Source organism: Natator depressus, chromosome 1, assembly GCF_965152275.1.
Source record: "Natator depressus isolate rNatDep1 chromosome 1, rNatDep2.hap1, whole genome shotgun sequence".
Lineage (NCBI taxonomy): Eukaryota > Metazoa > Chordata > Testudines > Cheloniidae > Natator > Natator depressus.
In genome coordinates, this window is record NC_134234.1 from 213,366,568 (window position 1) to 213,509,929 (window position 143,362).

The 143,362-nt window shown below is 48.3% G+C and overlaps 3 protein-coding genes across 3 annotated transcripts; all 3 read left to right on the forward strand.

Annotated features, from left to right (window-relative positions):
• The first annotated feature begins 9,911 nt into the window (after positions 1–9,911).
• Positions 9,912–62,603, forward strand: LOC141974905 (antigen WC1.1-like). The gene is made up of 16 exons (XM_074934952.1): positions 9,912–10,050; positions 16,237–16,551; positions 33,750–34,064; positions 34,308–34,613; positions 35,800–36,117; positions 40,608–40,922; positions 41,359–41,670; positions 44,086–44,148; positions 44,235–44,549; positions 44,967–45,002; positions 45,202–45,339; positions 48,215–48,310; positions 55,353–55,436; positions 56,549–56,638; positions 60,860–61,003; positions 62,260–62,603. Exons 1-16 carry the CDS (start codon positions 9,987–9,989, stop codon positions 62,424–62,426), a joined length of 3,078 nt encoding a protein of 1,025 aa, XP_074791053.1. The 5' UTR covers positions 9,912–9,986; the 3' UTR covers positions 62,427–62,603.
• Positions 62,604–108,708: 46,105 nt separating this feature from the next.
• Positions 108,709–133,385, forward strand: LOC141986095 (scavenger receptor cysteine-rich type 1 protein M130-like). The gene is made up of 5 exons (XM_074950269.1): positions 108,709–108,802; positions 122,426–122,731; positions 128,856–129,173; positions 130,140–130,454; positions 133,027–133,385. Exons 1-5 carry the CDS (start codon positions 108,709–108,711, stop codon positions 133,383–133,385), a joined length of 1,392 nt encoding a protein of 463 aa, XP_074806370.1.
• A 552-nt stretch (positions 133,386–133,937) lies between these two features.
• Positions 133,938–142,589, forward strand: LOC141986148 (antigen WC1.1-like). The gene is made up of 6 exons (XM_074950405.1): positions 133,938–133,977; positions 134,053–134,367; positions 137,305–137,442; positions 139,725–139,820; positions 141,303–141,374; positions 142,489–142,589. Exons 2-6 carry the CDS (start codon positions 134,157–134,159, stop codon positions 142,587–142,589), a joined length of 618 nt encoding a protein of 205 aa, XP_074806506.1. The 5' UTR covers positions 133,938–133,977; positions 134,053–134,156.
• The last annotated feature ends 773 nt before the right edge of the window (positions 142,590–143,362 follow it).

Here is a 143,362-nt window from a genome sequence, read left to right on the forward strand (position 1 = left end):
AGGCGGCAACGATACCTGCAAGAGTGGTCGTGACTGTACACCGTGTGGCAAAACTCACAATTTTTCGCACCAACAACTTTTTCATATCCAGGACCCCATAGTAATGCTCATTGTACAACAGGATCAAAAAAGTCTTGGGATACACTGGGCCCCCCGGTTGAAAAAAGCCCCATCCCCCTTTCGCCACATAAAGCACCACTTGTATGTTGACTCCTAAATGCTGTTCAAATGTTGCTACGTCACTGAGCAGAACCTTTTTTTGATCTGACCGCCCCAGTTTCTCATGCAACTTTCTCGCCCCCGCTAACAATTCCGCGTCCGTAGGTTTACGGTCGGACATGATGGCCAAGAGCCCAACCACAAAACACAGGTTGGTACCGGTGTAAATCAGGTCTACTAAACATTGTCTCTTTTTATGGACGATTTAAGTACTGAGGATAGAATTTAAAACTCTACGACCGCCCACACCCCTGTTTTTACATCTTTCACAACAAGATGCAACGTCCCATCGACATGCTACTCTCTATTGTCTGTAGCAGCTTTGAGGTCTGATTGAAGAAATCCTCAGCAGACAGCTCATCCCTAGTTCAGACCGAAAACAAAGGGTTAGTTAAATTACGGCTCTAAACATAACTGAACATAATCATCCGGGCCTACCCTACCATTAACGTCATCGAGAACTAACTGTATCCCCCTGTGTATGGCTTCAACAACCTGCTGAGCAGAATTTATTCGCTCAGGATTGACACAACAAAATTCTTCACAATACACCGACCCCTCCCAAATCTAGGTCATTCACGTTGCCAACGTCTCACTCTTCATATACACCCCTGCATTTTCAGGGTTACTTGCGGGTTCCTCTATGGGACCATCAATGGCATCTTCTACATCACATGCTATTTGAGAGTCAGATTCCCAGGGGCCTCCATAAGGGTCATCAGGAGGAGACGGGGACCCATCTAGAGAGCCTTCTGGGGAATTTTCTAAATCAGACTCTGTGTGAGAGTCACCACCACCCCTCAGGTCAGATTCCGCCTCCCCATTTCCAGACAAGCCAGTCTGAGAGCCTCCAGTAGGGGGCATCTCTTCGTTTTGTTTTTTTCCTCATTACCTCTTTAGCCTTTTTTAAAATTTTTACAGTGGCCCTCGCCTGGAACGTTTTGGCAGCCATCTGTTTAGCCCCCAAGCGCTGTCCCCCGTTTTGTTTACACCTAAGCTGATGTGTACCCTTGAGAGTGCCCCTTTTACCCAAGCCCCTTTCCACGAATAATCAGGCCTGCTCAGAGCCACCCTTTGGAAAAATTGAAGTATTTTTCAAAAAGTCACCCACAAGAGCTTTTGGATTTTTGATTTAGTTTCCAGCCCTCCCTTCTTTTAGAACCCCCGAGGATACAGCGTCCACCAGTTTTCTGAAAGAAGCATCAGACTTTTCCCAAATACTAGAAAATGGGGGAGCTGTGATGATCTTATGGTGTTGGGAGAATGGTTTGTCAGTCCTTGGTTTTTTTATTCACAACCCCTAGAGCGTGTGCTCCATGTTTGTGAATGTGGGCACTTTCGCTCACAGTTTTCTGAGGGCTTGGTGTGATGGTGACCACTGAGGAACTGGAGTTGTGTTTGCGTGGTTGGTTTTTACCAAAGTCTTTTGTTTTGTCCTTGGGTTTGACGTATATGAGGTTTGGACTGCCCTGATGCTTCATCTGCACTCTTGTGCTGTTTTGTGTTGGCACTGGTAAAGGTCTCAAAGGAGATTCCTGGTTCTGCTGGAGGTGTCCCTCTAGCTCTGACTACAGCATTGTCAGGAGAGCTGCATATGCCTGATTAGGGGGAAAAAACATTTTACAAAACTTAACTTTACCATCTTTCTCACCCAGATCTATGTATTTACTTAAAATAAACAACCAAACCAATAAGCAAAATATATTTACCGGGCTTCATCCATCCATCAGTCACTGATGCTGGTGAATTTTCCTTTTCAGCTGGCTCTTCCCTTTTTCTTTTGAGCTTGTTTACCCTCTGGTCTAAGGATCTCTCATGTTTTGACCGTACTGTGGAGCAGACAACATGATTATTATAAAACACATGAAACTGTCTTGTAAACTTAAAAAATAAAATACTCATTAGGGTGTTTTTCTATTAAAGTCATAGCTTTAAAACAAAATAATCCATTTCTGGCTGTACAACACAGGTTTTGAGTTTATTTCTACCACTTAAAAAAAAAACCAAAAGAACCTACAAACATTTTTAAAAACACATCTCATTTTGCAGAATAAAAAACAAACTGCTTAAAAAAACCAATTTTAAAAATCCATTTTAAAACACATTTTTTCCAGAAACTCCTGTTGGTTTGGTGTGTTTCAAACTAATACTTTGCAGCCATATATTTTTTTTAAAAAAACCACCGAAGTTTTGCACAAATTCTCACTCTCTCACACACACACACACACACACACACACACACACACACACACACACACACACACACCCCCAGCAGTTTAAAACACCAAACCAAATACCTTTTTAAACACCCACACTTATCTCTAGCTTAGGTCCCTGAATCACTAACAATTTAAAATTAAAGCCAACTCTTTTAAGAAGACAAACAACCCCATTTAAAAAAAATCTTATTTTTTTTGCAGAATAAAAACCAAACTGCTTTTAAAAAACAACTTTTAAAAACCATTTTGCACAGAAAAACACTTTGTTAGTTTGAAACACACCGTACCATCAGCTTGCAGCCATAAAACCCCAGCAGTTTAAATCCAACAGATTGCAACAATATACTTTTCAATAAACCCACATGCATTTAAAAGCCAATTGCAGAAAATTACCTTCTACCACAGGATGAAGGGTTGCTACCACATGGTTGTTCTGTTTTCCCCCATGTGTGTTTGGGCCTTTGGGTTAAAGAACAAGCAAAAATTTTAGTTCGTATCATTCCCGAAATGCATCAACCCCCTATACAATCTGTGTAATACCTGAAGTTTTTTAATTTAACAGTATTAAGCACAACTTTCGTTAAAAAATGGTTTTTGGCTTTTACCACCTTGGCCTGGTGGTGAAATGCAGCTTAAAGTTACTGGTTCTATGCTCAACAGATCACACTGCAATTAAGATAGGTACCATTATTTAGTAAGGACAGCATGGCCAAAGAGTGACATTACATATGTAACCCTTCTGCCCATCAGATTTGGCAGCAAAAAGGGCCGGGTTCAGTATCTAGGGGTTCTGTTTCAATAACACGATGCAAAACTGGCTCGAGCCCCCACCCAGGGACAATTACATACCACCCACCCGGTGCACCTCTCAGAGGCAATACTTCCCCTCTCGCAAGCCCAGAGTCTGAATGTAGCAAAAACCTTTTAATAAAGGAGGGAAACAATGCGGCATTATGTTGGGGAAACACCACAAACAGGATTCATACCACAAACCATGAGCAAAAGACCTACCCCCAAGTACGTTTGGCAGTGTCCTTTTCTCCTCAGGGTCTTAAGTCCAGCAACCCAAAAGTCATCCCACCCACAGTTTCTGTCCTTGGTCAGTGCAGCCTCCAGAGTTCAGAAGTTCATCTGCAGAGTTTACCTCCCAGCCTGGGTGCAAGTGGAGGGAGGTATGGGGGGCATCTTACATGCTCCACTGCTCGGGTTGACGGCCGAGTGCCACACCTCTCCATGGGGTCCTGCTGCAGTCTTCACCACCAGCTGCACCTCTCTGCTGCTGTCCACTCCTCTCCGCCAGCTGCCCTGCTATCCGCTTTGCGCTCCTCTCCTCCAGCCATCCTGCTGTCCACTCTTCTCTGTGTGCCTCTCCGCCAGCCATCCTGATGTCCACGCCTCTCCACCAGCCGCCCTGCTATCCGCTAGCCATGCTGCTAGCCACTCTCCAACTTGTCTTCAGTCCCCCCCCTTAACACAGCTCTCAGCTCCTAGTAACTTCAGCTCTTAGTGAGTTTAGCTGGTAGTAGGGGGACCTCAGTGCTGGTGGACCACTAGCCCAAAGTAGGTCTAAAGCTTAGACCTAGGTATCAGTGATTTCAGCTCTGCAACATGTAACAAGACTCCTAATGGAGTCAAAATTAGCTCTCAGAGTAGCAGCCATGTTAGTCTGTAGCCCCAAAAAGAAAAGAACTCCTTTTCTTTTTAAAACTAGCTCTGTTATTACACAGTGGAAGGAGAAGAAAGGGGTCAGAGGACTATTTCAGGACTTCAAAAGGTGCCTGCCTGCCTGAATTCACTGGGTTTTAGAACCCATGTCCCTTGCCTAATGAGTACTGCTTACTTGAGGGTGAGTCCCTCCATCATAAAATGCCAAGTAGAGTTCTACTGTTCTTGATTCACATAACCAGGATAACAACCCTCTATTACTCCTGCCCCAATAACAAAGAGATTGGGGATCCCACAGCAGCCAAAGTGACCATTTGGGCAAGCAGTCCATCACGCTAGGCAGGGTGGGTGTGCCCATGCAAACGAGATCGGCTCCTGAAGTCGTTTTCCACAGCTCACCACCAGACGTCAGGGTAGAGCTCATTCTGACCCTGCTTACATATAATATATATTTTCAGAGTAAAAAACATGGAGCATACCTCCTCTTGCAGTCCAGCAGCAATTCAAGATAGTTTCTGTTGAAAGAGGACAGTCTCAAAAAAACTGAGGTTTTTATACCATCCTAACTCTTTGTTTCAAACAGACTTCAAAAGTCTGCAGTTAGCAGGTTGATTCGATCACAACTCTGAATTAATAGATACTTAAGGACTTTAGGCCCCCTGTCCCTAACATTCCCTTTTGTGATCTGGGGTGAGGGAATTAAGTTGTCTGCACAACTGGGCTGCTTTTGGCTATTTTTTTTTCTTTCAGTTAAAATACATTTTTCTGTTTCAATGAAAAAAACAGTAAATCGCCATATACAACAATCCTTAATGTTCCTGTACCCCATTCCCAAGTGTGGGGCCCCTTACAGATATCAATGAATGTCTTCGGGCTTGTTTGTTTGTTTTTTAAACATGTTTCTTTTGTGCTTAAAGTTTGGAGGTTGTTTCTGAAATGAAATGGGTGTACCACAACCATAGTAAGCACCCTACAAATACCCAGAGCTTTTAAATGTTTGATTGTCTTTAGCGCAAATGCTTGTTCTAAAGGATGGTGGAGGTTTGTGAACCCTTGAAACATTTCAGTTTTGGGTTAGACCCTTGTTTATTTTTGTGACTATATTATTTTAATGACTTTGAGTTGCTAGAAAGAGTGACCCATAGCGTTCAACTAACTCCTGGGTTATATTTAAACTGTCCAATAGCATTCAACCAACTCCTGGAGATATATTTAAACTGTCCAATAGCATCTGCAAACTCCAGAGGTTTTATTTCATTTCATATTAATCATAGCTCACCATCCTCGCCCACCTACCTCCCTTACTGTGGGTGTACACCCATCAAATTTAATTACTGATCACTAATATGATTAACTCTGATGGCAATAAGGGTGGGTAATCTCAGTCACCCTGTCTCTTCAGCAGTGGAGTGGTTAAAACCATTCAGTTCAACAGGGTGGGTCAGCTCTCTTGTACCCAAACACATGTCTGAACCATCTCTGGTTTTTTAAATTGTAAATGTTACCCGAAATTGAGCCAGCTGGTAAGCTTAGGGAGGACTAATGACCCACCAGAGTTTGGCAGAAAGCAGCACGTTTATTATTCTGATAGCTAAACTCAAAAGAAGGGGGAGGGGGTCACACTCACACCCGCATACTCATGCTCACAGGACAGGCACGGCACTGGAGATGTCTGGATCCTTCAAGGTAAGTGTCCCACAGTGCAGCGATGGATGGTGAGATGAAGGTAAGTCTTCCCGAGGCACGATGGAATGCAACGCAGGAAACCACTGGCTAGGCAGTCTGGGTGAAGGGCTTTCATGGGAGGTACAAGCTTGTGAGTGCACTACTGAGCACATGGCCCCTTCCCCTTTGAAGGACCTGCTCCTCATGGCCTGCGACTAGAGGTGACTTGGCCAAGTCTGGTTGGTCACACTCCACCTCAGGCAGTGTCCATGCAGTGTCCCTGCATTGGGTGTGTGAGCGCTGCCTAATTAGAGTCCCAGACACCTTGTCTACCTGGGAGCTCTTCTGATCTTCCAGCTGTTCCAGCAGCCCATTCATCCCACAAGCATTCCAGGAGGGACGGGGAGGGGGAAAGCCACTTCACAGGTATTCGAAGAAGGAGAGGAGACAAAGTGGGGGAGGGGAATGTAACAGACCTTTTGAGCAAACAGGTTATACATAGCATAGCCATACAGAGCATACAGATCACTGCTGCTCCAACAACAGTAAACACACTTTTAGGGTGTCTCCCCCTCACAAGATTCTACAACGTACATTTCAGCTTTTTGCTGTAAATGGGTCTCTTTTACACAAAGACACAAGAGCTAGGTTCTCACAAACTATTTTTGTTATTTAAAAGACATACAGCTCCTTGAAAACAAACCAAGATGCTCCATTAAAACTATTAGCTCACTCAAGGGCCACAGAGACCTTCTAACAGAAACACAGATAGTCACAAAGCCCTTTCCAATAGATTTTTTTTTTATTTACAGCTACCAAGTTTTATATCGCATGTTTGTCCCCTCACCATTCTCTAACTGAATCCTTTTTGATTACTTAAGCAGGGTTCTGTAACTTTTTGTGTGGACCAGATGATCAATATAACGCTATATAGATATATATAACGCATCTTCCAGTTTGGTCATTTTCTTTAAAACACTTCAGGGTCTCCACTGAATTGCACAGCATTTATCAAGGTCACCCCTTGCACTAAATATTCTTGAGTTCAGCACAGACATTGCATAGCATCACCTATGGCAATAACAGTGTTTAAGAAGCTTTCCAAACACAGCTCAGCACACAAGCCCCGGAGCTTGCAGTTTATATCCATTGAAGTCCAGGCTACACAGTTATGGTGCCGCTGGCCTCGTGCATCTATGACACAACCCTCACAATCTTCGAAAATCTTTCCCTAAGACAGTGATTAAGGACAGCATAAACTGCAATGTGTACAAGAAAAGTATGACTTTTTTACGCTCACGACGTGGCACTGGCTCAGTTAGTTCCATGTCAAGCCTCCTCTTAAACTCCTCATAGCTGTCATCCTCGGAGTCCTCTTCAACAATTTGTGTCGGTATTGAACAAAAACAAGGTGGGCCCGGTTCGTCTTTGCTGTTTGATGCAACGCTGTCCAGGGCCTCCAGGGACTCGAGAAAGGCATCCTCTAGCTGTTGAGAGATTTTCAGAAAAGAAACAAGTGTAAGTTCCCACTGCTTGTTTTTAGATTTACACAACCCCAGTTCCTAACCCCATTACACACACACACACACACGCCCCCACACACACAAATCCTCTAATGTTCCTTCTAAATTGTTCATTTACCTGAGCAACATCTTTTCTGTTCACCTTGTCCGCCGGTGACTCCCCCGAGCTGCGTTTGCCTTCCTCCTCCAGGGGGGTGGACAATGAGAGGCCAGCACACTTATCGGGGTGTCTCATGAGCAGCTGGGTTTCGGGGTCAGGTTCCGGCATATCCATCAACAGCTGGGTCAAAGGGCTCCCCTTCGCTGCTCCCTCCTTCTCCTCGGAATTCTCGCTGATGTAGCACTTTCTCTGCAGATGGTCGAAGGCCCTCGGTGCTAAAACAAAGTCCAAAGTTTTCATGGGGGTGGTGAAGGAGTCCATGTTTCCTCTCAGCATTTCCACGATTTCTACAACACGCATTCTTAGTAAGAGATGGCCTCTTCTGCCCAGTGCTGGGACTTATGGGGTGGTGGTGCTGCACTCTGATTGGCAGAGGGTGGTGGGAGGAGTTCTTAGAGAGGTCACATGACCCTCTTCTGGGCAGTTCATTCTGCCCCAGAACCTGCCCTATTTTGATCAAATCTGTTCTCAGGGCAGTCCTCTGTTGACAAAACCCATCCCAACTGGTAGAGGGTGGCGGGGGGAGTTCTTAGAGGGGTCACACAAACCACTTCCAGATGGGTCACCCTGCCCCAGAGCTGCCCCGATAGGTCAAATATCCTCTCGAGGGTGGTTCCCAGCAGCTGAAACCCATCCTGATTGGTAGAGGGCGGTGGGAGAAGTTGTTAAAGGGGTCACACAACCCACTTCTGGATGGGTCAACCCTCCCTGGAACTCCCCCCGATTGGTCAAATCACCTCTTGGTGAATTCCTACCAGGGCAAAACCCATCCTGATTGGTAGAGGGCAGTGGGAGGAGTTCTTAGAGGGGTCACATGACACACCTGGCTTCTGTTCATGTGTCCAGCTTGACCCCGGAAGTAATACCCCATGGGCCGGACTTTAGGTGACAGGTGGGCAGGGGTTAAGGGGCTGGACTAATGTTTGATTGACAGTAGGACCCTTGTACTACTTTGGTGCAATTTCCTGTTTTGTCATTACTGTTTGTTTAAATAGTTGGAGGGCAGAGTGAGGAGGAATGGCATGATTGGGGCAGGGAGTTTAGTAATAATAAGGAGAGGGAAGGATGGGGAAAAGGCACAGCCACACCTCCTCATCTGCCAAGTTAGTCACTCACTGTAAAGTGTTTTTCCGGAATCACAACAGAGCAGAGTCTCAAGGAGGGATTCGAAGGAGGATCATGTGTTGCTTGCACAGATTTTCTGAGGGAGTTTTCTCCATACAGAAAGGGCAGCATCAGAAAAAATGCAAAGGTAAAGAGTTAAAGACGTTTCCCTTAATCCAAGTATTTGTAACAGTTCTCTTGAGGAAGAGCAGGAGGTAGGTGTGGTGCCAGCCAGTCATTATTCTGTTCTATTCCCTTCCCTTGTGCCTGTTCCTTGAATTGTCTGTGTCCCATGAATCAAGTACACTTGTTTCCAAGGAGCCCTCCTGCTGCTGATAGCACTGATGGGCATGGTGTGAGCAGGACCTCCTGCTACTGCAAGAGAGGGTCGTGGCCTACTCAGGAAGCCCTATGCTCTGCCTCTACCACTAAGAATCATGGTCTAGACAGGAAACCCCAAGACCGGGGTGAAAGTAACATAAAGCCCTTACCAGTACAGGGGCCTGACTCTGGGCCCCTGGAAAGGGCGGGGCCTTGGGCAGAAGGGGCGGGGCTGGGGGGTCAGCCTCCCCCAGCCAGCCCATCCGCGCTCCCTGGCCTGTGCTGCCCGGGGCTCCGTCGGTGATTTAAATTTTAAATTGCTGGCCCCAGGGCAGCTGCCCCTTTTGTGCCCCCCTTTGGCAGCCTGGGTTGGGGGGCAATGATGTTAAAGCGCTGCCGTGGCAGCACTTGAACGTCGTCTGTGTACGGGCCGCTACCGGCAGCCACTTTTTACTGGTACGTTGTACCGGCCCACTTTCACCCCTACCCCAAGGCCTATTAGTTGAAGAACTGTCAATATTTCAGATGCTGCTGAGTAATTCTTCTTCTATAAAGCTGATCTGAGCGACACAACCTGGTTCTAGTGAGTTGTCCTTGTCTTAAATTGGACATGTCCTGTACTGGGAAATGGTCTTGTAATGATCACCTTTTCCACAAGAGATTTCTTTCCTAGTTTATAAAATAACCTGCCTCGAATGTCTCCCAGTTCATGTTTAATATGATATAGAATCTATCAGGGCGAGAAACATCACGGCTACAGTTTGTGCAGAACTTTTCCTTCCGGCTCCGGAGATTGGGGGTTAGCCGATGATCTGAGGCTGTGGTAAACCTGACATCAGGAGGGGGCTCATCACTCATATATGGTGATGTTTGTTGCTTTCGAGTTTTATTGGATGTTTTAGCTGCATAAAGTCAGAGATAAAACCACTGATAATAACTAAAAAGGCAGATGGGTTTGCTATTGGTTCCTTCCGGCAGCTGATGCCAGCCTCTGAATCTATATATTTCCCTTCCACTGCTTTGTTGTCACTTGTCAGACACAGAGGAGCCCTGGCAGGTGCTTAGGTGCAGCCAGTGCAGTGAGTGGGCGGACAGCAAGTCAGGCAGGCAATGAAGGGACATCTCTCCACTCCGGTGCTGTGGCTTCTTCTCCTCTCATTTCAGGACACAGCAGGTAAGTCTCCTCTGTGCTTCACCAGGGGAGCTGGGTCAACTGGAATGAGGGTGGTAACTTTTACAGTCAGATTTTTACCATTGGTGCCCATCTAGGAGCATGTGACTTTTCCTTTCGGGATTGGATCTTGACACTGTTATCGAGGCTTTTGTTACCTTGAGATTGGACTATTCAAATGACCCTAATGTGGGGCTGCACCTTAAAACCATTCAGAGAACGAAGCTGATGAAAATAGCAGCAACTCACTGAGCAGGGCATCATGCTGGGAGCATGTTACAGCCGTGCTGCAGGATCTGCACTGGCTGCCCAGCTCTGGGTGGAGGTTAAGGTGTTGGTTAGAATTTATAAAGTCCTTAATGGCCTGCGACCGGCCTCTCTGAGGGATCACCTCTCTCCCCGTGCCATACGGACACAGCTATGGTTAGCAGGGACACTTGAGCTGGTTCCCCCTTTTTATAAAGGCTGGCAGGGTGTTCTCTGTGAGGCCTCTGGGACTCTGAAACTTGTTATCCTGTTTGGGCCAAAATAGCCCAAATTTGTTGACCTTCTGGGCACACTGCAAAAGGCACTCGTTTGGGGGTTGGGAAGGACACAGGTTATGCGTCACATAACGAGAAAGGGGTGGGAAGGAGTTTCTGTAGGTATCTGGCTAGCTGAGTTCCTGTTGAAATGGTCACTTCATGCTGCTGGGATTTGTGTGTTATCAATGTTGTCCAGGTGCCAACAGTCTTGGTCCAGAATCCAACAGTTCCAAGTGCCAAGTCCTGGCTCTTCACTCCCCCATTCACTCACTGAAGCCAGTAGAAGTTTTGCAATTTTGAAGTGAGCAGGATTTATCCAAATAAACCCAGAGCTGATTCCTCCCAGAGAAGGGAGGTGTGCATGTGTTGGGGTGCAGTGTGCAATGCCCTGTGCCCATGGGGGTACTGGAAGCTCTGCCAGCAGGAAGATTTATCCTGCAGGAGACCTGCCTCCCTCCCCCAGGGTTTCTGCTGGAGCAGAGAAGCTTTGAATCCTAGCTGGAGTCGAGAGAAGCCCGACCAGCACAAGCTGCATGGCAGAGGTGCTGTAGCAGGGCCTCTCACGGCCACATTCGTTTCATTCCCTCAAGGCCGCCCCTGCCCAGTTTCAGGGCTGCTCTCATTCCTCCAGCACAGAGGGGACTGCAGGCTCCTTGCCATCCAGTGTCCCAGCTCCAGGAAGACTTAACAGCACTGGGGGAGGGGGGAGCAGATCATGAGGTACATCAGCATGTGCTGGTGTGTCTTAGGGAGTGAATCTGGCCCAAAGACTCCAAAACTGATCAGCAATAGGATTCAAATTGAACGTGGGACCCAGATATGATTCAAATAACGCAGTGATTGGAACCTGCTGGGCTGGTGTTAACAGCACGAGAATGATCCATGTGTCTGGCAGGGCAGTGAACTGCTCAGCAGTAGCTGGTTCACGGGAACCCAATGTGCTGCTGCGCCAGCCTGAGAAACTGACCCTGACCTTGATAATCAGCAAGGTCAGTCTCAATTATTGTCTTCGAGAAAAACCTGCCCTGATGTATATTTCACAGACAGCTCAGTCACTGTGCGGTGAGTAGGGGGCTGGTACCCAGAAAATCCTGACAAAACCAACCATCTAGCAGGTTACTTGGAGTTTATATTTCAGATTCCCAAGAAGTTCCTATATAATGTGCTGGGATTAGAGACCATGACACAGCTGTACATGACCGGAAAGCATGCAATTCTGTGGTGACTTCTGCCGATCAGACTGACATTACAGGGGATGGACAATTATTACCACGTGCGGGATAAATTACTGCACGATTGTGGGATAGTGTCATATAGTGATGCCAAGCACATGTTCAGCTCAATGCATTTTTGTTGGATTGCTGAGGAAATGTATATCATCCCTGTTATTTTTTATTTTCTATGGGAAATTTGAGTTTTCTTCACATGAACACAGACACAGTGATGTGTGTGTTGGGGGGTGGTATACAATATAGGGATATCACCATGTAGCTTTCCCTTTCCCTCAGTGCCCGAATCCTCCTCCCTGAGCAGAGGCCAGGTCAGTCTTTGCCAGAAGATTGTGTTTCACAATCATTGAGCTCTTTACATTGTGCGGGAAAACAAATTTGTAAAACGATGTGGGGTCCAGGCAAACAAATGAGAAAATATCAGGGGTGGGCCAAAGCGGCAGGTTTCACTCCCAGACCCAGATCTGAACTTCCCCAACGTTCAGAGTGCTGGGTGGGGTCATTCTTCCAAGATGGGCCACAGAAGTGGAGCCAGCATATGAGAGGTGCAGCATGTAAATGTGATTGTTATCCTGAAAGGTGCTGATGGCTGCCTTCGGGGAATCTTTGATCCTAAGACAATGAATGAAAGCCAATGGCAGGGCGAGAACTCTCTTTGAGGCTCAACAGATGGCGCAATCAAGATCCTTTTTGTAGTAAAAACAGCTGCAGACAGTGGGGGCTACTGCCAAAGGCACCGGGCACATGGGCAGGGCAGAGCTAAGCCAGGGGTTTCCATTGTTGCCAATGCAGGGGCTAGGATACTGGCGTCAGACTGTGTCTGGTGGGGGGAGAAGCCAGTAGAAGGAGTTGTGACCGGGATCTTGGAAGCAGAAAGGAAACAAAGCCAGTTGGAGCTCACTGGAGGGGCAGGCTGGGGGATTTCTGAGCAAGGAAACTGACAGCTGTTGTTAGTTTCTACTGGGTGCAGGGAAACAGAACTGTGTGTGCACTTAGCTAGAGCAGTGTTGCAGCCTTGGGTCCTGCCACAAGTGAACAACACAGAGTTAACTCCATTGAAAAAAAGCCCCTTTTTTCTCAGTGCAGACCAGGCCCCATGGGTTGCCTGTAGGACTGCACTGAAGTGAGCTGTACCCGAATAAACACCCCCTGTGGATTGCAGCAAAGTGAGCATTTTCTATTTGCTTGGCATTAAAGGAGCAGGATGGTCTGGCCACGTACTGGTGTGAACTGCACTGTTCTCTCAGCTCCGTGGAGGCTCCATAAACATGGTGTCCCTGGCTCAGCCATCCACTGCCATAGCCAGCCTGTTCCAGGGCTCACAGTGGAACTCTGCATGTAGCCGTAACTCCTGGGCATTGTAACGATGCCCATACTTGCCCCCAGTCTCAGGGACAGTCCTGGCTCTTCACACCGTGTCCTGTGGACCAGTTCTCCCAGCCAATACCCCAGGATTGTGTGGCAGGCAGTGGCCCCTCCTCTCATTCCCTGTTAACTGCCTCTCTCCCAGCAGCCAGCTTTGCCTCTCCACAACCCCCACAGATACAAACAACTCTAGAGACAACTGGGGGCAGGGGTGGAACTCAGAGCTACTGGGAGAAAAGCAGCTTGCAGGGAGTGGGGGCAGAGTCTGCTGCTCATCTGGGGAAGGAGCAGCCTATACATGCAAGGCAGAGAGGCGAGGTAGAAAGGGGAGAAGAGGAGGAGGAAGAGCCCAGGGGAGGAGGGTGGGAAGAGACCAGTGGAAGAGGGAAATGTGTGGGGAGAGGAAACTCCTTTGGGGAGCACAAGGCTGTAATGCCAAGCTCCACAGAACAAAAATTACGAGGTTATAAAAACCATCTAGTCATGTTACTCAGTCTGTCTCTGGACTGTAGAACCCCCCTCTACTCCTCGGCCAGCATGGGGGTGAGAACTGCAGACTGAAAAGTCACCATTTAATGCACCCAAATGGCACGACTCCCCCTGGCTACTCAGCTGGAGACTGCGCTTACCCTCCCCTCACCCCTGAGACGGGAACTGCCGTCCATTGCCCAGCACTGCCTGCGCTCTCCCCTCCTGGTTCAGTTCCTCTGACAGACGAAGGGCTGACTGGGAAATAGCTTGACAGCCACTGAGCTAATTCATGCAGCGTAGTTCACACTCACACACAGAACTTCTGTTACTTATCAGGGGTGAGTTACAGACAGAGATACTGGAGACCTTCACTCTGATCTGACATTAACCCTTCACATAAATTATGTCACCGTAACACGACAGGTTTGGTTTAGCCTTTTGCAAACAGCAACACTTCCCTGACTTCCTCCACCCCACACTGCCCCTGCAACTTCTCCACCTGAGACCGGGAAGCACTGCCCCCATTCTAGAGACCCCCTACTCTCTCCTGCCTGTGTCTCCTTTGCTCCTGCCCCCTCCCACTCCTGATCCCATCCCCTGCCTACTCCAGACTCCGTTCCCCTCCACAATACTCCCTCCTGTCCCCCTTCCCCACAACCCCTCCCCTACCTCCTGTCCACTGGCACCAGACCCCCCACTCCATCCCCACTCCTCCATCCTCCCCATTCCTCCCTTATGTGCCCCTGCTCCAGGCTTCCTCCCATCCTGTATTCCACACCCCTCCCCTCCTCACCCTCTTGCTGCCCTGCTTCAAACCCCCTCCCTCCTTCCCCCACAAGTTCACCCTTCCCCACCCCTCCCTCCTCTTTCCCCCCTTATAAGACCCCCTCTTCTCCCCAATGCCTCCTTTTGCCCCCTCTCTCCTCTCTCCCCCTTCCCCTCTCTCCCTCCTGCCCCTGATTCCTCATCCCCTCCTCACTTCTCACTCCTGCCCCCGACTCCAGACCCCTTCCTCTCGCCATGCAGACTCTCTTCTCTAAACCCCCTTCTCCTCCCCTCCCTCCTGCCCCCTGCTTAATAACCCCCTCCAGCCCCATGCTCCCTGCTCCCCACTCCAGACCACCGTGTGCTCCATCCTGCCCCAATTTCAGATCCCTGTCCCCTCCCCTCCCTTCTGACCCCCCATAAGGCTTTATGGAAATATACTTATGAATGTATATATGACATCACTAGAATGTGTTTTATGCTACATATGCCATGCAACATATCTCTGTAAAGGTTATGATCTACTGAATCTATTCATCCTATTTGTATGCATGTATCATTTTTGTATTCGAAGTTATGAATATTGGCTGCATACTTGTTTGATTCTGAGTAGGTTTTAGTGAAGCAGTTGGTCTATTCTCAGTAAGTGCCCAATAAAGAAGCCCTTAAGCTAACAATTAACTTGGAAATGCCAATCCATATCTGGGCTTTCCCAGGAATGTGTCTTGGCTGGTAAGTAATTCAGTCATGCAGGGACATGTGACTTGCCCAGGTGACTCCAAAACTCCATTTTGTCTTCAGTTGGCTAAAGAGAGAGCCTCTCCACCCCCAAAGATACCTGAAAGAACCTGGAACAAAGGACAGTAACTACAGGGGGTGTAAGTGATTGCTGGACCCAGACTAGAAGGAGACTAGTCTGTAAAAGAGAGTGTATGGAACTGGTGAGGTTTTTATCTGTATTCAGTTTTATTACGGTATTAGGCTTAGATTTGCATGTTTTATTTTATTTTGCTTGGTAATTCACTTTGTTCTGTCTGTTACTACTTAGAACCACTTAAATGCTACTTTCTGTATTTAATAAAATCACTTTTTAATTATTAATTAACCCAGAGTATGTATTAATACCGGGGGGGGGGCGGCAAACAGCTGTACATATCTCTTTTTCAGTGTTATAGAGGGCGAACAATTTATGAGTTTACCCTGTATTAGCTTTATACAGGGTAAAATGGATTTATTTAGGGTTTGGATCCCATTGGGAGTTGGGCATCTGAGTGTCAAGGACAGGCACACTTCTGTAAGCTGCTCTTAGTTAAGCTTGCAGTTTGGGGCACGTGGTTCAGACCCTGGGTCTGTGTTGGAGCAGACTGGAGTGTCTGGCTCAGCAAGACAGGGTGCCGAGTCCCAAACTGGCAGGGAAAGCATGGGCAGAAGTAGTCTGGTCACATCAGGTGGCAGCTCCCAGGGGGTTTTGTGTTCCAACCCGTCACAGCAGCATCTTGCTGGCTTCAGCCCCAGTGACAGTGACAGGAGATGGCACCATTTGGAATAAGGGAAACTCAGTGAGTTGGCACCTTTCAAAGTGTTATCATGGGACAGGTAAGAACACCCCAAATCGCCAGAGTGGGGATAAAATGGTGAGAGCTGCAGCACTGACAGCCCCGAGTGTGAGGCCCTGAGACGTGGGAAGGTGGAGCCATGAGGCAGCTCTGGGCATGTCCCATTATCCTGGCTCTTGGCGTGGATTCCCTGCTGCCGGGCATGGACTCTGCTGTTATAATGCTGGGGAGGGGGCTCCCTGCTCTCTCTGACCCTTCTCTGTGTCTCTCTATTTGAAGGTGCTGATGAGCTGAGGCTGGCGGATGGAGGCAGCCCCTGTGCCGGGAGAGTGGAGGTTAAACACCAGGATCAATGGGGGACAGTGTGTGATGATGGCTGGGACATGGCAGATGCTGAGGTTGTGTGTAAGCAGCTGGGATGTGGAGCTGCTGTCAGTGCCCCTGGAAATGCACGTTTTGGACAAGGATCTGGAATAATTTGGCTGGGTAACGTTCCCTGTGATGGTACTGAGTCTGCTCTCTGGCAGTGCGGGAACAGGGGATGGGGTGAGCATAATTGTGATCACACAGAGGATGCTGGAGTGACCTGTTCAGGTAAGAATCAGCCAGCTCAGTCCTGAAAGGTAAATCCCCTGAGACAAAAGGGCTTGAACTCAGAGAGCGTCGTGTGCCTGTGACCCTAACGAGAAATGAACAAAAGCCAGAGCAAGCCTTGTCATTGTTGTTATTACTGAACTGTAATTATTACTGTTCATGTCTCTGGCCACTGAGGATCCCCCTGTGTGACTGTGAAGCATTTTTGTTATGTCATTTCCAGTTGTTTCAATGCCACATCTTTCCTTTCCCTTTGAATGGCTCCCATTTTGCAGTTTGTTTTCTGAATATGAGTCAGTGACAGGGAGGGACCCGTGGCCAGTGGATCAGGGCTCATTTGGGAGAGATCTGTGACCCAGCCAGGAGCTTCCTGCTCTGCAGGGCTGAAGGTTTCTTTAGGATGCAGTTGTTCATGAGGGCACTAGCAGTGCTGGGGCTGTCTGCCCCACAGGGGCCTGTGGCTGTTGTTGGCAGCTGCCATTTTGGAGGGAAAATATTTGGGAAACTTAGCCATCGTCAGGAAAAAATTTAAAGAAAATCATTGAATTAGCAAACTTGCCTGTTTCCCAATAATGTGTCTGTTTATCTATAACCATTAACCTCTGTTTAAAACTTTTATATGATTTTCCATTGGGATTTCCAAAGAGGCCAACAAGAGTTTGGTGCCCAACTGGCATTTACTTTGAATAAGACGATTGATCCTAAGTGCCTACAGGCCAGATTTTTAAAGATATTTAGGTGTCTAAACCTGCAGATAGGTGCCCAGTGGGATTTTCAAATGTGCCTGGTGCCAAACTCCCAGGAGTTTTGGAAAATCCCACTAGACACCTTTGTGCATTTCCAGGCAGCTGAATGCCCTTTGAAATCTGATCCTGAGTCATTTTTTTGAAAATGGCACATAAACCCCTAAGTCACTAAAGCACTTTTGAAAATGTTGCCCTTAGATTCAAATCCAGACCCAGACGCCCAGCCAAAGGAGCTGGGGAGATGCACAGAGGGTGGGGCATTTATGAAGATTCTGATCCCCCGTCATAGGGTGACCAGGGAATGGGAGGATCCTCCTGGCTTGACCGGAATTAGAGTTAGCTCAGAGCACTCCCCAGCCTGTTTTGTAGATTTTCATGTTTTGGACCAACCAGTAATAGAAAATTACGAAATCTCTGATACCCTGTAGATCTGGCCTTGAGAATATCATATTATGGAGGCATTTGTTGTGACTCAATAGTTAACGTTACAACTACGGGCCCATTATGAGTTATTTTAAACTCTTCTCTTCTTAACATTTGGTTGGAGTAATACCTTCCTCTGAATATAGCACCCGGAAGAGTAGAATATTTTCCTATAGTTCCAAAAGTTTTAGCAGCTCCCCGTGGCGATGGTGGCTAAGGGTTGTGTTTAATCTTGGCCCTTTCTTGGATTTTGAGTGTTTCAATGACAAACCTTGAAATTCTCTTAACATGGGGGGAGGGGCAGTAGCGGGAGTAGGGGGTGTCGTATGCACTTGCCTAGTCTTTAAAAAAGATCGGAGAAAAGAACTTAGTGAAAAGGCGCTTCATTGCCAGGACTTTGAAACTCTGCAGACGTAAAATACAGTGGGCTCTTGCAGATGTAACCCCCCTAACCTGTAACAATGCCTGGTGTTGCCCACCCAGCAAGTGCCCAGCAGGGCGTCCCGCTCATCTGAACCTCAGCAGGAGGAGGGAGCTGCACACGAACCAAGGGGTATCAGAGCAGATGTCCCGTCTGTGCACCTTTCTGTAAAATGGCCGCTGCGTCTCCGCTGGAGCTGCACCTTTGCAGTGGAAGTAAAGTGAGGGTTGTTCCCCATCCCCGAGCTGAAGGCTGGAGAGGAGGAGGAGTCTTTCCATGTCCCGTATAGTTATGTCCATTCCTGTCGCTAAGCCCCATCTTCCCTCGGTAGAGGTGCAGGGCAAGGACATAGGGCCAAACCAGGGTTCCTTACTCAGGCAATCAGCCAGTGACTTTGATGTGAGTTTGCTTTGTACAGACTGAGTAGAAAGGACTCAGGATTGGGCCCATTCAGAATTATTCCAGAAATAATAAGTCATCTGTCTACAAACTGCCCTGTGCACTAGATATCACTGAGAACAAACCCATACGGGAGCTGTGATGTTTCTGCACCAAGCAATTTTTGAGAGATGCTGTCCTGGCAGAATACTAGAAAACTTTCCAAAAAGGGTCAAGTATCAGAGGGGTAGCCGCGTTAGTTTGTATCCACAAAAGCAATGAGGAGGCCGGTAGCACCTTAAATCTGTTAGTCTTTAAGGTGCCACCGGACTCCTCGTTGTTTTTCCAAAAAGTGACAGTGATCCTCGTATATGCAGTGTTGTTGTAGCCGGGTTAGTCCCAGGATATTAGAGAGACAAGGTGGGTGAGGTCATATCTTTTATTGGACCCATTTCTGTTGCAGAGAGAGAAACGTTTGATCTGACAGAGAAGAGCTGTGTGTAAGCTGAGAAGCTTGTCTCTTTCACCAACAGGAGCTGGTCCAATAAAAGATATTACCTCAGCCACCTTGTCTCCCTCAACCCCTTCTCTTCCAGCTTTCACTTCTCATTTCTGGTTGGATTAATACCAAACTTTGACAAAACGTTCTCCTCCGCCAAGGTCCCTGCCACAATCAGTGCACAGGCTGGATGGTGCCCTGGGAATGAATCAAGGCGGAGTAGTGAAGGAGGCTGTTTTCTGGAGGCCCACAGCCTCACTGGTTGCAGCAGTGGGAAGGTGCATAGGCAATAAGGCAGGGGATTGCAGGAAGACGGAGACTTTCCCTGAAGATTTGCTCCTGGCTGCTGTGGGCGAGAGTGACACCAGGCACCAGAACTGAGATGAGGGAATGTACCAGGACGTGCCCTTGCACCTGTCTTCTTACCCTGCAGAAACGGCACAGACTCCACTAGTTGTGCATTGACCGTGCCATTGATTTTGAGTTAGCTCGACCAATAACGCTGTAGTCCACACGCAACGGCCTGTGTACAATATCCTCTGTGTTTGGCCCTCTCGTCGGGACCTGAGGAGAAGAGAGATCTCCCTTCCCCGAGGCCTTTCAGTGACTGGGCTCAGCTCGCCCTGTTCTCCCTCTCTCTCTTCTCTCTGGGGCATCCTTCCTGGGCCACTTTATTAGATCTGGGCTCATGGGCTACTTGGCTCTTTATCCCACCCAGCCCACCAGCCTTCTTATCTACTTACTTTCTTTGGGGGACTAATTGGCGTCTAAGTGGTCAGAGTGCAGGCTCATCTATTCACTCCCGGTCCCCTGTCCCAGGGAGACTGTCTTCCGCTATTGGGCCCAGGCTTTGCAGAGAGGAAGCCTCCTGAATTGAATGCAGAAGGGGCAAGAACCAGACTGGGGTTAGAGGGGGAGAGTAGATTGGCACAAGGAGCCTCTGGGGTGGCGGGGGCTGGGGGGATTCCAAGACTGGATACTAGTGTGGGGAGAGAAACTGGGACAGGGAGGGAAAGGGAGAGATGGGGACTGGCTGGGCAAGGAGACTAGGACAGGGAGGAGGGAAGGGGGAAGAGACTGTCAGTGGCTAGGCAGGGTAAATAGAACAGGGAGTCGGGGATAGAAACTGTGACGTGCTGAGCAAGGAGATTGGGAGCTGGGGGAGACTGGGACTGACTGGGTGAGGAGTCTGGGACTGGGAACCAGTGGGGAGGAACTGGGGGTGGGTGAGGAGAGACAGACCAGATGAGGAGCCAGGGTGTTGGGGGAGTCTAAGACTAACTGGGCAACAAGACTGGAATAAGCTGCCAGGGTGGGGTGGGGGACACTGAGAGCAGTGGGAATCAAGTTCAAGTTTGTTACAGGGCGCTTGAAGGGCCAGACTGCCTAGTGGTTGGTGCCCCTGAACTCCCGCCCCTGGTTTTCAAGGTCAATTTGCTCAGTCTTTTAGGCAGTGAGGTAGGGAAACCCAGGCCCTCCCTCTCTACCAGGTCCCAGCCCAGGGTCCTGCATGCATCAACCCCTAAATAGGGGAGGCCTCCCAGCAAGGAGTCTAAATCCACTGCCCTGGGCTACTTTCTACCACTGTTCCTTTCATTTGGGGCATGGCCCCCTAGTCCCGTTTGCTGGGTGGCTTGCATACCATAGTGCCCTCTCGTGGATCTTGAGTGGCACCGTGCTATGGTCCCAGGCTCCTTCAGGTGGGGCAGCCGCAAGTTTTGTGAGACTGAACCCCACAATATCTCTGGGCTTCAGGGACCAAGTTACTTCAGTTGACAGAGGCTCCTTGGTCTCCTCCTCAGTCCCCCTTGGCCAGGGAGTCAGTGCTTACTCCCTGGTGACTGCCCCAGCTGGCAGGCTAGTGACCTTCCCCTCAAATAGGGAGGCGGATAGCTCCTGCCTCTTCGCCAGTCAGCCCTCAACTGAGCCAGGCTCTCTCCTTTTCTACACCCCCCAAGGCCTGCCATTGGCTGCAGGTACAGCGGGATGGGGCTAGTTGGGCCTAAGGCTCCCTTTAACCCCCGCCGTGCTGGCAGGGTAGTTCCACATGCCTGTGCTGAAGGTTGGAGAGGAGGAGGAGTCTTTCCATGGCCCTTATAGTTATGGCCATTCTTGTCACTAATCCCCATCTTCACTGGATAGAGGTGCAGGGCCAGCTCATAGGGCCAAACCCAGGGTTCCTAACTCAGGCTGTCAGCTATTGACTGTAATGTGAGTTTGCTTTGTCCAGACTGAGTAGAAACAGAATAAAGGACTCAGGATTGGGCCGATTAAGGATTATTCCAGAAATAACCAGTCAGCCCTCTACAAACTGCCCTGTGCACTAGATATCACTGAGAACAAACACATACGAGAGCTGTGATGTTTCTGCACCAAGCAATTTTTCAGAGCTGCTCTCCTGACTGAATACTCAAAAACTTTCCAAAAGGTGTTAGTCGTCTTCTTATATGCAGTGTTGTTGTAGCCGGGTTAGTCCCAGGATATTAGAGAGACAAGGTGGGTGAGGCAATATCTTTTATTGGACCCACTTCTGCTGGAAAGAGACAAACTTTTGATCTGACAGAGTAGAGCTGTGTGTAAGCTCAAAAGTTTGTCTCTTTCACCAACAGGAGTGGGTCCAATAAAAGATATTACCTCAGCCACTTTGACTCTCTCAACCTCTTCTCGTCCAGCTTTCAATTTTCATTTCTGGTTGGATTCATACCAAACTTTGCCAAAATCATTCTCCTCTGCCAAGGTCCCCTGCCTCAGATGGTGCCCAAGGAGTGAATCAGGGATTCAGAGTGAAAGAGGCTGTTGTCTGTAGGCCCAAACCTCATCAGTTGCAGCAGCAGCATCGTCATCATCGGTGATCCCTCCATTCAAGGATGATCTCTACCACAGATTTACATATGGGTCCTGAGATCACTGAGGAATCAGATCCTGGAACCATAGATCTGCCCGCAGTAGGTATAGACGTTGCCTGACGGGTCAGCTGCCTGCTGGGAGAAATTTCTTTTTCTTTCCTTTCGTCTCTCTCTCTTTTCAACTTTGAGGGCAAGGCACTTCTCCTCAAAGCGGGCCACTGCCTGATGGATGATGAAGCGGCATTGAGATTTGTTGGTTGCTTGGTCCTCCCACCTTCTGATGTCCACATGAGTTTTCTTGAGATACACTTTCAGTGTGTCTTTGTAGGGTTTCCTCTGATTACCACGGGATCTCCGACCATGGGTGAGGTGAGAGTAGAGGCCTTGCTTTGGGAGGCGAGAGTCTGGCATCCGCACACAATGTCCAGCCCAGCGGAGTTGATGAGTGAGGATCATTGCTTCAATGCTGGTGACGTTAGGTTCAATGAGATTTCTGGTGTTAGTCCAGTGATCTTCCCTCTTGATGCAAAGCATCTTCCAGAGGCATCTTTCGTGATACATCTCCAGACTCTTGAGGTGCTGTTGATAGAGGTTTCACATCTATAAAGGAGTGTAGAAATAACAATTGTCTCCTAGACCTGGATTTTGGTGTCCTTCCGTAAGTCACGGTCTGTGAAAACGCGCCAGAGCAGTTTCCCAAAGGAAGCAGTTGTGCAATAGATCCTGTGCTGGATCTCACTGTCAATTTTTGCATTTTGAGAAAGTTGGCTACCGAGGTAACAAGAAGTCCTCAACTCTCTCCAAAGTCTGTCCCTTGATGGTGATTTGCAGTGGGTCATGTATAAGGTCTTAAGCAGGCTGATGGAGCACTTTAGTCTTCTTGATATTGAGTGAGAGTCATAGGCTTCAGTAAGCTCGTGCAAAAAAATCCAGTGTGGACTGAAGGTCATTCCGAGTGTGCGTGACGACGACACTGTCATCAGCATACTGAAGGTCAGTAATGGATGCCTTGAGCAGTTTAGACTTGGAACAGAAATGTCAAATATTAATAAGCCGCCCATCCATTCTGTATTGAATGTCAACTCCAGTGGGAAGGTGGTCTTTAAAAAGGACCAAAATGACTGCTAAATACATGGAGAATAGGGTTGTGGCAATAACACATCCTTGCTTAACCCCAGTTTTGATGACGAAAGGATCCATCTCCAGGCCATTACAGAGAACGGTGGCAGTCCTCTCATCATGAAGAAGCCTTAAGCCCTTAATACATTTTGGAGGGCAGCCAAATCTGGCCAGCACCTTCCACAGGGCTTTGTGATTGACAGAATTGAAGGCCTTTGTCAAATCAATGAAGGCCATGTGCAGGTCCTAATTTTGCTCCCAAGACTTTTCCTGGGTTTGGTGGGCAACGAAGATTATGTCAGTTGTTCTGCGGGATGGCTTGAAACTACACTGAGATTCCAGCAATATTTCCTCAGCAAGGGGAAGTAATCGGTTTAAGAGGATATGGGTGAGAATTTTCCCTGCTGTAGATAGCAAGGCAATGCCATGATGATTTCCACACTCCAACTTATTCATTTTTAAAGATGGTAACAATGTTGGCATTTTTCAAGTCTTCCAAAAGCTTCTCATTATACCACATTTGAAGAAACATGAAGCTCCCGACAGCATAGCTCTGAGGATCTTTGGAGCACACAAGCCCCTTCACCACAACAAGGTGATGGTCCCCGAAGAGGTGTTGCAGCCGTGACAAGATGTGTAACCAATAAAATTATGCTGAAATTATACTCTTGGCCTCTGTGCACCAGAGTGGCACCAGGCACTAGACCTGAGATGAGGGAGACTGTTTCCACCTATTGGGCCCAGGCAGTATGGGGAGGAAGCTACCTGAACTGAATGCAGACCAGGGTGAGGGGGAAAGTAGATCAGGATAAGGATGCAGGGGGAATATTCTGAGCCTGGAGGCTGGTGGATGGAGAGAAAGTGGGACTGGAAAAGAAAGCAGGAGATGGGGACTGGCTGGGCAAGGAGACTGGGACTGGGAGGAGGGGAAAAGAGACTAGGACTGGCTAGGTAGGGCGATTAGGACAGGGAGTGGGTGGGGAGAGACTGTGACTTGCTGAGCAAGGAGATTGGGAGCTGGGGAGACTGGGACTGACTGGGTGTGACATTCCCCTCTGGTGTGATCCAGACCAGTGATCTGCTAGGTCACCCAATCCTTGACTCTGGGAGCCAGCCTTACCCTGCTCTGCTGTGAGAACCCCCACTCCTGGGTTGCTCACTCACAGCCTCTGGCACGTAAGCTGCTCCTTGGATTGTACAACCGAATCACACTAGCCACTATCCCTAGACACAACCCGAGGAACCTCCATCTTGCAGTGCCCAGTTATGCCCGATGGACACTGCAAGCTTATCTGAGTTCATCAATTTAACAAAGAAATTGATATGGACCAGGCTTGTTATCCCAAGGGGAGTCCGTGACACACTTCAAACCAAACACACTGCTTCAGGTAGAATAAGCAAACAAATGTATTAACTATAAAGATAGAGTTTAAGTGATTATAAGACAAAACATAATGTAACGATGTTGCCTCTGGCGGGACACAGCTGAGAGTATCAATTCAGGACAAAACCAACAAGGAGTTTGGTGGCACCTTAAAGACTAACAGATTTATTTGGGCATAACCTTTTGTGGGTAAAACACCACTTCTTCAGATGCATAGAGTGAAAATTACAGATGCAGGCATTATATAATGACACATGAAGGGAAGGGAGTTACCTCACAAGTGGAGAACCAGTGTTGACATGGCCAACTTGATCAGGGTGGATGCAGTCCACTCCCGATAATAGATGAGGATGTGTCAATTCCAGGAGCAGCAAAGCAGTTTTTGTAATGAGCCAGCCACTCCCAGTCCCTATTCAAGCCCAAATTAATGGTGTTAAATTTGCAAATGAATTGTAATTCTGGTGTTTCTCTTTGACGTCTGTTTCTGAAGTTTTTTTGTTCAAGTATAGCTACTTTTACATCTGTTATAGAATGTCCAGGAAGATTGAAGTGTTCTCCTACTGGCTTTTAACACCATTAATCTGGGCTTGAATAGGGACTGGGAGTGGCTGGCTCATTACAAAAGCAGCTGTTGCTAATCCTTTAGAAGCTAAAATCTAAAGGTTTATTCATAAAAAGAAAGAAATGTAGATGAGCGCTAAAACTGGTTAAATGGAATCAATTACATACAGTAATGGCAAAGTTATTTTTTCAGGCTCGTAGCAGTGATGGAATAAACTGCAGGTTTAAATCAAGTCTCTGGAGTACATCCACAGCTTGGATGGGTCATTCAGTCCTTTGTTCGGAGCTTCAGTTTGTAGCAAAGTTCCTCCAGAAGTAAAAAAGCAGGATTGAAGACAAAATGGAGGGGTTTCCAGGGCCTTTTACATTCTTTCCCTTTGTTCTCCTGTGCAAAATCACAGCAACAAGATGGAGTTTGTAGCCACCTGGGTAAGTCACATGTCCATGCATGACTCAGTTTGCAGGCAGCAGCCATTCCTCACATGCCACCTTGAACATCTCAGGAAGACTTCTCATATGTGGATTGGAGTCTCCCAAGGTCCATTTTTAGTTAAGTGTTTCTCGATTGAGCACTCAATCTGCAAATTCCTTTCTCAAGAAGCTGACCAAATGCTTCACTAATGCTACTTAATGACAGGTTTCAGAGTAGCAGCCGTGTTAGGCTGTATTCGCAAAAAGAAAAGGAGTACTTGTGGCACCTTAGAGACTAACAATGCATCCGATGAAGTGAGCTGTAGCTCATGAAAGCTTATGCTCAAATAAATTTGTTAGTCTCTAAGGTGCCACAAGTACTCCTTTTCTTAATGCTACTTAGAATCAAACACATTGAGAAACAAGTACATAGCCAATATTCATAATTTCAACTACAAAATTGATACATGCATACAGATAGCATAATCATAACGAGCAGATCATAACCTTTCCATAGAAACCTCACACGACAACCTTTGTACAATATTTGCTGCAAATGTATCATAGTGGTTGCAACAATGATTTATACAGTCACAGTTTATGTCAATACATAATAGATAACTAGTCAGATTTGGTCAAAAGAAATAAAAGCAAAACCCATTCTAAGCTGATCTTAACACTTTCAGTGCCCTTACAAACTTAGATGTTTCTCACCACAGGCTTCCTGGTTACTCTTCAGCCAGGCTCTCCCCTTTGATCAGCGCTTCAGTTGCTTGGTGTGGTGGTGTCTGTAGATGTAGGTGGAAGAGAAAGGAAGAGCATGGCAAATGTCTCTTCTTTTTACCATGTCCTTTCTGCCCACATGGTTTTGCCCCTGCCTCCCGCCTCCTTTTCAGAGTGAGGTGAGCATTACTGAATCTCTCCAAGGAAGACTGAGCAATTCCCCTGGTGTGGCCTCATGCAGGTGAGTCATTCATTGTAACTCCCTTCCTGGACAATGGCTGTTGATTGGTTGTTTGACACCCCACCCAGGCGTTGGTTACTTTCCTTGCTGTTGCCTCTGGGGAGCTCATATCTGGCTGATACCCCAATTTACAGCATGTTTTAGTGACAACCATACTACACAATTCTCATAACTTCATATGCATTAATGCTCTACATATATGAATAGAGAAATGACTTTCAGCAGATCATAACCTTTCCCCTGATACCTTAGAAGGCATGCTTTATATGTAAGATCACAATTATATGAAAATGAGGATTACGGGGGTTACAGCACACTCCCCCAAGGTATAGAATGCCACACTGGGTGAGGAGTCTGGGACTGGGAACCAGTGGGAAGGAACTGGAGGTGGGTGAGGAAAAACAGATCAGATCAGGAACCAGGGTGTGGGGGGATTCTAAGACTAACTGGGCGAGGAGACTGGAATAAGCAGTCAGGGTGGGGTGGGGGAGACTGAGAGCAGATGGACATGAACATTTAGTGCATGGCAAGCTGGAGTGTAAATCTACCCTGCACTGTCCTGCCAGGCACCAGGTGCCCATGTGGATGGTGTGGCTGTGCACTAAGGCCTTGTCTACACTACTGCTTAAGTTGATGTAAGTTACGTCACTCAGGGGTGTGAACCCCTGCCCCCCGCCCCCCCCGAGCAACGTAACTGACATCGACTTAAAGCCTTGTCCACATGGCACTATGTCAGCGGAAGATGCTCTCCCGCCAGCAGAACTTCTGCCTCTCGATGAGGTGGGCTCATTGTGCGGCAGAAGAGCACTGGTGGCGTAGCCCGGTGGAGAGAGCAGGGGGAGCAGACAGATAAAAGGCCCCACCCGCTTGTACTCACCCGGCGGCGCTCCGGGTCTTCGGCGGCGCTTCGGCGGCGGGTCCTTCACTCGCTCCGGGTCTTCAGTGGCACTGAAGGACCCCCCCGCCGCCGAAATGCCGCCGAAGAGCAGAGCGAGTGAAGGACCCGCCGCCGAACCCACCACTGAAGCCCTGGAGCGCTGCCGGGTACGTAAAAATTGAAAAGGCACCAAAAAATTAAAAAGGCTCCACTTCTGCTCGGTGGGAGAGCGGCCGCTGCCCTGCCCCCCCCCAGCTATGCGACTGGAGGGCGCTCTCCCCTCATAGAATCATAGAATATCAGGGTTGGAAGGGACCTCAGGAGGTCATCTAGTCCAACCCCCTGCTCAAAGCAGGACCAATCCCCAATTAAATCATCCCAGCCAGGGCTTTGTCAAGCCTGACCTTAAAAACTTCTAAGGAAGGAGATTCTACCACCTCCCTAGGTAACGCATTCCAGTGTTTCACCACCCTCCTAGTGAAAAAGTTTTTCCTAATATCCAACCTAAACCTCCCCCACTGCAACTTGAGACCATTACTCCTTGTCCTGTCCTCTTCTGCCACTGAGAATAGTCTGGAACCATCCTCTCTGGAACTACCTCTCAGGTAGTTGAAAGCAGCTATCAAATCCCCCCTCATTCTTCTCTTCTGCAGACTAAACAATCCCAGTTCCCTCAGCCTCTCCTCATAAGTCATGTGTTCCAGACCCCTAATCATTTTTGTTGCCCTTCGCTGGACTCTCTCCAATTTATCCACATCCTTCTTGTAGTGTGGGGCCCAAAACTGGACACGGTACTCCAGATGAGGCCTCACCAATGTCGAATAGAGGGGAACGATCACGTCCCTCGATCTGCTTGCTATGCCCCTACTTATACATCCCAAAATGCCATTGGCCTTCTTGGCAACAAGGGCACACTGCTGACTCATATCCAGCTTCTTGTCCACTGTCACCCCTAGGTCCTTTTCCGCAGAACTGCTGCCTAGCCATTCGGTCCCTATTCTGTAGCTGTGCATTGGGTTCTTCCGTCCCAAATGCAGGACCCTGCACTTATCCTTATTGATCCTCATCAGATTTCTTTTGGCCCAATCCTCCAATTTGTCTAGGTCTCTCTGTATCCTATCCCTGCCCTCCAGCGTATCTACCACTCCTCCCAGTTTAGTATCATCCGCAAATTTGCTGAGAGTGCAATCCACACCATCCTCCAGATCATTTATGAAGATATTGAACAAAACCGGCCCCAGGACCGACCCCTGGGGCACTCCACTTGACACCGGCTGCCAACTAGACATGGAGCCATTGATCACTACCCGTTGAGCCCGACAATCTAGCCAACTTTCTACCCACCTTATAGTCCATTCATCCAGCCCATACTTCTTTAACTTGCTGACAAGAATACTGTGGGAGACCGTGTCAAAAGCTTTGCTAAAGTCAAGAAACAATACACCCGTCTTCACCAGACATGCCCAATCGGCGGCGCTGCGTCGACACAGTGGCACTGATCTTCCGTTTTTTCAGTTTGCTTTTTTAAAACCTTAAAACGTTCCATTACTTTTAAGGAACATTCAGTTTGCAAAGTTCAGCCATAAAGAATAAGGAAATAGCAGAATTAAAGTTGTCTTTGCAGCTCTATTTTGGCCCATCTTTACGTATGCGTTAAGATTCAGTCTTTCATGACAGGATAACTTGCTATTTTCTCCACAGGACCCCTGCTTCATTCAGCACACAGAACTGACAGTGCTCTGACTCAGGGTTGTGGAGTGAAGGAGGCTGTTGTCTACAGGACCCCTGCCTCATTTGTTGCAGACACTGTGAAGTGTGCTGTGTGTGAGGCAGGGGATTGCAGAAGGAGAAAGGAGGGTCTCTTGTTAAGGCAGCTGAATGGTGCCCTGGAGAATTAGAGTCTATCCCTGCCTCTGCCACAGAGTTCCTATGTGATGCTTGGCAAGTCACTTAAACCAAATGTTTCACAGGTGGTCATTAATTGTCTGTACCTCATTTTATGGGTGGCCCCCTTGAGACCATGCACATCTGAGCTGAAGAAGTGCTGAGCACCCACCGCTCTAAACTGAAGGCAGTGGGAGCCATGCTGCACAAGCCTAAGTCCTCTCAAAAGCCAAAACATGGGTATCTCAAATTGGGCACCCAAAATCAGTGGACACTTTTGACAATTTTGGCTATAGAGTGTCTCTGGGCTTTGGTTCTCCATGTGTAAAATGGAGATAATAACACTTCCCTACCTCCCCGGTGTTGTCAGCTGTTGGCTGTGCGTGTTTTCTCTCTGTGTGTGTTTTCAGCTCTGCGCAGATAGCTGACGCAGCAGGCCTCGACCAAACTGCCCAAGAAGACCACAGACTCGGTTCAGTGGCAAAGGCTCGTTCAGGTTTATTGCTGACAAAGGACGGTACGAGCTCCCCGGATCAATGTCTACAGTTACAATGGCACATGTAGGCCCCTTACCATGGGCTTGGCTCAGGGAGTGGCGAGACTTTCCACTCACCCCCTGCACCTAGGCCGGAACCCCCCCCCCCCCCATGTGACCTGTCTTTTGTACTGTGATAAAATCAAGTTACACATTGCCCTTCTGATGTGACTAGTTACCACCTTTTACCTTGTCCATGTTGGTTTGACCAAAACATCTCTATCCGTCACCCTGACCTTATCTTTCGGAGGGAGTAAATTTTTTCCTTTTGTCATCTTTGGGGAGTGTGTTTACACCATAACCCTGTGTCAGGGTGTTCTGGTCCCACCCTTCTGGAAGGTGTTTATGCACGTGCCAGTGCCGAGCACTTCTCATGAGTGTTTGTGTTTTTGCAACACCAACCGTGCCTTTGCCAGGTTCATGTTCTGGACAATGAACCTGCACGCACAGTCACAAAAGGGACTAATGAAGGTTTCACAGGCAAGTACAAGTCTGGCATTCTGAATGTTTGAGTGCTTCACTTTGCAAACGTTAACTTTCTTTTTGATTCATAGCTGTATAGATTTTAAGGCCAGAAGGGAGCATTAGATCTAGTCTGACCTCCTGGGTAACAAAAACTATAGAATTTAAACCAATTACTCCTGTACTTCATCTGAACTTGTGTTTGGCTGAAGCATATCTTCCAGAAAGGCACCCAATTTTGTTCTGAATACTTCAGGAGGTGGAGAATGTTCTGCTTCTTTTGGTAGTTTGTTCCAATGTTTCATCAATAGTACTGTGAAATATGCATGCCTTGCCTCTGATAGGAATTTATTTGGCTTTAACTTCCACCCATTGGTTCTTGTGATGCCTTTCCCCACTAGATTGAGAAGACCTTTACTATGCAGTGTTTTGTCCATGTGAAAGTATCTAAACACTGAAATCAAGACACGTCTCGGTCATCTTTTTGATAAGCTAAACAGATTGACCTCCTTAAATCTCTCACTGCAGGCACATTTTCAAGCCCTGGAATCATTATTGTGGATCTTCTCTGCACCCATTCCAATTTTTTAACATCCTTCTTACAATGTGGACACTAAAAGCAGATGCAGTATCTGTCTCCCCGGTGCTGTACACAGAGGAAAAATCACATCCCTACTAGAGCTGGTTGGAAATTATCTGGCAAACCAGAGTTTCACTGGAAAATGCCAGTTTGTTGAATCAACATTTCTCATGAAAGTGAATTGGGGTTCAATGAACTTTCTCAAAACCACAAGCAGGGTCTGGTCATGGAAATGTCCATGGTTCCCTCCCAGGTTCCCTGGTGGCTCCTGTTAGTCCTGCCATGCAGATTGTCCTGGGGCTGGGTACTCCAGTCTTCTAGCATCTGCAGCTCTGGGGCAGCCCCACCATACAGATTGCTCCAGAATTGGAGATCCTAGTCTTTCTAGGGTGTGGGCTCCAGGGCAGCCCTGCCAGTGCTTTCAGGCTCTCTGCCATGGGATAGGAACCTGAAAGCCCTGGAAGCCCCAGCTCTTACCAAGGCTCAGCTCCAGGCGCTGCATCAGGGATCCTGGAAGTCCCGGGATGGGTTCCGGTGTCCAAGAGTCTGTGGCAGCCCTGCCTTGCAGAATGTCCCGGACTGGGCTATTTGCCTATTTAGGCTGCCAGCTGGCCAAGGAGTCTGGAAGCCCAGGGGTCCCCAGTCCAGGGCAGGCCACATGATGAGGCTGCCCCAGAGCCCCAGCAGTGGCTCTGAGAAATTGACATGCTTGTCCTGATGTTAACAGTGGTGAAACTCTGCATCTGTTGGGGTTCCTGGGAGCAAATTGCATTTTGGATACACCATGGGCTGGAGTTTCCAAAACAAACTTTCAGCCGGATTTCCAATTCACAGGAAATTTTAAAATAGTGACATTTCCTGTACGCTGGAAATCCTGCATTTCAGCCAGCTGTCCTCATTGCTCCCCTCTTTATACATCCAAGGATCACCTTCGCCATTTTTGCAGCAGCATCACACTGGGAGCTCACGTTCAGTTCTTTTTCTACTATGACCCCTGCAAAGAACATGGGCTATATCTGTATATCTGTGAATATTACATGTACCTCAGTTCCTTTTACTGCTATTTTCACATTTCCTTCTGGGGTTCAAAGGGCAACCCCCGTCTGAGCTCCCCACATGTCTCAGGACAGCAGACAATGGTTTCATAGAACCCAGTTACTGGTACTTAACTGACAATACAGGTGTCAGGGCTTTTGAGCTTTTGCATCTGCCCAAGCTGAGCACAAGCCCCCTTCCTTGGGATGGGCCCCTGAGGTGGGAAATCTTAAACAGAGAGCCTGGGAATTGTTAACAGGGGAGTCCTGAGGAACAGAGCGGGTGAGGCAGGGTCTGCAGGGAAGGAGACTGAAACACAATCCCCAGAGGCAGGGGTTCCTGGGATAAGCTGAGTCAGTCCAGGTTTTGAGGGAAAAGGTGAGCTTTAGGAAAGACATAGACCTGTAGGCCATCAGTTGCTTTCTTCTTTTCCCTGTGGTTGCTGTGTTCCTGTGGATAAATAAAAAATAACACTGTCCTGCATCTGGTACTATTCAATATTTTCATAAATGACTTGGATGATGGAGTAGAGAATACACTGACACAATTTGTGGGTGACATGAAGCTGAGAGGGGGGTCACAATCTCTTTGGAAGGCAGGGTTAAAATTCCAAATCATAGAATCATAGATTCATAGAATATCAGGGTTGGAAGGGACCTAAGGAGGTCATCTAGTCCAACCCCATGCTCAAAGCAGGAGCAATCCCCAACTAAATCTAAAATTAAAATGATCTAGATAAAATGGAGAATTGGTCTGAAATCAGTAAATTGAATTTCATGAAAGACAAGTGCAAAGCATTAGACTTAGGAAGGAAAAAGCAAATGCAAAAAAACCCAAAATATGGAATAACTGAGTAGGCAGCAGTTCTGCAGAAAATGATCTCGGGGTAAAAGTGGATCACAGACTGAAATGGGTGATGCTGTTGTGAAAAAGGGAAATGTCATTCTGAATTGTATTAACAAGAATGTCATATGTAAGACGCAGGAGGTAATTTTCCCACTCTACTTAGCACTGATGTGGCCTCAGCTGGAGTACTGTGTCCAGTTTTGCTCATCACTGTTTAAGAAAGATAAGGACAAATTGGAGAATGCCCAGAGGAGAGCAACAAACAGAGTAAGAGGTTTAGAAAACATGATCTGTGAGGAAACGTTGAAAGAATTGGACATTGTAAGTTTACAGAAGAGAAGACTGAGAGGTGACCTGATAGCCTTGAAATAACTGAAAGATTGTTTGTCAATTGTTGTCCATATCCACCAAGGGTAGGACTAGACAATCATCTTAGATTTCAGCAAATGAGATTCAAATTAGATATTAAAAAAAACCTTTCTAACTATAGGGATAATTAAGGACTGGAACAGGGTATGTAGGGAGGTTGTGTAATCCCCATCATTGGTGACTGCACAACAAGCTAGACAAACATCTGTCGGGGTGGCCTAGATATACTTAAACCTCCCTTGGTGTGAGGAGATGGACTAGATCACCTCTTGAGGTTCCTTCCAACCCTACATTTCTATTATTCTGTGGTTTTATCAGCTATTCAGGCTTGCTGATGTGAAAAAATGTTGATCCCTGATAAATGCCATTTAACATGCTCCTTAGGTACCAATAGATTGGAGAGAGATTCATCCTCTTCAGAGATATGAATAGACATCCTGCTGCTGTCCAAAACCAGAAATGTGTATTGAACACCTCTGCCTTTTCTGCCTCATTATTAACAATTTTACCATCTCCATTTCTAATGGGCCTATAGCATTGTTAGGATTTGTTTGTTTGTTTGTTCCTAATATACTTTAAAAACTCCATATTTGTCATAGTTCTCCCAGTCACAGATTTTATCCTGATGTCTTTAGCTTCTCTTATCAGTTTTCTTCATATAATAACTTCTAATGTACATTGATTTGCTCTAATTCCCACTATTTCCATTTTTTTTAAATATATTGCCTTTTTATTTGTATTGCTCCCTTCACTTTGCCACTGACCCAGAAGGAACTTTTTAGGCAAAGTTTTATACCAGTGGAGCACTCCAACTCCCAAAGCCCCCTTTATAATTTTCAGCCTTCATTGACTTTCTAGGACACATTAAGCCCCAGCTGGTTGGAGGAGACGGTGCCTGCTCAGGACGTGTGGAGATAAAACATGGAAAGACATGGACCACAGTCTGTGATGCACACTTTGATCTCCAAGTTGCCAACGTTATCTGTAATGAACTACAGTGTGGAATAGCTGTATCTACCCCAGGAAGAGGTCACTTTGGAGAAGGACAAGGGTTGATCTTAACTGAAGAATTCCGGTGTGTGGGGAATGAGTCTCTCCTGTTCTCCTGTCCCAGGATATCACAAGTGAATCAGACATGCTCACACACAAATGATGCTGGTGTCATATGCTCACGTAAGAATTCAGCACAATGTCTTTAAAATCCAATTCTGTGTATTCTAGATTATAGTGAAGCAATGTACTGATCTAACTGTGTAGGGATCTGGGTTTGATAGGGTTGGATCAAAACCCCAAACAAGCCAAGATAATGAGAAAGGGATCAAGTGCCCCTGACTTTCCTTTCTTTTACTATTTGCTATAAAATATCTTAAATGCACCCTCTCTAAACTCCTTCTCCCTTTTCCCCTGGTCACACAGGGTTCCGGCTGGTGAACGGCAGCACAGCGTGCTCAGGGAGGGTGGAGATCCAGGTTCTTGGTGCCTGGGGAACCCTCTGTGACTCACGCTGGGATTTACCAGACGCCAACGTTCTCTGTCGTCAGCTCGACTGCGGATTCGCTGAATCAGCCGCAGGAGGAGGGTATTTTGGGAAGGGAACTGGCTCTGTCTGGACAGACATATTTCACTGCAAAGGGACTGAAACCCATTTGAGCCATTGCTCTGTTACTGCCCTGGGGGCCTCTCAGTGCTCACACGACAATGATGCCAGTGTGATTTGCTCAGGTAAGTGCAAGAGAGATACTGGATTAAGGACACCTGCCCCTCAATGTGTGGTGCTGTCCCAGAGTAGGGGAACCTCAGGACACAGCAAGGGGAGAGGGAACTAGATTCTAAACCACATATAATAATAATTAATATATTACAAATAAAATAAAATTAAATATATTATCACCAGAATAGTTATGATCAGGGAAAGCCCTAGATTCTCCAGGAAGAGTTTCAGCAAAGGTGTGCTCATGCAGGGCAGTAAAGCAGGGACAGAATTTGTCCTTAGAGTTTAATAAATGTCACCAACCCACTGTCCCCATCCTTCTTCAAATCATTACTCCGGTAGTTACGAGGGGAGTGGTCCCCTCTCTGGAAGTTGCTTCACATTTTCTATTACAAAATATTCTCGCCACCTTCTGGAGAAGCCCTCATGCCTTTATTGCTGGCAGCAGGCCTTTGCAATTCTGCAAGGGGTCAGTACTGGGGCCAGGAAAGTGTCGCCCATTACTTCAGTGAAATTCCTTCCATTTTGGCTGAAGTATAAACAGCTGATCATAACTATTTCCCTTCTCTCACATGAGTTCCTGAGGATATTTTTGGTAGCATGCCACAAAGAAAGCAGAACGTTCTCCCCCATCCCCTTTTTTTAAAAAAAAAATGTCATATCTTTGCAGGTGAGAAAAGTTCAGAAGTGGTTTTCCTGAGAAAAATGGAAATATTGCATTTGAAATACTTCACAGAAAAAAATTTGGGAGTTTCAACTAGCTCTAATATTTACGTCAAATAATAATAATAAAAAAGGATAATGTTATTTAGTCAAAGTCAAATCCTCCAGATTTAGGAAATACCATCTGGAAAGTTTTTTTGTGCCTTTCTAATTCTCCCTGCTCCCTTTTGCATACACATTATGATACAGTCCAATTGCAGGCTCTCAAACTATTTGTTTCACTCAGCTCCTGCATCATTCACTGCACTGGGTGGATGGTGCCCGTGGTAACATTTTCATAAGTGACGAGTGATTTAGGGACTTAACTTCCATTTTCAAAAGTAACTTAGGAGCTCCAGTACCATGCCATACTTTTGTGCATGGTATGCAAGTATTTCTTGCAGAGCATGCATCGTATTCTTGCGTAGAATGCATTATTTCTAATGTACAACAGGGAGTGTTATTCAGTGAATTTCCCATCTCTCCTGAGCCCAGGTCATTCTGAATCACTCAGACTGCTGAATGGAGAGAGCCGGTGTGACGGAAGAGTTGAGATTTCCCTCCGTGGTGTGTGGGGCAGAGTGCTGGATGACCAGTGGGACATGAACGATGCCAGCGTGGTGTGCAGGGAGCTCCAGTGCGGAGGTGCTGAGAAAGCTTATAACCCTCCTAAGTCTGAGCGAGGAATGGGCCCTGTGGGGCTGAGAAGGGTCCAGTGTGCAGGAAACGAGACTAATCTGACGCTCTGCATCATCTCCACATCTGAGGCAGAGCAGGCTGGAATTGCTGAGGATGTTGGCGTCGTTTGCTCAGGTGACTTACTATGAAATCTTGCAAACATCCTGTCCTTGTTCAATGGGAACATGACCTGTCCTAGGGCCTGTATATACCCAAACTTGTGCTGTGATCTCATCTGACCTTGAAAATTTGTGGATCTGAGGTTCAAACTCTGTTGTAAAAATATAGTATTATGTACAGAGAAAAGCACAGCCACAGGATAGGTTAATGCACTACAGCAACCTCTCTGTCTGCCTGTCTTGCATTTTTAATCAAAACTTTTTCTGGTGTTAAACCATTTCCTTGTTCTGGAAATTTTGACAAACTTTTTTTTTATTTTCATTGAACATTGTCACGGTTACAGAGTTAGCTGCACCTCTCTCCCCTTTCTGGTGTCTCTTTGTGCATCCACATCAGGCCTTGGCCCACTTGCCCTGGCCTGTCTTGGGGTGGAATCTCAAGATTCTTCCTCCGTTAGGCCTGGCCTGGTTACACTACCCTGTGCAAACCAACCCCTTATCACCCTGCAGATCCAACTGGTTTTCAAGCACCAGCATTTCTTCCTCTGGGGAACTTGTGTCCCGTGATAGTGACCTACAGAGTCCTCAGAACAAAGAGCTTTCTTCAGCAGCTGGACGAATGCATTAGGTCAAAAGGGTTTAAAAAAAAAACAAACACCCCACACTTGTGTTGCCGCTCATCTAATCTATGCTTCACTGCAAATTAAGTGAGCTGGGCTTCCCTGGGGAGTAACAGGAAAAGAACAGAATGAGCCTGTGTTCTTGTAAGAACCAAGGTTCTCAGGAGACCCAGCTGGGTCTCAGTTTGCCTATCCCACTCTGTTCCCCTTTCTCTGTGAAGCTGCTTTTGCTGGAAGTCCCCACCCTCCCTATGTGTGTCTGGGCTCAATTACCATATTGGTCAGTGGTCTGTGTTACAGGGCCAGGTGAAGTCTTCCTTCTGCATCAGACTAGTTTTCCCGGTTGGCCAGCCAGGCCATCTAGGAGAACATCCCCATGATGATTGCTCCGTTGTCCTGCAGTCAGCCCCATCCAGCTTTAATGGAGGGAAGCCACTGTTCTTGTGACCATACCCACCTGTGGGATAGAGCTGCCTGTTCCCTCTGACACTGTGACACCATCTTAAAAGTCAAATTAATAAATCACAGTTCAGGGTACACAGCAGTAACCTCTACCCTACCCCCACATTGGCCTCAAAAACAATCAGATGGGTTTTGGGGTGGTGGGTTCTTTTGTGTTGTTTTTTGAAAGAATAATGGAAAATTCTGACAATGAAAAATATTGATTTCCATCCTAACATTTATTGGGCAGAAGAGAGAATTTTCTGAGCAGGTCAGTAAATACAGTAAACACAGTGGCTTTTTATCTTAAAATCTTCAATATCGGGGCGTCCAGAATCAAAAAAAGAAAAGAGGGGGAGGCAATATGGCCTATTTCACAGAGCACTGGAACAGGACTCAGGAGACTTGGGGTCTCCTCCCAGCTCTGCCACTGGCCTGCTGGTGACCTCCAGCAAGTCATTCACCTCTCTGTGCCTCAGTTTCCCCATCTGTAACATGGGGATAATGACACTGACCTCTTTTGTAGAGTGCTTTGAGATCTACCGATGAGCTGTGCTATATCAGAATTAGATTGTATGATTATTAACAGGAAAAGGAAGTCACACCTAACCCTATTTCTCTTGGTGATTAAGTAAAACTTCTTGTTATAATGTGGTATTGTTATGTCATAATCTTAAGAGTACATCATTTTGCTTCACTGAAAAGAAAAAGGAATCAAGGATTCTATGATAAATATTTTTATTGCTATTGATTGAACATCACTATTGTAACAGATTGCTAAAGACACAAAAACTATGTGTAGAAACTGTTTGAAGTACATGACAAGCAGGAAGCCTGCCATACAGACCGTGGGGCCACTAGATAACAAAGGTGACAGAGGTGTTAAAGGAGTACTCAAGGAAGACAAGGCCATTGCAAGAAGCTCAATTAATTCTTTGCATCAATCTTCACTGCAGAAGATGTCGGGGAGACCCCACATCAGAGCTATCGTTTTTGGGTGACAAATCTTATGTACAGTCCAAATTGATGTGTAATAAGATGATATTTTAAACAAATTGATAAACTAAACAGTAATAAGTCACCAGGACCAGATGGTATTCACCCAAGAGTCCTGAATGGACTCAAATATGAAATTGCAGAACTACTAACTGTTGTATGTAATCAACCACTGAAATCACCTTCTGTATCAGATGACAGGAAGGGAGCTAATGTCAGGCTGATTTTTTAAAAGGGCTCTGGAGCAGATCCTGGCAATTACAGGCCGATGACCCTGCCATCAGCACCAGGCAAACTGGTAGAAACTACAGTAAAGAACCAAATTATCAGACACATAGATAAACATGATTTGATGGGGAAGAGTCAACAAGGCTTTTGTAAAGGGAAGCCATGCCTCTCCAGTCTCTGGGGAAGTCAACAAGCATGTGGATAAGGGTGATCCAGTTGATACAGTGTACTTGGGTTTTCAGAAAACCTTTGACAGGTCCCTCACCGAGGCTCTTCGGGAAGTTAAGTAGCCATGGGATAAGAGGGAAGGTCCTCTCATGGATCAGTAACTGGTAGAAATATTGGAAACAAAGGGTAGGAATAAATGGTCACTTTTCACAATGGAGAGTCATAAACAGCGGGTCCCCGCAAGGATCTGTACTGGTACCTGTGCTGTTCAACGTAGTTATAAATGATCTGGGAAAGGGTGTGAACAGTAAAGTGGAAAAGTTTGGAGATGATAGTTCAGTCCAAAGCAGGCTACGAGGAGTTACAGAGGGATCTCACAATACTGCGTGACTGGCCAACAAAATGGCCGATGAAGTTCACTGTTGATAAGTGCAAACCAATGCACACTGGAAAAAAATAATCCCAACTATACATATACGATGATGGCTTCTAAATTAGCTGTTACGACCAAGGAAAGAGATCTTGGAGTCACTGTGGATAATTCTTTGAAAACTGCTGAAAATTGAGAAATGATCAAAAAGGCGAACGGTATATTAGGAACTCTTAGAAAAGGGATAGAAAATTAGACAGCAACTATCACAATGCATCTATATAAATCCATGGTCCGCCCATACCTTGAATACTATGTCCAGTTCTTGTTGCCGCATCTCAGAAATGATATAGTGGAACTGGGAAAGGTACTGAGAAGCGCAACAAGGATGTTGAAGGGTACAGAATGGCTTCTGTCCGTAGAGAGACGAAAAAGATTAGGGCTGTTTAGCTTAGAAAAGAGACACATCGGGTGATATGACAGAGGTCTATCAAATAATGAATGGTGTGGAAAAAGTGAGTAGAGAAGTGTTATTTAGCCATTCACACAGTACAAAACTGAGGAATTACCTGATTACATGAATAAGCAGCAGCTTTAATACAAACAAGAGGAGGAACTTTTTCACACAACGCACAGCTAACCTGTGGAACTCATTGCCATGGGATGTTGTGATGGACAAAAGTATACTTGGGTTCAAAGCAGAACTGGATAAGTTCCTGGAGGATAGGTCCACCAATGACTATTAGCTAAGATGGTCAGGGATGCAACCCCATGCTCTGGACAGCTCTAAGCCTCTTGCCAGAAGCCAAGAGTGGAGGACAGGAGTGAGTCACTCCATAATTGCCCTCTTCTGTACACTCCCCCTGAAGCTCTGGTACAGGCCACTTTTGCAGACAGGATTCTGGTCTGACCCAGACTGGCAGCTCTTATGGTCTTATGGTTCTTTTCTGGGGAAGGTGTACATAAACAATGGCTTTCTTCAAATAACAGATTTTTTAATAAACACCTATATCATGCACTGTACTGTTACTGCACTGAAATCCTTGTTCATGCCCATTCCAGTTGCAGGGTAACGACGGCACACTAAGGGCCCATTCCTGCTCCCATTCTGGCAGGGAGGGCTTTGCTGTTGACTTCAGCAGCGTTAGAGCAGAGGCCTAAGTGTCTGAGACTTTATCGTAGGTACATGTATCCACCTGCCTTTCTTCCTTTATTTGGAAAATAAATGTCCCCAAAAGTCTGATTTTCTCCAAGCCTCTGGAACCTCCCAACTCTAACAATTTAAAAGAAAATTGGAATTTTTGATAAATTTGTTAGTTAATATGATATTTCTTGCGCATCCTTAGAAGAGCTTTTGAAAATGTTCACGTTTTCCAAGTAGGAGCTGATTCTGCAAAGCTTTAGCTTCACTCGCAGTTCTTACTTTCAAGAGTTGTCCCTTAAGGATGACTCAGATGACTAAAGGTTCAGGGTTAGGTCCTGTCCCTTTAAGAGCTTTTTATCAGAAGTTTCTTCACAAAGTCTTCAGCATTTCCTAATTCTACTGACTTCTTCTCTTTATGTTTCTTGTTAAAGACACACATTTTTCAGTGTCTCAGGAATTGTAGCATCATCCTTGATTTGCATGGAAGCTGTTTAGTTCACATTATATTGCACATTAACAGCTGGGATCTATCCCTGCAGGGAGCCGGCAGATCAGACTGGTGAATAGGGCAGGTCGCTGTGCCGGGAGAGTGGAGATTTATTACAATGGCAGCTGGGGGACGGTCTGTGATGATTCCTGGGATCTGTCAGACTCCAATGTCGTTTGCAAACAACTGGGATGTGGACCTGCCATCAATGCAACTGTCTCTGCTCATTACGGGGAAGGATCCGGGCAGATCTGGCTGGATGATGTGAACTGCTCTGGAAATGAATCCAATCTCTGGGACTGTCCTTCCGGGGGCTGGGGCCAGCACAACTGCAGACACAAAGAGGACGCGGGAGTTCTCTGCTCAGGTCTGTTCTCTTAATGCTCCCGTGAGTCTGATAATCCGGGAACTTAATGAAGTACATGGGTGTCTGAGGAGTGAGCTGAGGATGTCAGAAAGTTTATCTCTTTTCTTTTTCTCTCTCACTCTCCCCGCTACCTATCCACTTGCAGTGGTCACCATTAAAAAGTCAGCATTGCCAACAGGTAATACCAAGGGGTACTGCAAATGTCACATTGATTTCTGAATCTTGGGTACCACTGTTTGCAACTGTTGGTAAATGGTGTCTTTTAAATAATAATTGCATTGCTCATGAGCCTGTCACTGGTCTCTAGAAGAATGTTTCTGATTCTTCTGTAGAAGAACGGGCAGGGTTGTCAGCCATCTCTGGGATTTTAGCCTTTAAATCCCAGTGTGTTTCGGAATCACAAATGTTCACACTCAATTTGTGCATTTCCTCCTAGAATTCACGGATCTCAGACTGGTGAATGGCAGCGACTGTGCTGGGCGACTGGAGGTTTTCTACAGTGGTATTTGGGGCAGTGTTTGCAACAGTCCTATGGATGCCGTCACCATGGCACTTATATGCAAACACTTGGACTGTGGAGACAAAGGGACACTTTTGAAGGAATTTACACATGGAAGCGGCTCTGGCCCCACCTGGGTGGATGGTGTTCGGTGCGATAAGCAGCACAGCTCCCTTTGGCAATGCCCGTCAGATCCTTGGAAACAACTATCGTGTAACAGAGTAGAAGAAACTCACATTCATTGTGAAGGTAAATAGCAAACATATATATACACACACACACACACACACTCAACAGTCAGGTCTAGCTCACTGAAAGATTTTGATATAATTATATTTTGTTACTTTTCACTAGATCTTTTTATCAAATACATACGCATGTATATATATTATAAATAAATGTGTATGTATTTGATATAAAGATCTACTGAAAAGTAACAAAATATAATAATAATATCTATCTATCCATCAATCTAGATATAGATATATCTATATAACATTCTCAGCAATGGTATAAACTTATTTTCGGTATCTGAGGTTCTAGAAATAGTGTTGTGGCCTGTTAATAACAAACATGGAAATTGCGATTACAAAGACATACGTTTCACCGCAAGCACAATTAGGGCCTGTCATAAATATAAAGGGAAGGGTAAACCCCTTTAAAATCCCTCTGGGCCAGAGGAAAAATCCTCTCACCTGTAAAGGGTTAAGAAGCTAAAGGTGACCTCGCTGGCACCTGACCAAAATGACCAATGAGGAGACAAGATACTTTCAAAAGCTGGGAGGAGGGAGAGAAACAAAGGGTCTGGGTCTGTCGGTACGCTGCTTTTGCCGGGGATAGAACAGGAATGGAGTCTTAGAACTTTTAGTAAGTAATCTAGCTAGGTACGTGTTAGATTATGATTTCTTTAAATGGCTGGGAAAAGAACTGTGCTGAATAGAATGACTATTCCGGTCTGTGTGTCTTTTTTGTAACTTAAGGTTTTGCCTAGAGGGATTCTCTATGTTTTGAATTTCATTACCCTGTAAGGTATCTAGCATCCTGATTTTACAGAGGTGATTCCTTTACTTCTATTTCTATTAAAAGTCTTCTTGTAAGAAAACTGAATGCTTTTTCATTGTTCTCAGATCCAAGGGTTTGGGTCTGTAGTCACCTATGCAAATTGGTGAGGATTTTTACCAAACCTTCCCCAGGAAGTGCGGTGCAAGGGTTGGGAGGATTTGTGGGGGAAAGACGTGTCCAAACTACATTTCCCAGTAAACCCAGTTAGAGTTTGGTGGTGGCAGTGGATATTCCAAGGACAAAGGATAAAATTAATTTGTACCTTGGGGAAGTTTTAACCTAAGCTGGTAAAGTAAGCTGAGGAGGTTTTCATGCAGGTCCCCACATCTGTACCCTAGAGTTCAGATTGGGGGAGGAACCTTGACAGGACCTAATCTAATCTAGTGAAGTCATGGAATCACAGATATTTAAGTACTGAAGAGACTGTTAGGATCTTCTAATCTGACCTCCTCCATATCAAAGGCCATAAAATATCAGCCAGTAATTCCTGCATCAAGCCAGTAAATTTTAATGGAGCCAGAGGATATCTTTTAGAAATACATCCAGTCGTGATTTAATGACTTCATATCAAGGAAACTCCCCGTAGCCTTTGGTAAATTGTTTCAGTGGTTAATTAGCATGAACAAATTCTAAGCCCTTCACAATCCTTGTTACTGGCATCAGAATCTTGATCTCTCAAGTCTCACTCACACAGCAACAGAGCCTTTCAGGAGAGCATTATAACCCACATTTTACAGACAGGGAATGGAGACACAGAGAGATGAAGTGACCCAAGGTCACCCATGGTGCCTTAATGAGCATTGGCTCAGGCCTCTAATAAGAGCCAGTAAGTGTTACCCATTAAAGAACATCATTAGCATGCTTTCTGGTTAAACATCTTCCAAGGAATAACAATCAGAGGTTTGGGCCGTGAAGTTCATCTATAGATCTGTGTCTCAAGTATTATTTTTATTATGGTAACACCTAAAATTCCCAAAGACCTCATTACCCCAGGCACTGTCAAAACACAAATCGAGAGAGGCCCTGCCATACAGAGTGTACAGTCGAGACAGATCAGACAAGTGGGAGAGGAAACAGAGAGATGAAGTAACTTGCCCAAGTCACACAGCAGATCTCTTGTGGAGTCAAAAATAGAACCCCAGTCTTTTAAGTCCTAGTGCAGCACCATAACCACTGGACAACACTGCCTTTCCGTGTGGGAAAGTCCAGACCTGCAGCTCCTATACAGCCCCCTCTCAATATTACTTTCCCTCTTCTGTTGGTTCCTGCGGTAATGAGGGTGAGTTTCAGCTCAGGTGTCTGTTTCCATTCCAATTTCTGGGCAGAAGGGTCAGGGGGGTTGTCCACGGGGAGAGCCAGAGAAGAATCAGATACTGTCCTGCCACTTACATAAAGACACACACCCGCCAGGAGGGAGCTGCTTAAAGACTGCAAAATCCAGGGTAACAGCTGAGTAGCTAATTAATTATTCCATAACCCAGATTTTGGCTTTCAGCCAATTTACAAAGCGCTGGTATTAGGGGTGTGAAATACCGATAAACCCTACTCGAACCTGCATCGCACATACAGCCCAATCCACTCACCTCAGCTTTCTCTCCATAGGAAGGAAAGGGAAACCACCTCAGACACTTTTTGCCGAATGCCCGAACTCTCCAAGCTGCACAGGTATCTTGCCTTCTCTGTGTCTCCCTCTTAGTCCCTAAGGACTTTCCCAGCTGTCCCAGTAACATGTGAGGTTTCTGCATTTCCAGACCGGGAGAAGTTACGTGTCGTGGGAGGAGAGGACAGATGCTCGGGGAGAGTGGAGGTTTGGTCCCGTGGCTCCTGGGGAACAGTTTGTGATGACTCCTGGGACATGGCGGATGCTAATGTTGTGTGTCAACAACTGGGCTGTGGATCGGCTCTATCTTCCCCGGGCGAGGCTGCATTCGGCGAGGGGACTGGTCCCATCTGGGTGGACAAGGTGAATTGCAGAGGGACAGAGTCGTCTCTCTGGGATTGTTGTTCCAAGCCCTGGGGTGAAAGTAACTGTGACCATAAGGAAGATGCTGCTGTGAATTGCTCAGGTGAGTGACAGGAGATGTTTCTGTTACATGCTGTAATTTCTGGGGAGGAGGATGGATCAGCCCACCCACCTCCCACTTGGTCACAGACCAGGCCCTCCCATCTCCTGTGTGCAGGTGCATCATGGATGCTGTGGGGTAGAACCTTTATTGGGCTAGACTGGGTAAGACATTAGCCAGCATAATCCCTGCATCCCTCACAGGCCCCAGTGTGCTTGCTTATTAGCAGTGGCCTCATCATTGCACAAGAGACTTGGGCCCTAAATCACTAACATACAGGACCAATGCTGCTGTGAGGGAGTTTGTGGAAGTGACAGCTGGAGACAACCAGGGACTCTCAGAGGTGAGGTTCCCCCTGGTAACAGACATGTCACCTCTCCCTCACTCCAGACTCCAACTCTCCTCCCTTTTCCTTTGCAGGTGTGACACAGACGACAGATTCACCAAATACCCAAGGTAAACCATCCCCCTTCTCCCATCAAGGGTTAAATTTCCCTGGTGCGGGGTCACAGGGGATGAGCTGCAAGTTGCAGCCTGAAGGAAGGAGTTCCTTTCCATGGCCTGTGAAATCTAGGGGCAAATGACACCCAGGTGGGAGCTGCAGGCCGTGCTGAGCAGGATAATCTCTCTCTGTTGTATGTTCATTTCCATCCAGCTCCCCCACGCCGCCCTCCGACTGACAGTGGGAGAGTCACGGTGCCCGTGGTCGTCTGCATTATCTTGGGGGCCCTGCTCTGCCTGGTCTTAATCATCCTGGGGGTGCAGGTGCGAAGTGCCAGGGCACAGCGCAGAGGTGGGTCCTGACTGGTGTCACTGTATGAAATGCCTCTGCAATAGCAGGGGGACTGCAGGGTGTCAGGGTGAGGGGCGATACCAGGCGGGGTGGGGTGGCCGAGGGTGCCTAACTCCTCTCTCATTGAATATTTCATTAACTGAAATATTTCATTAACTCCAGCCATGGAATCTGGAGATGATACTAGGGAGGGAGCATCACAGTTGAATGGAAACTGCACCGGTAACCCCCACACACACCCCCACTCCCTCCCTGTGGTGCACTCCAGGAGTCCCAAATCACACCTCAAGCTCCAGTCATCACCTGTCTCTGGGTAGGACCCCCCATCCCACCTCCTTGTGGCCAGGGTCTAAAGGCTGCACAGCCCTGTGCCTTCCACTGTGATATCCCCAGAAGCCAGGCTGCTTAAAGGCCAGCCCCATGCTGTGCTTTCTCTCCACGTGCTATGAGCAGTGTATTGCCAGCAGTTACAAATTGCCTCCCAGCTCCTTCTCAGCTGACTGCACCTTATTCGTCGGATAAAAGCTTCACAGAGAAAACACACAAAAAATACAAAATTCCTCCACACTTACTGAACTTGCCAGAAATCACCCATCTTCCTCATGGGCAGCCTGGTGCAGCAATGTCCCTTCAAACTATTCAGCATTGGCCTCTCTCGTGTGCAGAAGATCTTGTTCATTTCCTGAATGAAAACAAAGACCCTGAGTTTGTTTAAACTCAGCATTTTCTACCAAAAGTCTTTCTTTGTCTCTTGGTCTCTGGTAACCCAGTTTGTACCAGTCCATGCAAATTGCCCCAAAGCCTGGGACCTCTCTGAATTGTTTACGATCTCAGTGATTCACCTCAATAATCCTCCATTGTTTTTTCTTCCTGGAAGACCTGTGGTAACCCTCATCCATGGAGTAAAACACAATCATACCTAAACCATTCACAGATTTCACACAATGGTTCCCAAAGATACTGCGTGGGGTTGCAATACCTGTCACAGGAGGTGTTCTGAATATCTGTGAGGAGAGACATCATGGAAAGGGACCTACATAGACTGGAAATGTTGCCAGACAAAAAAGATTACAAAAATTGAACTGGAAGAATAGCTCTGTAGAGAGAAATCCAGTGGAAAGCAGAATCTTAGGAAGGAGAAATGCTGGAAAGGAGCATTATACTGTATTGTACTGAAAACTGGCACTCGTAGAGGATTTTACATCTATAAAACACTGTACAAATATTAGCTACCAGCACCCTGGGAGACAGATAGAGAACAGGATTGCCATTAACATACACATAACAGTCACAGTTTAGCATTAGGGCAATGCCTATAATGTTAGAGAAGAATGAACAGGCTGACCCAGAGGCGGGTTGAGTAGACGGGCTTCTTTATTGCAGTACTTGTTCCCCTCGACCCAATTGTCGAGGAAGCACTGGATTAGTTACAGCACACTCTTTTTATTTAAGTTAGTTTGTAAACTCCTACATCCATTACAAACACCCCAAAACCCCTTATTAAGTAATAGAAACACCCATACTATGATTATACCCACCCCTATTGACTGATTACAACATTACGCAGATTATACACACATTTGTGCCTTGAAAATACATTTCTTTGCAGTAATTTGTTGACACAAGTTCCCTTAATCAGCAGTTCTCAGGGGAGGGAGGAAGGGGCCATGACCCAGGGCTCGTTTATGTCGCTGGGAAAGAAAGGGAGGGGGAGAGAACGCTTCTTTTACACAAAGGGTATTCTTTAGACAACTACATTCCTTATGCAGCTGCAAGGCTTATCAATTCTCAACAAGCAACAGGGAAGCGAAAAGGAGGGCAACTTATTTATCAAACGGAGAAACACTGCTTGCCTCTGCCCTGATCTCCTAATGTCATGTCAGCACACCAGCAGCTTCCCAGGTCTTTACTTAACCCGAATATATCCCAACATATCATCAGACCTCATGCTTCAGATAGTCATCTTCAGGGGTCAGGAAAGAGTTGGGCCCTCTCTCCCGTCTTGCATATTTGTGTGGGACAGGTTGCTCTCCTCTGTAGCATCTGAGACTGGCCACAGCTAGAGAAGGGAGGCTGGATGAGCTGGAACAGACTCTGAGATGATACAGAGGAGACTCTTTCTTAGACACCGAGCTGATGTGTCTTTTCCACATACTTAGGGTCAAACCGATCACCAGATTTGGGTCAGGAAAGAATTTTTCCCAGGTCAGATTGGCAAAAAAGGAACCTTGGGGGATTTTCATCTTCCTCTGAAGCATGGAGCAGGAATCGCCTTCCAGGATCATCTGGCATCTCTCACCTAATCAATTCCCTTCCATTGCATGGACACTGGGCTTTGGTGGTACCTCAGTCCCTCCTGTACTCTGCCTGTGGCACACAATAGTTTGTTCTCCTGAGGACTGAAATGTTTTAGTCTAACTGAGACTTATCTGAGTGAAATATAGAGGTCTGTGTTCTACAGGAGGTCAGACTAGATGTTCTAATGGTCACTTCTGGTCTTAAACTGTACAGAAATAAAGTGTTAACACCATTTTGCAGATGGGTGTAAACAGTAGTGTGGGGGAAGAATTATTTAAGAGTCTCCAAAGGGCAATAACCAGGAATAATGGGATGAGATTAAAGAGGAAACGTTTTGGCTGAATGTAAAGAAATTTCCTGACAGTGAACTAGCCTTTGGAGCCACTATCAAAGAGATTTGTGGAAAGGGATGTTGTCCCTGTCACCTGGCACACTGAAATCTAGCCTGGACAGAGCAGTAAGAATGTGCTGTAGGGACCAGTCCTGCACTGGGCTTACGGGGAGGGGCTGGATGATCCCATAGGGTTTCCCATCTCTGGTTTCTATGACCCTATGCAATACTGCCCTTTGTTTTCAGGTTCCAGAAGACCCTTGGATCCCTTCTCTGAGGCCGTGTATGAGGAGATTGATTATAATCTGATGAGAGAGAAGCAGAAGATGTTCAGTCGCTCAGGTCTGTGGGTCTCAATCTTAACAGGGAGCAAATATGAAAGTCACTTTCCCTTCTGAGGCCCTGACCCAGAGCTAAATCACTGCAGCTGCACGCTCATGTGAGCTTGGGATTGGAGCTGGGTGCAAGTTTTGGTTAGAACAATTTAGGTGAATGTTATGTATGCAAAGGAGAACATTTTTATGGAGGGGAATGCACTCACTAGGGATGCTGCTGTTAGTGCCCGCCAGTTGTTGTCTAGAAGAAAAGGATTTTGTTCAGTATTCAGTGAAGTTTCCTCCTTGCTAGTGGCCAGTTCATCTGTAGGTTTGCTTTTCCTGACACACAAAATATAAGAGTTTATTGTTGCTGCTGACTGTGAGAGATTACACGGTGTTCCTCACCACACAAATACAACCCTTAACTTTTCTGGCCATGAGCATGACATCTGATTGAAGATTAAACACAAGCAGCGGGATTCTAGAACCACCCTAGTAGAAAATAGTGATCTCAGAAATGAGCTGTAAGCATTGCAGTTTGAATGGACCACCTTGGAATCTGAAAAATGTTGTTCTCCTGTGACTTGAAATGACCATGCTGGGACACACTGAAGACTTTAACATAAGTCACCCTGAATTGTGGCATTCTTATTCAGAAAGATTTTCTTCTTATCTTGAAGCAAATGAGATAGGTGACCGCTAATCAAAACAGGCTGTTCTCTTGACAGTCTGTGGGTCCAAGATATTTGACATTCATTATAAGATCACTCATTACTCCTGCTTTGCCCAAGACCAAGACATACGACAAAATCGTAGCTTTGCTGAAGGCACTTTTCTCACCTATGCCATCTGTCAGTGTTTGGAGATTTCAATTTCATAAATGAAATCATTGAGCTGACGAGGGCATCACCGCCTATATTGCCAAGCTGCATCGCATTGCCAAACATTGTAACTTTGGTATTGTTCTCACCGATATGCTGCAAGATCGCCTTGACTGTGGAGTTCAGGAGAAAGCACTTCAATGCCATCTCCTTGTGGAGCCAAATTAGACATTCACCGTCCCTCAGAAAAAGGCCTTGGCTACCCAAACAGCATCATTGCACACTGAGGAAATTTGTGTCATGGCAACCAACATGAATGCTACACTTCACAATCAGAAAGCTCATAGTCATCGACAAACTCAGCGGAACAATGGGAACTCAATCACATTAATGTCATTGGACAAGATTAATCACCTGAACATCTGCTCAGGCTAAGGGGGGGCAGCATTAGCACTCTGCTTGGAAATTCAAAGACACCAAGTGGCATTTCTGCAAAAAGAAAGGTCACTTTGAGAGAGTCTGCCAATCAAAGGTTAAAAGCATGAAACAAAAAGGACAATAACCAGGATTCTCATCCTTGCGCATCAAACAAACATACTTGATGCTTCCTTCAACAATGATGTCAAGCAGTTTTACTACATGTAAAGCCATCCACAACAAGGAATCTTGAGGTTCTGAAATGTTTGCAACAGTGCTTATCAATGACCAGGAGTGCAAAATGGAAGTCAACTCTGGTTCTGCAATGTCGATCATCAATAAAGACCCATTCTGTCAGTTTTTCTCACAATGGCCTGCCAAGTTGTCAAATCCATCATGCAGCCTTAAAGCCTATAATGGACAAAATGTTGACTTCATCCGAAGCTGTAATGTGAATATTTGCTATGGATCTTTCAATGCAAGATTGCCTGTCATCATCACAAAAGGTCAACATAAAAGCATCTTAGGCCAGAACTGGTTCACACAGTTGGGAATCAACATCCAAGGCATCTATGACATCAGCAAAGAGCAACTAAGAAAGATCACTGATGAATTAGCTCAAGTGTTTTCTGAGGAACTGGGAGCTTACAAGGGACCTCCAGAGTTGTTTCACCTGGATCCGACAGTCGTGCTGATACACATGAAGGTCAGGAATGTACCATTTGCCCTATGTCCAAAGACTGACACAGAACTAGAATATCTCGTTGCAGAGGGAGTCTTTGAGCCAGCTACAGATATGAAATGGGCTACTCCAAGTACCCATACTCAAGCTGAATGGCAAAGTGAGAATCTGTGGAGATTATAAGTGCACTTTGAACAAGGCACTTAAACAGCACTCTTACCCAGAGCTGCTGTTAACCAACTGCTCCCTGTTCTTGCTGGAGGAAAAAAGTCTTCACAAAACTCACTCTTGCCCCAAAATGTAAGAAGTGATAGTTGACAAAGATGCGGCAGATGCACAGACGATGATCACTCATCGAAAATTTTGTCTCCAGTTTGGGATTTCCATTGCACTGGGAATTTTCCAATGGTTCATGGGAACTCTACTTTTGAGAATTCCAGGTGCTATAAGTATATTTTGATTACATCCTGATTATGGTATCAACCAAGGATGAGCTTGCCAAACAACTTCGAGAAGTCTTGTGCTGATTCACAAAGTCAAGTATTTGAATCAAGAAGGAAAAATGTGAATTTGGAGCTACAGTCGTCATCTTCTTGGGCTATCAATGCATCTGGTATCCACCCAACAGAAAACAAGGTACAGGCAATCCATGATCCAAAATCCAAACAGGAACTTCAAACTTTTCTTGGGTTGCTCAACTTCTGTTACCCAGGGTTTTCAGAACCCACAGCAGTGGTAATTTAACTTTTTCACTCCAGGCAGTGTCAGGAATAACTCAATGGGAACACAGCACTCCAGCTGATGAAAATTGATACAAGTAAGCATGCTCTTATTTAAAACTACAATGTATTCAATTGAAGCACACAGAGACATAAGGAAAAGGAATAGAACATCCCAAACATTTACCTAAATTCTTGGCAGGTATTGAGTAATTGTCAGCCGGTCGGCAGTGGCCAGTTGCTTTCCTGCTGGGGAGAAAAGGTGTCAGGAAAAATGTCTCTCTTAGGACACTGTGATGCGATGGACTAGGCCCAAAAGCCTCCTGCTGGAGGCCTCAGGGTTCTGCCACACCCATCCTAGGGAAAGAGCAGTGGAGTGGTCCTCCAAGCAGGCTAGAGTGGCTGCAGATGAAGCAGCCAATCAGGGCCTACGAGTGCCATATAAAAGGAGGTACACAGCAGAGCAGTAGTTAGTTGCTGCTTGGAGCAGAAGAAAGGACTGCAGTCCTAGCTGCCTGGAAGACCAGCAGTGCCATGAATGGTTTGCTAGCAGGGACTGGGGGAGCATTGAGGGAGCTCCTGGCTGATTGCTGGGACTGAGTAGGGACTGAGCCTGGGGAGGGCTGCAGGAAGATAGTGTCTCTAGGGAGGAAGCCCTGGGGATACAGCCCCATACCAGGGCTGGACTACTTAAAGACAAAAGCCCAGGGAGGGCTAGAGAGAGACACTAGCAGAGGGGTACTGAAATAGGCCTCGGTGGACTCTATACCCGAAAGGGGTTTATGCTGGTTAACAGGCAGACAGTGTGACTCAGCCGGAGCGCTGTGTCACTGACAAACCCACCTGAGAACCACAAAAAGGAGTCACCAGAACTAAAGAACACAGACACGCTCAACCAGAAGGGGGCACTCATGAGAAGTGGGTGCCAACCCCGTTACAGACACCTTCAGAGGACTGCTCCAAAGTACATTCTATATCTAGTCGTTTTTATAACTAACTTTTACAAAACACATAGATCATAGTGACCCCTACTGAGTCATCACTTTCTCCTAACATCAATAAACAATTTATCAACAAACATTCCTAACAATCTTAATCATAATAAGATTCTATATCAAAGGCGCCCAGATTCAAGGTTCTCTTCCACTTATTTGCTTTCAGTCTCAATTTTTGACTCTCTCTCCCCTCCTCCCATTCTGATTAGCAGAAAATGCCAGCGTACAGCTAGTGTTTGACTTTGCCTTCAGACGCCTGCTTATTCAAATTAACCCAAAACTATGTGGGGTTCTATTTTATTAAGTCATAGTGGCTGAATGCACATGATATGGTAGCAATTAGCTTGATCGCATTCTGGGGTACATACACCCCTCACATCCAGCCAACACTTCCACCACTATTTTTTCCAAAAAAGGCAACAAGTACTGAACCTCTTCATTGCCTTCTTGACAAGGGAGCTCCAAGGAAATGGACTTGTCAGCATGCAGAAGCCTTCAGGAATGTCTAGAAGTTACTGATGTCTGATGATCCTCATTCACTACGACAAACAGAGGCCATTGATCATTACCTATGATGTATTACATTATGGTGTTGGAGCTGTTCTCAGCCATCGCTTTCCAGAGAGAAAACGGGCATGTATCAACTACATACTCTAAGAGAAACTATGCACAAATTGATAAAGATGATCTCACTGCCATTACTGAAGACAAGAAATTCCACAATTACATTTACAGTCTGTTTGAGATTCGTACTGACTGCAAGACACATCTAGCAATTCTCTCCAATAACAAGCCAGCACCTTCAGTCATGTCATCACAAATGCAACAGTGGAGTGTCATGCTAAGTACTACTGCAATGATCACTGCTCTGCGTCAATTGTTCATGACTCATTTGTCACCAGATACTATCGTATCTGATAACGGAACTGCTTTTACCTCTGACGAGTCCAAGGACTTCACCAAAAGCAACCTCATTCGAGCTGTGACCATTGCCCCATGCCATCGCCAAGCAAATGATCCATCTGAACAGATGGTGCAGACAACCAAGATGCTATAATGAGGATCATCAAGGGAGACTGGCTGACAAGGCTTGCCAGATTCCTCATTACACAACATATCACTCCATGCCCAAGTACCAGAGTTAGCCCAGCTGAGCTACTCATGGAACAATGTCTTAAGACATGGGTTCACCATCTCAACCATGACCTATCTGAGGAATTGGAACACAAGCAGGATCCTGCTCTGGATTCCTCCCTATCATCTAGCCTGCGGTTCCTTCACATGACAAGAAAGTGTATTGGTTGAAGTTATGGAGGTAGGTTCCTTCAGCAGTCATTGAGGTCACTGGTTCCATCTCATATAAGGTCCAGATTGCCAATGGACAAGTTTGGCATCACCACATTGACCAGCTGAAAAGCTGCTCATCTCCGAGCAACATTACTCTAGGAGGAGCCTTCAGATGTGTCTCCTCTAGAGCCATTCTTCATTATCAGTACAGCCTGCAGCCTCTGACTCTCTGAGCCCATCGAAACCGCTACTCGAAGGGGACAACGCTCCTGTCTCGCCGGGCTTCATGCTGAATCGCAGTCACCAAAGACACCGGCCCTGCTGAGTATTGTAGAGAGACCGCAGCGCAGGCGAGAGCACGCATGATGGCTGGATGATTGTGTTGCCAAAGGGGGGAGGAGTGTTATGTATGTATGGGGGCACTGTAGTTTTATGAAGGGGAAGGCACTCACCAGGAAGACTGCTGTTAGTACCCACCAGTTGTTGTCTAGAAGGAAGAGATTTTGCTCAGGGTTCAGTTGAGTTTCCTCCTTGCTAATTGGCAGTTCGTCTGTAGTTTTGCAGTTCCTGACAAACAAAATAAAAGAGTTCAATGTTGCTGCTGACTGTGAGTGATTACACATGTTCCTCACCACACAAATACAACAGTGAAAAAAAATACAGACTCAGATACCGAAACATTTTAAAATTCACATCAATTTCATCAAATTGTTCCGAACACAGACACACATAATACATTTTGTTTCAATATTTTCTACACAGAATATTTTGGGGTTTTTTTCAATTTGCAATTACTTTTCAGTTACACATTTCCTTTATTGTATTAACAAACAATTAAAAAACATTTTGAAAATGTCAAAAAATCCAAAATTGTTTCATTCAATATGAATTTTTCTCTCTCTCTTTTTAACTTTTAACTTAGCCAAAATTTTCAAAAAAAGTCCTTTTTGGCTCAACCCAAAATCATTTATTAAATTTGTTTTACAATTGTCAGCAAACTAGAATTCTGTTTCTCTCCAAGCCCTAGCTGTGAATGTGGTGGTGAGACCAGCAGTTACTCATGTAGACGGTTGAAGATGGGCTTCCTTCTCACCATACTCTGCAAGTCCCAATTGTAGGGACGGTTATTGTTATTTCAGCCTTGGAGTGTAACCAGCTATGGGTCAAGAAAGTGACTGTCTGGGGCCAGGCTAAACTATCATTTGAAAACTGCTTTGGAGCACTGGGGCAGGGGATGTTCTGTGGCCCCCTCCCACCACAGCCACTGCTGCTGGGTGGGCTCCTTCCTGCCCCCGGAACAGAGAGATCAGTCCAGGAGTTTCTCATGACTTTGAGTCCTGGCCCTTTTATCCTTTGTGCCATTTTGTCTCAATGTCAGATGGGAACATTCTGCCAAGGGCTGTGCTGTGCTCAGGGCATCCCCCAGCACCACAGCCAAGATGGCTAGAGTGAATCACAGACTCTGCTCTTGGCCTCTGCTGGCCTGTGTCCAGCTGTCCTGCTGTGGCTCAAGTTCATGAGTACCAGGCTCAGGGCAGACTGTTAGGAAACAGGGCACAAACCGCAAATTGGCTGTGAATTCTATACTTAGATTTCACCAAGTAACAAGTGTAAACTCCTCGGGCATTATACACAGCCTAACCATGGAGTCCGGATTGACAAAGTCCTGGCTGGCATGATTTAGTTGGTGTTGTCCTGCTTTGAGGAGGGGCTTGGTCTAGATGACCTCCTGAGGTCTCTTCCAACCCTAATCTTCTATGATTCTATGATCAATGGGGGAGGTGGGTATTTGTCCTTAAGAAGGAGGAGTCTTCTCTGTGACTGAGGTGGACAGGACCATTGTGGAACTTCCCTGGGCCCATAGCCAAAGATGTGCCCTTCACTCACCCCACAGGGTATGTGAATTACCAGCATCCTTCAGGTCAGATTGTATATACTCTCAGTCACATTTTCCTTAATGAAATGGAGATTTCTCTTTGGGAGTCTGCATCAGCCTCTCACTGCTCAGAGTCGCTGTGATTCAGCATCTTCTCTGGAAGGAGGACCAAACTGAGACCAAAAAATTTGCCCCTGGCCCCAGATGTGTTCCCAGTCCCACAGTTCAGCTGCTGTCACTGTGATGAATTTCTGGTTCTCGTTTCTCCAGCTTCCTATTCAGATGACTCAGTGACGAAGCTGCAGTATTACACCGGGGACAGCGAGGGGGAAAACGACCCTGGATCAGAACAAGGTAATGGGGGAGGGGCAGACTCAGGCCGAAAGACCCAAATCTGGGCAGAGAACAGAATTTCTAGGACACTGGCTGCAATTGCAGCCATTTCCCCCGACACGGTTCCCATTTTACACGGTGGGGTCTAATCCCATTGAACAGGATTTCTGCCAGAATCTCAGGATAGAAACATGTGACCATCTCCTGAGCACACATTCCTGGGAGTGGCTCTCAGTGACCTCCCCAGGTGTGGAGCTGGAGGAGACGGGTCAGTCTCTTTGGATGAAGGTGTCAGAGCTCAGTGGAGCTCAACTCACATCTCTGAGAGAGAGGGAAGATTGTCCTGTGTTATAATTACAGATAAGTTGAGTCCCACTCACTGATCCGAACCCACCAGAAGTTTGAGGGAGGGAGGGATTTGCAGATTCTGACCCCAGCTCCGGATCTCTGTTTTCAGCTAGCACCTGTCGCTATAAAAAGCTGAAACAAACCCCTGGATGTGAACTTCCCGGCCTGGGCCCATCTCTAATTGTAAATGGGGCGGCGTTTCTACCTCAGTTGCTCTCAAGGGAGTCCATGAATTTGGCCCTGTGGGAGTTTAGCCTGTCGCTGGGGGAGGAGACACTGAGCAGATGAGCCAGTTCTGCTGAGAAGCTGGAGCGCTGCCAAGCTGAGCCCTGGACTGCCTGAGAGGCCAGTGGAGAGCAGGAGCTCACAAAGGATCACACCAGCGACCTCCCAGTGGGAGCTTTAATTCCTGCAGGGGGGAGGTTCCCCCTCCCCAGTGTAACAGAAAAATTCAAACCTGTCTGCAGAGATCAGCTGGATTCACACAGGCCGGTTCTGGCCTGGCAGCGCCCGTGTTCCAACCTGTTATCTCAGCACAACCCAGATCCTGCTCCCACGGAAACACAAAAAAGAGCTGCTGTTGGATTTTGCAGGGACAGGATTGGCCCCTTGTTATTTCTGGGACTCCTGTTTCACTGTTGTTCTATGACTTGTGCCCTTCTCACCCTGGGCCCCTCTGACTTCCCCTCACACATGCCACGATACACAGCTCTAGTTATAAGGGCTACTTGCACTGAAGAGATGCTGCTGGTGCCCTGGGCTGAATGTGCTGTTTGCTGTTCCAGAGGGAGCTTCCCCCGGAGGGTCTCAGTTGGATTACGATAATGTGGAGGAGCCTGCCTTGAACGACGTCCCCCAGACTCCAGATGGCCGAGGTGAGCAGTGAATCTGCCTTCTGGAAGCAACGTCACACTGACAAAATCTAAATATGTTTCCCCAACAGGGACAATAGGGGTTTTTTAGAAAACCACAAAGTTCCCCACCAGTACTTTCTATTGGCGTAACGCTGGGGGCACTGACCAGGTGCATTACAAGAGCTGTGTGGAGGCCCAGGGGTAGGGAAGTGTGTGATGCCCTAAGTCATAACAGAGGCTCATTGCAGGGATGGAAGGAGCAGTTCGCTCAGGAGCTGCCCACATGGTACTTGCTTCAGGTTATTGCCCTGTGACCCTCACTGACATGATCACTAGGGTTACTCACCATCTGTAAAGAGGGCACATCGAAGCAGAGACGTCATCAAGGCTGCAATGTTCCCTGACCACCTTTCCTGGGATTCTGTTATAGCAACTTATAGACACTGTGACCAGGGCCGGCCCACAACATTTTGGCACCTGAGGTGGGGAATTCAAATGATGCCCCCCTGGCTTGGGCCAAAACTTTGAAAGGTCTCAATTCTGCCTTCTTCCTGTTCTACTCCTCTCATGGTACTGCTCTGCTACCTACCCCAATAAAGGAGAACTAAAAACTTAAAATGCCTTGTTAAAATTTTTGAAGTAACACTTAACTTTCAAATGCCTGACCAGCAAATGTAACTTTTCTTCTCTGCATAGTAAACACTGGCATTTTTATCTGTTTGAATAATCAAAGTGGTGTTTTCTGTGTCTTCTTGGTTGCAAAGATTTGAACTGCTTCCTGAAGGTCCACAGTCTGGGCCAGCTCATGCTCTATTGAGATGATTCCAAGGCCAACCAGCCTCTCCTGTGTCATTGTGGAGTGTAGATGTGTTTTTATTAACTTTCAGCTTGGAGAAGCTGTGTTCTCCATTGGCAACTGTTAATGGAAGTGTTAGAAGTATGCGCAGAGCAACAAAAGCATTTGGAAAGAGGGTGGTGCTCTTATTTGTGCACATATATTCCAGAACAGCCTTTGGAGCTGATCCTGCTGAAATGTATCTTGAAAGGGCTTTCAGTTCATCACCTAAATCACTATCACGCATGTCACCATGTGTCAACACTGTCTCAGGTGCCCTGCATTGCTGGTGTAGGTCTTCTTCAGGTATAGTGAGGAGTTTTGGAATATCATACAACATTCCAAATAGACTGCTGTGTTCCTTGAGCTGCATGAAACGTTCTTCAACTGACTGTATTGCACAATCTAGCACATGGTTAAAGAATTCAACTTTGAATTGTTGTTTGGGGTCTCTTAGGGGATTATCCCGTGCCTCGTAATCAAAATGTCTTCTTCTTCGGTGACTCTTGCATTCTTGAATGGTTGGGAAAATAGCTTCAGTGTGAAGTTCCTCTACCAATTTCCGTGCACTCTTCAGAATGTTTTGAAATCCCTCATCTGACCGGTAAGACTGTAGGTCTGACTTTGCTTTGTCCAGTTGTTCCATTGCTCCAGCTATATCAAGGTCAACACCTTGGAGTCTCTTGCTTACAACATTTATTTCAAACAGTATGCCATGCCACAACATTAAGCCACACAGAAATTGGAAGTTATGTATGTTTCTGGTGATTCCATTTCCCTCTGCCACTGTTCTCCATGAACAGTTCCTGTCATAGCATTATCTTCCACAATGGCAACTGTGGCATCATCTATCTTCCCAATTTGGTGTTTGATAGGCTTTATCACCTCCACTCAACTTTCCCATCATGTGGCACTCAGTGGTTTCAGTGTCAGAGAGGATGTTCCCAGATGTGTTTGAATGCTTCAAAATTTGCCATAGATGAGTTGATGCAGAGAAAAATACATAGATGCTTTGAATTACATTAAAACATTCAGCAGCCTCACGAGAAGCTGATGCTGCATCACTGACCACCAAGTTCAATGAATGAGAACTGCATGGGACAAAAAAAGCTTGAGGGTTTAACTCTTGGATCCGTGTCTGCACTCCTCTGTTCTTTCCTCTCATGTTGGAACCATTATCGTAGCTGACATGAGAGGTCAGGGCTATCTCAATTCCCCTATCTTCCAGCTTTTTAAGAAGCACATTTGTCATACCAGCTCCTGTAGTATCATCAATGTCAATAAACTCTAAAAAATGCTCTCTGACAGTCACCATTGCAGGGACATTTTCAGTAGGTTCTGTTGTTGTTACAAAACTCACCATTAAAGTCATTTGTTCCATATGGCTGATGTCAGGTGTGCAGTCCAGAATAACAGAGTCATATCTTGCTGACTTCAGATCTGCCACAATCATCTGTTGCAACTGACTTTTGTTGCCAGTAACTGTATGATCTCATTTGGAATTGTTTTTCCAAGGGAGTGTCCATTTCTTGGGTGGTGACTCTTCTTCGATGCTCCTGGAGTACAGCATCAAACTCAGCCATCAGCTCCACAATTTGAGGGAAGTTTCCATTGTTTGGCACGTACAGCTGATCTGAAGTGCTAGGTTTTGGGTAGCAAGCATTCTCACAGTAGCAATGAGCCTTTTCCGAACATTTTGCCAGTAAAGAGACTCTGATGCAATCTTCTCTTGATGCTGATCCTCTATGGTGGCCTTAAACCTTAGTCTCATCTCAAGCTCTTTCCACTTGTGGAATGCTCTCTGGTGATTTGCTGCCTTCTCATGGCATGCCAGATTTCTAGCCAGATTTTTCCAGTCCTTTGTTCCTGTAGACCCCAGTGTGGCTGGAACATTAGACTGGAAGCGTTTGCAACAAAAACAGTATGCAGCATTCTGGGTTTTTGAGTACATAAGCCATGGCCTCTCCACTTTGTCACCATTGGGGATTTCATGCTAGCAATGTGTTGGATGGAAACTTCTGTTTTCATTGTCTTTGGGGAACATGAAGTTTTTCACTTGCTGTGGCCCATGCAGTACAAGGAAGTCCCTCAGGCTACTGCTCAAGTGGGTCCACAGTCCTGGATCATCTAGACTTAAGGAACTAAACTCAGCAGCAGCTGTTTCTTGTGCCTCCATCACACTCTGATCTACACTTTTCTTCAGGAATGTGCATGGTTACATCCATTTGAGATGGAGATAAGGGTGCTGCAGTAGCTGCCAGGTCACCTGCATTCTGACTAACTGGAAGATCAGGCATCTCCTCACCACTCACTTCCTCACTGGGGCCGGAAGGCTCACCATGAACATTTGAGTCTATGTATCTCAGGAGAGCTCCTTCCTGCTTAGATAGAAAAGCTTCCTTTGCTTTCTTTCTTTTTCTGAATGCTGCCCCAGAGGGGCGTTTTCTTCTTTCACTCATGATTGCTGTTCTGTGCCAGCTATAGTGGCTCTCAACACTCAATTGAAGGGGACAAATAAGCAGGCTGGTAGCAGGGTCTGAGTGTGGGAAGATATCAGCGTCTTAAGGGCCTAACTGGCTCCTACTACTTCAGTTGACTGCCTGTTCTCCTCCAGTGGGTTCAGGGAAGCAGCAGGAAACAGGAAGCTCCCTGAGAAGCTAGTGTTAATCAGTCCAGGCTCCTGGGGGTGCTAAAGAGGTACATAAGAGGCTCCTCCTCCTCTCTCTCCCTGCAGCTCCTGCTGCTTTCTGTTATTCCCTCTCCCCTTTTCTCCTGCCTGCCTGTTATGTCTCTTGTGCCCTCCTTCCTCCAGCACAGCACTCCACCATCTCTGTGCATCTAGAGCAGAGAGAATACATATGCACCAGCAGCGGACACAATTTTCTACACTCTGGGTCCTAGTGGCACCCCTCCACAGTCTGGCACCTGAGGTGGCCGCCTCAGTTGGCCTCATGGTAAGGCCAGCCCTGACTGTGACAGGGGATGGGTGGGACATGCAGATTTTACACGCAAAGGCCCATGTCCCACCCTTATTAGCTGGCTCAGCTCCCAGTGGTGTCAGTACGTTGGAGACTGATGGCAGTTTATGAGGTGAACTTTATCAGGAGAACACATAACTATTGTAACAAAATGCCTTTGTGGAGCAATCCCTCTAGGCTAGATCCCAGTCACCTCTTTCTAGAACTCCCCCTCCTCATCTGGGAGCTCTAGGATCCTCTCAACTGGCTCTTGAAATGTATCAAATCAATGTGATACGTTAAATGCCCCGTCGGAGGGTTCCAGAGAGGGCTCCTCTCACTGCCCTGAGAGATCCCCAGGGACCAGTGAGGCTGCTGCATCTGCAGCTTGTAGTTTAACTCTATCTCCACTGTGACTATTCTCTTAATTACTTCACATCTTCACGTCAGATGCCCCTGCCCTGCCTGGAGATGTCCCAGGGGATGGTTATGATGATGCCAGAGAAGTGTCTGACTCTGAACGTGACCCTGCTTCAGGGCAGAATGATGAGCAAGGCACTGGGGTGAGTGACAGACACAGGGATTCACAGACAGGTGAGTGGAGAACTATTTACACTTCGCACTGTCTCTGCAGAGTGGGAGGGCTGGGAATGTGGGGTACACAGCAAGGGAACAGCTCTGGACAAATCAATGCCTGTGAGAAAATCTCACCTTCTCTCATCTCTCCATTCCCTGAGAGCAGAGGCTTCAGTGCCTGCCATGGGGGGAGGAACAGCAGGGTCCCTTCTGGGTGGTACTTCGTGGTCAAACCAGCAAGATACCTAGGATCCTTCTGCCTCTAGGTTCCAAACCTTGTGTGGCTGCCACACCCTGGATGTGCTGGATTCCCACCACTTCACTGCGTGTGTATCTTTTGGGCAGAATCCTGTGAACCAAAGTTCTGTTACTGCTATGCAAATGTTAAAGAGCCCATGACACCTCCTGTAAAAGTTGGGCTTTGCCTATTGTCCTTGGCGAAAATCTCCCCTCCCCTCCCGATTTTTCCATGAGCAAGGAGACCATCGGCTCATGGAAAAATCCAGAAGAGGTGCAGTGGTGATGAAATGTGCATTGCTTAGTACTTGATAAGAAGAATGTTCTTATGTTCATTGTTAGGGCAGAGTGAGTTATGATCTTCTTAACTAAGCGCTCCTGGCTGATAAGTGCTTGGGTTTTCTACCGGAAGTAACAGGTAAATAGAGTTCTCACTTGGCAGTGTTAGCTGGTCTGGAAACCAAAGGTTTTAATTTCCAGACTATTTACAGAGATGATGGATTTGAACTTGTCATAGACCCGCCAGAAGACTGAAGGGGGAACAATTCCTAACCATTACTGTAGAGCAGAGATTCTCAGCTGTGGTGCACAAAATATATTCTGGGACGGCATGAGAAGCCAGAGCAGAGAGCGGCGGCTCCTTTCCGGGCACCCAGCTTTGAAGGCAGCGCGGCCCCCAGCAGCAGCGCAGAAGTAAGGATGGCAGAGTATGGCGTTGCCACTCTTACTTCTCCGCTGCTGCTGGCGGTAGTGCTGCCTTCAGAGCTGGGTGGATGGAGAGCTATGTACTTAAATGGCTCTTTTTGACTCAATGCCCCACTGCTGTTCATATTTAGTGAGAGTTGCACGTTGATTTCTTTTAATTGGTGTATGTACTTGTGTGGTGGGGGTGGGGGGCATCAACTATAATGGACACAAAGAAGGGGGGTGATCAAATAGGTTAGAGAACCACTGCTGTAAACGCCGCCTTGCTCTGCTCCTGCCGATCACCATAGAGTGGATCCACTGACTGTATGTGTCTCCCTTGGTATTCTCAGGTGGGAGTCTGCACTCGCGAAGGAGTGAAGTTGTCTCTGGGATGGACAGAGAAACCCCACTCCCGCTTCCTGGAGACACAGGTTATGATGATGTGGAACATGGTGACTCTGGGGGATCAATATCAGAACGATTTGATTGGGAAAAAAATAACCTTGTGATGATATAAATGCTTTGCTTTTTTCTCTCAGAAATGCTCCCTCCGCTATGATGCCTAGAGACAGTCCCTGCCTGGTAGACAGACAAAGCAGGTTTTTTTATAAGATTTGTGTGAAGTTGCAGGAAATACTAGTGGGAGTTGGAAAAGGTTCATAAACTTTCTTTGTATAATCTTCCACCGTTTGAAGGGGGGGTTGAAGTTTCCTGCTTTTTTATGCCTATAATTTCTTCATCTTGAATTTTGCCTTTTTTCATATTAAATCCTTTCTGAAAGTCTTCCCCATAGTGGAAGTTTTTCTTGCCAGATGAATTGTGCAGTTCCCAGAGTTCATCACAGGGAGAGGCTGAGATACAACAAACCAAGAGACAAGGGCGGGCCACCTCTGCGTATGGCCGGCTGTTTGACGGTGGGGGGGTTTACACTGAATGTTCTATCAGGCATGTGGTAAAAGCGGAAAACCAGGAAGAGAACATTCTGAAATGAGCAACAAGGTTGTTCCTAAACCTAATTCAGATTTGTAACCTTCATTGAATCCAAGGAGATAAATGAGAAATTCTCCCTCATAATTCACACCTGAAATTAAACAAAGAGTGAAAAGAATTCTCCAGTAGCAATAAATGTGGAAGATGAATATTTCTGCTAGGACAATAAATGAATTTTATAGAAAATAATAAAAACCAAACTGCTTTAAAACCAACTTTTAAAATCCATTTTAGTTTGAAAAGCACCAAACCAATAGTTTGCAGCCATATACTTTTTTAAAAAAACACACCTATGTTTTGCACACACACACACACACACACACACACACACACACACACAGACCAGCAATTTAAAACACCAAAACAACAGTTTGCAACAAAATACTTTTTTAAACACCCACACTTATATCTAGCTTAGGCTCCTGAATCACTAACAATTTAAACATTAAAGCCAACTCTTTTAAGAAGACAAACAACCCCTTTTCAAAAAAAAAAAAATTCTTTTTTTTTTTTCAGAATAAAGGCCAAACTGCTTTTAAAAACCAACTTTTAAAAACCATTTTGCACAGAAAAACACTCTGCTAGTTTGAAACACACCATACCATCAGTTTGCAGCCCTAAAACCCCAGCAGTTTAAAAGCAACGGTTTCCAACAAAATACTTTTCAATAAACCCACATGTATTTAAAAGCCAACTGCAGAAAGTTACCTTCTACCACAGGATGAAGGGTTGCTGGCACATGGTTGTTCTGTTTTACCCCACATGTGTTTGGGCCTTTGGGTTAAAGAACAAGCAAACATTTTAGTTAATATTACCCCCAAATCCCTATGCAACCTGTGTAATACCAGAAGGTTGGTTTTGTGTTTTTTGGGTTTGTTTTTTTGGGGGGGTAATTTAACAGTATTGAGCACAACTTTAGTTCAAAATGGTTTTTAACCTTGGCCTGGTGGTGAAAGGCAGCTTAAAGTTACTGTTTAGCATGGAACCAGATCACATAGTCATAGCTTTAAAACAAAATAATCCATTTCAGGCTGTACAACAAACACAGATTTTGAGTTTATTTCTACCACTTGAAAAAAAGAACCCCAGAAACATTTTTAAAAACACATCTCATTTTGCAAAATAAAAACCAAACTGCTTGAAAACCAACTTTTAAAATCCATTTTAAAACACATTTTCCCCAGAAACACCTGTTAGTTTGCAACACACCAAACCAATAGTTTGCAGCCATGTACTTAAAAAAAAAAAAAAGCAATATATTTTTTTAAAAAACCACACCTATGTATTGCACAAACTCACACACACACACACCCCAGCAGTTTAAAACACCAAACCAACAGTTTGCAAGAAAATACTTTTTTAAACACCCACACTTATCTCTAGCTTAGGCCCCTGAATCACTAACAATTTAAACATTAATGCCAACTCTTTTTAGAAGACAAACAACCCCATTTTAAATAAACAAACATCTTTTTCTTTTCTTTCAGAATAAAAACGAAACTACTTTTAAAAACCATTTTAGGGCCCCCTCCCCTAACATTCCCTTTTGTGATCTGGGATGGGGGGATTAAGTTGGCTGCACAACTGGACTGCTTTTGGCTAATCTTTTTTTTTTTTTTTAAGTTAAAATACATCTTTCTTTGGGGCCTTCTTACAGTATTAAACAGTAAATCACCATACACAACAATCCTTAACGTTACTGTACCCATACCCAAGTGTGGGGCCCCTTGCAGATATCAAGGAAAGTCTTGAGGCTTGTTTGTTTGTTTTTTAAACATGTTTCTTTCATGCTTAAAGTCTGGGGGTTGTTTTTGAAATAAAATGGGTGTATCACAACCATAGTAAGCACCCTAGAAATACCCAGAGCTTTTAAAATGTTTGTCTGTCTTCAGAGCAAATGCTTGTTCTAAAGTATGGTGGAGGTTTGTGAACGCTTGAAACATTTCAGTTTTTTAGTTTTGGAAATATATTATTTTAATGACTAAGTTGCTAGAAAGAGTGACCCATAGCGTTCAACCAACTCCTGGGGTCATATTTAAACTGTCCAATAGAGTTAACCAACTCCTGAGGTTTTATTTCATTTCATATAAATCAAATCTCACCATCCTCACCCTCACACCTCCCTTACTATGGGTGTACCCCCATCAAATTTAATTTCTGATCACTGATATGATTAACCCTGATGGCAGCAAGGGTGGGTAAAACCATTCAGTTCAACAGGGTGGGTCAGCTCTATTGTACTCAAACACATGTCTGAACCATCCCTGTTGTTTTTTTAATTGTAAACACATTTGGGGGGGGGGGGGTTCCCCACATGATTCTTCAACGTACATTTCAGCTTTTTGCTCTAAATGGGTCTCTTTTACACAAAGACACAAGAGCTAGGTTCTCACAAACTATTTTATTTTACTTAAAAGACATACAGCTTCTTGAAAACAAACCAAGATGCCCCTTTAAAACTTTTAGCTCACTTAAGGGCCACTGAGACCTTCTAACAGAAACACAAATAGTCACAAAGCCCTTTACAATAGATTTTTTTTATTATTATTTACAGCTTCCCTTGCCCCTCCTGCAGCCCCTGCACTGGCTCCCTGCTCTTCCCTAAGTAGCACCAAGCCCCTTGACCTCCTCTCCTGAGGCTTGCACAGCCTCCACCCACCCACTCCCCATTGCTCTGGCTCCTTTGACCCCTCCCATCCCTTTCACTTTGTCTCCTTCCTCCTTCTGTCATGGGCACCAGGTTTGTATAATTTTTGTTGGTGCCCAGGCAGAGCCGTCCTGTGCATAGGATGCAGCGGGGCAACTGCTCCTGGCTCTTTGCTTTGGGGGGCCCCACATTTCAGGGGGACACCAAGCCCCCTGCTAGCCCCCCAGGGCTCTGAAGCATGGGGCAGGGGTAGCCACCACCATGTTGCATGACGGATACTTGACAAATTACCGGACTTAGTGATGAACACTGGGGGGCAGGTATTATGTCATTCAGTCATTCAACACCTAAAATAGCACACAATTTTCCACACTGAAAATAAAAACAGTAATCTAGCTAATAATAATAATAAATAACAAGAACAAATTAATCTCATAATTAATGAAAAATGTGTGTATACTGTATATGAATTATTACATGAGAAATGAAAATGAGCTTGCTTTGGGATTTTACAAGGCACTTTATCATTTAAACACATTTGGTACCCTGAGTAATGATAACACTTCTTGCAAATCCCATGAATAGGGAACCCATGGTCCCCTTCCCTCACCCCATTGCAAAGGTACAGAGGTTATTGCTGGCTGCCCCAGGGCTGCAGAAAACCCTATGGGCAAAACATATGGAAAGAAGGGGATCAATTTACACAGAGGGCTGAAGGGGGACTCCCATAGTGCATTAATTAACACTTAATAAATACATCTAAATTAAATACATAACAGAGATAAGAACCTGTAATGAAAGACTTTACTTCATGAGAAGCTCCAGAGAAAGAAGACCGAGAGAGTAATGGTAGGGGGGAATCCTAGGGAGGCCAAAGGGGCTGGTAGAGGGAACGAATAGAGAACAGGGATAGAGGCAGAATTGCTGCAGGGTTGACCCAGTCTTCTGCATCTCCCCTGTGGGGGGAAACACTGATCTCTATCACCATAGGAGGGAACAATAGAATGGAATGCCCAGAAGAATGAATGACCTGAAGACAATTTCCTGAAGGGACCCTTCCCCTTCTTTTCTAGCTTCGACATTTACATTTCTACATAGGGTGGTTTGGCCCACAGAAATAAAAATCTGCACATCTTCCATGTGGTTTTGGACCAATGGAAAAAAACAGGTACAATTCAAGTGACTTTTCAAATTGCCTATGAAACTGAGTTAACAAAATAAATGAGCTTATGAACAACTAGAAAATATACTTCTCAAGTGAAAAACTATCAATGGACTTCTTTGCAAAGAAATTGTAAGTTCTCTCACAGGAAAAGCCACAAACTGTCTGGAAAGGAAGAGTAGACTGAATTACTTGCCTAAGTGAAATTAAATGCCCAGAGAATTGCTGGGCCTGTGATGATGATGACCAAGGCTTGCTCACCTGTGGCTCTCCCTCCCGTGTTGTGGAGGCCCAGCCAGGCAGGTCTGCATCTGCAAGCAGGCACCCTGCGTCAGGTGCAGCTCCCATTAGCCATGGTGGCCAACAGGTTGGGAGCCTCCCGGCCAATGGGCTTGGGAGAGAGGGGGAGGCAAAGGGGGAGAGTGTAGGGAGCGGGATGGTGGGGAGAGGAGCTGTCTCCGGAGGCACAAAGGGGGGATTGTCCAGAGAGGGGTGATGGGTGCACAGGGGCCGGTGGGAGTCTTTGCAGTGGGGGGGCGCACAGGGTTGTGTGGGTCTCTGTGTGGAGCGGGGATTGATGGACGGAGCCAGTTGCAGCCTGGATCTGCTCTGTGGGGGCTTGCTATAGTCCCACAGGAAGCCCCACTGTACTTTGCATTTAATGCCAGCCCCAAGGTGCCTATCACTGTCTGACAGTGACAGACTCCTGCTGCTCTCTCTGCTGCACCTCTCCCCCCACCCTGGTGTGGAGGCGTGGCCAGGCAGCTCCGGCGCCGCCGCCCCCCCCGCAGCTCCCATTGGCCGTGGTTCCCAGCCAACGGGCTGGGAGCAGGGTCAACGCTGGGCAGAGACGGAGGCAACATGTGGAGCTGCCCTGCCTGGGCCCAGACTCTCCACAGCACGTGGGGAGCTGGGGGGGCGGGAGGGGAAGCTGCCCCTGAGGTGAGAGGGCCCCACGTTGCCAAGCCCCGGCGCAGGGCCCCCCAGAGCACGGGGCCCCAACATTGGTGGAGCCGGGCCCACCCTCATGAATATTCAAGGAGCAGGAGCACCACGGGCCAATATAACTCAAGGCCTATCTCCTGCCCCAGCCTCTGGGGGCACATCGTCCATGTGCCCCCCTCCAGCTGCCGGAGGGGAGGCCCTGACACAGGGGGATGGAGCAGCTGGAGCAGCTAAATGGCCCTGAGCACCCAGAGCAGGGGGCGTTCATCTGACAGCCTGGCAGGAGCTGATGCCAAAGCATCCTGGGGGTGACTAACAAAGGGGGTGAACAAAAACCTGGGTTCAGAGGCTGCTCTCAGGGCGATCCTGTGTAAATGCACTGACCTTGCGGAGCAGACTTTGGTCCTAGTAACAGTAACAGTCATGTCATGTCTACGCAGACGGCTCTGTTAAAGAAAAGATATTAGACCGCCGGGGAAGCTGGGAGCTTTGGCGGGGTGAACCCTCTTTTTCAAGTGGCCAAAAAGCATAGTAAAACTTTAAACAGAAGACAAGTAACAGCTTGGCTTTCAGACCAGGATGCTTACATTTTACCATCTTTCTCACCCACACCTATGTATTTACTTAAAATACACAACCTCATCAAATAACCAAACCAAAAAGCGAAATATATTTACTGGGCTTCATCCATCCATCAGCCGTTGACGCTGGTGAATTTTCCTTTTCAGCTGTCTCTTCCCTTTTTCTTTTGAGCTTGTTTACCCTCTGGCCTGAGGATCTCTCGTGTTCTGATCGTACTGTGGAGCAGACAACATTATTATGATGAAATGGTCTTGTAAACTTAAAAAATAAAATACTCATTAGGGTGTTTTTCTTTTTCAAAAATCATAGCTTTAAATACAAAACAATCCATTTCAGGCTGTACAACAAACACAGATTTTCAGTTTATTTCTACCACTTTAAAAAAATAACAACAACCCCAGAAACATTTTTAAAAACACATCTCATTTTGCAAAATAAAAACCAAACTGCTTGAAAACCAACTTTTAAAATCCATTTTAAAACACATTTTTCCAAAAACACCTGTTAGTTTGCAACACACCAAACCAACAGTTTGCAGCCATATAACTTTTCTTTTAAAAAACCCAGCAATATATTTTTTTTAAAACCACACCTATGCTTTGCACAAACACACACACAAACACACACACCCCAGCAGTTTAAAACACCAAACCGACAGTTTGCAACAAAATACTCTTTTAAAAACCCACACTTATGTGTAGCTTAAGCCCCTGAATTACTAACAATTTAATCATTAAAGCTAACTCTTAAGAAGACAAACAACCCCATTTTAAAAAACAAACTTTTTTTTTCTGCAGAATAAAAATCAAACTGCTTTTAAAAACCAACTTTTAAAAACCATTTTAGACCCCCCTCCCTTAACATTCCCTTTTGTGATCTGGGGTGGGGGAATTAAATTGTCTGTACAACTGGGTTCCTTTTGGCTAATTTTTCTTTCTTTTAGTTAAAATACATTTTTCTTTGGGGCCTTGTTACAGTATGAAGCAGTAAATCACCATACACAACAATCCTTAACGTTACTGTACCCATTCCAAAGTGTGGGGCCCCTTACAGATATCAGTGAATGTCTTGGTGCTTGTCTGTTTGTTTTTTAAACATGTTTCTTTCATGCTTAAAGTCTGGGGGTTGTTTTTGAAATAAAATGGATGTACCAGAACCATAGTAAGCACCCTAGAAATACCCAGAGCTTTTAAATGTTTGATTGTCTTTAGCGCAAATGTTTGTTCTAAAGTATGGTAGAGGTTTATGAACCCTTGAAACATTTCAGTTTTGGGTTAGACCCTTGTTTATTTTTGTAAATATATTATTTTAAATGACTTTGAGTTGCTAGAAAGAGTGACCCATAGCGTTCAACCAACTCCTGGGTTATATTTAAACTGTCCAGTAGCGTTCTACCAACTCCTGGGGTTTTATTTCCTTTCATATTAAATCTCGCCATCCTCATCCACCCACCCACCTCCCTTACTGTCGGTGTACCCCCGTCAAATTTAATTTCTTATTACTAATACGATTAATCCTGATGGCAACAAGGGTGGGTAATGTCAGTCACCCTGGCTATTCAGTGGGGGTGTGGTTAAAACCATTCAGTTCAACAGCGTGGGTCAGCTTTATTGTACTCAAACACATGTCTGAACCATCCCTGTTGTTGTTTTTTTAATTGTAAACACATTTTTAGGTTTTTTTTTCCCCCACATGATTCTACAACATACATTTCAGTTTTTTGCTGTAAATCGGTCTCTTTTGCACAAAGACATAAGAGCTAGGTTCTCACAAACTATTTTTTTTTATTAACAGACATACAGCTCCTTGAAAACAAACCAAGATGCTCCTTTAAAACTTTTAGCTCACTTAAGGGCCACTGAGACCTTCAAACAGAAACACAGATAGTCACAAAGCCCTTTTCAATAGATTTTTTTTTTACAATTTATAGCTACCAAGTTCTATATCGCCAAGATGATCAGGGCCTGCAACTGCATACTCTGCATGTCCCTAAACCTCCATCTAACAGAAGCTGGGACTGGATGACAGGGGATGGATAATTCAAAATTTCTGTGTTCAGTTCTTTCCCTCTGGAGCATGAGGCACACTGGCCACTATCAGAAGACACAATACTGGGCTAGATGAACCATTGGTCTGACTCAGTATGTCCATTCTTATGTAAGTTATGAAGAGTAGAATATGGATAAGGGAAGCTAAAGACATTAGGGGAAACTCCATGGCTTGCAGGACTAAGGATAATAAGGAGGGTTTTTTTTTTTTAATTGTATTAGGAACAAAAGAAATCCTAGCGATGGTGTAGACTCATTACTAGATGGAGACTGTTTAAAAGGATGCAGTAAAGGCGGAAGTGTTCCTTTAATATGTTTTCTCTCTTTGGAAACCCCATGTCAGTGTATTTAGAAAGGACAAGGGTCTCCAGTGCTCTTACATTTTTGCTGCAGCATGAAGGAGTAGAGGTGGTGAAGTCCATCCACAACCCATCGGAAGATCTGCTGCTCCTGCTCAGCACAGCACAGAGTGGGACACCCCACCAGCTGGCCCAGGACTCTGAACTCCTCCACTCCCTGATGGAGAGAGGGAGCAAAGGGAGTCACTTGCTCCTGTAGGACCGGTGCAGTGTGTCCCCCTGCCATTGCACTAGCAATGGGTTAGAACCAGGGGAGGCAGAGCCCAGCGTAGAGAGACTGGGGACAATGAGAGCAGGAGGAGCCATGGGGCCCAACACCAGGGGCTCAGGAAAGCTCAGCAGGGACGGGAAATCTGGGTAGCAAACTCAGCAAATGTTGCCCCCAAGTGAGAACCCTGGTAACGAATGAACTAATATCCAGTGTCCATCTCAAGGGCAAGCTCCTCATCCCAGCCCCTTCTGCCATCCCCCTCCCTCCACTGACCTCAGGCCCAGGAGCTTGGGGTCACCTTGGACTCCTCTGCTCTGCATCCCGCCTCTCTCACTCCATGCTGAAGCTCCCCAAAGCCCCCACTTTCTGCACCGTGCCCAGCCTGCTGGCTCTCTCCTGCAGCCTTGTCCTCTCATCTCCCGCTCCTGCCAGACCTTCCCTTGCCCCTCCTGCAGCCCCTGTGCTGGCTGCCTGCTCTTCCCCACATCGCACCAAGCCCCTTGCGTTCCTCTCTTGGTTTCTGCATAGCCTCCATACACCCACTCCCCCTTGATCTGGCTCCTTTGGCCCCTCCCACCCCTTTCACTCTGTCCCCTCCCACCTCCCTCCTTCTGTTCCGCTGCCCCAGCCTCTGGGGGCTTGTCATCCAAGCGCCCCCTTCCAGCTGCCAGAGGGGAGGCCCTGCCACAGAGGGGATGGAGCAGCTGGAGCAGCTAAATGGCCTTGAGCACCCAGAGCAGGGGGCATCCATCTGGCAGCCTGGCAGGAGCTGATGCCAAAGTATCTTGGGGACACCTGACAAAGGGGGTTGTACAGACACCTGGTTTCAGAGGGTGCTCTCAGGGCAATCCTGTGTAAATGCACTGACCCTGTGGAGCAGACTTTGGTCCTAGGGGAACGGTGGAGAGAGTCCTTGGAGATAGAATTATAGGACTCAACCCAAAGCACACTGGAGTCAGAGGACAGACCCGTCGACATCAGTGCTCGTTAGATTGGATTCCTACCGAGGATCTTGCTGAGTCACTATTCTAGACCCGTTTTTTTCCTGCCAGGAAGCGCTGCACCACGAGGCTGCTCAATGCAGTTAGGAAGCGGCCAGGGTCAAAGGCTGCTCACCTTGAATTTGTGATGCCCAGCGATGAGTTTGATCAGCTAGCTGATCCTTACCGCTGCCCTCAGCTGCCCATGCACCTCCTTGGACGTGGTCCTGGGGAGCAGGAACTGAGAGAAACAAATGGGGACAAATTGCTAAGGAGAAGTACCAAAAAATAGCACAAGCACATAGGGTGAAAATCAGAAGGCTAAGGCAAAAATGAGTGCTATCTGGCCGGGGACATAAAAGGCAATCAGAAGCAGCTCTATAAATGAATTAGGAGCAAGAGAAAGACAAAGGAAAGTGTGGGGCCACTACTCAGCAGGGAAGGAGAGCAAATAATGGATGACACAGACAAAGCCAAGGTGTTCAATGCCTTTTTTGCTTCAGTTTTCGCTAAAAAGGTTAATGGCGACAAGATGCTTAACATATTAACAACAAGGGGGGAGGAATACAGGCCAGACTAGGGAGGGAACAGGTAAAAGACAATTTAGGTCAGTTAGATGTATTTAAGTTGGCAGAGCCTCATGATATTCACCCTAGATGTAGCTAGGCTAAATAATGTCTGAACCTTTAGGAGGGCTGTGGTCCCAGAGGACTGGAAAAGGGCAGACCCAGAAGCTATCTTCAGAAAGGGGAATATCTTCAGAAAGGAGGCCCCAAGGAATTAGAGACCAGTCAGCCTAACTTTGGTACCCAGAAAGATACTGAACAAATTATTGAACAGTTTGTAAGAACCTAGAGGAGATAATAGGGTGATAAGGAATAGCCACCCAGGATTTGTACAGAACAAACCATACCAAACAAATCTAATTTCCTTCTTTGACAGGGTTACTTGCCTAGTGGATGCAGGGAGGCAGTATATGATAAGGGATGTGAAGTTCACTAAGGCTTTTGTCACAGTTCCACCGGACATTCGCATAAGCAAACTAAGCCAATATGATTCAGATGAGATTACTATAAGGTGGCGCACAACTTATTGAAGGACCGTACTCAAAGAGGAGTTATCACTGACTTGCTTGCAACCTGGGAGGGTGTCTCAAGTGGGCTCCCCCAGGGGTGTGCCGGATCCAGTACTAGTCAATATTTTCATTAACAACTTGGTTAACGGAGAGGAGAGTACCTTTTTAAAGTTTGCGGATGACACCAAGCTGGGAGGGGTTGCAAGCACTTTGGAGGACAGATTAGAATTCAAAATAAGCTTGCTAAATTGGAGAGTTGGTCTGAAGTCAACAAGATGAACTTCAGTCAAAACAAATGTGACATACCACACGTGGGAAGGAAAAAATCAAATGCATAGAAACAAAGTGGGGGATAACCGGCTAGGTGGCACTACTGCAGAAAACGATCCGGGGGTAATCATGGGTCTCACACTGAATAGGAATCAGTGTGATGCTGTTGTGAAAAAGGGAAATGTCATTCTGAGGTGTATTAGCTTGGAGCACTGTGTCCAATTCTGGGCACCACGCTTTAAGAAAGATGTGAAGAAACTGGAGCCAGTTCAGAGGAGAGCAGCAAAAATTATCAGTGGTTTAGAAAACGTGACCTGTGAAGAAAGGTTGAACGAACTGGGCATGTTTCCTCTTGAGAGGACAGAGGGGGCACCTGTAGCAGTCTTCAAATATGTTAAGGGCTGTTACACAGAGGATGGTGACCAATTGTTCTCCATGTCCCCTGAAGGTAGGACAAAAAGTAACGGGCTTAATCTGCAGCAAGGGAGATTAAGGTTAGATATTAGGAAAAACTCCATGGGTGGCTGAGCACTGGAACAGGTGACCTAGGGAATCATAGAATCTCAGCGTTGGAAGGGACCTCAGGAAGTCATGTAGTCCAACCCCTGGTTCAAAACAGGACCAATCCCCAACTAAACCAGCGGGGGAAGTGGTGGACTCCTCATCATGGAGGTTTTAAAAAACAGGCTGGACAAACACTCCTCAGGGATGGTCTAGAAATGCTTGGCCCTGCCTCAGTGCAGGGGGTGGAGTAGATGACCTCTTGAGATCCCTTCCAGCCCAGGCCTTCTGTGATTCCCTCTTCCCAGGTTCCAGGATCGAGGAGACCAAGTCTCTGCCAAGAACATTTCCCTCTTTTTGGGCAACAAACCACCCACAGAATCTACTTCCTGTGGCCCCAGAACTAGAACGTTGGGGGAAATCTAGTTCTGGGCTCTGGCCAGTGGGTGGGTCCATGAATGATGCTCCAGACCCACAGCCCAGGGATCCCAGTTTGATTGCTGAGAAGGGCTGCAAGAGATTTGCCGTCACTCTGCAACCCCAGCCCGCTCCCAGGCAGCTTAGCTGTGGTGTTGATGGGCTCTGGAGGCAAGGCCCTGCGCACAGCCAAGGGCAGGGATTGAATGCCAGGGTCAGATGGGGGCTCAGTGGAGATCACAGCAGATCCTGCACCCCTCTACCCCCTGCCCTCCATGCAGACATCTCTCAGATATAGCAGGGGCACTTGGTTCTCCAGCCCAAGAACCTTTGTATAGAATGTACTCTGAGGAACAGAAGGCACGGGGGTGTCCCATGCTTGGGATTAAATGGAGCCTTGGTCCCCGAGCCCCACCCCAGCTACAGGTCTAGTCCCCTTCCTGTACCCATGCCTCCAGACCTCCAAGATGTTCTGCAGCACCACAAAGTTGGGCTTCTGATCCTCACACACCAACGCCTTTCGCATCTCATCCATGGCTTTCAGAGTCTGCGTGCAGAGCAGAGGAGAAACCAGAGCAAGTGGTGTTACCCAGCCAGGCGAGGAACCAATGCCCTGGCGTGTGACACACCCCAGGCCACGGTAGCCCCTGGTATTCCAGCTCACCCACTCACTTGTGCCCACAGGGGACTTACTGCAAACTCCTCCTGGCAACAGGACCCCACCTGCCTTTGCTGTCCCCAGGAAGGCCACTGCACACAGTCTAACCCACTGGAAGAGTCCAAAAGGACTCCGCATTTGGAGGGGGAGGGAAGATTTCCAGCCAAGCTTCAGTTCCCCTGGCCTGTGTGGGTCTGAAGCAGCCAATCTCAGGCCTGTGCCCCCAGGCACGCACTGGGGATGAATGTGCTTGTGAAGGGAGTGTCTGTTCCCCGCTAATTGCCAGTGCATGTGAAGGATAAATGCCTACCACTGCTACCCCATGAGGGAGTTACTCCTTTATTTGAGGCCGTGGGGCCTGTGCTTTGCTGCTGCAGTTCCTGAGCTGAAGTCCTGCCGAGGAGCTGTGATCATTACACTCTTATGCCGGTGCCAGGTAACCCAAGGGGCAGGTACACGAGCGACTGGCAGGATTCCCACTCGGTTTGGGGCGGCTCCTCACAGCCGGTTTGGGGCTTACTTTGGTGTTCAGAGAAGCCTCCATGCCCTGGATGGTCTGTGCTGGAGGCAGAGAGAAGATGCTGGAGAAGCAGGTGGCGAGCAAGCTGGATTGTTCCATTCCCCACAGCGGTGGCTTCACTTTGCTTAGAGAAGAGACATGTGCAGATTGGAGGGCTGAGGCGAGACTGATGCGCGAATGTTAGCCTCAGGCTCCCAGGACATGGAAACACCTGTGGGGGCTCCAACTGTGGGGTGGAGGATGAGAATAGGCCAGGGGGCAGTGGAGGGGTCTGATACTGTCTTCTCTCATACCAGCAGGCTGAGGTGGAGATCACTGTGCTTTGCCATAAAACATCCCGCAAACGGCATGGACAGGAGATTAGAATCTATTGGCACCAAAGCGCCTCTGAACCCAGCGGCCACAGTGCAAAGGAGTCTGCCAGTCCTGCCCAGCTGCAGGCAAGGGACCCTCCCTCCACAGCTGTCTGGACTGCGGCTGCACAGTCTGGGCCACCAGAGAGACGCTGCATCAGCCCTCAGCAGGGCAGAATCCAGGCAGGGATCCAAGACCTGCCCCTGCCCATTACTCTCAGCATGGTGGACAGGGCACAGGGAGGCAGGAAGGTGGGGACTGCCCAGACGGCATTAACCCCTTCACTCCCACTGCCAGAGCATGGCCCCAGCACATGCAATGAGGTGCCAGGTGACTACTCGAGCTGCCCCCTGCAGGACACAGCCGTGCCTCTCATGGTGGGTGGCAGCCAGTGAGGAACAGCTAGGCCCACTGCTGACGCAAGTCACCACCACCCCCGTCGACCCCGGCAGAGGCGGGATCATGGCCAATGCTGTCGCCTGCCCCGACCTCAGGAAGCCCGTGCCCAGTGGGGAGAGCCGCTCCAGCGCCTGCCCCGCCTCCCCTTCCCATTCCTGGGGAACCTATTGAGCCAACTGCAAGAGTCGAGATCCAGCCCGCAGCATCCGCCACCCTCCAGATGCCTGATGGGCAGGCTTCTGGGAAGCTCAGAGCAGGATGCCAGTGGCACAGAGAGAGCCCCCCATGGCACAGACAGTGCCATGTGCCAGGGCTCAGCCTGCCCAGCCTCTCAGCCACAGGGAGTCGCTGAGCTGCCGGTGTGACGCAGCTAGCGGCGATTCTGGTCACTCCGCTTCAGCGGCACCCAACTGCCCCCCTCCCCACAGAGCCATCGTCTGCGGGGTCCCAGAGGGGACCAGTCCAAACCCCCTCACTCCTTCCCCCACATCTTCAAAAAGCCACTTGGAGAGATCGCCAGGCACTGAAGGATCCTCCACCACCAACCCACTTCTGCCAGCGCCCATGCACCAGCCCCATCACCTGGTGCCACGTGCCCGGGGGAATCAGAAGATGGGGGAGGAGCAGAGGTGAGAATGCCCTGGAGAACTGGCCATGCCAAGAGGCTGGCGTGTCTGGCTGCACACAGCACTGGCTGGGGCTGGGAGGGCAGGCCGGACACCTCAGCTCCATGATGGCGAACATCACTTGCTGACGCACCACGCCGGTCATGGAGTCGACAGACTCATGATCAATTAGCTCCTGGAGAGACAACGTGAGGAAATGCCAGCCGGGCTCTGAGCTCCTGCCAGGCTCGACTGGGGAGCAAAGTGCAGGGCCTGCAACACGTGGCCTCGACAGCCAGGTCATCCTACTGTGGACTTGATAGTGTGCAGGGCTCCAGCCGGGGAGCACAGTGCAGGGCCTGTGGTCAGTGCCCCAGCGTCATGCACCAGTGCACTGCAAAGGCTCCATCGGCATTAGCACCCAGGGACTCCACCTGAGATCAGGCCCCCTTGTGCCAGGTGCTGCACACACACAGAGTGAGAGCCAGTCCCTGCCCCAGAGAACTCACAAGCTAACTTGACGAGACTAGGCATGGGAGGGAAACTGAGGCACAGAGTGGGAAGTGACTTGCCCAAGTTCACTGCAGAACCGAGCCCCAGCCCATTGGACCACCCACCAGCCCACGCTGTCCCACGTTCAGGGAAGGGAGGTAAGCTCTGAAAAAACTTTCTAAAGTGCTGGTCAGCAAAGACTTTCCAAATCTCCAGAGCAGATCTGTTGCTAGTTCCCTAATGGGCACTGACTGCGCAGTGTTGGGGCTCTGTGCAGGGAGACTGGCGTATACAGAGCAACCTGCTGACTTGGGAAGCTGGGTGCAAGGGAAAAATACATGTTTCGATACAGTTCTATGTTTAGGAATAAGGAATGCAGGCCACACTCACAGCATGGGGGGCTCTAACCTGGGAAGCGGTGACTCTGGAAAAGACTTGGCAGTCATGGTAATCAGCTGCACGTGAGCACCCAGTGCGACGCTGGGGCCAAAAGGGATAATGTCATCCTGGGATGTATAAACAGGGCAATCTCCAGTTGTTAGAGAGGTTATTTTCTCTCTGTTTGGCACTGGTGCGACTGCTGCTGGGATCCTGTGTCCAGGTCTGGTGCCCACAAGTCAAGGAGAATGTTGATAAATTGGAGAGGGGTCAGAGAAGAGCCACAAAAGTGACTGAAGGACTGGGAAACACCCCTTATAGTGAGAGACTCAAGGAGCTCAATCAGTTCAGCTTAATGAAGAGAAGCTTACAGGGTCACTTGATGACAGTCTGTAAGTACCTCACAGGGAGCAAATACTTGATAATGGGCTCATCAGTCTAACAGACGATCCAATGATTGGCAGTTGAAGTTAGACAAATCTGCAGAGATCTCCAGGCCAATCACTAAACCCACCAAGTAACACAGCCCCAGGGTGTGTTCTACTCACTTTTATCTTCTCCACAAGGAGGGCTTTGCTGAGAAAAGCAGCCAGGTTTCTCTCTGGGCTCCTAGTGAGGACGGCTCTGATGAAGGTGCTGACGCAATCCAAGAACTTAAGTTTCTTGGTCTCGTCCTATGCCCCGCAGAGATTAGACACAAACACGAAGGTTAGCGTGGAAAGGAGCTGTCAGTGGGAGAGATGTCACAAAGCCTCCCCCCTAGTGCTGCTCAGGCTTTCATATGCCGAATGCCAGAAGGCCATTCATCTGGCAACAGGAGTGACTATCTGGGGAGGGCAGGGCAGTGCTGTGCTGTGAGATACCAGACCAGAGAGGGAGCAGATCTTAGGGGCAGGTGTCCAAAGAGGAACTGCAACATGGGGGCTAAGCAGCCAGAGAGCCTTACTGGGGGCGTGATAGTGTGGGTGGAACATCTGGGTGTGATACCCTGACACCCCAATATTTGCCACTGTCATGTAATTAGGATATGTTTGGTACAAGGTATGTCTTGTGCCATATCATTCTAAAAGTCTTGATCTGCGAGACATTAATGTCTCATTGGATTGTATGTGCTATCATTGTATGTGACGTTATGAATTTCAGCTATGTATGTGTTCCTGAAACACATTGTGAGGTTCAAAACAGCCTCAGGTACAACAGTAAAAAAGCCAAACACTGGCTTATTGAGGAAATGCACACAAGCACCAGGGTTACCCCAATAGAAACCTCTCCGAGATAACGTGACACAACGGGACCTGTTGGACCCAGGTCACAGCAAAAGAGTTTTCCAGCAAGTGGGAAGAGGAGATAAAAGGGGAACAATGACATCTGTGGGGGGGGGACCCTCACACTCCCTGCAATAAGATACCTGGAAACACCTGAGGGACAAAGATTGAACTATGAGAAGTGATGGTTCCAGGCTGGAGAGAGATTCCTAGCCTGTGTAAGAAAACCTGGGAAACCCAAGCTGCAAAGCCAAGGCAGCTTGTGCCTTAAGTATCTGCCAACCCGTTTACCACTCAGGGGGAGAATCTGCAAACGTATATCCTATCTATCTAGTGTGTAAAGCTTTGTTTGTGTGGTTTGTTTATTGACTAAGGTAATCTCTTATAACCACTTCAAATCTACCTCTTGAAGTTAATAATCTTATTTCTCCTTTATACCCCAACCCAGTTAGTGCAATTAGTAACCGATGGGGAGGGGCGAAGAGTTGTTCATACCTCTCCACATCGAGGAAGGGGGTGAATTTCATAAAACCTTTGGGTTTGTACTCCAGAGGAGGTGGGCAGCACAATACTGGGACAAGCCCCTTCAGCTGAGTCTTCCCAGAGCTGATCTCAGTGTCTGTGTCTTTCTGCAGCTGGGCGTGGCCCTGCCTGTGTGCATGGCTGGAAGAAGCTTGTGAGCCTAGCCCAGCAAGACAAGGTAAAGGGGGCCCAGGCTGACAGAACAGGCGGGTTCAGTGGTATTCCAGTACATCAGGTGGCACCTCAAAGGTGGGCAATCCGTCGCACTGGGGACTGGCCAAATCCAGTGTGCACAAGTGGCTGGAAATTGAAGCTAGACACATTGAAACTGGAAATGTACATTTTTAAACAGAGAAAGTAATAGATCATTGGAACAACTGAGCAAGGGGCATGGTGCGTGATCTTTTGTAACTCAAGATGGGACAGGTTTAATATGCTTTAGTTTAAACAGGAATTATTTGGGGGCAGGTCTCTGGTCTGTGTTATACAGGAGGAGTGGTCCCGTCAGGCCTTAGAGTCCATGTATCATCCGGAGAAGGGCGGATGGTGCATGTGGACACGGCCCTAGCTGACAGATCAGAGGAGGGCTCTCGGTACCTGTTCATTGCCCTTGAGAGAGCCATTGATGTAGTTCAGGGCCTCTTTCTCCTCCGAGTCTGGCCCCAAAAAGCTGGAGGTGTTAGCAGGTGATGGTGAATCTGATCAAAGACAGAGCAGTGGTAATACCTGGGGCTGCCAAGCTGCATGCTGGGTGACAGAGATCTTAGAGGAAACCCTTGCCCCCGCTCCCTCCCCAGCAGGGTAACAGCCCCAATGCACAACAGGGTCTGGCACAGCAATCCCTGACTTCCCCACCTCTTTGCTGCCCAGCCCAGCAAAGATCCAGTTTCAGCCCTGGTTCCCAGCGGCCACCCCACTTCCCCACCCAGCATGCAGGCTCAGCCTGGGGATTTGGGGAGAGCCACATCTGGAAGGAGGGATGATGAGTGGTGTCCCCTCTCTCCAGGCCATTGCTGGAGGGGGCAGAGGAACTGGCAGTGAATTGGTCTACTCCCTGCTGCGGGAGAGGGAAGAGCTGCCCAGTCTGCGTGGGATATGGGAACCCAGGGCCTGCCCATTCTGCTTGTTGCGACTGCCTCTCCTGCCATTGACAGCCAGCCAGAGCCACCAGGTGTAACCTGGGCAGGCCCTGGGCTCCCATCATCAACCACCCCCCAAACGCCTTGTGCTGCGACATGCGTGGCCCCCCTGCAAAGGAGCCAACAGATGGGGCTGCAACATCAGGGGACATCTCATGCTCTGGCTGGCACCCTGCAATCCTAGACTTAACAACCCACCATGCACCGAGCATCCCCTTCGACTGGTGGAAAACATCCTCAGACCCTGCAGAGTGACGGATTGAGGCGGGCAATTCAGTCAATCTCCACCTGATGCTTCTGCTGCTGCCCCTAATGCCCCCCTCAGCTGTAGAGGCTGCAGCCAGCAAGAGGGACCATTACCCCTCTGCCTGGGTTTTGCTGTTTCTCCATCCCATGGCAGCCCAGAGTAGTACAAGATCTATGGAGTCTTCTCCCCCAGTGACACCTGGTCTTGCAACCCCAACCCCCAGAGGGGCCAAGCCCCACCGCAGTGCGGGGCCATGGCCCCTGCCATTTTTACAGGAGGCACCCACTCACCAGCACGGAAGGGCTGAGGCACACACAGCTCCGGCTCCTGCTGTGGGCTCTTCTGCTTACTTCCCTGGGGGAAGTTTTGTCTCCTCCCAGGCTCGGATGGGCTTGGAGGGGCCCTTGGGGACTTCCTCAGCATCCTGCAAGAAGCCAGGACAAGCCGTTGCTTGTGAGTGATGAGAGGCGACTGCCCTGTTCAGCATCAGGGCCAGCCCAGTTATTTCTGTTCCACCAGCACCTACAGATGTCAGCTGAGATCAGGGCCCTGTTGCACCAGGTGCTGCAGACAATCCCTGGGCCGTAGGGCTCAGACTCGAACTAGCCAAGGCAGCCAGCAGGGAAACGAGGGAATGGATGTGATCAACGTCACCCAGTCAGTCAGCAGTACAGGCAGGATTAGAACCTAGGTCTCTGCACTCCCAGGCCAGCACCCCAGCCCGCAGGCCAATCGGCCTCCCCTCGGTCACTCCCACCTCTCCTTCTGCTGGTTCACAAGCTGCACAGCACACAGGCTGAATCCAAGCACTCAGGACTCTTCCTGCCCAGGGAAATTACCCTGACCCCTTCTCCCAGGAATATTGAGGTCATGGCAGGTCCTAGGTGGGGGAGGCCAGCGGGGTGGGGGAGCTGGGGACGGGCTAATGAGCAGCAGAAGTTGCTCAGACACCACCATGAAGGGGAAGGAGCAGAAGGCAGGAGAGCCGCAGGCAGGCTGGTACCTTTTCTTCCAACCTCCTGGCCCCTTCGCCCCTGGTTCAGTGTGAGCTGTGGGAACTCTCTGGGGCACAGGAGCTGGCTGGTGCCCAGATGGAACGACGTTGCTTATTGCACAGATCTTGTTTTTCCTGAACATTGAAAATGCTTCTACAACCATACCAGGGCCCGCCAGGATCCTTGCAGCTGGTCAGTGCTACATTGTGACCTGTGCCCTGGCCTCCCTGAGAGGGGCAGTGGGAGAGGGTGGGGCTGGCCCAAGGCCCTGCTGGATTGCGGCTCACGCGTACCGGGTCCCAGTGCTACAGAGCTCTGTGCCAGGGGCTGCGCTTTGTGAGGTTTTGCAGCTCATCTCTCCAAGGCCTGTGTGGCAGCAGCCACTGCAGAGAATCCCAGGCCTGATTCCCCTGACGCTGGGTCTCCTGAATGGCCCCTGCCCTGGGGGCCTCCATTCCTCACCCAATGTCTCCTGCTGACTCTCCAGCAGCTCCACGGCAGGTGTCCTAATGCAGCTCTCGCCCCCTCCAGCGCTCAGGGGGACTGTCCTGGTAAATAGAACAATGGTTCCTGGCAACCTGAGAATGCCTCTTCCCCCAGCAACCTCAGTGCCATTCCCTCTGGAAGGGATGGCAGCTCCACCACTCACACTCCCAGCTTCCTGGGAATGAGCCAGGATTAGTGCTCGGGGTAGCCAGGGGGTCTCCAGACCCCCAAATGGGAGAATAAGTTCCATCCCGGCTCCTCCTTCTCACTACAGCACAGAACGGGGATTCACGAACTCCCCACCGACAGGTCCCAGCCCACATGGGTGGCTCTTTGCACCTCCTCAAGCTGCTGGGTGCCTTGGCTGTGGGATGTAAAACGGTCCCATCTCTGCTTCCTCTCCCACCGCTGCAACTACGCAGGAGCTGCTTTAATACCAACCCCGCCCCCCGCAACTGAGTCTCAGGCCTTGCTCGCTGCTCAGTGCCGCGGCAGCCCCAGGAGATGATTGCTGCGGGGGGTCTCGGCCCTGGGGAGGCAGTAACTTCTAGAAGCAGGGAGAGCAGCACCCTCATAGATCAGGGAGGTCTGGCAATGCCAGTGGCTGGCTTGGGTCTGACAGCCCAGGAACCCTGAGCAGATTGTCAAAGGCCAAACCCCTGTCACCACCGGCTCTGTCGCTCCCCCTTGCTTTCGGTCTGTCTTAGGCACCATCCTGATCCTCCTCCCCCTTGCATCCGAGCACCGCCCAACTTCGATTGCATTTATTCTAACCGCCCCCTGTGGGGCAGGACCTGGCTGCTACCCCTACTGTACAGACAGGGAACCGCAGCACAGAGGGAATGAGGGACTTGCCCGAAGCCACACAGAGCATCTGTGGCAGAGCTGGGAAATGACCATGGGTCTCATGGGTCCCAGGCTGGCACCTTCTCTTCCAACCTCCTGCCCCCTTCATCCCTGGTTCAGTGTGAGCTCTCTGGGGCACAGGAACTCGCTGGTGCCAAGATGGATACAGCCCGATTCCCACCACGTGGGGTCTCCTGGGCAGGAGGAGTTCCATTTCTCACCCAGTGTCTCCTGCCAGCAGAGATGCTCTGAGCTTCCTGGGCTGTGAGGCAAGTGTGGCTGTCACTGGGCGATTCTGCTGACTCTCCAGCAGCTGCACTTCAGGTGTCCTAATGCAGCTCTAGTCCTCTCCAGCACTCAGGGGGCCTGTCCTGGCATCAGACTGCCCTGGTAAATAGAACAATGGCTCCTGGCAACCTGAGAATGCCTATTCCATCGGGAATGGCACTGAGGTTGCTGGGGGAAGTGATGGTGTCAGCAAAGGTGATGAGGCGGTCATGCCTAGTGGTTGGAGCTGGACTCAGGAGGCCAGGGCGTGGGTGGAGCAAGGCTGGAGGGAGACCAGGGCTGGCGTAGGACTAGGAGCAGGGCTGGAGCAGGCTAAGACTGTTGCCAATGTCAGGCAGGAGCGAGTTCCTGGCCCTGGAGTCATGTTGAGCGGACCAAGCTGCTGCTGTGAAATTGATATACCTGCTCTGGGAGTCATGGGTCCAGTTCCTGGCTTGTGGATTGGCTGGAGCCCAGCACAGGACAGACTTGGGGCCTGACAGATGGCTAGAGGGGGTGCTTGGCTCCTGGCCCCGCTGGGTACTGACATGCCAGGCACCCCAGGGCATTGTCACCAGCCTGTTCACAGTCTTGGCATGGCAGTACATTTCCTTCCCAGTCACCGTCCCCTGGCATTAAACCAGGAACTCCGCTCTGGGGATGTGCACCTGGCAGCATGTAGCCTCCTGAGAACAGACAGGCCAGGGTGCATGGCGAGGGCTCCCAGAGAGAAACAGCAGGAGGGCAATGCTGGGAACCCCCAGGCCATCTTCAGCTAGACCATGCAGGTGCCCCGGCCTCCTGGAGAGCATGAATCTAGCTTCAGTTCAGCCTTTGTGTCCCCCCCCCTCCCCCCCATTCTCTGCGCTAGATGGGTCAGTCTCCTGGAGGGACAAACTGCCGATCAGGAGTTCCTGGCTTATCCAATGTCAGTTTCCAGCTCTTGTATAAAAAAAAAAAAAAAAGTGACTTCCCTTACACAGGAGCTGGCCTTCTTCAGGCTGTGCCGTGCCTGTACACGTTCAACTGTAGGGGCGCGTGTACCCAGGGCATGCGAGACACAGACGTTTGCCAACAGTACCATGGAGCGGTGCCTACGCCCCTGCTCTCCCCGTGTGCTTGGGCATCAAAAGGGCACATCTGCCACCTCCCTCTCAAGGCCTTCGCACCTGCGTGCTACCAGGTGAACATCCCCATTTCTACTGAGGCCTCAGGGACAAGGTTTATGAGGAACCGGCTGGAGTTGATCCCCCCCTATGTTGCATCCCTGTGGTTAGCTAGGGATCCAAACTGACACTCACAGGTTTGAGCCCCTGCCTAACCAGGCCCTGTTCCCTCCTGCCAGGCAGTTGCTGGCCCTGAACTCCTGCAGGCAGCCATGATACACAGGCACTTGGGGCTCGAGAGAAGGGCTATTGCTGGCTGAATGACCCCTGCCTGTACGGTGGGGATTGAGGCCACTTTGCCAGCAGGTGCCCCCCCCAAGTCCTGTGCTACGCTGAGAGATGAGTGAATATGTACGGTACAGAGCGCAGCACCCCCTAACGCCGGGCAGGAGGACTGGGAGATGCGTAGGATACAGAGCACAACGTCCTCTAACACCTGGCAGGGGGGCTGAGAGATGGGGGGTGTAGGGTACAGAGCACAGGGGTGTGGTCTCCTGCCCTGACAGACTGGGAGGGAGCCACAAACACCCCTGGTGGGCAGAACCGGGACACCCATGGCTGCCCTGCCAGAAGCAGAAGGGCAGGACAGGAAGCAGAACTATGCAAGGCCGGCCCTCCAGCTCAGATGGGAGAGAGCTGCCAGAAGAGCAGGATGTCTCTTCCCCGCTGCAGGAGCCCAGACCTAACTGAGAGCACTCTCCTGACAGAGACCCAGAGGGGCTGCCGGAGCTGCCAGATGCCGGGGACTCGGAGGAGGTGGTGGGGCTGCCACTAGCTGTCTACCCCAGTGAAGCGAACAACCCTGGAACCCATGTACACACGGAATGGGCATGTAGGAAGGAGCCCAGGGCAGCTGAATAGGGTTCAGCCGTGTTATTGATTACAAGCCAGCCAGTGTGTTGCCGTCAGATTTTCCCTGCTGACCCAGTGGCGGACCACTCCGCCGCTGTTAGGGCCCTGGGCTGGGACACAGTGGAGCAGGAAGGCCTGGGTTCCCCCACCCCCGCAACCCCCACCGTCAGGAGAGGCGGCCTCCCCACCTTGTTGTCAGGAGGCCTGCATTCGTCTGGCACCCGCCTGAATCAGGATGCCAGATGGTTGTGTTGACTCTCCCACCAGAGAGCTAACCTCCCCTAGACTGTGACGGCTCTGTCGGACTGTAGGCCAGAACCCCCCTACTTGATTGCTGCCCAGCCCTGATCAAGGGCCAGGCAAATGGACCTCCTGCTGCTCAGCCTGTAGGCCAGAGCTCCTTCTCGATTGCAGCCCTGCCCTGATTGAGGGCTCCAGGCAAACAGACTCTCTACCATTGCTCGGCCTGACTGCAGGCCAGAAGCATTAATACTGAGCTAATTTTCCCCCTGAACCAAGGTACCCAGGAAGTATCGTAGCGAGTGGAATGGTCTCCCACCCAGATGGATGGGGAGGGAACTGTGAACCCCTTACAGCCTCTCTTTCTACTCGTTCATACTTTTCCTCTAAATATGTCAAAACACAAGCACGCAACCCTCTCCTGGCCAGACACAGAAAAATGCAAAATAATTTTTCAAAATGTCCAACACCACTGAAAACGTACATGACCAGAATGGAGGCATAAACCCTACACGGGGCATGGAAAACTGAAAAAAAGTACATGGTGATAAAAGCTATCAAGCCGTTAACTACTCACATGGCTGGGGAGGGTAGGCGGCCAATGGGGAAGAAGCCATTGTCTGACACGAAGTGCTCCACCCTGCTTCAGGCAGACTCATGCTCCAAGCCCCCAAAGAAGGGAGGCTGGCTTTAACTAGAGCTAGGGCAGCTGGGCAGCTCCAATGACCGGGCTCTCCCTAGTGCACATCACTGTCATCCTGTGGAACAACGTCCATAGGCTGGAGCGGGCTGGAAGGTGGTTCTTGAAAGTATCCAGGATGAGGATGGTCTGCGAAGCCAGGCATCGGACCAAGGACTTGCTGTCCTGTCCTGAAGGAAATGGAGGTCAGAGCCACGACTCTCTGGAAAGCCCCGGCAGACCAAGCCAGTGCTGTACCTCTCGGCCCGTGACAAGGAGGCAGCAGGCTGGAGGCAGGGGACTCGCGGGAACAACCAGCAACCCTCACTAAATATCCCTGCTGCCCTCCACAGCTGGGGGAGCCTCCAGACACAGGCAAGAAGTCACAATGAATCCCATTCACTCACTATTTTCCCATCCCTGCAGTATCTGAGTGCCTCATCCCTGCCTGTATTTACCCTCCCCCTTCCCCCCCAATGCATAGATGGGCACTTAGGCCCAGAGAGGGGGAGATTCACAAAGGGGGCTTGGGCATTGTTCAGCTATGCCTAACTTCAGGTGCCCTGCTGCCCTCCAGGAGGGAGCTCAGCCATTCTCTAGCTCCGGTTGGGAGGCCCAGCTGTGAACCTGCTCTTGGAATGAGGAGCCCAAGCTATGTCACCCCCGCCTCCTTTTCCCCCCCAACAAATGTGGAGGAGACACTGCTCTGCCCTGGCCCAGGGGTCCAGGCATGCAGCAGGGAGGTAGATGACCAGTCGTCACCTCGGCCTCATTTGGAGCAGTGGCTTGACCCCAGGCGCCCCACGTGGAGATGACTGCCCCAAACACTGGGCTAGTGAGTGCAAGAGGGGGAGGCAGGACCCCACCTTGGCTGTGTTTCGGGGTGCGGGGGACAATCGTCTGCGAAGGCCAGGCAGCTCAGGCCCAGTTTGGGGATCTGCCAGGCCACAGCTCTGAGGTCAGGGCTAAGTGCCTGGGCACGTGCCAACCAACAGACACGACAGGGTGAGGGGCAGCTGATCAGGGGTTGGGGGATCTACATTTTGCATCCCTTTGTGGCTCTTGCCCACAATCACATTGCTGGCGTCTGAGATTGACCCCAGCCTGCGGCTCTGGGCCTTTCGTCCCCCTAACGCTCAGTGCTCAAAGCGGTTACCGCTCACCATTGCAGATGGCATCCAGCTTGTCCTGGCTCCTCTGGTCCAGCTGCCAGGCAGTGAGCCCTCTACACACACACACAGCTAGTCACCTCCCCAGCGAGGGTGTCAAAGCATCTGTCACCCTCCAAGCAGCGGGGCTTTTCCCCGCCCCTCGCTGACCAGGACGTGCTCCTGAATCCCCAGGGCAAGGATGAGTCCCCAGGGATAGCTGTGGGGCTGGTTGCCAAAGGAGAGCATAGTGCCTTGAGGTTCCACTACCAAGAGCCCATGGCGGGGCGGGGGGATGGGTACTGCACGGGGAGCAGTGGGATTAGAGGGCGCCCATCAGCCAAGCAGGGCAGTGTGGGGTGAGCTTGCTCCTGCGGGTTTCTGACACCCCTGAGCCTTCATTCGGCAATCAGGAGCACAGGGGTTACTTCTCACTGCCGGCAGGGACTGAGCAGAGCCTGGGACTGGATCCAGACCCCCTGCTAAGGGTAGCCCTCTGCTCTGTGCTTACCTAGGAACCTGATGGCCACTTCTCTAATTGGAGCCTGCGGGTTCTCCAGAAAGGCCATAGTCTGACACAGGAAGGTTTCTGCTCTCCCCTTGTAGCGTGCCACAAAGGAGCCAGAACAAGGGAGCACAAGGTTATGAAAGGCCTTTCCGTCCCGCAGGCCGGGTTCCAGGTCTGTGGAGTGTCCTGCTTTTTCCCCTCCTTCCTGTGCCGGGGGATCACGCAGAGGGACTACACCCAGGGCCAGGTGTGGTCCTGGGGCTGGGGCTCGGTGTGGGCACAGAGCCGGGCAATGGGGGGTGCCCTATCCACCAATTCCCCTACTCCTGCCAGCGAGGGCTGCGCAGTGAATGACCCGAGGGCTCCCTCACCAGGCAGTCACAGCTTCGCCACAGCTCCTTTTGCTGGATGAGGGCACCGAGCTGGCGCCACCTCAGGAATTGCGCAGCACTGCTGAGGGTGTCCCAACACTCCTGCAAAACAAGAGGGGCCGGAGCGAGCCAGCCACGGTTTTGGGAGCTGGAAGCTAGGGCCACCCCTAGGCATATGCAGCTGCGTAGGGCACCATGAAATTTGGGGTACCAAATTGCTCCAAATTTCATGGTGCCCCTAGGCAGCTGCCTGCTGCATACGGAGCAGACCCAGAGACCAGCCCCATCCCTCGGCCAGCCCCCACGCGGGCTGCACCCACTACAAAGGGCAGGGCAGTCGCTGGGGGGAGGGGGGAGTCCCAGACAACTCCCTCCACCCTGCCTCTTACCCTTCCCCCTGCTCTGCCCCTGGCCCACCCCCATTCCACCTCTTCTCCGCAAGCCTCTTCCCCCAGCAACCCCACACTCACCAGCAGTGGCAGGAAGTGGAGCAACCCAGTCCCAGCCCCCTCTACTCAGCCAGCTCCCAGCTGCAGCGCTCCACTTCCCTGCGCCAGTGAGTGCAGGGAAAGGATCGCCCCCCCACACTCACCAGCAGCGGGAAGCGGAGCAACGCGGGCCCAGCCTGCTCTGCTTCCCTTACCCCGGCCCCAGCCATGTCACTCGGGTGGGGAAAGGACTGCCCCACGCTCTCACCGGTGGCAGGAAGTGGAGCGCCGCAGCTGGCGCAGTAGAGCGGGCTGGGGCCGGGCTGCTCTGCTTCCCACTGCTGTCAGTGAGTAGGGGGGTAGGATCCCTTTCCCGAAACCTCTTCCCCTAAGCAACACGGCTGGAGCTCAGGCGAGGGAAGCAGAGCGGGCTGCTCCTGGCTCTCCACTAATCCCCCCAAGGCCACTCTGGGCCTGTAGGGCCCCCAAAAGTGGCCCCCCACAGCTCCTGCCTCCCAGACCCTGGTGGGGGGTGGAGGGGGAGGCGTGGGGCTTCACACAGCCCCACTGCAGGGGGGCTGCATAGGGCCCCCAAATAGCTAGGGATGGCCCATCTCTGCTGGACTAACCCTCCTCCTTAGTCTCTTTGGGACAGGACTCTTAGTCAGCAAGGAAAAAGGAAGAGGGTCAGGGATGAGATGTTCAGCAACATGCGCTACAGCACTGATGACCCGCTGGAGTAGCAGAAGGCGAAGGAGGAATGGGACGCACAGCAGGATGAAAGAATACTGGCTCAATTCCTCAAGCATGAAGAGAGCAATTGGGACCAGGACCTGTTGCTGATGGAGCAGTTGATCGACCTGGTGGCCATTGGGTACAACCTCCACCTCCAGTACCAGGGCACAGCCCACTACAGCACCAACTCCAAGAGTACAAACTTCCACTCCAGGGCTGCACTGTTCTGCAGGGCACCACGTCCTGCAGCCAGGACAGGCCCTGGAAACTCTGCGGTTGGGTGGTCAGTGAACAGCTGTATGCGCTGGAATGGACAGATGTTCCCTGTGCACACCACCTGCATCGCCTGTACACCTATGTGCAACATGGGCAACACATTCTGTTGGGGGCAGGAGAGCAGGGGCCAGACTTCTGACAGATTTAGTGCAACAGTATGAAACCTTCCTGCATCACATTCCCCCAACACATGCCCCATCACTGCATTACAGGCTCCTCATCCCTGCGTTGCCAGGACGTGGGCACACAAGGCATCCTTCATTTCCCTTGCTTGCCTGGATCCAGCCCCAGTGAGGATAGGGGCACTGTCTGGTTGCTAGTAGACTGGGCAGGTGAATCAACAGGAAGCTCCCAGCTCAGTCAAGGAGGAGCTCAGCTGCTGGGAGCCCAGAGAGCAAGAGAACTCAGCTAGCGCACAGTCCCTAGATGGAGGGCCATGAACCCTGATCTAAAGGGGTGAAATTACAGGCCAGAGATGATTTGAACCACACAGCCCCAGAAGGCAGATTGTGGAAACCGTGACCTGAGGGGCTCACTTTGGGGCTGAACTAGGTTGAATATATTAGACCCCAAGAGAGGAGGAATACTGCTTTGAAGACTTCTTGCACTGAGTGGATTATTTTTGGGAAGCTAATGGGAAACTGATGGGCCACCCCAGACCACGAAGTGTTGCCCTGGGAAAGCACCTGCCTACAGTCCAAATTTGGGATGGGATCTCCCTTTTATCTTTTGAAAATTTGCAGGTTGGGAAAACCACCCCTCCCCCAGCTCTATTATTTAGGTTTGCTTCTTTCTTGTGTCCCTGTAACGGGGTCACTGCTTCTGAGCAGCAATCATGGCTGGGGATGGCTCTGCAGGTGCCTTTGCCTCAGTTTCTCCTCACCAGGCTTTTCCATCTCTCCCAAGAATTCACATTGCTCAGCCCTCCGGCCAGGTCACTCCCAGAGTTCAGTCCCTTTCAGGGTACTCAAAATACAAAATAAACATGACCTGTGGCAATAGTCTCAAGTTACCATGAGGTGACGTTATGAGTGTAACATAATATCTCATTGAAAGGTGACAGGGCCAGAAAGAGTTAATTAACTCCCAGACTGACCTGACCCATGGCCAAACTTCAGAGACTGGTTAGGAAGAGATGTAAATGAATAGAGCTTTGAAATGCAGCCTGTATTGTTAGAGATAGAAGAGTAGCTGTTTGCTCAGGTCTTGTGATGTAAGCAAACAAGTCTTGTCTATGGCTATAGCTTTGATTCAAAGATCAAAAAAGGAACATTAACATTTAGGAAAATCCTTGAGTGAAATAGTATTATTGTCTATGTCTGTATCTGAACTGTTTAAGGGATAAGTTATCTTGTGCTAATTGCCATGATGTTGAGAAGAGTTAAGCCTATTGTTTTCTCAGGCCAAAAGGCTGCTGGAAATGCATAAAAATCTTGGGACACAATCCTTCATCTCAGATTCGCTTTGGGTTTCAAGAAGGGGAAACCTTAAGCCATAAGGATTGAGATCCCCAGTCACTGACTGGAGTCACCCTGAATACAGACATTGGACTATAATGTATGGACTATTTCTAAAAGGACTTTTGGCAACTACAAGCTCATCTCTGCTGTGTATCTGGACCTCAAGAATTGAACTCAAGTCTGTCTGGATATTGATCTTTTAACCAACACTCTCTCTCTTTTCTTTTTTAATAAATTTTAGTTTAGTTAATAAGAATTGACTGTAAGCGTGTATTTGGGGTATGATCTAAGTTATTATTTGACCTGGGTCTGGGGCTTGGTCCTTTGGGGTCAGGAGAACCTTTTCTTTTATTGATGAAATAAGATTTTCAGAATTTATCATCATATGTTTGACATGTGTGCCTGGATGGAGGCCTGAGGCTGGGTACTTTAAGGGAACTGCATTGTTTGGACTTCTGAGTAACCAGGGAGGTAATACAGAAGTAGATTTGCCAAGCCAGCACAAAACAAAGTATTGGAATATCTACCAGCATTTGGGGTTTGTCTGCCCCGTTTTGTTTGCAGTTCACCCTATTTGTGTGACCTCAGCTGGCTCCCACAGGCAGCACCGTCACACATGACTTAAAGGTTTTCCATCCCTTCTGTCATGGAGTCCCCAGGCAATGATCTGGAACTGCTCCCTATGAAGCCAGGCAGGACTCTGGGAAAGTCTCCTTTCTGTGAGCAGACTGTCTTCAGGACACACAGCTCACACAACTTCCACCTTCCTGAGGCTGACCTCGGAGCATTCAGCATTCTCTGCCGCTCCATGCGCTTCCCACAGCAAGTCCGCCCAGGCAGGGTCCTGGGGAAGCCAGAGGGTCCTGCACCCCAACTTCGCAGTCAGACATGACTCTCAGCCAGCCAGTAAAACAGAAGGTTTATTAGAGGACAGGAACATGGTCTAAACCAGAGCTTGTAGGTGCAGAGAACAGGACCCCTCAGCTGGGTCCATTTTGGGGGGCAGTGAGCCAGACAACCACATCTGCACTTCACTGCAGGTCCCTAACCAGCCCCAAACTGAAACTCTCTCCAGCCCCTCCTCCTCTGTGCTTTGTCCCTTTCCCGGGCCAGGAGGTCACCTGATTCCTTTGTTCTCCAACCCTTTAGCTCTCATCTTGCAGGGGGGAAGGGCCAGCCCATCAGGTACCAGGAAACAGGGTGTTGGCCATTCTGTGTGTCCAGACCCCTTCACACACCTGCCCTCTAGGGCTCTGCAATGATCATACATCCTTATCCCACCACCTAGATACTTAAGAACTGCATAGGGGAAATTGAGGCACCTCCACAATATTCAGAGGAAAACATTAAGAACAGTCCCATTTCAGCACACCTCCTGAGCTCAACTCACAGTTCTTCTCTCTCATGGGAGCACTATCTGGGGTTGCCCCACTGGGAGTACAAGTACAACACAAACAGAAACAGTCTCCTGCACCCTCCTGGGCTTCACACTCTCCTTAAACAAAGTTGGTCTTAATCCTTACCAGAGCGCTGACTCCCAGTGCTTTTCCTGGAGCCCGGCCTCTTCTCTGCCTTGGCAGGTCACTCCCAGCCGTACCTACCTGGAGACCTTTTCTCCCCTGCAGCCTCAGGGTCTCCTGCAGGAACCTTCTTGCTTTCTGCAACCATCTGCCACTGCCCCTTTCTGCCCAAACTGCTAGGCTAAATAAGGCCAGATTGTGTCATGTGACCCACTGTCATTCTCCCCACATGGAGAGAGTCATGGGTGGGGCTGGGCCCATTTCCCCTTAAAAGGGCCAGTCACTCTGTAATAAATCCCTTTTCCTTGCCACCTCTTGTTTTCAGGGAGAGGAGGTAGGAAAAATGACAGGCAGCTTCTTCCCAGAACCTCACTGCTTATAGACATTGGTGTCCTGGGAGGCAAAAGTGGAGCAAATTTCCATTGATCATGTGGGTTTGTGGCTGACCCACAACACAGTGACTCAGAGATTGTAAGGCCAGAAAGGACCATTGTGATCATCTAGCCCAGGGGTGGGCAAACTTTTTGGCCCAAGGACCATATTGGGTTGCAAAACTGTATGGAGGGCTGGGTAGGGAAGGCTGTGCCTCCCCAAACAGCCTGGTCCCTGCCCCAGCCCCCTATCTGCCCCCTCCCACTTCCTGCCCCCTGACTGCCCCCCCTCAGAACACCCGACCCATCCAACCCCCCATGCTCCTTGTCCCCTGACTGCCCCCTCCCAGGACCCTCGCCCGTAACCGCCTCCCGTGCAAAAAAGAGCAGCCCCTAAAGTCCTTTTCCACAGCTCAGCACCAGATGTCAGGGTAGAGCTCATTCTGGCTCTGCTTACATATATATGTTTTCGTATAATTATGCTTATGCTTGGATTTATTTGGATTTAAAATAAATTTAAACAAAGTCTTCCTGTTCCTATTTGTGTGATTCACCAGTCTCACTTGATAATACTCTTAGGTCACTCCCTGAGTAAGGAACCTGTTATTAGTGACCTGTTCAATTTGCACCCTAAATTTATCAAAGGCTACCCCTGTCAGGTAGCCACTTTTTAATCCATAACCAAGTTGAACATTATTTATCAACAAAATTTGTAATCTCACCAAAAAGGGACATCAAGTTAATTTGACAGGATCCATTTTCCATAAACCCAAGTTGTTTGGCATTAATTAAATTATACTCATTTAATTCTCTATTGATTGAGTCCCATATCAGAAGTTCTATTATTTTCCCTGGAACCAATGTCAGCCTCACAGACCTATAATTACCTTCAGGGGTTCTCAAACTGTGAGGGGGGGGCATGACCCCTCAAGGGGTTGCCAGGTTATTACAAGGAGGGTTGCGAGCCATTAGCCTCCACCCACAAACCCAACTTCCCCGCCAGCATTTATAATAGTGTTGAATATAAATATATAATAACAAGTGGATAAATAGGTACCTGATATAGATAGACAGATAGACAGATATTTTAATTTTTATAGCAGCCTTCACTTCCCCTCAAAGCCAGGTTGGTTTATTTTTAACTGCTGCAGCCCTTCTTCTTTCTTCTTTAAACCCCCTGCTAATAAAGAAGGAGATGGATTAATTGTTTATTATTATTAATAATAATAATAATTAATAATGATCAAATCGCTATTACATTTATATTATTGAGGCACCCAAAGGCCCATTCAGGTCACAGATCTAGACACACTCCCAGCTCGAGAGACCTGACAGTCCAAAAGACTCAAGAACAGATGCAGGATTGGATATGGGAGAAATAACATAAAAGCAAACTCACATGGTGATGATTGGTACAATTTCCTGTTTTGTCCATACTGTTTGTTTAAGTAGCAGTAGGGCTGAGTGGGGGGGAATGGCAGGATTGGGGAGTGGAGGTTGGTTAAAATAAGGAGAGGGAAGGAAAGGCAAGAGGCACACCCAGAGCTCCTCACCTGCCAAGCTAGTCACTGTCAAGTGTTTTTCCGGAATCACAACAGAGGGAGGGATCTCAAGAAGGGATTCGAAGGAGGATCAGATGTTGGCTGCACAGATTTTTTCGGGGAGTTTTCTCCATAAAGAAAGGGCAGCATGGGAGAAAAGGGAGAGGTAAAGAGTTAAAGATGTTTCCCTTAATCCAAGTATTTGTAACAGTTCTCTTTAGGAAGAGCCTGAGGTAGGTGTGATGCCAGCCAGTCATTATTCTGAGCTTTCTATGTCCCTTGCCTTGTGCCTGTTCCATTAATTGTCTATGTCCCAAGAATCAAGTAAACTTGTTTCCAAGGAGTCTTCCCCCTACTGACAGAACTGATGGACATAATGTGTGCCAAACATCCTGCTACGGCAAGAGAGGGTCATGGCCTACTCAGGAAGCCCGAAGATCTGCCTCTACCACTAATGATCATGGTCTTAGCAGGAAACCCCAAAGTCTATTAGTAGGAAAACTGTCAATATTACAGGTGGTGCTGGGTAATTTCTCTTATACAACAGCTGATCTGAGTGACACAACCTGGTTCAAGTGACATGTCCTTGTCTACAATTGGGCATGTCCTACACTGGTAATTGGTCTTGTAATGATCACTTTTGGCACATGGGATTTCTTCCCTAGCTTATAAAATAATCTGCCTCTAATGTCTCCCAACTGATGTCTAATACAATATAGAACCTATGAGGGTGAGAAACAACATAGATACATATAGTTTGTAGAGCAGTTTTTCTTCCCGCACCAGAGATGGGGTTTAGCTGATGATCTGAGGCTGTGGTAAACCTGACATCAGGAGGGGGCTCATCACTCATATATGGTGATGTTTGTTGCTTTTGAGTTTTATTGGATGTTTTAGCTTCATACATTCACAGATAAAACCACTGATAATAACTAAAAAGGCAGATGGGTTTGCTATTGGTTCCTTCGCGCAGCTGATGCCAGCCTCTGAATCTATATATTTCCCTTCCACTGCTTTGTTGTCACTTGTCAGACACAGAGGAGCCCTGGCAGGTGTTTAGGGGCAGCCAGTGCAGTGAGTGAGGGGACAGCAAGTCAGGCTGGCAATGAAGGGACATCTCTCCACTCCAGTGCTGTGGCTTCTTCTCCTCACAATTCAGGTCATAGCAGGTAAGTCTCCTCTGTGTTTCACCAGGGGAGCTGGGTTAACTGGAACTAGGGTGGTAACTTTTACAGTCCGCTTTTTACCATCCATGTCTGGCTTGGAGGTTGTGACTTTTCCTTTTGGGATTGGACCTTGCCACTGTTACAGAGGCTGTTTTTACCTTGAGATTGGACTAATGCAATGACCTCTGTGTGGGGCTGCACCTTAAAACCATTCAGAGAACAAAGCTGGTGCAAATGGCAGTGACTCACTGAGCAGTGCATCTGGCTGGGAGCATGTTACAGCCATGCTGCAGGGTCTGCACTGGCTGCCCAGCTCTGGGTGGAGGTTAAGGTGTTGGTGATGATTTATGAAGTCCTAAATGGCCTGGGACCAGCCTCTTTGAGGGATCACCTCTCTCTCTGTGCCGTATGGACAGAGCTGTGGTCAGCAGGGTGCCCAAGCTGGTTCTTGCTTTTTATAAAGGAGAAGGGTGGCTGGCAGGGTGCTCTCTCTGAGGACTCCAGGACTCTAGAACTTGCTCACCCTTTGGGCCAAAACAGTGCAAATTTGGTGATGACCTTTTGGGCACAGTGCAAAATACACTTGTTTAAGGGGTGGGGGTTGGGAAGGACACAGGCTGTGCATCACATAATGAGAAAGGGGTGGAAGGAGTTTCTGTAGGTATCTGGCTAGCTGAGTTCCTATTGAAATGGTCACTTAATGCTGCTGGAATTTGTGTGTTATTCATGCCGTCCGGGTGCCTAGAGCCTTGGCTAGGCGTCACTTTAGTGTTTTAAATCCCAATAAATACATCAATAATTTGGGATCCAACAGAAATGTCTGTTGGTCCAGAATCCAACAGCTCCAAGGGCCAAGTCCTGGCTCCTCACTCCCCCATTCACTCACTGAAGCCAGTAGAAGTTTTGCATGTGTGAGATGAGCAGGATTTTCCCAAATAAACCCAGAGCTGATTCCTGCCACAGAGGAAGTGAGGGGGTGTGAGGTAGGGTGCAGTGTGCAATACCCTGTGCGCGTGAGGGTACTGGAAGTTCTGCCAGCGGGAAGATTTATGCTGTAGGACCCCTGCCTCCCTCCCTCCGCCAGGGTTTCTGCTGGCGCACAGCAGCTTTGAATCCAAGCTGGAGTCTAGAGAAGCCCGACGAGCACAAGCTGCATGGCAGAGGTGCTGTATCAGTGCCTCTGTCATAAATATAAAGGGAAGGGTAAACACCTTTAAAATCCCTCATGGCCAGAGGAAAAATCCTTTCACCTGTAAAGGGTTAAGAAGCTAAAGGTAACCTCGCTGGCACCTGACCAAAATGACCAATGAGGAGACAAGATACTTTCAAAAGCTGGGAAGAGGGAGAAAAACAAAGGGTCTGTGTCGCTTTTGCTGGGGACAGAACAGGAATGGAGTCTTAGAACTTAGTAAGTAATCTAGGTAGAGATGCATTAGATTATGATTTCTTTAAATGGCTGAGAAAATAAGCTGTGCTGAATAGAATGGAAATTCCTGTCTGTGTGTCTTTTTGTAACTTAAGGTTTTGCCTCGAGGGAGTCTCTATGTTTTGAATCTAATTACCCTGTAAGGTATTTACCATCCTGATTTTACAGAGGTGATTCTTTTACTTTTTCTTCTATTAAAATTCTTCTTTTAAGAACCTGATTGCTTTTTTCATTGTTGTTAAGATCCAAGGGTTTGGATCTGTGTTCACCGATGCAAATTGGTGAGGATTTTTATCAAACCTTCCCCAGAAAGTGGGGTGCCAGGGCTGGGAGGATTTTGGGGGGAAAGACGTTTCCAAACAATGCTTTCCTAATAAAATAAACCCAGATAAACATTTGGTGGTGGCAGTGGAAGTCCAAGGGCAAAGGCTAAAATAGTTTGTACCTTGGGGAAGTTTTAACTTAAGCTGGTTAAAGTAAGCTTAGGAGGTTTTCACGCAGGTCCTCACATCTATACCCTAGAGTTCAGAGTGGGGAAGGAACTTTGACAGCCTCTCACGGCCACGTTGGTTTCATTCCCTCAAGGCCGTCCCTGCCCAGTTTCAGGGCTGCTCTCATTCCTCCAGCACAGAGGGGGTTGCAGGCTCTTTGCCAAGCTGTGTCCCAGCTCCAGGCAGACTTAACACTAATGGGGGGCCTAGACAATGTGTTACAGCAGCATGTGCTCGTGCAATGCAGGGAGTGAATCTGGCCCAAAGATTCCAGAACTGGTTAAATATAGGATTAGAATCAAATGTGAGACCCAGATATAATTTAAATGATACAGTGATTGGAACCTGTTGGGCTGGTATTAATAGGATGAGAATGATCCAGGTGTTTGGCAGGGGAGCGAACGCCTCAGTAGTAGCTGTTTCATGGGAACCCGATGTTCTGCTGCACCAGCTTGAGAAACTGAAGTTGAAGCTGATAATGAGAAATTTCAGTCTAAATTATTACATTAGAGAAAAAACAGCCCTAACGTATATGTCACAGACCGCTCAGTAACTGTGTGGTGATTAGGGACCTGAGACCCTGAAAATCCTGAGCAAACCAAACCATCTAGCAGGTTACTTAGCGTTTGTATTTCAAATTCCCAAGAAGCTGAAATATAATGTGCTGGGGTTAGAGCCCATGACAGAGCTGTACATGACCAGAAAGCAGAGAATTTTGTGTTGACTCCTGGGTGATCAGACGGGCATTGCAGGAGATGGACAATTGTTGCTTTGTGAGGAATAAATTACTACATGATTGTGGGACAGTGTCATATAGTGATGCCAAGCACATGTTCAGCTCAATGCATTTTTGCTGGATTTATGCATCATCCCCTAGATATTATTTTATTTTATATGGGAAATTTGAATTTGCTTAGCATGACGCAAACACAGTGATGCAGGGGAGTATACAGGTTAGGGGATATCACCATGTAGCTATTTTCCCTTTTCCTCAGTGCCCCAATCCCCCTCCATTAGCCCTGAACAGAGTCTTGGACAGTCTTTGCCAGAAGATCATTGTGCAAAGCACCCTGTATTTGTCACAGTGATATTATTATAATATGATTATGACATAATTATGATGGATTTTATCCAAGATTAAGTCATGTGAGGTGTCGTTGGAAAAGTTATCATTTGCTCAATATGATTAACCTATTTGCATGCATTTATTCTTTTTTGTATCTGAAGTTATGAATACTGACTTTGTATCTATACTTCAAATGTAGTTACACCTGGGTAATGCCCACTAGACAAGATGCTTTCAGTCTAGATAGTGGGTGGGAAAGGGCCTATTCAGGGCAATGGGCCATTTGGAAAAACAATAGGCCTGAGGAGAAGCTTATCCTCCAGCTGGTGAGCCTTCCTGAGAACGCTCCAGACAGCCTGTAAGTAATGGCTGCTATGACTCTACAAAGACATGTGACCAGGCCACATGATGCTGGACTCAATCTTGGGATGTCAGTATTTTTCCATAAACTGGTCTGGGAACCAAGCTTTGAAACAAAGGGTTCGCGCCACAAGCAAAAGCTATATAAGGCAGGGAGTGACATCATCTGGGGTCTTTCCACACAATAAGACTCCTGGAAACTCCTGAGGACCAAAGACTGAACTGCGGGAAGTGCTGGACCCAGGCTAAAGGGATTTCTAGCCTGTGTATGAAACACCTGGGGATTCCAAGCTGCAAAGCAAGTGTAGCTTGTGCCTTAAGACTCTGCAGCCTGTTTGTATCATCGCTTAGGGGAAGAATCTGCTAATTCATATCCAATCTATCTAGTATATTAAACTTAGGTAGCATTTTTCTTTATTTGCTAGGTAATCTGCTTTGATCTGTTTGCTATCACTTATAATCACTTACAATCTATCTTTTGTAGTTAATAAACTTGTTTTTGTTTTAATCTAAACCAGTGAGCTTTGACTGGAGTGCTTGAGGAAAATCTCAGCTTGGGTACTACAAGTGTGCATTGTTCTCTTCACATTGAGGGAGAGGTGGACCAGGTATTAAACCCATATACTGGCCAGATTTGATCCGGGCAGGATGGTACTGCTCTGGGATCCTAGGCTGGGAAGCTGGTGGTTAGAGAGCCTGTATGTAACTGCAGCTGGGTGTGTCCCTACCTGTATGAAAGCTGGTGAAAGCGCAGGCTGGAGGGCTTTGCAGTTTGTCACCGCAGTACAGTGTGAGAGGGAGCCCAAGCTGGTGCATCAGGGGGCTCAGTGATACCCTAGTTCCAGGTGGCACCCCGGGGGAAACCCGTCACAATAGTGATTCGCCATTATTGATCCACCCCAAATATGTGGGCTCCAGGCAAACATTATATAATTCTTTGGGCTCCAGGCAAACAAATGAGAAAATATCAGGGATGGACCAAAGCCACAGGTTTCACTCCCAGACTGGGATCTGAATTTACCCAATATTCAGAATGCTGGGTGGGGTCATTATTCCAAGTTGGGCCCAAGTGGTGCAAGCATATGATAGGTGCAGTATGTAAATGTAATTGTTATCCTGAAAGATGCTAATGGCTGCCATCACAGGGTCTTGGATCAAAAGCGAATCACAGACATCATGACAGCTAATGGCTGGACCAAGCACATTCTATTAGGCTCAATAGACAGAACCATCAAAATCCTTTATGTAGTAAAAACATCTGCAGACAGTGGGGGCTATTGCTCAAGTCACTGGCCACATGGTCAGGGCAGAGCTAGCCAGGGGTTTCCCTTGTTGCCAATACAGGGGCCAGGATATTGGTGTTGGACTATGTCTGTTGGAGGGAGAAGCCAGTAGAAGGAGTTGTGACTGTGATCCTAGAAGGGAGCAAAGAACCAAAGCCTGTTGGAGCTCGCTGGAGGTGCAGGCAGGAGATTTCTGAGCATTGGAACTGCTGGCTGTTAGGTTCAACTCTATTCAGGGAAACAGAACTCTGTGTGCACTTAGCTTAGGTCCTACCATGAGTGAACATCACTGAGTTAACTCGATTAAAAAAAAAAACAAATCTTTTTTCCTAGTGCAGACCAGGCCCAAGGGGTTTTCTTTGGGACTGGACTGAACAGAGCAGCACCTAATAACCTTCCCTATAGATTGCAGCAAGTGACTGTTTTGTATTTACTTGGCATTGAAGGAGCACGATGGTCTGGCCACATACTGGTGTGAACTGCACTGTTCTCTGAGCTCCATGGAGGCTCCTTACACATGGTGTCCCCAGCTCAGCCATCCACAGCTGCAACCAGCCTGTTCCAGGGCTCTCAGTGGAACTCTGCATGTAGCCGTAACTCCTAGGCAGAGTAATGATGCCTGGACTTGCTCCCAATCTCCGGGACAGTCCTGGGTCTTCAAACCCTGTCCTGGGGGCCAGTTCTCCCAGGCAATACCTGAGGACTGTGTGGCAGGCAGTGGCCCCACCTCACAGTCCTTGTAAACTGCCTCTCTCCCAGCAGCCAGCTTTGCCTCTCCACAACCCCCAGAAATGAAAACAGCCCTAGAGACAACTGGGGGCAGGGGGTGGAACTCAGAGCTACTGGGAGAGAAGCAGCTTGCAGGGAGTGGGGGCAGAGTCTGCTCCTCATCTGGGGAAGGAGCAGCCTGTACATGCAGGGCAGAGAGGCCAGGTAGAAAGGGGATAAGAGGAGGGGGAAGAGCCCAGGGGAGGAGGGTGGGAAGAGACCAGTGGAAGAGGGAAATGTGTGGGGCAGGTGGGGAGAGGAAGCTCTGGAAGGGAGCACAAGGCTGTAATGCCAAGTGCCACAGAACAAAAATTTTGAAGGTTTAAAAAAAACCATCCAGTCTCATTTTTCCATCTGTCTTTGGACTTTAGAACTCCCGTCTACACCTCTGCCAGCGCTGGGGTGAGAATCGCAGGCTGAAAAGTCACCCTTTAGTGCACCCGAACTGCACGACTCCCCTGGCTGCTCAGCTGGAGACTGCGCTTACCCTCCCCTCACCTCTGAGATGGGGAACTGCCCTCCATTGCCCAGCACTGCCTTCGCTCTCCCCTCCTCATTCAGTTCCTCTGACAGACGAAGGGCTGGCTGGGAAATAGCTTGACAGCCACTGAGCTAATTCATACAGCATGGTTCACACTCGCACACAGAACTTCTGTTACTGGTCAGGGGTGAGTTACAGACAGAGATACTGGAGACCTTCACGCTGACATCAACCATTCACACCAACTACCGTGTCACCATAACACAATGGGATTGGTTTAGCCTTTTGCAAATAGGAACACTTCTCTGAATACCCCCCACCCCACCCCACCCCCACAACTTCTATGTCTGAGGCTGTTAAGCACTCTCCCCACTCTGGAGACCCCTCCTCTTCCCTTGCCTCCCTCCAGCCTCCTCTTCCAGACCCCCTCCTCCCCTCTCCACCCTCCCTCCTGCCCCCTACTACAGTCCACATTCTTCACCCCACTACTCCCTCACATCCCTCTGCTCCAGACCCCCACCTCCCTGCCCCTCCACTCCCCTCACCTCCCTCCTTCCTGCCTCCTTCTCCAGACCCCTCCGCACCCTCCCCAGCTCTCCCTCCTACCTCACTCTAGACCCCCTCCTCTCCCTTCCTCCTGACCCAACTTTCCAGACCCCCTCCCTACCCCTGGTCCCCTGCTCCAAACCCCCCACCCTACACTTTCCACTCTTCCTTTCTGCTGACATAGCACCTGCACCCCATTCCCTTGCAACCCCTGAATCTGCCTCCAGCCCCCAAGTGAACTGCTCCTCTCACTCTTCTGCCCCTCCTTGCACAGGGTCTCTGCTGCTTATCACGGTCCCTGGGTCCTGTCCAGTCCCCTGAGCCATTCAGGGAAGCCACGTACCCTGTGGGCTAAAGTCTCACTGAAAACAGTGGTAGGTGGCAGCCAGCTTTACCCAGGGCAGCCTCACTCCCACATGCTGACAGACTGTGGGGAGTTGGCGGCACCTCGCTGGCTTCAGCCCCAGTGACAGTGACAGGAGATGGCGCCATTTGGAATAAGAGAAACTCAGTGAGTTGGCACCTTTCATCGTGTTCTCACGAGACAGGTAAAAACACCCCAAATCGCCAGAGTTGGGATAAAATGGCAAGAGCTGCAGCAGTGACAGCCCCGAGTGGGAGGCCCTGAGATGGGATCAGGTGGAGTCATGAGGCAGCTCTGGCCATGTCCCATTCTCATGGCTCTGGGTGCGGATCCCCTGCTGCTGGGTGTGGACTCTGCTGTGCAAACGCTGTTGAGGGGGCTCCCTGCTCATTCTGACCCTGCTCTGTGTCTCTCTTTGAAGGTGCTGATGACCTGAGGCTGGCAGATGGACGCAGCCACTGTGCTGGGAGAGTGGAGGTTAAACACCAGGATCAGTGGGGGACGGTGTGTGATACCAGCTGGGACATGGAAGATGCTGAGGTGGTTTGTAAGCAGCTGGGATGTGGATCTGCTGTCAGTGCCCTTGGTAATGCTCATTTTGGAGAAGGATCTGGACCAACTTGGTTGATTCTAGTTGATTGTGGTGGTGACGAGTCAGCTCTCTGGGACTGCAATCATGTAGGATGGGCTGCATTCCCGTGCTCTCATTCTCTTGATACTGGAGTGATCTGCTCAGGTAAGAACTTGGCCAACTTGCCCCTGTAGGAAACTCACCATGAGGGAGAAGGGACTGAACACAGTGAGTGACATTCCTGGTGACTCAGAACTGGACTGTGCCCTGCAGTGGGGTCAGGGTGGAACTGACCAGTCTCTCCCTGAGCTCCCTTGGGCAGACTGGGGATGAGCGGCTGTGCCATCCTCTGCGCCACTAGCAGGGGGCAGCTGGGGCAGTTGTTGTGGGGTGTGGTGTTGGCCCCATTAGCAGGTTTGTGGTGATACGTGCCTGGGTACAGCCGCCCAGTGTCTCCCCAGGGCTTCAGCAGCAGCTGCAACCCTGCCTGTGGCTGTGGGAGCTGGGACTGGAGACAGGGGGGTAAGTGCTGTGGACCTTTCCCCAGAGTTCCCTGAGGCAGCAGGAGAGGAGCTCTGAGCCTGCACTTGGCAATGGGAGGGGCCAAAACAGCTGGGGGTAGGTGCAGGGGGCAAAAACTGGCTACACTGCTCCACATGGCTACGCTCCTTCCCCGAATCCCCCTGCAGGGAACTCCCACATGGTGCGTAGCTCTTTGCTCCACAGCCTGCCTAGCTGTCTTCCCATGCAGGGTGGGCTAGATTTACCCCCCAGCGCAGTGTCATGGAGACTGCACCTGGATCCCTCTGCACTCTGCATTTGGGAATTAATGTGTATGCATAATCTGGCTTCATCAAAGCGTGTGCAAGTAAAATGCCTGGGGACAGGGGTTTGCACAGCGTGACGAATGCACTGAGAGAAACAGCCCCTGACGCAGGTAAGACTTAGGGTAAGACCATGGATCGCTACAGCTGGCTGAACAGCGATAACGCCTCTTTGTTCTGATTAGCTCAGTTTGCACCTCGTTGCTAGTCCCTGATCACCACCATTGGTGAGGTCACACCTGAGCGCGGGGGTCGGTGCTCTGTGTGTCTCCCTCTCACACCCTGCCACTCACTTACTATCCTCATTGTAGGATCTCCAGAAACTGTCGAGAGTGTTCACCCCAGCTCTGTACCTTCTTGGCCCTGGCTGTGTCAGCACAAAGGGGCCACAGTCACCATAAGCCCCACCCCTTCCCGCGGAAATATGCCTGGCACGGTGGTGGCCTCCTCAACAGGCTCTAAACAGGAGTAACCCCCAGCACATGGAGGTGCATTTGTAACATTGACAGACCCTGGTTGTTGGCGGGCAGGACTGACCCTGGGACCTCTGAAGCTTAGTGCTGTGGGCCTCTACTGCATAAGCTAAAAAAGCACCTGCCTATTAACCAAGGCTGTAGCAGACTCATAAAAATCTAGGTGATTTCGGTGCCACTAGAGGGAGATCGAGCACCACACCCATCAGGCATGGGTTACACATTGGCTCCCTCTCAGTCCCTGTTCCACTGGATGCTTGTAATTTCTTTGAGTTGCTTGTTGATTGTTTTTTGGGCTTTCCAGCTCTTTAAGTGGCTTGTTGCTTGTTGGAGTTGTTGCTTGTTTGGGCTTCCCGAGTGGCTGCTGCTTTTTAAAAATTTCCTGCCGGAGAGCGTGATTGGCTCCCGGTGGCACGATCCCTCCAACCAAAAGAAAGGATCTGGAGGAGACTGTAGACTGACAGTCCCCAGGGCCAATGGGGAGAGGCCAATGCTCCAGGTCAGCCCGATTGACAAGGCATTACAGGTGAATGAGGGAAGGGAGTCAGGGAACCAAGAGCCAGGGCCAGCAGGTTCAGCACCGGTGCAAGGAGCTATCAGGGCTGAGGGTCTCTTTCTGGGCTTCATTCTGGGTTTCCCACATAAAGTGAGTCCTGCAGCCGCAGTCTCTTAGCCGATCCTGGTGTAACTGACTGAGCTGCACCGTCCTTATTTCCACTGTTTCTGTACCAGAAATGCACAAGTGCAGAGGGGGGCTAATTTGCATAATGGGAGGAGCCAAAAGCAGTAACGTGGCAGCCAAAACCCCCATTCCCTGCTGGGCCAGTTCTTGTCTCTTCAGCAGCTCTAGGATCAGAGGCTGTGTGTGTGTGTGTGTGTGTGTGTGTGTGTGTGTTGGAGGGGGGAGGGCACATGACCCAGATTTCTGCCACAGTTTCCCAGCCCCACTCGGTCACATGGTGCAGCCAGGCCCCTACTCCCTGCATGGCGGCTACCAGAACCTGTGAGCTGCAAGCTGTGCCCCACGGGGAGAGGCAGGAGCAACAGACGGGAGCTGCAGGGAGGTGGGCACTGCTTTCTGGGAGGGGAGACTGAGGGCCGGGAGGGGGCCTGTCCGGAGGAGGGGGAATGACTTGAGCTGTTCTGGGGATGGTTGAAAGTTTAAATTGTGCCCCTCCACCCCAGGGTGACCAGATAGCAAGTAAGAAAAATCAGGACAGAGGCGGGGGGTGGGGGGGGAGAAATAGGTGCCTATTTAAGAAAAAGGCCCAAATATCGGGACTGTACCAATAAAATCGGGACATCTGGTCACCCTACTCCACCCCCACACTATCAGCAGTTATGGGTCGTCTCTGCCTGGGATTGTAAACCCTGAACTTCTGGACTGTTTCCTGCTGCTTGGGGGATTTGGGAAGTATTCAGAGAGTGCAAAGGAACTCGACCGACTGTCTGGGAATTAGGCAGGCACAAGCAGTTCCCAAGGTAAATGCGGAATAAACAAAAAGTGCAAACCTACCTGTCTGAGAAACCCTCACTCCAACCATCCCAGTTACCTGGTTTTGAATATGTAACTCATCTTGGTACCAAAGCGACCGATGAGCCATATAAATGGAGCGTCCCTTCATGTTTAGTATTAATGACATTAAGCTGGGGGGAGAGGTAGATACACTGGAGGGTAGAGATAGGGTCTAGAGTGACCTAGACAAATTGGAGGATTGGGCCAAAATAAATCTGATGAGGTTCAACAACAACAAGTGCAGAGTCCTGCACTTAGGACAGAAGAATCCCATGCACCGCTACAGGCTGGGGACTGACTGGCTAAGAGGCAGTGCTGCAGAAAAGGACCTGGGGATTACAGTGGACGAGAAACTGGATATGAGTCAGCAGTGTGCCCTTGTTGCCAAGAAGGCTGACGGCATATTCGGCTGCATTAGTAGGAGCATTGCCGCAGATTGAGGGAAGTGATTATTCCCCTCTATTCGGCACTGATGAGGCCACATCTGGAGTATTGCGTCCAGTTTCAGGGGCCCCAATACAGAAAGAATGTGGACAAATTGGAGAGAGTCCAGTGGAGGGCAACGAAAATTATTAGAGAGCTGGGGTACATGATTTATGAGGAGAGGCTGAGGGAACTGGGCTTGTTTAGTCTGCAGAAGAGAAGAGCAACGGGGGATTTGGTACCAGCCTTTAACTACCTGAAGGGGGGTTCCAAAGAGGAAGGAGCTCAGCTGTTCTCAGTGGTAGCAGATGACAGAACAAGGAGCAATGGTCTCAAGTTGCATTGGGGGAGGTCTAGGTTGGATATTGGGAAACACTATTTCACTAGGAGGGTGGTGAAGCACTGGAATGGGTTACCTAGGGAGGTGGCAGAATCTCCATCCTTAGAGGTTTTTAAGGCCCGGCTTGACAAAGCCCTGGCTGGGATGATTTAGTTGGTGTTGGTCCTGCTTTGAGCAGGGGGTTGGACGAGATGACCTCCTGAGGTCTCTTTCAACCCTAATCTTCTATGATTAAAAACTATTTACCTCATAAATAAAGAATTCTTGCCCTGAACTTAGAGACATTTACACTTAATGAAAAAATTCCTCAGCACTTTAAATTTCGTTCATGAATGCTCAGTGTGTGTTGTTCATTTTAAGTCTTTATCACATATTGGCCCCTGTCATGGAGTGTGCGGAGGTCAGGGTCCTGCACCCCACTCTTCCTGCGATTCACCGTGACTCTCAGCCAGCCAGTAAAATGGAAGGTTTATTAGACAACAGGAACACAGTCCCAAGCAGAGCTTGTAGGTACAACCAGGACCCCTCAGTCAGGTCCCTCTGGGGGGCAGGGAGCTTAGACCCCAACCCTGGGCTTCCCTCCATTTCCCCAGCCAGCATTAAACTGAAACTCCACTGCAGCCATCTCCTTCCAGCCTCCCCCGTCTCCTCCTCCAGCCATTGTCCGTTTCCTGGGCAGAAGGTGTCACCTGTCCCCATCCCCCTCCCGGCTCAGGTTACAGGCTCTGGTATCCTCCCTCAAGTAAAGTCATTCCCTGCTATCCCATCCCCCATGCAGATAGTCCCAGTAAAACTGAACGACATTCCCAGGTCAGTCCGCCCCGCTCCCTACAGCTACAGCCTCACAGCACCACACCTGGGCCTTGGCAGGTGTCATAGATTGACAGGATCTGTGCTATGCCCCAGCTTTTAAACAGTCCCTTGGAGGAACGCCTTCAGTGTGCCAGACCCCCAAGGGCCACTCTCTTTCTTAAGGTGGGTCACGTGGCCTCAATCCCACTGTGGCAGGGCAGGGGTATAAACCCCTTGGATGCCCTGATAAAGGGGTGGCTCCTGCCCTGCTTCTCAGCAGGGCAGCAGGGTGCAGGGGCCCAGACACTCAGCAAGGAGCTCAGCTGCAGACCCTAACGAGGGCAGGCTCAGGGGAATCAGCTGAGCCAAGTGGAGCCAGCTGGGCTGGTGACTGGGAGGAGATATAAGCCCAGAGAAAGGCTCCCTGGGAGGCTAACCAGGGGAGCAGACAGAGGGACTACAGCTCTATCTCTATCGACTAAAGGAAGCCTCGGGGACCGGAAGACCCAGGGAAGGGTCAGTGTGGGGATCGGTGTTGGGGGAATTGGGGCTGCACTAAGCATTGTAAATAAAAAGACACTGGTGAGACAACTGAAAGAGGCATTGGGACCCCTTCTTTGACCAGCCTAAGCACAAGAGCACAGGGATGCGAGGCCAGGAACTTGTGCAGACCCTGTGACCGCCTCCAAGACTGAGGCTCTGTGCTCCAGCACTCCTGTTTCACGCTGTGAGCTCTGCCCAGTGAGTCCAACTGAGATAGACCCCTGCTCAGAGACTTTTACGTTCATCAGGGACCAATGTACCTCAGCAAGTATCTGCAGTGACTCCAGGCAGCCTTTTCAAAACACAGCAGGGTTTATTAGTCAACTGGAACACGGCATCGGGAAGCCCTATGGTTAGGGTTACCATGCATCTGGGTTTTCCCAGACATGACCTCTTTTTTCTGGCCTGCCAACATCTGTCCGGGTGGATTTTCCAAATAAGAGAAAATGTCCAGGATTTTTCCAGATGTTGCAGCTCAGAAAGAGCCATCTCCACACCCTGATTGGTCACTCCCCTGGGCATCTGCACCTGCTGGATCCCGCCAGCCCTGGCCCAGCCTGGCCCAGCAGGTAAGCGGAGCTACCAAGCACCTCTCAGCCTGGCCGCCTGCCCTACCACAGGACCTCAGAACCTGACCAGGAGTGGTGAGAGAGTCAGGCCCCAGCTCCCAGCCCAGGGAAGGGGGAGAAGCCCACAGGGAGACCTTGACTGATGGGCTGGCTCTGCGTCCCAGGCATACACCAGCTGGCCTGCCACCATGACAGGAAGTGCGACACCGACCCCCACCTCGAGAGTGAGGCTTCAGGTACCCCCTCCATCACTCCCCAAATACTCCCTCCCAGTAGACACACACACCCCTCCAGGACACCCCAAACATCTCCTCCAGCACCTCTGACCTGTAACCCCTCCCCCACTGTATACTCTATTTGGAAACTTGAAATATGGTAACACTACCATGGATTAGCACAGAGAAGAAGCAAAGGTTAAGATATGGTCCATACTCGCCAAGTCCGCGCTGCCGTGAGCCATGCTGCTGTGGACCCATCTTGGTTTCCACTTTTTCTTTGTCTCTTAGTCCCAGGTGAACTCTCATGTCTCCCCAAAGGCCAGCTTTTATCCGAGACTCCTGTCACTGCTCAGTCCATGGTCCTCCTCCTGCCGATTACGGCCAATTATCCATATTGCACCAAAGCAAACACAACACAATTCCCATAGTCTACATGCCAAGCAGCAATCTTGTACCTACAAGGCAGTACCAGGAGGGGAACTAGCCACTGGCACTGGGAATTATTTGCCTGTGCTCCAGCTGCAGTCCCTGTGTTAGGTGTAGCTATACTGAATGGTGGAGGCATTAGTGGGAGCACTTTGGCAGAGCTGTGACTGTGATATGAGGAGGTCTGGGTCTCAGCCACCCTGTGATCAAAGGGAAGAGGTGCCTGTGTACCCTGGGGGATCCCACATACCTCATTTCAGCGCTGTGTTCTGCAGGGTGTGTCAGTGGTGGAGCACAGGCATCTTCTTGCCCTGGGGATTGCAGCACTGAGGTGACAGATGGAAGCAGTCTGTGTGTTTAACGATGGGTAGGTGAAAGGACAGTGTTCGCTGGAACCCTGTGAGTACGGTTGAAGGGGTTGTGAGGGGGGCAAAGGGGCTGTAAAATGTGACAAGTGTGGGGTTGTTTCTGACTGGGAAGTAGAGTCAGTGTTTGGAGGGCACTGGCCACTGAGGACCCCCCTCTGTGACTGTTAAATGTTTTCATTTTCTTCTTTGCAGATGCTCCCGTGCCAGGCCTTTCCTTTCCCTTGCAATGGCTCCCATTTTACAGTTTGTTTTCTAAATGTGGGTCAGTGTCATGGAGGGTCTCAGCCCAGCTGTGGGATCCATGGCTGGGGTGGAAACTTATGTGGGAGGAATCTCTGATCCTGCCAGGAGTTAACCTGCTCTGCGGGGGTGGAAGGTTTCATGTTGATGCAGTCGTTCGCCACGGCAGTAGTGATGCTGGTGCTGTCTGCCCCACAGGGCCCTGGGACTGGGGCTACCAGATGCCACTATTGGGGGAAAATATTTGGGAAACTTAATCATGGTCATAGAAACATTTAATGAAAATCATTGAATTAGTGAATTTGCCTGTTGGCAAATAATGTTGATAACCATTAACTTCTTTTCAAAAAATTGTATATGAATTTACATTGGGATTGCCAAAGAGGCTGATGGGAGTTCAGTGACACTTTTAGTGAGACTAGGGATCCTAAGTGCACAAGGTCCACATTTTAAAAGATATTTAGGTTTCTATAAATGCAGATAGGTGCTCGGTGGGATTTTCAGATGTGCCTGGTGCCGAACTCCCAGGAGATTTGGAAAGTCCCAGTAGATGCCTGTCTGCACTCCTAGGGCCTGAATGTCCTTTAAAATCTGGCCCTGAGTCACTTTTGAAAATGACACGTAGGCTCCTAGGTCACGGAGGCACATCTGAAATGTTTCCCCTTAAGCTAAAATCCTGACCCAGGCACCCACCCAGAGTAGCTTAGGAGATGCACAGGGGGCACGGTGTTTATGGAGCCCCCTTCCCACCCGCATAGGGTGACCAGGCAATGGGTTGATCGTCCCGGCTCTCTGATACCCTGTAGACCTGGTGTAGCATACAGGGATCAGCCAAAAGCATATCTCACCCTTACAGAGCACAAAAAATATTGTATTATGGAGGAATTTCCTGTGAGTCCATAGTTAATGTAACAACTATGGACCCATTGTAAGTTTTATTTTTAACTCTTCACTTTTAACAGTTAGTAGGAGTAATAAATTCCTATGCAAAAGGCACAAGGAAGAGTAGAATATTTTCCTTTTAAATTTCAAATGTTTTAACATCTTCCCCTGGCAATGGGAACTAAAGGTAAGTGTTTAATCTTAACCCTCTCTGGATTGTGAGCGGTTCTATGCAAAATCTCACCATCCTTTTAACATGGGGGACGCGAGGGTAGGGGGGTGAGATATGCATTTCCTAGCATTGTTAAAAAATAAAGATGACGGGCAGGACTTTATAAAAATGAGTTTCATTGCCAATACTTTGAAATTCGACAGAAAACAGACTGGCCCTTGCAGATGTAAATTCTCGAGCAACAACAGAACAGCCTAGACTCCATGAGTTGGGCATTCACGGTGCCATTTGCGTTGAGTTCCCTTCATCAATAGCACTACAGTTCCCATGCAACAGTCTGTGTACAGTATCCTCTGTGTTTTTGGCCTTCTCATCAGGACCTGAGGGGAAGAAAGATTTCTCTTCCCTAAGGCCTTTCTGAGACTGGGCTCATCTAGCCCTGTTCCTCTCTCTTTCCCTACCAGGGGCATCCTTCCTGTGCTTCTTTATCAGATTTGGGCTGATGGGCTACTTGGCTCTTTATCCACCCAGCCTGCGAACCTTCTTATCTAATTACCTCAGTCAGCTTTCTTTGGGGGACTAACTGACATCTAAAAGATCAGTGTCACACTGTCCGGAGGGGTCATGACTGTGAGTTCCTACCTCAGGACAGATTGTCAGAAAACAGGGTAGACGCTGCAAATTGGTGGTGTGTTCTATAATTAGATTTCACCAGGTCAGTAACAAATGTGAACTCCTGGATTCATAGGCACTGACTCCATGGAAAAAATTAGCAGGACTTAGCGCCCTGCAGAAACCAAGCTCCCTCAGCGCCTCCTGCCTGCCGGTGGCTCAGCCAATCAACTCCTCCCCCTCCCTCCCTGTGCCTCCCACCCACCACGATCAGTTGTTCAGCGGCATGCAAGAGGTGCTTAGTGGGAGGGGGAGGAGCAGGGATGGGGCGTGCTCAGATGGGGGAGGGATAGAAAGAGGCGGGGCGGGGGGGGCATTGCGGAAGGGGTGGAGTGGGGGCAGGTCTGGGGGCAGAGCGGGAGTTGAGCACGCCCTGAGGCAATTGGATGATTACTATGACAGTCTTACCATGGAGTCACAGACCCTTAGACCAGTAGTGGGCAACCTGCACCCTGCAGGCCACACACCACTGCCTTAGACTCCCCAGAAAAGCTGGACTCTGCAATCAAATGGTTACTTACACCAAAAATCACGCCCCATTCACTTTGCTCCCAGTCCCAAGAGAATCATAGAATCATAGAATATCAGGGTTGGAAGGGACCTCAGGAGGTCATTTAGTCCAACCCCCTGCTCAAAGCAGGACTGATCCCAGACTAAATCATCCTAGCCAGGGTTTTGTCAAGCCTGACCTTAAAAACTTCTAGGAAAGGAGATTCCACCACCTCCCTAGGTAATGCATTCCAGTGTTTCACCACCCTCATAGTGAAAAAGCTTTTCCTAATATCCAACCTAAATCTCCCCCACTGCAACTTGAGACCATTACTCCTTGTTCTGTCATCTGCTACCACTGAGAACAGTCTAGAGCCATCCTCTTTGGAACCCCCTTTCAGGTAGTTGAAAACAGCTATCAAATCCCCCCTCATTCTTCTCTTCTGAAGACTAAACATCCCCAGTTCCCTCAGCCTCTCCTCATAAGTCATGTGTTCCAGTCCCCTAATCATTTTTGTTGCCCTCCGATGGACGCTTTCCAATTTCTCCACAAGAGACCAGTCACTTACCCTAGATCAATTGGTATCCTGTATCTTACACCAAAGACAACTCTGGTAGCCAATTGTATAGTAAACTAACTAAAGATTTATTAGCTAAGAAAAAGAAATGAGAATTATTGAGAGGTTAGAGCAGTAAAATATATGTACAAGTGAGTCACAGCCTATAATTCAAAATGGTAGCAGAGATGTAGTCATCTGCCAGTTTCCCAAAAGTCTCTCAGGGCTACCCAGAAGAACTCCGGGGATCTCCATCTTTTTGTTCACTTATTCCAACCTATGAGAATCCAGACAGTCTAGAGATGAAGGATCTTTCCGTGAAACTGTACGTATATCTTCTTCTCACAGAAAACAAGCTGACAGAGTCACTACCCAGGTGGACTCTTCCTTTGATGACAGAGAGTGAGGAATGCATTTAGAGTGTTTGCCTCCGATCGTCACACACAATGACCACTTGCTTTGAAACCTGCACTTTTCTGTGAAAATTCTTCATTTGCATTCCACAAGGCTTCTTTCTTGTTTGATGGGTTATTTAGTTACAGGGCTATAAACAGTGTAAATGTTTGCTATTGCATTATAATGGGATACAGATAAGTGAGAACAATGCAAATAACATCCTGTTAGCTTTCTTGAAAATTAAACACTCTTATACATTTACATATTTAATAATCACTTTGATCAATACTAATACACATGTGAATTGGCCAGGCTGTGCATTTGTAAGCATTCAATGAGACCTGAGGCTTTGGCATGAGCTGGCACTTGGTCTGTGAGCATCACAATCAGAGTACAGGCTCATCTGTTCACTCCCGGCACTCTGTCCCAGGGAGACTGTCTTCCCCTACTGGGCCCAGGCAGTGCAGAAGGGAAACCACCTGAACTGAATGTAGAAGAGACAAGAATCAGACCTAAATGAGAGGAGGAGGGGCGATTGGGACAAGGAGCCTGTGGGGTGGCCAGGGGACAGACGGACATTCTGAGACTGGATACTGGTGGGAAGCGAGAGACTGGGACTGGGAGAGAAAGGGGGAGATGGGAACTGGCTGGGCAAGGGGACTGGGACTGGGAGGAGGGAGGGGGAGGAGACTATTACTGGCTAGGCAGGGTAAATAGAACAAGAGTCGGGGGACAGAGACTGTGACTTGCTGAGCAAGGAGACTGGGAGCTGAGGGAGACTGGGTCTGACTGGAGAAGGAGTCTGGGACTGGGAACCAGTGGGAAGGAACTGGGAGTGGGCATCCCAGCTGGAGCTGCACGTTTGTAGTGGGAATAAAGTTCGGGTTTGTAACAGGGCACGTGAAGGGCTGGGATGCCTAGTGGTTGGTGCCCCTGACCTCCAGCCCCTTGTTTTCAAGGTCAATTTGTCTCAGTCTTTTAGGCAGTGGGGTAGGAAACCCAAGCCCTCCTTCTCCATTGGGTCCCAGCCCAGGGTCCTGCATTCATCTACCCCTGAATAGGGTAGACCTCCCAGCAGCAGCGAGTCAAAATCCCCTTCCCAGGGCTACTTCCTACCACTGTCCCTTTTGTTTGGGGCATGACCCTTCTAGTCCAGTTCGCTGGGTGACTTACATCCTATAGCGTCCTCTCTTGGATCTTGGGTGGCACTGTGCTGTGGTCCCAAACTTCTTCAGATGGGGCAGCAACAAGTTTGGTGAGACTGAACCCCACAATGTCTCTGGGCTTCAGGGACCCAGTTACCTCAGTTGCCGGAGGCTCCTAGGTCTCCTCCACAATCCCCCTTGGCTGGGGAGACAGTGTTTACTCCCTGGTGGCTGCCCCGGCTGGCAGGCTAGTGACCCTTCCCCTCAGGTAGGGAGGCGGATAGCTCCTGCCTCTTCGCCAGTCAGCCCTCAACTGAGCCAGGCTCTCTCCTTTTCTCTGCCCAGTCCTGCCATTGGCTGCAGATACAGCGGGGTGGGGCCAGCTGGGCCCAAAGGCTCCCTTTAACCCCTGCCGTGCTGGCAGGGTAGTTCCACATGCCTGTGCTGAAGGTTGGAGAGGAGGACGAGTCTTTCCATGGCCCTTATAGTTATGGCCATTCTTGTCACTAATCCCCATCTTCCCTGGATAGAGGTGCAGGGCCAGCTCATAGGCCAAACCCAGGGTTACTTCCTCAGGCAGTCAGCTATTGACTGTAATGTGAGTTTGCTTTGTACAGACTGAGTAGAAACAGAATAAAGGACTCAGGATTGGGCCCATTCAGAATTATTCCAGAAATAATCAGTCAGCCGTCTACAAACTGCCCTGTGCACTGGATATCACTGAGAACAAACACATATGGTAACCATGATTCTGCACCAAGCGATTTTTGAGAGATGCTGTCCTGACTGAATACTCCAAAACTTTCCAAAAAGTGACAGTCATCGTCTTATATGCAGTGTTGTTGTAGCCGGGTTAGTCCCAGGATATTTGAGAGACAAGGTGGGTGAGGCAATATCTTTTATTGGACGCATTTCTGTTGGAGAGAGACAAACGTTTGATCTGACAGAGAAGAGCTGTGTGTAAGCTGAGAAGCTTGTCTCTTTCACCAACAGGAGTGGGTCCAATAAAAGATATTACCTCAGCCACCTTGTATCTCTCAATCCCTTCTCGTCCAGCTTTCACTTTTCATTTCTAGTTGGATTTATATCAAATGTTGCCAAAACATTCTCCTCTGGCAAGGTCCCTCCCTCAGTCAGTGCACAGGCTGGATGGTGCCTAGGGAATGAATCAGGGATGCACAGTGACAGAAACTGTACTATGGAAGCCCACAGCTTCCTTTGTTGCAGCAGCAGCATCGCCATCACCGGCGATTCCTCCATTCGAGGATGATGTCTGACACAGATTTACATCTGGGTCCTGCGACGACTCAGGAGTCCGATCCTGGAACCATAGATCTGCCCGCAGTAGGTACAGACATTTCCTGATGGGTCAGCTGCCTGCTGTGAAAAAGTTCTTTTTCTTGCCTTCATTCTCTCTCTCTTTTCAACTTAAAGGGCAATGCACTTCTCGAAGCGGGCCACTGCCCGGTGGAGAATGAAGCATCATTGCGATCAGTTGGTTGCTTGCTCCTCCCAGCTTGTGATGTCCACATGAGTTTTCCTGAGATACGCTTTCAGTGTATCTTTGTAGGGTTTCCTCTGACTACCATGGGATCTCTGACCATGGGTGAGCAGAGAGTAGAGGCCTTGTTTTGGGAGGCGACAGTCTGGCATCCGCACACAATGTCCAGCCCAGCGGAGTTGGTGAGTGAGGATCATTGCTTCAGTGCTGGTGACATTACCTTCAATGAGGATGCTGGTGTTAGTCCAGCGATCTTTCCACTTGATGCAAAGGATCTTCTGGAGGCATTGGTGGTGGTACCGCTCCAGACTCTTGAGGTGCTTTCGATAAGTCACCCAGGTTTTGCATCTACAAAGGAGTGCAGGAATAACAATTGTCTCATAGACCTGGATCTTGGTGTCCTTCCGTAGGTAATGGTCTGTGAAAACGCACCAGAACACTTTCCCAAAGGAAGCACTTGCGCAATGGATCCTGAGCTGGATCTCACTGTCAGTTTTTGAATTTTGAGAAAGTTGGCTACCGAGGTAATAGAGGTCTTCAACTCTCTCCAAAGTCTGTCCGTCGATGGTGACTTGTGGTGGGTCATTTGCAAGGCCTGAAGCCAGCTGATGGTAACTTTAGTTTTCTTGATAGTGAGTAAGAGTCATAGGCTTCGGTAAGCGTGTGCAAAAAAATCCAGTGTGGACTGAAGGTCATTCTCAGTGTGCGTGATGATGACACAATCATCAGCGTACTGAAGATCAGCAATGGATGTCCTGAGGACTTTAGACTTTGAGCGGAAACGTCAAAGATTAATAAGCCACCCATCCATTCTGTATTGAATGCCAACTCCAGTGGGGAGGCGGTCTTTAACAAGGACCAAAATGACTGCTAAATACATGGAGAACAGGGTTGTGGCAATAACACATCCTTGCTGAACCCCAGTTTTGACGATGAAAGGATCCATCTCCAGGCCATTACAGAGAACGGTGGCAGTCATCTCACCATGAAGAAGCCTTAGGCCCTTTACTAGAATTTGGAGGGCAGCCAAATCTGGCCAGCACCTTCCCACAGGGCTTCGCGATTGACAGAATTGAAGGACTTTGTCAAATCGATGAGAGCCATGTACAGGTCCTGATTTTGCTCCCGAGACTTCAGTTCCCCGTATGTAAAATGGAGATAACAACACTTCCCTGCCTCCCAGGGGTGTTGTAAAGAGAAATTCTTTAATGTTTGTGAAGCACGCAGCTACTGTAGAAATGAGTGCCGTAGAAAAGCCCATGAGGAAATTAACAATTCTGTTTCGGGAGTTCAGTTTGGATGATGTGCAGTACATAAGGGCTGGGGCCACACATTGCACAATGAGTATAAAAAGAACTATTGACAACCCATCCATTCAGTCAGCACCATGTGTCCTGTGCACTGAATGAGGCAGGGGTCCTGTGGAAAAAATAGCATTTGATCATGTGATTAAAGACTGTATCACAATGCAAATACAAAAGGACTAATTAAGGTGACAGAGGACAGCACGCGTCTGGCATTCTGAATGTTTGAGTGCTTGACTTCCTTTTAGATACATAGCTTTATAGATTTTAAGGGCAGAAGGAAGCATTAGATCATATAGTCTGGCCTCCTGGGTAACAGGCTACAGAATTTAATCCAGTTACTCCTGAACTGAACCCAATAATTTTTGTTTGGCTAAAGTACATCTTCCAGAAAGGCATCCAGTCTTCATCTAAATACTTCAGGAGGTGAATAATCTTCTGCTTCCCTTTTTAGTTTGTTCCAATGGTTAATTGTCCTCGCTATGAAAAATGTATTGCTTACTTCTAATATGAATTTATCTGGCTTTAACTTCCAGACATTTGTTCTTGTTTTGCCTTTCTCCACTAGAATAAGGAGACCTCTATTACCAGTGTTTTGTCCTTGCGCAAGTACTTCTACACTAAAGTACTTATACAGTATAATCACACCACCTCTTGGTCTTCTTCATTAAAAATAAACAGACGGAGCTCCTGGAATCTCTCACTGCAAGGCACATTTTCAAGCCCTCAAATCATCTTTGTGGCTCTTCTCTGCACCCTTTACATTTTTTGTAAACATCCTTCTTAAAATGTGGACAACACACTGGATGCGGTATCGGTCTCACCATACTGTATACAGAGGTAAAATCATGTCCCTGGTGTGATGTTGCACTCCATATGCTTTATGGAAATATGTTTATGAATATGACATAACTGGAATATGCTTTATGCGAAGTACCCCTTGTATGGTGTCATTAGAAAGCTTTCAGAATAGCAGCCGTGTTAGTCTGTATCCATAAAAAGAAAGTACTTGTCACACCTTAGAGACTAACAAATTTATCAGTACATGGCCAATGTACTAACCCAAGAACCTATCCTTGCAACAAAGCCCGTTGCCAACTGTGTCCACATATCTATTCAGGGGACACCATCACAGGGCCTAATTACATCAGCCTCACTATCAGAGGTCCGTTCACCTGCGCATCTACCAATGTGATGTGTGCCATCATGTGCCAGCAATGCCCCTCTGCCATGTACATTGGCCAAACTGCACAGTCTCTATGTAAAAGAATAAATGGACACAAATCAGACGTCAAGAATTATAACATTCAAAAACCAGTCGGAGAACACTTCAATTTCTTTGGTCACTCGATTACAGACCTAAAAGTGGCAATTCTTCAAGAAAAAAACTTCATAAACAGACTCCAATGAGAGACTGCTGAATTGGAATTTATTTGCAAACTGGATACAATTCACTTCGGCTTGAATAAAGACTGGGAGTGGATGTGTCATTACACAAAGTAAAACTATTTCCCCTTGTTTATTTCCCCTCCTACTGTTCTTGTAAAGTGCTGGAAATAGCCCACCTTGATTATTACTACAAAAGGTTTCCCTCCCCCCGCACTCCTGCTCACCTTTCCTGATCACTTTTGTTACAGTCTGTATGGTAACACCCATTGTTTCATGTTCTCTGTGTATATAAAATCTCCCCACTATATTTTCCATTGTATGCATCCGATGAAGTGAGCTGTAGCTCACGAAAGCTTATGCTCTAATAAATTTGTTAGTCTCTAAGGTGCCACAAGTACTCCTGTTCTTTTCATTAGAAAGCTTGTAATCTACTAAGTGTGTTCATCCTATTTGTTTGCATGTATTATTTCTATATCTGGAGTTAGGAGAATAAGATATAAACTTGTATCACTGATGTAAACATATTAAGTGGTGCCATTAAGGGTGCTCCAGAAACAATCAGTTGTAAATGGCCTTAGTTACTTGAAACCTTCCTGTCTACGTGTGGGCCAGCCAATGGTGAATGGAGACTAGGGGTCTTACAGTGACATGTGACCATGCACCTGATAATGAAATCCATCTTAAATCTGGTACTTTTCCATTTAAAAGGAGGGGTGGGGATCCAGACAGGCAAAAGATTCCCGCCTTGTGCCAAAGCTATAAAAGGGGGTGAAGCAGGAAAAAGGAGGTGGCCAGTCATGAGAAAACCCCTGCTTACCACCTGAGATGTCTGCTGGCTCTAAAAAGGACTGTACTAGGGGAAAGGATTGGGCCCAGAGTAGGAAGGAGTCTAGTCTGTGAAAGAAGCTTATCTTTGAGGGTGAGATATTACCTGTAATCAGTTTCTTAATGTATTAGGCTTAGACTTGCGTGTTTTGTTTTGTTTTGCTTTGCTTTGTGACCTACTTTGTTCTGGCTGTTATTACTGCCCCAGACCGGGGACCCCAGAGCTTTGAGACTTCCAGGCCAGCTGGCTATTGGGACACCAGCTGGCCCATGGGAGAGCTCTGTATTGTTATGGTTTGGATGATGGAGTAGAGAATAAACTCATAAAATGTGTGAATGACACAAACCTGGGAGGGGTCACAAGCTCTTTGGTGAGAGTATTAGAATTCATAATGACCTTGATACATTGGAGAATTGGTTTGAAATCAGTAAATTAAAATTCAGTAAAGACAAGTACAAGTACTAGACTTAGGAAGGAAAAATCAAATGCAAACAATCCAAAGTGGGAAATAACTCACTAGGCAGCAGTACTGCAGAAAATGTTCTGGGGTTATGTTGGATCACAGACTGAAATGGGTGATGCTGTTTTGAAAACAGGAAATGTCATTCTGGATTTTATTAACAGAATTGTCATGTGTAAGACAGATGAGGTAATTGTCCTGCTGTACTCAGCACTAGTGAGGCATCAGCTGGAGCAGTGTGTCCAGTTTGGGGCTCTCTTTCTACGATGGGTAGGTAGGACAAGAAGTAATCCATTTAGATTGAAGCAAGGGAGAGTCAGGTCAGATATTAGGAAAAAACTTTCTAACTATAAGGATAGTTAAGTACTGGAACAAGGTACCAAGGGAGGTTGTGGAATCCCCGTTGTGACGTTGCACTCCATATGTTTTATGGAAATATGCTTATGAGTGTGAATATGATGTAACTGGAATATGCTTTATGCAAAAGGTCTCTTGTAAGATCTCATAACAAAAGTTATAACCTACTGAATATATTCCTCCTGTTTGTATATATGTATCATTGTTGTATCTGAAGCTAGAAATATGAAGCATAACTCTGAGGTCCAATTGTAATTATGCAAAGTGTGGGCCATTAATGGTGGTTTAAAATGTTGATGGCTCCCATTGACTAGGACAATTGGTTGTAGATGGTTTATTTATCTGCAAGGCTTCGTACTTGTGGGCCAGCCTGTGGGTAATCAACAATGAGGTCTCACAGGACATCCATCTTAAATCTGGTATTTTTCCATTTAGAAGGAGGGTAGGGACAAAAGATTCCCGTGTTGTGCCAAAGCTATAAAGAGGGGTGGAGCAGGACAGACGGGGCTGTCAGTCATGAGAAAGCCCCTGTTTTCCTCCTCAGATGTCTGGTGGAACTAATAAGGACTGTACCGGGGGCAGGATTGGGCCCAGACTAGAAAGGAGTCTAGTCTGTGAAAGAAGCTTATTGGAACATCTCTGAGGGTGAGATTTTACCTGTAATCAGTTTCTTAATGTATTAGGCTTAGACTTGCGTGTTTTTTATTTATTTTGTGGATGACTTACTTTGTTCTGTCTGTTATTACTTGAAACCACTTAAATCCTACTTTTTATTCTTAATAAAATCACTTTTGTTTATTAATAAACCCAGAGTAAGTGATTAATACCTGGGGGAGCAAGCAGCTGTGCATATCTCTCTATCAGTGTTACAGAGGGCGGAGAATTTATGAGTTTACCCTGTATAGACTTTATACAGAGTAAAACGGATTTATTTGGGATTTGGATCCCATTGGGAACTGGGTGTCTGGGGGCTGGAGATTGGTGACCTGCTGAGCAGTTTTTGGTTGAAGTCTGTAGCTTTCGGGGCATGGACCCGATCTGGGTCTCTGTTGCAGCAGGCTAACCTGTCTGGCTCAACAAGGCAGGGTTCTGGAGTCCCAAGCTGGCAGGGAAAACGGGCTCAGAGGTAATTTCAGAACATGAGGTGACAGTCCCACGGGGGTGTCTTGAACCAAACCCGTCTCACACGTCATTGGTGACTTTTAAGAACAAGTTAGACAAACATCTATCAGGGATGGAGTAGGTATACTTAAACCTGTCTTGGTGTGGGGGGATGGACTAGATGGCTTCGTGAGGTTCCTTCCAGTCCTACATTTCTATTTATTCCAAGATTTTATAAGCTATTCAGGCTTGCTGATTTTTTAAAAAAGTTTATCCCTACTAGATACTGTGTAACATCCTCCTTAGTTACCAACAGACTGCAGAGTGGTTCACCCTCTTCACATAGTATGAATACACTTCCTGCTTCTATCCAACACCGGAAATGTTTATTGAACACTTCTGCCTTATTTGCGTCATTATAAACTATTTTACCATCTCCATTTGTAATGGGCTACACCTTTGTTAGGATTTGTTTTTTTGTTTGTCTTTACTCCTAATATACTGAAAAAAATGGTCATTATTGTTCCTAGCCCTGCCAACTGTGGAGCGTTCCCTGATAGCTTTAGCTTCCCTTATCGATTTTCTACATCTCAGAACTTCCAATGTATATCGATTGCTATTGAATTCCCCTCTTTCCATTTGTTGTACATTGTTTTTTTTAAAAAATGTCTAATTGTTGCCTGCACTGTCCCACTGCACCAGGACGGGCTTTTGGCCAAAGTTCTAAGGCAGTGGAACACCTAACTCCCTAAGGCTCCTTTGTAATTTTCATCCTTCATTGGCTTTCTAGGACACATTGAGCTCCAGCTGGTTGGAGGGGACAGTGCCTGCTCAGGACGTGTGGAAGTAAGACATGGAGACACCTGGGCTACAATCTGTGATGCACACTTTGATCTCAAAGCTGCCAGTGTTATCTGTAATGGACTACAGTGTGGAACAGCTCTATCTATCCCAGGAGGAGCTCATTTCCGAGAAGGACATGGACCAATCTGGACTGAGGAATTCCAGTGTGTAGGGAATGAGTCAAACCTCATGTACTGTCCCAGGATATCACACGGGAGTCAGATGTGCTCACATGCAGATGATGCAAGTGTCATATGCTCACGTAAGAATTTGGCACAATGTCTCTAAAATCCCAGTGATGTGTATTCTAGAGTAGGGTGCAGCAAAAAAATGATCTCACTCTGCAGGGAGCTGGGATAACAAAGCTGCTATCAGCTTCCAGTAAAACCTAAACAACTCAATATAATGGGAATGGGTTCAATCCCCCCAACTTTCCTTTTCTTTATTATTTAATATAAAATATCTTAAATGCTCCCTCTCTAAACCCTTCTCCCTTCTCCCCTGGGCAAACAGGGTTCCGGCTGGTGAACGGCAGCACAGCGTGCTCAGGGAGGGTGGAGATCCAGGTTCTTGATGCCTGGGGAACCCTCTGTGACTCACGCTGGGATTTACCAGACGCCAACGTTCTCTGTCGACAGCTCGACTGCGGATTCGCTGTATCAGCCCCAGGAGGAGGGTATTTTGGGAAGGGAACTGGCTCTGTCTGGACAGACACATTTCAGTGCAAAGGGACTGAAACCCATTTGGGCCATTGCCCTGTTACTGCCCTGGGGGCCTCTCCGTGCTCACACGACAATGATGCCGGTGTGATTTGCTCAGGTAAGTGCAAGAGAGATGCTGGATTAAGGACACCTGCCCTTCAGTGTGTGATGCTGCACCAGAGTAGGGAAACCTCAGGACACAGCAACGGGAGGGGGAGCTAGATCCTAAAGCACAGAAAATAACAGTAAATGTATTAAAGATAAAATTTAAGTCAATAATATCATCACAAAAGAACAGTTGTGACTGGGGAAAGCCCTGGATTCTCCAGTAAAAACATCAACAACTCTGTCCTGACGCAGGGCAGCGGAGCAGGGGCAGCACTTTGTCCTTCAGGTTACATCAATGTCACCGATTCATTGTCCCCAGCCTTCTCCAATAGTAATTAGAGGGGGAGCTGGTAGTGACTCCCAATATGGAGCTTGCTTGACACTTTCTATGATAAAATATTCTCGGCACCTTCTTGAGAAGCTCTTGCAACTTCCTTGGTGGCTGGAGCCTTTGCAATTTGGTAAGGGGTCAGTGCTGGGGCCAGGGAGGTGCCTTCTCCTAGTGCAGTCAGATTCCTTCCAGGTTTGGCTGAATTATAAACTGCTGAAAATCAGCATTTCCCTTCTCTCACATGAGTTCCTGGGGGTATTTCTGGTAGCACACCACAGAGAAAGTAGTGCTTTTACTCACTGAGGTTTTTTTCACTTTTTTCACGCCTTTCCAATTGAAAAAACTCCAAAGATTTTTTCCCCTGCTTTCTTACTTTCTTAGACATTTTTTCCTTTTTCTAACTTTTTAGAGTGGAAGAAAAGATGAGCAGGGGATTGGACTAGATGACCGCCTCAGGTCTCTTCCAATCCTAATATTCTGATTGTGTGAAAAAATAGAAAGGGGGAGGAAGTGGCAAACCTGTACATCCAAAAACTGGAATGGAAAATTGAATGTTTCATTTTCCAAAAGTTGAAATGAATCAATATATTAGTGAGAGTCTAAACAAAAATTTTCATTCCATTTCCACATCCCAGTATCTCAGATCTGTTTAAAAATTGAAATACTGCATTCAAAAAACATCACAGGAAAAATTTTGGGTTGTTGACCCGCTCTAATACTTAGCTTTTATAAATATAAATAAATAAATTAAATAAACAGCATTATTTAGTTCATTTAGTCAAAGCCAAAGGCACAAGAATTAGAAAATACCAGAATTAAGGTTATCTATATAATGTTAATTCAGTCCCCACCCTCCCTTCTGCATATACATTATAATACAGTCTAATTGCATTCACATATCCTATTATTCTCACCTACCCCCAGCTCCTGCCTCCTTCAGTGCACAGGGAGGATGGTGCTCAGGGGATGGAGGAGCTGTAGAATATTTCTTTTTATCCTCATCATTCAACCTGTGACCCAGGGCCTTATTCACTCCACAGACCGTACAAACACTGCACTGAATACAGAATTATTCATTTCTTCATTGGCTTTTCTATTGTGCTCGTTACAGTAGTGTGAGAATGCACCACAAACATTAATGAATTTGTCTTCATAACAGCCCAGGAGAGAGCAGACTCTTATGAGGTCCATTTCAAAAGTGACTTAGGCACTTAGAAGCCCAAGAATAACATTTTCAAAAGGCCTAAGTGACTTAGAGACTTAAATCCTATTTTCTCTAGTAACGTAGGAGCCCAAGAACCATACAGACTTCTCCCTCTTGCTGCCTAAGTCACTTCTGAAAATGGCACTTAGGCTCCTACATCCTTTAGCTGCCTTTGAAAATTGTACTTACAACGATTAAAGCCAAAATTCCCAACCTGCTACTTATTTGGGGTGATTGGGCAGCAACCTGAGACCCTCCGGGCCTGATTCTCCAGAGTACTCACCATTTCTGCAGAGCTTTATGTGTTCAGAGTACGCTCCAGACATTAATAAACCCTCACCAGACTCCAGGGAAGTAGGTGGGGAAGTATTATTATTAGCTCCTGTGACAGGTCGGATCACAGAAACCCCTGGGGGGCTGCCACCTGATGTGCCAAGACTACTTCTGCCCCTGCTTTCCCTGCCAGCTTAGGACTCCAGCACCCTGTCTAGCTGAGCCAGACATGCCAGCCTGCTCCAGCACAGACCCAGGGTCTGAAGCACGTGCCCCAAAGCTGCAGACTTAACTGAAAGCAATTTAAGAAGTGTTCTTGTCTTTACCACTCAGATGCCCAACTCCCAATGGGGTCCAAACCCCAAATAAATCAGTTTTACCCTGAAAAAGCTTATTGTCTGCCCTCTAAAACACTCAGAGAGAGATATGCACAGCTGTCCCCGCCCGGTATTAATACATACTCTGGGTTAATTAAAAAATAAAAAGTGATTTTATCAAATACAGAAAGTAGGATTTAAGTGGTTCTAAGTAGTAACAGATAGAACACAGTGAATTACCAAGTAAAATAAAATAAAACACGCAAATCTAAGCCGAATACAGATAAAATCTCACCCTCAGAGATGTTTCAATCAGTTTCTTTCACAGACTGGATGCCTACCTAGTCTGGGCACAATCCTTTCCCTGGTACAGCCCTTGTTCCAGCTCAGGTGGTAGCGAGGGGATTTCTCATGATGGCTGCCCAGTTTGTTCTGTTCCACCCACTTATATATCTTTTGAATAAGGCGGGAATCCTTTGTCCCTCTCTGGGTTCCCACCCCTCCTTTTCAATGGAAAAGCAACAGGTTAAAGATGAATTCCAGTTCAGGTGCCAAGATCACATGTCACTGTAAGACTTCATTACCTGCTTGCCAGTATACAGGAAGATTTAGAAATAAAACAGAGCCATCTACAGTCGACTGTCCTGGTTAATGGGAGACATTAAGATTCCAAACCACCATGAATGGCCCACACTGTGCAGAACTACAATAGGACCTCAGAGTTATATTTCATATTTCTAGTTTCAGATACACGAGTGATACATTTATACAAATAGGATGACCACACTAAGTAGATTATAATCTTTGTAATGATACCTGACAAAAGACCTTTTGCATGAAGCATATTTCAGTTACATTATATTCACACTCATCAGCATACTTTCACAAAATCTTACAGAGTGCAGTGTCACAGCTCCATTCTACAGATGGTGAAACGGAGAGAGAAAAGCAAAGTGACTTGCCCAAGGCCACCCAGTGAGTCATCAGTGGAGACAGGACAAAACTCAGTGTTTTGACTCACAGCCCTGTGCTCGTTACACCAGACCGTGCTGCCTGACTGCAGAAGAGTGGAGCAGCCACATCTTGTCTTGACCCTAGCGGCAGTTGTGAGTGCTCAGTACTTCTGCAAATCAGACCCCATAAAAACTGGCTTCAGAGACCTGCTCAGCATCACCTGTGAAGTCTGTGGCAGAGGCAGGAACAGAACTGAGCTCGACTGAATGACGGTCACTGCTCGAAACAAGAGCATCCTAGTGCTTCCTGCGCTCCCCTGCTCATTCTCTTCATGCCTTCCTGTTTCTAAAGTGAATGAGGCAGGGGTCATACAAGCAACAGCCTGATGCTGCACAACCCCGATTTATCCATCCTGGGCACTGAAAGTGGCCAGGGCCCTGCAGGAAAATAATTCACTAGAAAATTAATTTTAATGGCCAGTCAATCTGGTTCCCTTGTGTCTAAATGGAGCCCGTCTTATGGGTGTATAGATCCATAGAGTTTTAAGACTCTAAAAGGCCATTGTGATCATCTGCTTCTCCCCTCACCACAGGGACCCCTCCTGCTTAATGAAGTTTCAGCTCCCCTCTCTGCCCCATCTTCAGATCCATGTACAGAGTCTCCATAGGGCTTCTTTCCTGGCTGGAACTGGGATCTTTACAGAGAAACCTACTGCAGAGGCCCTGGATTTCAACCTTCTTTTTAATATTGGACACGTAGCTTCCAGGACTGTCTCCCACAGAGCCCAGGGTCACTGGTGCTGTTACACACCATGACTAAGCCTATGTGGCCCTGCCCAGAACTCTCAACAGACGTCTACTCTCCTCTCTACAACTGATACCTTTGTACTTTGGGGGCAATTCACCTGGCAGTTCTCCTGCTTCTCACAGAGGCTGCTACCGGCATTCCTAACTGAATTCCCTGCAGCCCTGCCCTGCCTCTCCTAACTAGCTACCCAGCCCAGACCCTGGTTCTCGGAGGGAACTCCTCAGCACATGAAGATGCTGATTTCTCCGTACAATTGCTGGAAGGAGAATCCCTTCTAAGGAAAAGCCCCTGGTCCCTTCCATATGACCTCCAGCTGCCTTGATCCCATCCAGCCTTCCTGAGGGGCTGTGCTATCCAGTTATATCCATGAGCCTCCTCGGAAAGCCCCAGATCTACTCTCTGCCCTCACACTACACTAGTGGCATACCTAGGACAGGAAACTTGGGTGGGCCCCAGCTTTTGGGGGTCGGCAGTGACGGGAGGAGCAGAGGTTGGGGTGCAGGAGGAATCCGGTGCCCAGGGAGGGAGGCTCTACTCCCTGCACCCCTTCAAGCCGGCCCTTACTGCTCAGCAGGCACCCAAAGCGGAGGCTGCCCGGGGCACACAGGCTGCGGGGCGTGCCTAGGATAACCAGATAGGAAATGTGAAAAATTGGACAAGTGGTGGGAGGTAATAGGCACCTATATAAGAAAAAGACCCAAATATCAGGACTGTCCCTATAAAATCGGGACATCTGGTCACCTAGGCGTGCCTTTTGGGAAAAGTGGGGTCCCACTAGGGCTCAAGCTCTGCTCACCCTTCCCGACCCTGGCTCAGTGTCCGTCAGCCCAGCCACGTCCCTTTCCTGCCGGTGCCGGGAGCTGCTGCCCCTGTCTCTGGCCCCAGCACTAGCCCCACCCAGACCTGCCCTCACAAGGCACACCCCCCGCGGGGCTAGTGCTGGGGTCAGAGACCAGGGAAGCAGTGCACGGCGCCGGCAGGAGAAAGATGCGGCCAGGCTGACGAACACCGAGCTGGGGGTGGGATTCCCAGCCTGTGGATTCGGGGGACTCCGGCCCTGATTTGGGTGGTCCTGGATGATCACTGGGTGGGCCACAGCCCACGCGTGGCTACACCCCTGCACTACACTAGCTGCATGCAGGCAGTCTCCTGGTCCAGTCTTAGGGCGAACTCCTGGCTCCGTTGAAGTCAATGGAGGTTTTACCATTGCCGTCAGTGGGGCCAGGATTTCACTCTTAGCCTTGAAACGTTATTTGGCTACCAAGATCCTTGAGCTGGTTGGACCCAGTGCGCGCACACTGCACCTGTCAGGTCGCCATACTAGTACACACTGTACCCGACACAGCCAGTGGGTGTGCCCTGCACTGACTCTGCTGTTGTCTTTTCACATTGTCAGTCTCTCCTGGCTGCACCTGGGTCTGAACTCGGGGAGTAATTCCTAACTTACCACCTGGCTGTAGGACTCACTGATTCTGGGACACACGCAAAGACTGAGATTCACATCCCAAGGGAGTCACAATATTCACCCACAGAGCACGTCCCCTTCCCCGCCCCACACACAACCTGCTTCTTGTGCTATGAATTGATCAGCTGGAATCTCACGTTGGACTCAGAGACGACACCACACTTCAGGGGACAGCTCCAGTCAGAACCACCAGTGCCGGGAACTATCTAACACGAGGAGCTCCTGCACTGGACCCAGGTGAACCAAGAAAGTTGCCACCTGCTGAGCAAAGATCAGAGGGAACTAGGGGAATTTACCAACAATAACCTGTTCCTGACCACCATGAATCCTGCTCTTCCATTGGCCAAACTCCCTCAAGGCAAACTTGCCTAAATCATTCACGACCCACCTGCTAAGTGCTTGTGCAGACACCGTTCACTGACTTCCAGGCATTTAAGCCTGGATAAAGTGACTAGAAACCTCAGCAGCCATTCCACCACCACACACAGAGACTATTTTCCCAATCAGTAATCTGCAGGAATTCCCTCGCTCACTCATTTAGAGAGTCCGTTGGCAAGCCCTTGTGTCAAGCTCAGAGTTTTACAATCTTTATAGCACCTTCCACTTATAGATTCACAGGAATAAGTGTCTTCTGACAGAGGTTGTTCCCTTTAACACTGTGACACACTCTGATCACTGGCTTATACCTTCTTATTGAGAAATAGTCCACAATTTCATGTGCATTATTTCTAGTGTATAAGAGAGAGTGTTATTCAGTGTATTTCCCATCTCTCCTGAGCCCAGGTCACTCTGAATCACTCAGACTGCTGAATGGAGAGAGCCGGTGCGATGGGAGAGTGGAGATTTCCCTCCGTGGTGCATGGGGCAGAGTGCTGGATGACCAGTGGGACATGAACGATGCCAGCGTGGTGTGCAGGGAGCTGCAGTGCGGAGTCGCTGAGAAAGCTTTTAACCCCCCGAAGTCTGAGCAAGGAAAAGGCCCTGTGGGGCTGAGAAGTGTCCATTGTGCAGGAAATGAGACTCGTCTGACTCTCTGTGACAACTCCACGTCTGAGACAGCCCAGGCAGGAATTGCTGCGGACGTCGGTGTCGTTTGCTCAGGTGATTCATTTCCAAATCTCACAAAAATGACACTAAACTGGGAGGAGAGGTAGAAATGCTGGAGGGTAGGGATAGGATACAGAAGGCCCTAGACAAATTAGAGGATTGGGCCAAAAGAAATCTGATGAGGTTCAACAAGGACAAATGCAGAGTCCTGCACTTAGGACGGAAGAATCCCATGCACCACTACAGACTAGGGACTGAATCGCTCGGCAGAAGTTCGGCAGAAAAGGACCTAGGGGTAACAGTGGACAAGAAGCTGGATATGAGTCAACAGTGTGCCCTTGTTGCCAAGAAGGCCAATGGCATTTGGGGATGTATATGTAGCGGCATTGCCAGCAGATTGAGGGATGTGATCTTTCCCCTCTATTCGACATTGGTGAGGCCTCATCTGGAGTACTGTGTCCAGTTTTGGGCCCCACACTACAAGAAGGATGTGGAAAAATTGGAAAGAGTCCAGCGGAGGGCAACAAAAATGATTAGGGGACTGGAACACATGACTTATGAGAAGAGGCTGAGGGAACTGGGATTGTTTAGTCTGCGGAAGAGAAGAATGAAGGGGGATTTGATAGCTGCTTTCAACTACCTGAAAGGGGGTTTCAAAGAGGATGTCTCTAGACTGTTCTCAGTGGTAGCTGATGACAGAACAAGGAGTAATGGTCTCAAGTTGCAGTGGGGGAGGTTTAGGTTGGATATTAGGAAAAACTTTTTCAGTAGGAGGGTGGTGAAACACTGGAATGCGTTACCTAGGGAGGTGGTGGAATCTCCTTCCTTAGAAGTTTTTAAGGTCAGGCTTGACAAAGCCCTGCATGGAATGATTTAGTTGGGGATTGGTCCTGCTTTGAACAGGTGGTTGGACTAGATGACCTCCTGAGGTCCCTTCCAACCCTGATATTCTATGATTCTATGAAACATTTTCTGTTCAGTAGGAAAATACATATTAACAGCTGGTATCTATCCCTGCAGGGAGCCGGCGGATCAGACTGGTGAATGGGACAGGTCGCTGTGCCGGGAGAGTGGAGATTTATTACAATGGCAGCTGGGGGACGGTCTGTGATGATTCCTGGGATCTGTCAGACTCCGACGTCGTTTGCAAACAACTGGGATGTGGACGTGCCATCAATGCGACTATCTCTGCTCATTACGGGCAAGGATCCGGGCAGATCTGGCTGGACGATGTGAACTGCTCCGGGAACGAATCCGATCTCTGGGTGTGTCCTTCCGGGGGCTGGGGCCAGCACAACTGCAGACACAAAGAGGACGCGGGAGTTCTCTGCTCAGGTCTGTTCCAGGAATGCTCACGTGAGCCTGGTTACCAGGGGATTTAATGGAGGGGGCAGATGTTTAAGGAGATTGCTGAGAATGACACTCTCCCTAACTGTCTCTGCCTCCCTTTCCCTTGTGTAACTACCTACCAGGGTCACCATTAGAAAGTCCTCAGCTCCCACCCAGAGGTGTTGGAGATATTGCGAGATTTCCCTTAGAATGCTAGAAGGCTGCATCTCAGGTATCTAAAGGAGATTGTATCATGGAAAGCAGTGACTGAAAAGGATGTAGGGTCCTAGTGGAGAAATAACTGAACATGAGCTCCCAGTGCCGTGAGTGGCAAAACGGGCTAATGTGAACCTTGGATGTATAAACAGGGGAGTAGCGAGTAGGAGTGGGGACTAAATTTTACTGTTGTACATGGTGCTGGTGAGACAGATACTGGAATACTGTGTCCAGTTCTGATGTCCACAAAAATTGGAGCAGAGAAGAGCCAGAAAAGTGATCTGATGAATAAAAGCCTTACGGTGAGAGATTTCAGATGCTGAATCTGTTTAGCTTATCAAAACGATCAAGAGGTAACTTGATTACAGGGCATAAGTCCCTTCACAAGGAGAACACACCACTTCCTAAAGGGCTCTTTAATCTAATGCAGAAAGGCAGAACAAGAGTTGATGGCTAGAAGCTGAAACCAGACAAATTCAGATCAGAAATAAGGCCCAGGTTTTTAACAGGGAGGGTGATTAACCATCGGAACAAACTACCGGGGAAATGGTGCATTCTGCATCTCTTGAAGTCTTCCTGTCTAGACTGGATGCCTCTCTGGAAGCTATGCTTAAGTCAAACTCAAATTTTAGGCTCCATGCAGCTGTTTTACAGACGGTCAAATTATTTGATCTCATGATCCTTGTCACACTGTCTGGAGAGGCTCACAGCACTGAGTGCCCACCTCAGGGCAGATGGTGAGAAACAAGGCAATACCCCAAACTGCTGGTGTGTTCTGTAAGTAGATTTCACCAAGCCAGTAACAGATGTGAACTCCTGGACCAATGTTCCCTCTAATTTTTACATCCATGTGTGGAATGAATTTTGTTCTGTGCACCAGTCGAGAGGTGATGTGTGGTGGGGTTGGGGCTGAGGGGTTCAGAGTGTGGGAGGCAGGTCAGGGCTGGGACAGAGGGTGGCTGTGCACGGGGTGAGGGCTCTGGCTGGGGGTGCAAGCTCTGGGGTGGGGCCAGGGATGAGGGGTTTGTAGTTCTGGCTGCCCTGGGGCTGCAGCGGGAAGAGAGGACTCCCCCAAGGCCTCTCTTGCTGCAGCAGCCTGGGGCCAGGGGAGAGGCACCTCTCCCCACTGCGGCAGCTCCGGGGCTGAGGAAGAGGTGCCTCTCCAGTCTAGGCCCCTGTGGCTGCGTGCCTATGCGGCCTTTGATAGCCTTCTGTGCATCCATATGGCCACGTAGCTCAGAGGGAACTTAGTCCTGGATCACTGTATCTATCTTACCATGGAGTCACAGACCGTCCCCTTAGACTCTCCAGTCTATTGTCACCCAAACAAACTGGACTTAGGGATAAGTGGTCACTTACACCAAAAATCACATCACATTCAGGTTTCTTCCAATCCCAAGAGACCAGCCACTTACTCAGATCACTTGGTACCCTGGATCTTACACCAAAGACAATGCCTGTGGCCAATCCTGTAATAAAGTATATACAGGTTTATTCACGAGGAAAAAGAAATAAAAGGGTTGTTTACACGGTTAAAGCAAGCAATCATCTACATACAAATGAGTTACCATTTATATCCTCGGAGTGACCGAGTTGTAGTGATCTGTCAAGTCCAAATGTCCTTCAGCGCTGACCCAGGGGTAACCCCTTGGGGTCTCGGGCTTCAGTTGGTTTCTTTAGCCCTGTCACAGTTCAAACAGCCAAAAAGATGAAAAATCATCCCATCTACTATTTTTATGTCCCTCTTCCAGCCTTCAAAGCAATGGGATAAGACCTTCTGCATGTACTACATGCAGGGGAAGGGCGGCGGGGATCATTCCCGTGCCTGAGTTCACAAGTTCAGAGCAAACATTTTCAGCTATAAAGCAAAACTTGCATATGTTCTTGTCACATGGACCACAGACATTACCAGTGAGATTAATGCCCGCAGCAACTAACCAGCATTTCATAAAGTCTAAACACTCAATACATTCTTCCACGACTAATACCTGTTTTCAGCAAAACTAGCACACATGTGACCCTGCCTGGTCTCCAGCTACGAGATTGTAAGTTCTCAGCCAAGGCCTGCAGCCTGGGCAAGAGCTGGCATCTGGCCTGCCAATGTCACAATCCTTCCCGGCCTTTATCTATTACAATCTGTATGTAGCTGCTGGTAAATGGTGGCTTTCCAGAGACGCCCACTGTATTTCGAAGGAGCCTGTGGTGTCTAAAAGAGTCTCTTACTCCTGGAGTGGTTCTTTAGAAGTTGCTCCTGAAGAATGAGGCACAGGATCGTTAGCAATCGCTGGGATTTCACTCTTCACACCCCAGTTCATTTCAGAGTCAAATGATTTAAATTCCCTTTTTCTGCATTTCCTTCTAGAATTCACAGATCTGAGGCTGGTGAGCGACAGTGACTGTGCGGGGCGGCTGGAGGTTTTCTACAATGGGACGTGGGGCAGTGTTTGCTCCAATGCGATGTCTGGAGTCACCCCAACAATTGTCTGCAAACAGCTGAACTGCGGAGACGGTGGGCAGATTGCAAGTGACTTTGAATATGGAGCAGGTTCTGGTCCCACGTGGCTGGACCACGTTGCATGCAGTGAGCAGCACAGCTCCCTCTGGCAGTGCCCATCAGAGCCCTGGGATCCAAAGTCGTGTGATAACAGAGCAGAAGAGACCCATATTTCTTGCACTGGTAATTCTGAAACTACCTGCATGCGCGTGTGCACACACACATGAACGCGATGTGTTTAATTAATTGAAAGGTTAGGAGAGAACTGTTGTTGTTGTTCACATCTCAGTGTAGGCAGATTTAAATTCTCAACACAAGATACAAACATATTTTCATGATGTTTTATAGGAATAAGCACTTGTCCGATTAACAACAAACATGGAATTTAATCAATTAATTTTAAAAGAGACCGGTGTTAGACACTGCGATAAGGTAGTCTGAGAGCCAAGAAAAGCCTCTCCCTAGAGACCGTCATGAGGCAGCTCTGTGGTTATTAATCCTTTTGGGATGAACAATCAGAGGTGGGCCCAGGCTGTGCAGTTTGGGTCAGAACTGGAATCCCCCACAAGTCTGGGTGCATGTCGGCCTGTGTGTCTGAGTAACAGCTGAATAGCAAATTAATTAGGTATTAAATGACCCAGAGTTCACATTTCAGTTCACATAGTGCTCAAATTAGGGGTTTAAAATACAGATAAATTCTACTCCCACATCACACACACAACCCAGTGCATTCACCTCAGCTTTTTCTCTCCATAGGAAAAAAACCAAAACCAACTCACACCCTGTTTGCCGAATGCCCGAACTCTCCAAGCTGCACAGGTACCTCTGCTTCTCACTGTCTCCCCCTTGGTCCCTAAGTTGTCCCAGTAACATGTGAGGTTTCTGCATTTCTAGACCAGGACAAGTTACGTGTCGTGGGAGGAGAGGACAGATGTTCGGGGAGAGTGGAGGTTTGGTACCGTGGCATCTGGGGAACAGTTTGTGATGACTCCTGGGACATGGCGGATGCTAATGTTTTGTGTCAACAACTGGGCTGTGGCTCTGCTCTATCTGCCCTGGTCAAGGCTGCATTCGGCGAGGGGATTGGTCCCATCTGGGTAGAAACATTGAATTGCAGAGGGACAGAGTCATCTCTCTGGGACTGTCCTGCCAGGCCCTGGGGTGAGAGCAACTGTGGTCATAAGGAAGATGCTGCTGTGAATTGCTCAGGTGAGTGACAGGAGATGTTTCTGCTACATGCTGTAATATTCAGGGAAAAGGATGGTTTAGCCCACCCATCCCCTTTGGTCCCAGACCAGGCCCTCCCATCTCCTGTGTGCTGGAGCATCCTGGATGTTGAGGGGTGGGACCTTTGTGAGGTCAGACTGGCTCAGGCATCAGCCCACATAGCCCCTGCATCCATCACAGGCCCCACTGTGCTGGTTTGTTATGAGAGTCCTCATTGCTGCACAGAGCACAAGGGACTTGGGCCCTAAATCATAGAATCATAGAATATCAGAGTTGGAAGGGACCTCAGGAGGTCATCTAGTCCAACCCCCTGCTCAAAGCAGGACCAATCCCCAACTAAATCATCCCAGCCAGGGCTTTGTCAAGCCTGACCTTAAAAACTTCGAAGGAAGGAGATTCTACCACCTCCCTAGGAAACGCATTCCAGTGTTTCACCACCCTCCTACTGAAAAAGTTTTTCCTAATATCCAACCTAAACCTCCCCCACTGCAACTTGAGACCATTACTCCTTGTCCTGTCATCTTCTACCACTGAGAACAGTCTAGATCCATCCTCTTTGGAACCCCCTTTCAGGTAGTTGAAAGCAGCTATCAAATCCCCCTTCATTCTTCTCTTCCGCAGACTAAACAATCCCAGTTCCCTCAGCCGCTCCTCATAAGTCATGTGTTCCAGTCCCCTAATCATTTTTGTTGCCCTCCGCTGGACTCTTTCCAATTTTTCCACATCCTTCTTGTAGTGTGGGGCCCAAAACTGGACACAGTACTCCAGATGAGGCCTCACCAATGTCGAATAGAGGGGAAAGATCACATCCCTCAATCTGCTGGCAATGCCCCTACATATACATCCCAAAATGCCATTGGTCTTCTTGGCAACAAGGGCACACTGTTGACTCATATCCAGCTTCTCGTCCACTGTAACCCCTAGGTCCTTTTCTGCAGAACTGCTGCCTAGCCATTCGGTCCCTAGTCTGTCGCGGTGCATGGGATTCTTCCGTCGTAAGTGCAGGACTCTGCACTTCTCCTTGTTGAACCTCATCAGATTTCTTTTGGCCCAATCCTCTAATTTGTCTAGGGCCCTCTGTATCCTATCCCTACCCTCCAGCATCTCTACCTCTCCTCCCAGTTTAGTGTCATCTGCAAACTTGCTGAGGATGCAATCTATACCATCCTCCAGATCATTTATGAAGATATTGAACAAAACCGGCCCCAGGACCGACCCTTGGGGCACTCCACTTGATACCGGCTGCCAACTAGACATGGAGCCATTGATCCCTACCCATTGAGCCCGACAATCTAGCCAACTTTCTATCCACCTTGTAGTCCATTCATCCAGCCCATACTTCTTTAACTTGCTGGCAAGAATACTGTGGGAGACCGTGTCAAAAGGTTTGCTAAAGTCAAGGAACAACACGTCCACTGCTTTCCCCTCATCCACAGAGCCAGTTATCTCATCATAGAAGGCAAATTAGATTATTCAGGCATGGCTTGCCCTTGGTGAATCCATGCTGACTGTTCCTGATCACTTTCCTCTCCTCTAAGTGCTTCAGAATTGATTCCTTGAGGACCTGCTCCATGATTTTTCCAGGGACTGAGGTGAGGCTGACTGGCCTGTAGTTCCCAGGATCCTCCTTCTTCCCTTTTTTAAAGATGGGCACTACATTAGCCTTTTTCCAGTCGTCCGGGACTTCCCCCGATCGCCATGAGTTTTCATAGAGAATGGCCAATGGCTCTGCAATCACATCTGCCAACTCCTTTAGCACTCTCGGATGCAGAGCATCCAGCCCCATGGACTTGTGCTTGTCCAGCTTTTCTAAATAGTCCCTAACCACTTCTTTCTCCACAGAGGGCTGGTCACCTCCTCCCCATGCTGTGCTGCTCAGTGCAGTATTCTGGGAGCTGACCTTGTTCGTGAAGACAGAGGCAAAAAAAGCATTGAGTACATTAGCTTTTTCCACATCCTCTCTCACTAGGTTGCCTCCCTCATTCAGTAAGGGGCCCACACTTTCCTTGACTTTCTTCTTGTTGCTAACATACCTGAAGAAATCCTTCTTGTTACTCTTAACATCTCTTGCTAGCTGCAACTCCGGGTGTGATTTGGCCTTCCTGATTTCACTCCTGCATCCCTGAGCAATATTTTTATACTCTTCCCTGGTCATTTGTCCAATCTTCCACTTCTTGTAAGCTTCTTTTTTGTGTTTAAGATCAGCAAGGATTTCACTGTTAAGCCAAGCTGGTCACCTGCCATATTTATTATTCTTTCCACACATCAGGATGGTTTGTCCCTGTAACCTCAAAAAGGATTCTTTAAAATACAGCCAGCTCTCCTGGACTCCTTTCCACACACCCCCCCCGCCCCCGCCAATCACTAACAAACAGGCCCTGTGCTTCTGTGAGGGAGTTTGTGGAGGTGACAGCTGGAGACAACCAGGGACTCTCAGAGGTGAGGATCCCCCCGGAACAAACACGTCACCTACCCCTTACTACAGGTCACAAGTTTCCTCCCTTTAGTTTTGCAGGTCTGAAAGAGAGGACAGATTTTCCAAATACCCCATTTAAAGCATCCCCCTCCTCCCATCAAGGGTTAAATTTCCCTGGTGCTGGGTCACAGTGGAGGAGCTGCAAGCTGCAGCCTGAGGGAAGGAGCTCCTTTCCATGGCCTGTGACATCTGAGGGTGAATGACACCGGGGTGGGAGCTGCAGGCCGTGCTGAGCCAGAAGATTCCTGTCTGCTGGCTCCAGCTGACAGAGCAGGGCCCATGATTTAAACAGCATCCTGTGAGCTGCCTCCATGGTGCACAGACTGTGTCCCAGCCCATTACCCTGCTGTCCTGGTCCCTGCAATGAGTGACCGGGGAGCTCTCTGGACTTCCCCGACTCTCACAGGCTAATCTCTCCCTGTCGCATGTCCATTTCCATCCAGCTCCCCCGCGCCACCCTCCGACCGACAGTGGGAGAGTCACGGTGCCTGTGGTCATCTGCATTATCCTGGGGGCCCTGCTCTGCATGGTCTTAATCATCCTGGGGGCGCAGGTGCGAAGTGCCAGGGCACAGCGCAGAGGTGGGTCCTGATTGGTGTCACTGTGTGAAATGCTTCTGCAATAGCAGGGGGACTGCTGGGTGTCAGGGTGAGGGGTGATACCAGGCTGGGTGGGGTGGCCAAGGGTGCCTGTTAACTCCTCTCTCATTGAATATTTCATTAACTGTCTGGCAGTGGAACAGCCCAGCCATGAAATCTGGAGATGATACTGGCTAGGGACCTTTACAGTTTCAGAGAAACGGCATCTGTATCCCCACCCGCCCCCACCCTCCGGTGATCCACTCCAGGAGTGCCTACTCAGGCCTCCAGCCCTCACCTGTCTCTGGGTGGGAAACCCCTGTCCCATCTCCTTGTGGCCAGGGGTTTTTCAGACTGCACAGCCCCCCGCCTTCCACTGTGATACCCCCAGCAAACCAGTCTGCCTACAGGCCAGCCCCCATGTTGTGCTTTCTCCCCAAGGGCTATGAGCAGGGCATTGCCAGCAGTTACAAGTTACCACCCAGTTCTCTCTCAGCAGATTACACCTTATTCTGAGGATAAAAGTATGACAGAGAAAACATTAAAAACAATACAAATTCCTCCACACTTGCTTAACGTACCAGAATTCACCCATCTTCCTCATGGGCAGCCTGGTAGACCCACGTCCCTCCAACGATTCAGTGTTGGGATCCCCATGGACAGAAGGTCCTGCCCATTTGCAGAATCAAAATGAAGGCCCTGAGTCTTTTTAAACTTAGCCTTTCATATCAGAAGTCCTCCTTTGTCTCTTGGTCTCTGGTAACGCAGTTTGAACCAGTCTGTATAAACCACCCTGAAGGTTGTTACCTTTCTGGAGTTGTTCATACTCTCAGTGATTCACCTTAATCCCCCACCCACCCCCCACACATACTCAGTGTTTTTTCTTCCTGGAGGAGCTGTGGTAACCCTCCCACATGCAGTAGAACATAAACCATTCATAGCTTTAATACAGTGATTCCCAAAGATACTGCCTGGAGCCGCAGTATCTGCCACAGGGAGGGGATCCGAATATCATGAGGAGAGACATCATGGAAAAGGGACTGAGAGAAATTGGAAATATTGTCAAGGAAAAAAGGTGTATAAAAATAGAGCTGTGGTAAATAGTTGTAAAGAGAGTGATCCAGTAGAAAAGACAATCTTAGGAAGGAGAAGTGTGGGAAAGGAGCATTTTACTGTCTTGTACTCAAAGCTGGCACTTGTAGGGGATTTTACATCTATAACACACTTTATACAAACATTAGCTACCAGCTCCTTGGCAAGAAGACAGAGGATGGGACTGCCATCAACATACACAGTCACAACTTTGCAGTAAGACAATGACTATAATCAGATCTCTTTCTTCAGGGCTTCAGCCAGTCACCTGCAGAGGTCAGGAAGGAATTCTGGGAAGCCCCCATCTTTCTGTTTTGTTTTGCTTCGTTTTGTTTCTTGCCCTCCTCTGAAGCATCAGACATTAGCTATAGAGGGATATGTGTCACTGGATGGGCTGGACCAGTCCTCTGAGGTGATACAGAGAAACCTCTTTCGAAGATATCTGGCTGATGTGTCTTTTCCACATGTTCAGGGTCAAACCAATTATCAGATTTGGGGTCAGGAAGGAATTTCCCCCTAGGTCAGATTGGCAAAAAGGGACCTTGGGGGATTTTCTTCTTCCTCTGAAGCATGGAGCGTGGATCACCTGCCAGGATTATCAAGGCATCTCTCAAGTAGTCAGTTCCCTGTCATTGCAGGGCCCTTGGGCATTGGTGGCACCTTACTCGCTCCTGCTTTCTGCCTGTGGCACATGATAGTTTATTCTCCTGAGGACTGAAATGCTTTACTCTAAGTGCATCTTTGGGCTCAAACCTAGGAGTATCTGGGTGAAATGCAGTGGCCTGTGTTATACAGGAGGTCAGACTTGATGTTCAAATGGTACCGTTTGGCCTTAAACTGGATGAAAAAAAAAAAGATGTTCTCACCATTTTTCAGATAAACACCTGCGTGGGGGAAGAATTATTTAAGATGCTCCAAAGGGGAATAGCCAGGAATAATGGGATGAGATTAAAAAGGGAACATTTAAGATGAATGTGAGGAAGCTTCCTCACAGCAATCTAGCCCTGGGAACCATCATCAAAGGGATGCTGTAGAAAGAAACCCTGTCACCTGGCTCATTTAAATTCCAGCACTGGGAATGTGTGGTAGGGTTCAGGCTTGCACTGGGCCCACGGGGAGGGGCTGGATGATCCCATAGTATTTCCCATCTCTGGTTTCAATGACCCTGTGCAAACCCTGCCCTTTGTTTTCAGGCTCCAGAAGACCCTTGGATCCCTTCTCTGAGGCAGTGTACGAGGAGATTAATTATAACCTGATGAGAGAGAAGCAGGAGATGTTCAGTCGCTCAGGTCTGTGAGTCTCACCCTTAACAGGGAGCAGCTATCTAATGCCCTGTCCATCGGAGGCCCTGACCCAGAGTTAAATCACTGCAGCTTCAGCCCTGTGAGCTTGTCATTGGAGCTGGGCACAAGTCTCCGTTATGAAATGTTTTGGTGAAAAATGCAGATTCAGAGACACCGAAACATTTCACAAATTCCTGTCAATTTCACCCAATTTTTCCAAATACACACAGAACGATTCATTTCATTTCAACACTTTCTAAAGAAAACATTTTGGGATTTTTTTCAATTGGATATTACTTTTCCATTAGAAATTTCCTTTAATATTATCGGGAAAAAAAACCAAATAAACAAAAATTAACTAACGTCCAAAAGAACACCAAATGGTTTCATTAAACTTGTTTTTTTACTTTTGCATTTCCCAAAAATTGCCCAAAAAAGTCATTTTTGGCTCAACTCAAAACAATCTTATGTTTTGCTTTTTTCCCCCAACAGTCAGAAAACTAAACCATCTGTTTTTTTTGCCAAGCTCCAGCTGTGGGAGCTGGGTCTGTGGTGAGACCAGCAATTACTCATGTAGACTGAGAGAGATGGGTTTCCTTCCCACCGTACACTGAGTGTCCCAATTCTAGGGACAGTTAATTTCCCATCTGCCCATCCTGCAGCCTTGGCATGTAACCAGTGAGGGGTCAGGAAAGCGACTGCCTGGGGCAGGCTAAACTATCATTTGAAAACTTCTTTGGAGCAACGAAGCAGAGGATGTTCTGTGCCCCTCTCCCTCTGCAGCCACTGGTCTGCTGCGTCAGCTCCCTCCTGCTTCCAGAGCAGAGAGATCAGCTCAGGAGAGCCTCATGACTTTGAGTCCCAGCCTTTTTATCCTTTGTGCCATTTTGTCTCAATGTCTGATGGGAACATCCTACCCAAGGGCTGTGCTGTGGTGGGGCTCTGGGAACATGCTCAGGGCATCTCCCAGCATCACTGCCAAGATGGTTACAGTGAATCACAAAAAGAAAAGGGGTACTTGTGGCACCTTAGAGATTAATAAATTTATGAATCACAGACTCTGCTCTGGGCGTTCCTTGGTTTAATCTGGAAACATCACGGAGAGCTGATCAACTGATTCATGGGGGAGGTGGGTATTTACCCTTAAGAAGGAGGAGTCCCCTCTGTGGCTGAGGAGGCCAGGACAATTGTGGAACTTCCCTGGACCAGCAGCCAGAGACGTGCCCTTCACTCACCACAGCATCTTTCAGGTCAGATTGTATGATCCCCTCAGTCACATTTACCAAAATAACATGGAGATTTCTCTTGGGGAGTCCGTGTCAGCCTCTCACCGCTCAGAGTTGCTGTGAGTCACCACGTCCTGTAGAAGAAGGTATAGACTGAGACTGGAAATCCTGCTCCAGGCCCCGGATGTGTTCCCAGTCCCACAGTTCTGCTGTTCTCACTGTGATGAATTTCTGGTTCTCATCTCTCCAATCTCCTATTCAGATGACTCAGTGACGAAGCTGCAGTACTACACCGGGGACAGCGAGGGGGAAAACGATCCTGGATCAGAACAAGGTAACGGGGGAGGGGCAGACTCAGGCCGAGAGACCCAAATCTGGGCAGAGAAATAATTTCTATCACACTTTCTGCAATCACAGCCATTTTCCCTCACACGGTTCCCATTGTACACAGTTGGGTCTCATCCCATTGAACACTATTTCTGTCAGAATCTCAGGATGGGAACATGTGACCATCTCCTGAGCACACATCCCTTGGAATGGCTCCCAGTGACCTTCCCAGGTGAGGAGCTGGAGGAGATGGATCAGTCTCTTTCGGTGGAGGCGTCAGTGCCCAGCAGGGCTCATCTCTTGTCCCCAAGAGAGAGGGGAAGATTGTCCTATGTTATAATTACAGATGGGCTCAGCCCAACTCACTGATCCAAACCCACCAGAACTTTGGGGGGCGGGGGGATTTGCAGATTCTGACCCCAGCTCTGAATCTCAGTTTGGGGGCTGGCACCTGTTGCTATAACAGGCTGAAGCAAAATCCTGGACCTGAACTTCCTGGCCTGGCCCCATCTCTAATGATAAACAGGGCGGCATTTCTAACCCAGCTGCTGTCAAGGGAGTCCATGATTTGGGCCCTGTGGGAATTTAGCCTGTGGCTGGGGGAGGAGACACTGAGCAGATGAGCCAGTTCTGCTGAGAAGCTGGAGCGCTGCCAAGCTGAGCCCTGGGCTGCCTGAGAGGCTAGTGGAGAGCAGGAGCTCACAAAGGATCAGGCCATCAACCTTCCAGCGGGAGCTTTAATTCCTGCAGAGGGGAGGTTCCCCCTCCCCAGTGTAACAGGAAAATTCAAACCTGTCTGCAGAGATCAGCTGGATTCACACAGGCCGGCTCTGGCCTGGCAGCGCCCGTGTTCCAACCTGTTATCTCAGCACAGGCCCAGATCCTGCTCCCACGGAAACACATAAAAGAGCTGCTGTTGGATTCTGCAGGGACAGGATTGGCCCCGAGTTATTTCTGGGACTCCTGTTTTACTGTAGTTCTCTGACTTGTGCCCTTCTCAGCATGGGCCCCTGCGACTTCCCCTCTCACGTGCCATGACAAACAGCTCTAGTTAGAAGGGCCACCTGCGCTGAAGAGACGCTGCTGGTGCCATGAGCTGAGTGTGGTGTTTGCTGTTCCAGAGGGAGTTTCCCCAGGGGGGTCTCAGTTGGATTACGATAACGTGGAGGAGCCTGCCTTGAATGACGTCCCCCAGACTCCAGACGGCCGAGGTGAGCAGTGAATCCGCCTCCTGGAAGCAACGTCACCCTGACGAAAAACTAACTGTATTTCCCAGGAGGGACAATCGTGGTTTGTTAAGAAAACCAGGAAGTTCACCCACCAATATTCTCTATTGGCGTAACGCTGGGGGCGCTGACCAGGTGCATGACAAGAGCTGTGTGGAGGCCCAGGGGTAGGGAAACATGTGATGTCCAAAGGCATAATAAAGGCCCATAGCAGGGACTGAAGGAGCAGTTCACTCAGGAGCTGCCCACGCTATACTTGGCTCAGGTCACTGCCCCAGCTTATATACATCTGTGTCAGACACGCTGTGCTGGGGGGGACATAGAGATTTTACACCCAAGGACCCATGTTCCAACCTTATTAGCTGGCTCCCTGCCCCCTCCACGCTTGTAATCTAGAGCTCTAGGATCCTCTCAATTAGCTCCTGAAATATATCAAATCAATGTGATATGTGAAATCCCCCAGTCTGAGGGTTCCAGAAGAGGGCTTCTCTTAATGCCCTGAAGGTGGAAGTTAAGTGCTGAGAGATCCCCAGGGACCAGTGAGGCTGATGCATCTGCAGCTTGTAGTTTATTTCTGTCTTCACTGTGAATATTCTCTTAATTACTGCACATCTTCACGTCAGATGCCCCTGCCCTGCCTGGAGATGTCCCAGGGGCTGTTTACGATGATGCCAGAGAAGTGTCTGTCCCTGAAGGTGACCCTGGCTTGGGGCAGAATGATGAAAAAGGCACTGGGGCGAGTGACAGGGACAGGGATGCACAGACAGGT

Excerpts from the sequence above, each read along its gene's own strand:
- LOC141974905 (XM_074934952.1), top strand. The coding sequence starts at position 9,987 with ATGAAGGGACATCTCTCCACTCCGGTGCTGTGGCTTCTTCTCCTCTCA. Across the intron at positions 34,065-34,307 it reads TGCTGGTGTCATATGCTCAC|GGTTCCGGCTGGTGAACGGC; the intron begins GTAAGAATTCAG and ends CTGGTCACACAG. Across the intron at positions 44,550-44,966 it reads TGCTGCTGTGAATTGCTCAG|GTGTGACACAGACGACAGAT; the intron begins GTGAGTGACAGG and ends TTTCCTTTGCAG.
- LOC141986095 (XM_074950269.1), top strand. The coding sequence starts at position 108,709 with ATGGGCTGGCTCTGCGTCCCAGGCATACACCAGCTGGCCTGCCACCAT. Across the intron at positions 129,174-130,139 it reads CGTCGGTGTCGTTTGCTCAG|GGAGCCGGCGGATCAGACTG; the intron begins GTGATTCATTTC and ends CTATCCCTGCAG. Across the intron at positions 130,455-133,026 it reads CGCGGGAGTTCTCTGCTCAG|AATTCACAGATCTGAGGCTG; the intron begins GTCTGTTCCAGG and ends ATTTCCTTCTAG.
- LOC141986148 (XM_074950405.1), top strand. The coding sequence starts at position 134,157 with ATGGCGGATGCTAATGTTTTGTGTCAACAACTGGGCTGTGGCTCTGCT. Across the intron at positions 134,368-137,304 it reads TGCTGCTGTGAATTGCTCAG|CTCCCCCGCGCCACCCTCCG; the intron begins GTGAGTGACAGG and ends ATTTCCATCCAG. Across the intron at positions 137,443-139,724 it reads TGCCAGGGCACAGCGCAGAG|GCTCCAGAAGACCCTTGGAT; the intron begins GTGGGTCCTGAT and ends CTTTGTTTTCAG.